The sequence below is a fragment of the Cryptomeria japonica genome, chromosome 10, assembly GCF_030272615.1.
Source record: "Cryptomeria japonica chromosome 10, Sugi_1.0, whole genome shotgun sequence".
Taxonomy (NCBI): domain Eukaryota; kingdom Viridiplantae; phylum Streptophyta; class Pinopsida; order Cupressales; family Cupressaceae; genus Cryptomeria; species Cryptomeria japonica.
Window position 1 is genome coordinate 397,991,935 of NC_081414.1, and position 144,179 is coordinate 398,136,113.

At 36.1% G+C, this 144,179-nt stretch overlaps 1 protein-coding gene across 1 annotated transcript; it reads left to right on the forward strand.

Annotated features, from left to right (window-relative positions):
* Positions 1-31,989: 31,989 nt before the first annotated feature.
* LOC131038547 (uncharacterized) lies at positions 31,990-75,683 on the forward strand. Its single transcript, XM_057971013.2, has 4 exons — positions 31,990-32,778; positions 51,892-52,405; positions 74,601-74,726; positions 74,912-75,683. Exons 1-3 carry the CDS (start codon positions 32,303-32,305, stop codon positions 74,721-74,723), a joined length of 1,113 nt encoding a protein of 370 aa, XP_057826996.1. The 5' UTR covers positions 31,990-32,302; the 3' UTR covers positions 74,724-74,726; positions 74,912-75,683.
* The last annotated feature ends 68,496 nt before the right edge of the window (positions 75,684-144,179 follow it).

The following is a 144,179-nucleotide window of genomic DNA, read 5'->3' on the forward strand; positions in this document are numbered from 1 at the left end:
CCTTTGCTCACTACTCTATATACCTTCCATTATCCTTATTGATCCTTGACCCTATGCATGTTATTAGGAGTATTTTTTAGACTTCCTTTTATTCTCTTGTCTTCTTTCTAATTTTTTGGTTCCCCATTTTCTTTCTAGTGGTCATTTCTTTCTTTCTTTTAGCTCTCTTTCGTGCTTCTTTCCATTTTTATTTCTTTTTTGCTTATTCTTCCTCTGTTCTTGATTTTCCTCTCCTACTTCTTTGTTTCTTTGTTACTTTTTGTAGACACCTAAAAATGTCTCATTGATCATACACTAATTATTCGTCTATTTAATTAAGTAATTCTTTAATTGTTTGATTAAACTAACTATTTCTTCTAATAATCACCCATTCAACACTTCTAATTATTCTATTTCTATTCTCAAATCATTTTAATCAGTTGACTCTATTTCAAATATTAATTATTTAATTAATTACAATTATTCCTTAGTTAAATAATCTTTATTATTTAATTAAGCTCATTTATAATGTTTAAATATTTTTATTTAAATTATTCTTCCAAATCCCCAAATTCTAATTCCAATTAATTCCAATTAATTTCATTTATCTCAAATTCACATTCTCCCAAATTCTAATTCCAAATCATCAAAATAACATTTCATCTAATTTCATTAAATTTGAGTTTCAACAAATTTCAATTAATTTCAAGTGCATCTCAACATTCCAAAATCTAATTTCAAATCCAAATTGAAAATGAAAATAAAATTCGATTTCAAAATCCTACAACACATGTTGAAAATCAAACTGATTGATCAAATCAGTTATCTAATTAGTTAAATCAATTAACTCTTCAATCTCCCTTTTTCACTCCAAATCAACTTTTTTTGACTAATCAATTAATTTAGTCTTCTGGTCCATCAATTCAGTCATCTCCTTCATCATCTCAGTCAACTGGCTAATTTATTTAGTTGACTCCCCAATCAATTTTGTTAACAGATCAATCAAATTGAGTTCACTCTTCAATCAATCTTAGTTATCTATCAGTCATCACCTGAGTTCTATTTCTCATCTCCTTTGTGTTGAAAATCTATAAATTCAACCTCTTTTCTCAATTCAATCTAGAATCACAACCTTCAAAATAGTTGTTAATCTATGTAGGAAATTAGTGCAATACCTAAGAGCCAATTCAACAACAACTAAGGAGAAGAGCAATAGAAGCTTTGTCAAATCGATTGAGGGGGTCTTAATTAGATTTATCTGCTCAATTCAATTGATTTTACATTATTCGATTGTTACTTAGGATTAATTCTAATTAAAATAGACTTTGTGATTCACTCTTATAATCTGATTAATTATGATGATTTTAACCCTAATACAAATGGTGAACCTGATGTGAACAAATAGATCTAACCTTTGTTCTCTAAATTCTTTGATTTTGCAGGTCCATACAAATCCAGAAATTGCAAGTTCGCAATTGACACTGCAGGATCACAATTGATATTGCAAAAATTCACAATTGATGTTATATTAATTTGCAATTGCTTCCATAATGTCTCACAATTGCCATAAGGGGTCAAAATTGAAAAAAAAAAAATTGTTGTTTCTCAGTTAATTGATTTTGCGCACCTAACCCATAAATATTTTATAATTCTAGAAAATTCATTTTTTTGCATGAGATGTGTCTAATCTGATGACAATAAGGGTTATATTCAAGATTTTAGGTGGAAGAAGGAGGAGACAACACAAGAGGTAGCTTAAAACACACCAAAGGCTTCTAAAGGCAGAGAGAAAACTTTGTGAGCTTGAAGAGGAAGAGGCAATCGCTCAATACCACAGAAACATTCATCGATTCCTTGCCAAATTTGATTTCTACGATGACATTGAAGTGATGGCTCACATAATCTGGAGTGATATCATCGAATAATAACTTCTCTCTTTTGTCTTTTCATTCTTTTTAATTTTCTAAAAAATTTCCAATTTAACTAGTGCGCAATTGATATGTCATTAATTTGTAATTGCTATTACAAAAATTCGCAATTGCTCAATAGGTAGCTCGCATTTGCTATTAGAATAGTTCACAATTTCTCAGTAGGTAGTTCGCATTTGCATGATTAGGGTAAAATGTTTCTATTCAATCTTCTTTCTGTTCTCTATCATTAATTACCCATGTTTCTGCAAACAAAGAAGTCAGAAATTGAAACTGAAAAAAACAAACAAACAAAAAAAGGTTGGGTAGCCCACCATGTTTCAACTAACATTTTCTGATTTTCTTGCAGGGGTAGCTTAGAAACACTTCAATTTGGTGCAAATAAAATAAACCACAAACAACATTTTTTGTTTTTTTGCTTCACAATAGCTATTAAGGATAAAATGAACACCATGTTTTCATGGAGCAACATCTCCATTTAGACTAGAAAACTTTGCAATTTGGAGTTAAAAAAAATATTGTTTTCTATGTTTATGAGGTGATAGGTATATGCTCTCCCCTTCAAATGGGTGATCAAAAAGCTAGACCCACCTCTTTATGCTTTATTTCATTTTCTGCATTAGGATCAAACCTTTAGAGGGTTTGCCTCCCAAGTATCCCATAAGGCCAAGTGAGAGGGAACTACCTAAAGTGGTAACGGCTAACGCCAATTATTCCAAACTACTATAAAATAAATGTGTTTTCAATGAAAGTTGTAAGCAATGGGTGCTGGAATGGCATAGCGACGATTAAATTCACCAGATCTATGCCCATCCGAACAAAAGCCTAATTAAACACCTTAGAATTTAGAGACCAAACCGAGTTAGTAACCAAACACTTGAATTATCACAGTGCAAGGGTGGGGAAGAATCTGCCCCCAAGACACTCACCATATATCTCCCAGGATAACGGGCCAATTCAGGAGCAATCTTCTTTGGTTCAATTTTTGGAAAAAGGCAAAAAAACGAGCGCACCATAGGGTGCGACAGGGTTGTTTGAGCTAATGAAGTATCAAGATGTGGGTTGTGGTAATACTTGTGACCTTTTTTCAATAGGAGAGTCTGCTTGATATGCTATCGAATTGCCCAAATACTATCAAAAACAAAATGGGGTCTTGAAAAAGATCACAACATTCATTAGGATTTGAAAAAGTCCTTTAAACAAGTGCTTTCTTTTCTTAGTTTAAATTGTTTTCTTTGCTTGTTGCTATGTCTTTGCAACACCAACTTTAACAAGATCAAAACCCCTCAACAAGTCAAGTTTCAACATCAACATCAAATCAAAACTTTTGCAACATTTGAGAAATGGAGAAAACATCTTACATGTTGTGATCTTAGTTTCAAACCAATCAATCAAACATCATGGACTGGCGTTATGCATTTCATAGGGAAGATGAAGAATTCATCCCTTCCATTCCTATTTCGTCACCATCCATAGAAATCTTAGCTTAACAAATCAATACTTTGCAACAATAACTGAGAGACATGACTAGTCCTAGCAGCCATAGGGGCTGGTTAGAAAATATGATGAGAGAAGTGATAACCATGAGGGAATCATTATCAGGCCAACCTTCTTTTTCTTGTGAGACCATTCAAACATGTCAACCTTCATTCTCCAACAAAATAATTCCTACTTCAGTTCAACCAACATTAGAGTCATGTCAACTTTCTTTCAACCCAACATATCAAACATACCAATCACATCAACCCAACATTCAAACCTCTTTCAACCCAAGTCAAACTCCTTTCAACCAAAACCAAAACCCTTTCAACCAAAATCCAACCTCTTTCAACCAAAATCAAACCTCATTCAACCAAAGTCCGAATCAACCATATCTATCCACCATTTCATCATCCCTTGAAGTCACACAAGAGCAGTCCACACCATCTTTATCCAATAACACAATCTCCCAAAGGCTACCCATAATACAAATCCAATCTAATCCAAGTCATGATGATAGTCTTATCCATGCTTCAGGAATTCAAGATCCAATGCCTCCATCTATTCCATTTCCAAGAAAACCCACTTTAGAGAGTCTCACTCAAACTCCTTCCATGTGTCAAGAGGATGATCCAAAATCAGAAGAAATCAGACATGAAACAAATCAGGATCAAGAAAAACCCTTCCATCGTACCCATTTTTTTATCAAGACTCCACCTATCAAGATTGTTATGATGATCCCCTCATTCCTTTCTATTCCACTCATAATAACACCCTTGTTTCTCAAGAGCAAGAAGTTCTTTCAAGTCCCATCCAGCATCCACCTCTCGAGCAAGATCAGGACATACCTTCCATCCTTCCTAATAATCTCTTTCCAAGTCAAGATCAAAGCATCCCTTCACCTTCATGTCCTAAACAAGATCCCATTATTTCTCCAGATCCTGATCAAGATCCCTCCATCCCTTCATTTCCATGTCATAATCCTCCATGTCTCTCACAAGATCCCATCTCACCAAATGAATCTACCATATCTCCTAGTCTCCCTCATGATCTCAATGTCTCTATACAAGTTGTTCATGAATCCCTTACCAATGGAATCACCAACCCAGATCATACTACACAAGACAACTTGTCAACAATTGTATGTGCACCATTATCACATGCCAATGTGGTGACATAAACAAGCATGGCACCAACAAATGAAATCAACACCCAAATTCTTACATCATCTTCTTCAAGCACAAGCATAACACTGGCTAATGAGATCAACACCTGGTTGGCTTCATCATCTTCTTCAAGTGCATCAATAGAAACGGGCATATCACCCACCCATGTCACAACTTCGAAGCCAAAATCTATTTGCCTCATACACCCACACTTGAAAGACTGAGGACAAGAAGGTCTACCACAGCTGGATTGTTTGAAAATAAGGAGGCTATAGTAGAAACTATACATGAAAGATTCCTAGCTGAATATCCTATTAAAAAAGACATGTTCATCCAACTCTTCAAACAAAGACCAATGAATTATCTACACAAAGTTCATACCAACTCAATAACAACATGCACCTAAAAAGATATTACATCTAAGGGGATTGCATATTTTTTTACTGCATTGCATATCTTCATTTTTTAGTACATCATAGTTGCTTGCATATCACCATTGCACAACATATAGCTGCATATATCATTATTGCTTTTTCATATAGTTGCATCAATAAAAACATGATGATTGTCTGAGTCATTCACCTGTCTTCTCTGAAAGGAACAAAGGTTGTACCATTTCCTAGATACTTGTTCATGAAGTCTTTAGGAGGCCTTTGGTCATTCATCTTCAACGTCACCTTGTGATTAAGCTTTATCCTTGGTTGGGTAGAAGTTTCACTATCAAGTCTCATTACCTAAAATCTATCAATTTCTATATCTCACACATTAATCAATAGCTCTAAGTCATTACAGATACCTAGTTGGTCATGTGGCTAGTGAAAAACCCAAAGTTCTACTTCAAGGTTGTTGTAATCGTCATACCTAAGAAGGTTTCATTACTTACAAGTCAAGGCAAAAAAAAAGAAGAAAAAGTGTTATGCCAAAATCAATATCAAAATATCGTGGCAAAAAGAGCAAAGATATATAATTGAAATATCACGCATACAAGTGCGACAATAAAAGCTTGACTCTGGGAACATGCGAATAACTCCAGAGCTATGGACACCTGTTGGCAATGGAGCAATATTTGAGAGATTATAGTGCATAACCTTGTCGGAGCCCTAAAAGTTTGCTGGCAACGAGGCTCTATCCAGGTTGCTTTTGAAGTCAGAATAACCTACGTAGCTAGTCACATAGGATTCTAAGTGTAGCATCGTAAATTGTACGCACTTGCTAGGGTGGTACAATTTCACACTTGGTTTAGCACCCGCCTTGGCGCATTTTGCATTTTGCATTGCATTTCCCCTTTAGCACTTAATTAGGTCTAAGGTTCTATTTTTATCATCTCCCATATCATAAAGTTGGGCCCCTTTCATTAAAGTGTGCCCCTTTCATTTTATTCCTCCAATACATCATTTAATCAAAAACCCTAATTAGGTCCTATTTTGAACTTGGGGGCTTGATTTCGGGGGTCAAAACATCTTGAAATTAGCTATAACTTCGGGATTTTCTCTAAAATCATCATATCCGACGGCCCTGAAAATTTGGTGAAAAGTTGTCGGGACCATGGCACCCGAAGTGCACACGGTCTCGGACATTTTTCCCAAAATTTTAGGAGTGCAATCCAATCATAAAATAAAGCTTAACCCCAAGAAATTGGCGAGAGATTCAATCTCTAGGTCGGCCAAAAGTTGAAATTAAGACCTAGGGTTTCATATATAAGAGCTCTCTTTCTTCATTTGAAAGGATCCGAATTTTGGTTTCAGGGGCCTTCTACGCAGTGAAAGAGAAGATCTTTGAAGACTTCAACAACATTCAACATCCATCCATCAAGCATTCATCAATTTCATTCATCCATTTAGGGCTTTGAAGACATTGAAGAGCAAATGGGGATCACCGACTGAAGATTGGCTTGTACCCCTCCCTTGGGGTTGGGTATGATTTCATGTTGTTTTCATGTATTTGCATAAGCCTCATTATATCATTTGTATTCATGCTTTAGATCACTTCGCATCTTGATTTGGAGCATTTACATTATCATTTACAAGCAATTAGGGTTTACTTTCTAGGTTGCTCTAGTTTGCTTACTTGCATTTTAGGATCTTGCACACACACAAGGTCTGCACACACACTACTTTTACAATACAACTTGGCTATTCGTGGAGGTGGAAATCACCAAAGCGGGGGTTTGACTAAGGCAAAACCCTATATAGCCGCCCACCATACCTTTTCAGATATAAGTGCAGATTTCGAGATTCGGACGACGCCGCAAATTGCAAATCTGGCAGAAGCAGACAGAAACTGAGCCACACACCAAATTTCAGGGCAAAAGACCAGGACAGGGGCGTGGGGCACCTTGGTCCTACCAGGACAGGGGCGCTGGGTGCCCTGGTCCCTCTGTCAGACAGCAAGTTTCAGCATTTCCGACAGCTTTTCAGGTTGCAAAACAGCAGTTTCAGGAGCAGTATCAGGACAGTGGCGCCTGCGCCCCTGTCCTGAACATTTTCACTCAGATTTTAACTCCAGGTACGCATCTGCATTCTTGCCTTGTCCTTGTGTTTACAGCTTTCCATTGTTTAATCTCAATTCTGCAATCTTGTTATTAGTTCATACTTGCACTTTAGGGTTAGGAATTGAACTTGCATCATTTTATCTTTCAATTACAACAAAGGAATAGAAACCCTAATAGGTAGCCCGTGGCTCTCTCTTCAAAAAGAAGTAGCCAATTGTGTGATACCTCTAGGCTCTTTCGTATTCCACAATGTGTGTCAAAAGGTAGGATTAGGGCATGTTAGCCTAGTCTCACTTTTTCCCCTACACACTAAGGGTCTTTGATGGTTATAAGTGTCAAAATAAATTCAATTGCACACACATGGGCAAAAGAAGATCAAAGTTTCAAGAATTGATGGAGAAGTTTTCCACGCCTCCATTCATAAATCTTGGTTACATAGTGTGCTAGGTTGGATGGTCTAAGGTTTTATGAGAACGGATTGAACTCCTATCTCTGAAACGTTTCCTACCTTTGATTCAATTAGTGCATTTTAGAATGAAGAACACACACAATCATCTTTGTTCTAATAGGAACTTCATTTTAATTATGCATCTTGCATTAGCATAACTCATATTGAAAATTCAATGTCTCCATGTGCATTGCCTAGATCATCATATCATATAGGCTTACATACTTGGGGGCATAATTGAAAAAATCTAAAAATCATAAAAAGTCCTAAAAAAATTAAAAATCATAAAACATCAAAATCAGAACAAAAACATTCAAATATGATCCTGAAAAAAAAGAACAAAAATATTGAGAAAATACCAAAAACCCTAAACATCGCAAAGCTCTTCGAAAATAAACTAAAAATAAAAAAATATCAAAAAATTGCAATAACATGTCTCGCAAGAATCAAATATCCTAGTAGCTATCCAACAAACACTTTGTATGAAGTCCACAAAGGATATAACTATCTTAAACCAAACATCTGCAATCAAATTGATCAAGTCTTATCAATCGACAATCTATACTTATCACGTGATCATTATCTTGTCTTAAACAAAAGAGGATACACTCTAAACCAGACAGGTTAGTCTTAAACGGGGTCCGCAACTTTATGAAACCAGACATTATCAACTATCACATCAAGCAATCACACGAAGACACAGATCAGTATAGCTGCTGGACTTTGTCCTAGTTAGTTTGTATCTTTTATCATTTGGCAATAGATTATGTTACTATGCTACTCAAGGATGTCCACAAGTGACTAGACGAGTCGTGATGGGCATGAATTTTTCTTTGTTTGCTATTTGTGGTGTGAACCAATGAAGTTCTAGGGCAATAGTTATAGTGGGTGTCTGTGATTGGTACATTTATTCGGCAAGTATCACATGAAGGATAACTATGCTTGTGACTACCGCACATACCTTGACCCTTGTTGTTATTCCTAGAATGGAGGGCTCACTCCTTGTCTGCTACATGTTGTTTCTTTGCAATGAGATATCTTTACATCTTGGTTCTTCATACCCTGATGTACAAAGCTTCATTGTTACATAATAAGGCTCAGTGATGAAAATGTTGCACTATGAATAAAGACAAGAAGACTATTCATCATCATCATAACATGTTGATTGTATCAATCAAGATCATTCTCTCATCAAGAATCTTTTCTTGAATCAACCTTTTCAATTCTTCCAATCATTCTAACATATTCTACTCTCAATGAGTTCATTTCAATTTCTACTCACATCTTTCTAATTCGATCTCAAATCATTCTCTCATTTCAACTATTCTATCTATTAATCAATTATCCCTCACCTTCATAATATTTCATTATTAATCCAATTTTGATCTATCATGTGTTTTATATAGGATTAGACCTTCCTGAAACTAGGCACAATCATCTATCTTTGTCTTATACAAGATGTATCTTTCCTGAAACCATACGTTTTGATCATCTTTGTTTTATATAGGATGTGTCCTTCTGGAAACCAAACTTTATCTTTATCAATTCGATCAATCTTATCAATCAAATCAATCCTATCAATCTTATCATTCAATCAATCTATAAATCATTCCAACCATTTCTTCTATCCAATCAAACTCATTTGCATCATCAACTAACTATTCTTCCATCTCTCATATAACATTCTTCTTCTTTCGAGAGATCATTCATGCCTTCAATGCACTAACAATCTCTCAAGGGGGCATTATACCCAAGCGTCGTCGGGGCATACTGGGCCAATTTTCTTTTTCTTTTTCTTTGAAACAATGTCGTTTCGACATTTTCTCAAAGAGGGGCAAATGTAGACACCTGAAAATGTCTTAGTGATCATACACTAATTATTCGTCTATTTAATTAAGTAATTCTTTAATTATTTGATTAAACTAACTATTTCTTCTAATCATCACCCTTCAACACTTCTAATTATTCTATTTCTATTCTCAGATCATTTTAATCAGTTAACCCTATTATAAATATTAATTAAATATTAATAATTTAATTAATTTCGAATTATTCCTTAGTTAAATAATCTTTATTATTTAATTAAGCTCATTTCTAATGTTTAAATTATTTTATTTAAATTATTTAAATTAATTAAATTATTCTTCCAAATCCCCAAATTCTAATTCCAATTAATTCCAATTAATTTCATTTATCTCAAATTCACATTCTCCCAAATTCTAATTCCAAACCATCAAATTAACATTTCATCTAATTTCATTAAATTTGAGTTTCAACAAATTTCAATTAAATTCATGTGCATTTCAGCATTCCAAAATCTAAATTCAAATCCAAATTGAAAATGAAAATCAAATTGAATTTCAAAATCCTATAGCACATGTTGAAAATCAAACTGATTGATCAAATCAGTTATCTAATAGTTAACTCAGTTAACTCTTCAATCTCCCTTTTTCACTCCAAATCAGCTTTTTTTGACTAATCAATCAATTCAGTTTTCTAATCCATCAATTTAGTCATCTCCTTCATCATCTCAGTCAACTGGCTAATCTATTTAGTTGACTCCCCAATCAATCCTATTAACAGATCAATCAAATTGAGTTCACTCTTCAATCAATCAACACTTAAGTTCTATTTTTCACCTGCTTTGTGTTGAAAATCTATAAATTCAACCTATTTTCTCAATTCAATCTAGATTCACAGTCTTCGAAATAGTTGCTAATCTATGCAGGAAATCAGTGCAATACTCGAGAGCCAATTCAATGACAACTAAGGAGAAGAGCAATGGAAGCTTTGTCAAATCAATTGAGGGAGTCTTAATTAGATTTATTTGCTCAATTCAATTGATTTTACATTATTCGATTGTTATTTAGGATTAATTCTAATTAGATTAGAATTTGTGTTTCGCTCTTATAATCTGATTAATTATGATGATTTTAACCCTAATACACTTTTCATTAGATTTTTCTTCTTTATTTTATCTTAATTTATTTTTTATTTAGATTTATTAATTTTTTTCTTATCCATTTGTCTCTTTAGCTTTAGTTTTTATTGTTTTTAATGTAATTTTACTTTTTATTATCTTTGTATTTTATATATGTGTACACATACACATACACATACACATACACATACATACATATATACATACATACATATATATTTCTTTATTCTTTGTTTTGATAGTTCTTAATAGTTGTTTATTTTTTTATTTTTTATTTTTTTATTTTTTTTTGTGTTTCCCATGCATGTATTTTGGTTTAACTTTTTCTTTTTCCCATGCTCTTGTAGCATTTAATTTGTTCCCCACTTTTCTTGTCATTATTGCTTTCATTTATTTTTCACATTTTATTATTGTTTCTTCTTTTTTATTTTCTTTTGATTTCCATTGTTTTGTTTGTCTTTTTAGTTTATTTGTATATATAATTTATTATTTTATTTTATTTACTAATTTTATTTATTATTTTTCTTTGTTTCAATTTTTAATCTCTTAATTTGCCTTCCCTCTCCCTTAACCCATCCTCACCCTTTGACCTTGTTTTCTAGTTCACTTCCCACATACTCTTCCTTTTAAATCTAGGTTTGCAATCCTTCTCTTTAAATTTCCTCTTCTTGATGATGGATTGTTGAGTGCAATCTGAAACCTCAATACTAAAAACATTCACAGGTTTTCCAAAAGCTTTCTTTTAAATAGATCAAGAATTGTTAGAACTTTCTTGAAATTTCTCCAAGAAAGATGAAGGTTTTAATAGGAATTATTTATGTAGGTAATCTAGGAGTCTGCAATTCCTACATCTCATCTCTCCCTTTCCTTCTCTCATATCCTTCTCCTATGTCTCCATCTCCATCTCCTTTTCTCTCTCTACCTTCCTCTCTATTTCCATCCTCTATCTTGATTTCCTTACCCCTCTCTATCTCTCACCCTTCTGCGCCCCCCTCTCTCTATATTTATTCTTAACTCTTCATCTTTCTCCATCTCTCTCTATTACAAAAATATCATAATCCTATTGGTAATGGAGCTTGATTATCTTTTTGATTCAAAAGTTTTGTTTCAACTATGTTCGTGTAATAGTTTAAAACTACTGAAACCAAAATAGCATGTAAACTATCATCATAATTCTTACAGATTGTAAACATTTGAATAATTTTTTTTATTAAAACATTATAAAGAACATGTGACTTTCATCTAACAATATTTAACATGTACTTTCAAGCATGAATTGCAATGCATAAACAAATTAGAAACTTCTCTATCTAATACAACACATCTATAAAAGTACAAGAGAAGTTTAGAATTCACAAAAATCAAAATTCCATTCTGTTTTCTTTTTAATTTCCAGTATCTAACCAGAGGGAAAGTATCATCAGGGAGATTTACCACCCAACCATAGACCTAGTGATCTCTCGCACATCTTTCTATTGAAGAGGTATTGCCCTTCATAAGGGTGTAAGCAGTTTGATAGATTTAATGTCATATGAGCCTGACATTTTGACCCTACACAACTCTAGTCGGTCACACACCATAGGTACCTCCTAACCAATATGACCTCTCACTAGGTAGTGCATTTAGGCCATGTGAATTGCTAGGTGCTTGTTTAGCACAACATCACCTTGGCCAAAGGTTTTTGAAGTTGCGAACATAATTTAATGTGTAGTCAATGTTCACCACCCTACTCGACTAGATTATCAACTAAGGTTCAGTCATGTTGACCGATAAGTTTGTCTCTTATGCTAACTACATATTGGCATTAAACTAGAGACTCATTGGGCTCTAAGTTATAAGAATATTTTTGTCAATCTAAGTGCAGACTGTGTGGTGTTATGATTATGGACATCTACCATTCACAACAAGTTCATATTACTTTAACTAGATTATTTGTTGTTATATTCTACTAACACCATACTCATGAACTTGAGCTTGTATACCTGTGTCCTCATGTTTATGAGTATGTGTCTCCAGTCAAGGAGTTCACTGCAGTTATCTTTACTTCTATATAATATACCATGACTCACAATATGAGAGAACGTAAACTCTATGTAAAACCTCTCATTTTGTATTGCAAAATTGAATTATGACTCTTGTTAATTTAATTTAAACTTCTTTTCTATATGAGTTGGTTTAGGTAAGTATATGCTCAGTTATAACTATTGTTTTTCATTTCTAGGTATATCTTTGTTTCTCTAGGTTGCCAATGAGCCTTTAGTTGTAGATTTTAGCATAAAAGATGATAACATATATTTATTGCAATTAAGCTTCCTTCCCTTAAGGAATTTTGAATATATAAACATGTTCAATGCAACAATTTAGGAAGATAATATAAATTATTCATAATAGTTTAGTACTATTTAGTCTCTCTGCCTTCTCATTGGAGAACTCAACAAGGTACGATATCATCCAACACTAGCCTTTTATATTTTAACCACTAAAGCTACAATTTTCTTAACTACTCTTTTTCATACAAGAACTATAAGTAGTTATTGTGAGCTTAATGTAACTATTTGCCTTTGTTATATGAAAGCACTTCTTCCAAATATAATTCATTTTAGTTAAACTACTTTCAAATTCCAAAAGCAAATAATGGAATTCATAGTATGTAACCTGTGAATGTAATGTGCCTGCTAACTAGGTTGAAGTAGTTGTTCACACTTCTAATTCCCTTGATAAAGTTATTTCTACTTCTATTAATGCTTGCACAACCTCCTCTCTAGCTTGCAAGAAAGAAAATAATGTTTCATATATCCTATGATACCTCTTAGAGAGTCTCTTCTTCCTTCAAAATTCAATGAACTTCAAAACTAAAGCAATTTCCTTAATTAAAAAGTAGTTATGCGATTCATTTCATTCCATGGGGGTTTTGAATTCATTTCAATAAATTTCCCCTTATTTCGCATGGATTCTCTTTCCCACGTAGCTAGGTTAAGCTTGACCATATCCACAATATCATGTGGCCACCACATATTCATGTCAATGTTATTATGGGCTACCTTTACAATTGCTTGGTGCCACCTCTCGAATTAAATTAGCCAATACAAATGTGGTTGTATTAATAAATCAAAATGGCCTATGACCAATGTAAAGACTTATATCTAACATGATTTAAAGTATGAATCATATGATTCACTTGTATTATCTTGATACTTGTTATTACTAAGTATGTATAGTATATATTTATATACATACATATTTATACTCGTTATTCTCTACATGATCATTTATTTATAAGATAGTATTTTAATTAAAGTATAATCTGAAATAATTTACAGATCAATTCTTAATTTGAACCTGACTATACGATGACTTAAATCATCATTATTAGTTCTCATTTAAAAGAAATGCCCTAACCTAACAACCTGATTGATACTTTAGGTTAGCCAAAATAGGTACTTAGTTCACGACTACACAACCTTAGGTTCTAACAAAATATAATATGGCCAAAACTTATATGCTTTTGGAACACAGATGGCAAAATGACCCACAGATGGCAAAACGACCCATAATCTGCTTACCTCCAATACCTGATGATACTTTCCCTCCCTTCTCTAAGGACAATGCATTTCCTACAACCACTAAGTCATAACAATGTAGTTAGCCCAAAATCTCATCATTAGTTCTAACATGTATAAACATGATTGAATAGCTCAATAAAACAATAATTTTTTAAACAAAACCATTCACATATGCATTTTGAACCACTATTCAAAGATATTAATTTAACATCACATATAGGTGTATTAAAAGCATAGCAAATTATCAATGAACAAGAGGAATGAGATAGTTCGGATCCTTCTAAGTGGATTCTTGATTGATTTGAAGCTGACACTTCTCCATGGAGACCTTTGTTGCACAAACAACATTATTTTTTAAATGGCCTATCAATTGAGCTCAAGGAATACTCAAATGTATGTAGCTAAGAGACCAATTTTTCCCTAATTGACCTTCCACAACCTCTTTGGTGTACCTATTGCATGCCAACGTGCAATTGCTAGTTGATATTTCTATCTTGAAATTTTCTCTTTATGTAGTAATGTGCATTTGTAGAATTTTTACTATTTTATATGAAAATCTCTTCTAGTAAACTCTTGAGCAAGGGCCAGTAGTGATGAATTTAACTTTCATCTGCACAATTATCTCTTTGTTAGTTGTGGTGGCAACATGGTAATTTTGGGCCACCCTAAGTGATTTCCTAATGTAGACAATGTTGTTAACAACTTCATTGTATACAAAGAAAGTTTTTCAATTGCTTTTTGCCTTATTTCTCATGGTAATTATTTTGTCTTTGTGGTCTCATCTTCCCCTCCTCTGAATGTCCATCATACTATACCAACTTATTTAGTGTTTTCTATTTCTCACTGTGTCGACTTGAATTTCATCCTCATAATACTACCTGTAACAAGTTAGTTTCACAAAATACCAATGGAAATGCTACAGGAAATCCAAACTCAACCAATGAAACTACATGAAATATATATGAAATAAAAATACTATTATTACCTTCATGATTTATGTCTCATTGTGTCCTAACTCCACTGTTCCTGGTTGCAGATGGTGTGCTCTCAGACAAGCACTAATAGCTTCCAAGATGGCATATGAAGAATGGACTGATAACTGATAGTTCACAAATGCTATGATATGCAATACTACATGATTATGCTAAAATGATTATGCTAAAATGCTAATTTCTATTTGGTTCAAGATTAAAACTCGCTGATGCATAAGTTTTACAAATGATTTGGCTTGCAAATTCACTTGAAGTCTAACTCTTTCTCAACTAAAACTCTTGATTTTATAGACTTTGAGAGGATAATATAATGTGGCCCAGATCAACGGTCATGATCAGATCTATAGATTTGGATGGTTGTGAGCAAAGGTGAAGGTTGAGAGAAAGGGGGAAGGAGAAGATAAGTGTCACTCATCTCACCTTGACTGGGTTGCTAACTGAGGGAATCTAGGGATGGTTGGAGAAAATTTAGGCATGAGAGGACAAGTGGACTCAAGTCCTTCTTAAGATGTAGGGATGTTGGAGAGAATTTAGAAGGAGGTTATGAAATATGTGTACGTACACAATATTTCATTAAGTTTGGAGGTTGGAGATAAATGATGAATTAATATTTAAGAAATATTAATTTCCTTAGCCACATGATGGATGAGTTGGCAAAGGAAAGATGAAGTGGAGATGGAAGATGAGTTGGATAAGAGGGATTAAATAATTTAAGAAATTATTTAATATTTGAGACTATAGGATAGGAGAATAACCATTAAATATTAGATATTTAATTGATTGGAGAAAATAATTAAATATTAGATATTTAATTAATTAGAGGAATAGAATAGATGAATTAATTAATAAAATATTTCAATTAAATTAATTAATAGAAAGACACGAAATGAATTAAATAAATTAATATTTTCAAATTAACTATTTAATAGAAGAATAATTATTAAATAAATATAAAATATGTATTAATTGCTCATAGCCATTTTTATGTGTATACATTTTGCCCCTCTTTGAAATGATGTCAAAACAACATTGTTTCAAAGATTAAATCAAGTCTCGATAGTGCGCCTGGCGAAGATAAAAAAATCCTAATTGTGTGCCCCAGATACTAATTTTTGGATATTGATTCGATGATGATGCCCCCTCGAGAGATCGTTTGTACATTAAAGGCATGGATGATCTCTTGATAGAAGAAGAATGTTATATGAAAGATAGACGGGTGAATAGATTACAAATTGATCAGATGAATTAGATTGATAAGATTGATTGGATTGAGATCAAGTCTAGTTTCAGGAAGTACACATCCCATATAAGACAAAAAATGATCAAAACGTCTAGTTTTAAGAAAGATACATCCTGTATAAGACATGATAGATGATAAAAATGTCTGGTTTCAGGAAAGATACATCCTGTAGAAGACATGATACATTATCAAAATGTCTGGTTTCAGGAAAGATACATCATGTATAAGACATGATAGATAATAGTTGAATGAATGACGAAGATATTAAATTGAAGAATGATTCCATTAGATGATGATGTTGGTGCAGGTGTTGTAGGTGATCCAGGTGTTAGACCCACAAGCTTGAGAGGTAGTCATGATTCTTGACTTGATTTGTATTGATGAGGCACTTGTACATTATTGATCCAATATCATTGTATACTTGGACTTTTTATTGTTTTATGATGATCTATATGCAGATATGGACTCTATATGATAATGATCTTTATTATGCATGTTACTCTATTTTATGATGATCTATATGCATTAATTATATGGATGCAATGATTAGATGGATGATGTGATGATCTTTTTTTCTTCATTATGATGATGTTTTATATGATGATGCAATGATGAAATGTTTGTGATTTTTTATTTTGATGACCTTGGATGCAACTAAAAATGATTTACTAACTCAAATGATATGAATGCAATGATCTATATGGGAATGCAAATGAATGATTGATTTCTTTAATGTTTATGCATATAATGATTATGAATCTAAGTGCAAAGATGCAACTAAATGATCTTTAATGAAATGATAATGCAAATAATAATGATGATACACTACATGATTAATGAAATGCACTTAATTGAATACAAACTAATGCAATGATTAAAACACAACTAAATGAAATGGATGATGATTAAAATGATGAATGCACCTACAATGATCAAATGCAAATTGTTTTTGTTTATCCAAGCATACTCAATCTTTATTTATGACTGTTGATCTCTTAATGAAATGATATGCTCATAATGCAACTGACAATGAATGCTTATAATGTAGATGAATAATGAACTAATCTAAAATGATCTAACTAAAAATTATAATGCCATTCTTCATATGCTTGTCTTGTAACAGTTCTTGATTTCATCATTGAGCTTTAAAACACTGTAAGAAAATACAAGAAACTGGACATAAAGATTCAAGATGACCTGAGTATTTCTTACATGGATTTTGATATAGCAAGTTAATACAAGCAACTTGATATATTGAGTCAAGTTGAATTGAGTATTGCTTGTAGAACAGACAAGGATTATCTCCTTTCATGCATGACTTGGAACATCCTCCTTGATCTTTTGTCGATCATATCCTAAGACAAGTACATACCTTAATAAGCGATAAACCACAGACATCAATCAAAGAAAATAATCATGCCCTATCATATCTTCTCTAGTCATGGACATCCTTGAGTCGCATAGAGTACATGATTAGCAATAAAATCAAGATATAAACACTGAATCTTGTATTTCATTCACATGTTCTTATGGTCATTAACTGATATAATCATCTTGATGAATGATCTTTGATAATCCTTTATTACTTGTTGATTGATTATTCAGTTTCTAAGTTTCATGATTCAGTTGTTGATGAAATGTCATGATCTTCATTGCTTTGTTGCTCGTTATCTGTTTCAAAACCCTAGGTGTTTTTTGTTTTTCTAAGTTTTTCGAATGTTTTGGATTTTCAAAGATTTAAAAGATCACCTTAGCAAGAGGAATTAGGATTTTGCCCCCAGTGGAAATAAAACTTTTTTATGGATATATGAATTGATCAAGATCCAAACCATGGTGGGATACAAATGCAGATTGATTGATTCTGATAAAATCTAAGATAGTGACTATGACAAGAGTGTCAAAAATTGATAATTGTTGGTAAGCTGCTTATTTCCTACGAAATGGTTCAAAGCAATAGATGTGAAAGATGGAATGGATAAGCTAAGATAGATGGAAGTGATAGATGTGATATGATGGAGTGGATAGGTGTGCAAAGCGATCTCATAGATGGAGGAACTCACTTTTTAGATAGTGCCTGTTTACCAAGTTTTTACCATCTAAATTTATTGCATTTTTCTCTCTATTCTCTTTTTTTTTTCTTTTTTCTTTTTTTTTTTGTTTTATGCTTTTTAGGGATTTTTTGCTTTTCTGATTTTTACTGATTTCTTCAGGACTTTATATGCTTTTTATTGATTTTTTCCAGGACTTTATATCTCAAGCATAGAATTTATTGAGATGAATAGAATTGATAGGTTCATCAAACCATTCACCTTCAGGGGTAGATAACTTGTATTCTCTTGATCCATATGCTGCTACTATGACAAAAGGTCCTAACCAATTTGGTTCAAAATTTCCCTTCTTTTCTCGGTCTTGTTGATTTCTTGGATTCTCCCTTATAACTATATCTCCAATTTGAAAAATGTGTGGCTTGACTTTGTGGTTATAACTTCTTGCCATTCTTTGTTGATATACTTTCAAATGATCTGTTGCGTTTTGGCGACGTTCCTGAATTAGTTCAAGTTCTTGGAATCGAGAGACTCATTGTTCTTCTTCTGGTATAAGACCTTGCAAGGATACTTGTAGAGAAGGTATCTCTACTTCTATAGGTAATATGGCTTCTGATCCATAGACCAAACAATATGGAGTTGCCCCTGTTGGAGTGTGGATGCTGGTTTGGTATGCTCACAGAGCAGGATTTAGCTGAATGTGCCAATCTTTTCTAGCTTCATTGATTGTTTTCTTTAAAATTTTCATGAAAGTTGTGTTTGATGCCTCAACTTGACCATTTCCCTGTGGATAATATGGAGTAGAAAACCTATGTTGGATATGAAATTGTTCGCATAGCTCCTTCACATCTTGATTTTTGAATGGTCTTCCATTATTAGTGATAATGGTCATAGGAACTCCATAGCAACAGATTATATAATTCAAAATGAATGATGATATTTGTTTTCCTGTCACTGTTGTTAGAGGCACTGCTTCAATCCATTTAGTGAAATATTCAGCAACACTCAAAATAAAGTTATTTCCATTAGAAGATGAGGGATTTATCTTTCCTACCAAATCAAGGCCCCATTGAGAAAATGGCCATGATCTTGCCATATGATATAATTCTTGTGTTGGTGCATGAATGAGATTCCCATGGATCTGACATTGTTTGCATTTCCTAGCATATGTGAATGAATCGCTCTCCATAGTAGGCCAATAGTAACCCATACGAAGAAGTTTCTTAGCCAGTGTTAAGCCACTTGAGTGTGTGCCACAAATACTTGCATGAACTTCGTTAAGAAATTTCTCAGATTCTTCTTGTTCAAGACATCTCAATAAGGTATTATCTAAACCTTGCCTATATAAGATATCAACAATAATAGTAGAGTGAGAGGATTGACGGATAAAATTCCTTTTTTGATTGCGGGATAGGTCAAGAGGAAGGATATTCTCTTTTAAGTACTGATAAGTTTGACCATATAAGGATTGAGTGGTTCCTGATATATGACAAATTCAGTAGATATGTTGAGATTGAATGGTAGGGTTTAAGATATCTTCCATGAGAAATTCGTAAGGATGTTCATTTTCCTTATTTTGCAAGAGAGATGCTATTGTACCCATTGCATCTTCTACTTTATTCTCATTTCTTGGAATCTGGTTGAATGATATTTCTTTAAAGTGTTCTTTAAAATCCTCTACCAGTTGTTTATATGGCATGAGTTTATCGTCCTTAGTTAGATAATTATCATTTATTTGGTTGATGATAAGTTGTGAATCACCATAGACATGTAATTCTTAGACATTCCATTCAATGGCCATTTTGAGCCCAATAGCCAATGCTTCCTATTATGCAGTATTATTGGTGCAAGGAAATCACAGTCTATATGATTTCAAAATTGCGTGTCCCTAAGGTGTGATGAAAAAGATTCCTGCGCCTAATCCATATTGTGTATAGGAACCATCAAAGTACAATTCCCAGAAGTTTGTACTTACTGTCAGAATGTCTGCATCAGGAAATTCAATGTGCAAAGGCATGTCGTGTTGTAAAGGTACTTCAGCCAACTGATCAACAATGACCTGTCTCTTGATAACTTTTCGATCAACATACTCTATATCAAATTTACTCAGTATCATAACCCATTTGGCTAGTCTTCCTGTCAAGGTTGACTTGCTCAACAAATATTTGAGTGGGTCTATCTTTGCTATTAGTTTTACTGAATGAATCAACATATAATGTCACAGCTTCTGGGTTGCAAACACAACTGCTAGACATGTCTTCTCTATTGAGGAATAATTTAGTTCATAGCCCACAAGTGTTCTACTGATACAATACACTGCTCTTTCTTTTCCCTCTTCATCATGTTGAGCTAGGAGAGCTCCTAATGATACATTTGTCGCTGAGATATTGAGCAACAATGGTTTCCCTTTGGTTGGTGATACCAGTACTGGAGGATTCATGAGATATTCTTTGATTTGCATAAAAGCTTCTTCACATCTTTGATCCCATTTGAATGGAATATTCTTATGTAGAAGATGGGTGAATGGACGACATCTATCTGCTAACTAAGAGACAAATCTCCTAATTGATTGCAATCTTCCTTGTAAAGATTGCAATTGACTTATGTTCCTAGGTGACTCCATCTCCATGATGGCTTTGAACTTTTTAGGATCTACTTCAATTCCACAAGCTGATATAATGTACCCAAGAAGTTTTCCAGAGGTCGCTCCAAATGCACATTTCTTTGGATTTAATCTCAACTAATATCTTTCCAGCCTGTCAAAAATCTTGCTAAAGATATTTAAATGTTCTTGTCTTGTATGAGATTTTGCAAGTATATCATCTACATAATCTTCCATAAATGTATGCATCATGTCATGGAAAATTGTCACCATAGCCCTTTGATAAGTCGCTCCTGCATTCTTAAGCCCAAATGGCATAACATTCCAGCAATATGTTCCTCATGCACAAGTGAAAGTTGTCTTTTCTTGATCTTCAGGTGCAATTCTTATTTGATTATATCCCAAGAAGCCATCCATTAATGAAAACATCTCATGCCGTGCTGATAAGTCCACAATTATATCAATGTTTGGTAACGGGAAATCATCTTTTGGACATGCTTTATTCAGATCTCTGAAATTTGTATAGACTCTTATGCTTTTATCTGGCTTTGACACTGGTACAATACTTGAAACCCACATCTAATAGTTTCTTCAGCTCAGTTTCTACAAGAAGAGCAATGTGTGGATGCATCTTTCTTATCTTTTGCTTAACTGGTTTTTCTTTTAAATCCACATTAAGACGATGCATGATAAGATCTGGATTAAGCCCTGGCATGTCTGCATAGGACCAGGCAAAATTTATTTGTCATTGCTTAAAGAATTCCATGTATTCTTTCCTCTCTTCATCTGATAATGAGGCAGCATAATGAAGTATTTTAGGGGCCTTTGATGTACCAATGTTTATTGCTTCTGTTGGTTCTATCAGGATAGCAGATCTCTCCTAAAAAATATGCAGGAAGAATGTCAAACTTTCCATCTTCTGGCACCTCAAAGAGGTTTTCACCTTCAGATACGTCCTTTATTTTCCCTTTTGATTGATCTAGTGTTGCCATGAAATGGTTTTCAACAGTAGGTCTCTTTCCTTGTTTTATTTCAATTTTGTGACTAGAAAGTTTGGCATTCTCCTGATTACGAGAAACATTACTTGATTCTGGAATGGAAGATATCTTAGGTGTGATGGGTTCGATAGCATTAAGATACACGACTAAGTCATGATCATTGGAAAAGACATTTAGTTCAGGATTTTTTAAATTATCCCAATCAATTAGTTCAAGATGAAGAAGGGGTAAGTCATAATCACTGTCATCATTAGGTGCTTCAAAGTTCATGACATAACGATCATAATTTGGCATAGAGTAGGTAATGTCATAGCTTGAATGATTTTGAGAATTGTCTCTCCCAAGTGTCTTCCAATTAGTTCTAACAAAATCAGTACTAGTATTTTGTGGTTCACACTCAAATGGTTCTTCAACTGATGTTTGTCCCTTAAACGAATGGATTATATCAACACACACGTCTTTAATACTGCAATTTTCTTCTTGATTATTTTTAAAGACTTCATTTGCATTTTGGAGTTGATATACTTGTGTACATGATAAAGAGGATTCGTTTGCTAGATTTTGTCTCCTTTCAAACTCAACTTCTTCTGGACTAATAGTCAATCCTACTTGACTATTTCTTAATTCTTCTATGGTTTTGCTATATCTTGATACATCTTGTTCCTCATTTGATGAAAATCTTATATTTCTAGATGTTTGATCTATCCCTGTTTGTACTTCTTGTGGCATTACTTCTTTGTCTTTGTCATTCCCTTTCCTTTGTTGTTTTGCATACGCCTCTTTTCTCTGAATTATGAGTTCTTCTCGTCTTCTTTCTAACTCCATCTTTTGTTTTGTATTAAATAAGTCTTCCTCTGTAATAGTTGTTTGTTCTTCATTGTTTTCCTTACTTGACGTACTAGATAAGACATCTGGACCCCATTCATACTCATTTGAATCTGTCTCTGAACTGTGGTTTAGAACTACCCCACTATACCATACAAGAATGTTGTATGGTGCAAAAAGTTCCCTGATTTCTACCTTTCACTACTTCTAGAATGTCTTGTTCAGATTTTGCATTTGTACGTATTTATTGAACTTGTTGACAAAATTCTTCTTTACCTTCAATAGTAATCTCCTCTTCTTGCTTTTCATGTTCTTCTCACTTCTTGTGTTTATTGGTTACTATTTCTGCTGCTTGATGTAGCTTTTCTTGCCAATTTTCTTCTTTAGAGACTGATTTCTTTCTCCACTTTGATTGTTGATAATTATGATGCTTTTGATTTGACTTTAGATATCCCAGTCCTGTCATATCTTCTTTAGATTGTGAGTGGGGACAAATTGGTTCTTAAATACCTTGATGTCATTTACCAATTGGTCCTTTTCCTTCATATCCCATTTTTTGCATGATTTCATAACCTTTGCCATATTGTTTTGTGAGAATATTAACTTTTGTTGTTGTTGCTATAGTTTCACTTTCATCCTTGTACAACCAACCAAGAATGTCCGTGTCTTCATTTTCTGCTTCAAGAGTTCTGGTTCTAACAAATGTTCCTTTAAACATATCTTTTGATCTTTCTGATGTCTTTGATTGGATATTTGTAGGCTTTCCATATGACTTGGGGGAAAGTGGAAAATTATGCAAAGAATATTTTCCCATTCCTTCATCATTTAATTTGAGATTTTTCTCAAAGGTTTCCCATAAATTTTCTTGAATTTCTTTGGTAGGATATACTGATTCTCTGTTATGTGGAACTCTTGTATCTCGTGTTGGCTTCAAATTATTGCAATATTGACTAGAATCTGCAATTATAGTGATCTCTTGTCCTTCATGAGGAAATTTTACACATTGATGATATGTAGAAGGAACTACTTGCATATTGTGAATCCATGGTCTTCCTAGAAGAATGTTGTAAGAGAGGTTCAAATCTAAAACCTGACACAATGTATTCCTTTCCACAGGTCCTATTTTGATTGGTAACACAACAGTTCCTTTAGAAGAACGTTCTGCTTCATCATAAGCCTTACTGATTATTTTTTTCTTCGGATCCACTGCATTTTCTAAATATCCCAAAGCTTTTATCAAACTTAATGAACAAATGTTTAAGCCGGCTCCACCATCTATGAGTACGCGTTTGACACGAGTTTTATTAATGGTGACTTCAACATGTAAGGGAGCATTGTGAGGATGTTGTAAGGATCCGTCATCATTTTTTAGAAAATGATAAGCAATGAGGAGCTATAAGGTGTCCTACCATGTTTTGGAACTGATATATATCCAAGTCTTTTGAAACTGTGTTTTTCACTAAAGCTTTCTCCAAAATTTCCTTATTCATAGGCGAAACTTTTAGAAGTTCCAGAATTGATATTTGAGCGGGTATTCTTTGTAATTGCTCTTCTAAATTGTATTGTTGTGAAGTGGATGTTGGGTCTTTTGTTATACTTGGAAAGGTAACCTTTGCTTTGCTTCTCGTAATAACATTAATTGGCTCTGAAGATGGATTATCTTTAACAATGATAACATTTACCACATCATCATATGTATAAGTGTAATTCACTTTGGCTTTTCCTTTGTCATCTTTTAATTGGGATGGTTCACCTTTGTCATAATTCAGAAGTGGAGTTTTGAAAGCTAGGTGTGATTCATTTGTCTTGTGGCTATCCACTGTGATAGTTCCATTATCGATTAGATCTTGGATAAGATGTTTCAATCTTTGACAATCATTTGTTTGGTGTCCTTTATTCCGATGGTAATTGCAAAAATGATTGTCATTCCACCAATTTGGCTTGATTGGTGGTTCATAACTTCTTGCTTTTAGTAAAACAATCAATTTGTTAGCAAGCAAAGTTTTTAAAGCCGATTCCAATGGTTCTCCAATGTTTGTGAATTTCCTCTGAGGATTGAAGAAGAAGGACATGGTTTTATTATTTTCTTGATTGTTATTGCTTGGGATTTGATTTGATAGATTAAAAATTGGTTGTTGTTGTTTTGTAGCACTATTATCGTCATTTCCTCCATTGCTGACATTCCTATTCTTTGACCAGAACTTGGGTTTGTCATTGCTGTAAGAGTTATTGTAAAGTTTTAGTTCTCCTTTCTTCACCATCACGTTCTCTGTTTTCAGACCATTCTCAATCATCTTGGCAAAGGAGGGAGGACATTGCATTCTTAGTCGATAACTCATTTCATTGATAAGATTATCAATGAATATGTCCATTTTTTCTTGATCAGGTACATCCCTTGGATACCTATTAAACATGTGTTTCCATCATTGTACGAAGATCATTAAAGATTCACCATTCTTTTGTTTAACATTGCATAAATCCAGCATTGTTATCTCATTCCTTATATTGTAGGAGTATTGTGAAATAAATCTATTCACAAGTTCTTCAAAAGATTTGATTTCGGATGGTAATCTTGAAAACCACTCCATTGTTTGTCCATTTAAACTCCTAGGAAAAAGACACATAAGGTAAGTTTCATCGTGGGCAAATTCCATGCTCATAGTACAAAACTCCCTAATGTGATCCTGAGGATCGGATTTTCCATTGTATTTGTCATATTTAGGGATCTCACAATGTTGTGGAAATGGTACCATATTCAAATTTTTATCGAAAGGATATGGGCATATATCTTCTAATGAATACTTCTTGGAGCTTGTTCCATTTTGCATATCTTGCATCTGTTGTTGCAGAGTTTGCATTTGTTGAGTAAGGTTTAACAACAGATTATCCATATAATTTCTCTTTATTTCTTCATAAGTTCTTTTATCACTATGCTCTTTTCTTGTGTCATCCCTTTCTTTTCTTGTCTCTTCATGACTTTCTTTATTCACATCTCCGTTAGTTGGATCATCTATGTTTTGGGTGTTACTTTCCTCCACATCTTGTTTCAAGCTTTCTATGTCTCTTGTGGTAATTTAGCTCCAGATTTTGCCAACATCAAGAGATATTTCTCTTTTTGTTTTGCCAACAATTTTTCCATTAGCCTATCAAATTTGAAATCTTGCTCAAGGTCTCTAATGGTGCTATTGACTGCTTCTTCGTCAACAACGGTATACCCAAAAGTTTGGAATACAAGATTATCTTCTTCCTCCATTTATTTTTGTTGTTTTCTAAGTTGTTCGTATTGAGCTCTAGTCCAAACTGGCATGTGATTATTTCAATTTTTTTGAAATTTCCAAAGGACAAAGTCAATAGGTGATTATTGGTTTAGGAAGATATTCTTTGTTGATTTTACCGCTATTGTTTGTTCATTGTGATAAAGTGTCTCTTTGTTGAAAAACACGTCTTTGCAAAATTTCTCCGTCAAACTCTATACCGCAGCCACGTAAGTAGTGATGAAAATGGTGTAGGAATGTCCTACGTTTTAATAAGATCTTGCGATTGATATACAATAATCTTATTCTTTTCTGAGTAGCTTTATAACTGGGTTTTCTTTTCTTGAGGTGATACTTAAAAGTCATATAAGCATCTGACAATTTACAAGTTTGTTTGATTCCAATGTTGGCACAATTCTGATTTTGATATAAGCTACGTTCAAAATAGGAAATATATATCCAAGATTATGAACATAGGTTAAATTGATCAAGCTTCGTGATATATGATTTGATTATCCTGATGAGAGACTTGACAATGATGTTGATTTTTTGCACTAAAAGATGTTTGAATCAATAGCTTGTTGAATGTTTATGTTTATAGAAACCTTTCGGGAATAGCCTGTTGGATTAGTGACCCAGTTGTTGAGCTAGTTTGAAAATACGTGATGGTTTAGAGGCAAATCTACTCAAGAAGTATTTTGATACTGATGTTTTGACACTTTAGTTTGATCTAGTGTTTCAAATGTTGGAAAGCCTTTGTACTACCCTTTTGATCAATTTTTCCAGCAATTTGTTGGATTTTTTCTCACTCGTAGATGATAATTTTCTTCAATTTTTGACCATTTTGAACATGTTACAGACATAGAAGACACAATGTTTAATAAACAAAATGCACAAGCAAGTACAAATCTTATGGTAGGCTGAGGCAATAATTGTTGAATCTCACATGGGGTTTCCCCCGAGGCTACGCTATTCAAAGCGGATATTTAGATGCTTGACCCCACTGGCTCCACCCTCAGCACTCACTTCTCCGGGGCAGCTAAGCACTATTTTCCATGAAAACTCCCCATGGCAAACTTTATATCTCTACTAAGAATCGCATGTGTGTGAGCCGCTTCAGAGGTCTGACCTCCTGCGCCAACAACTAGAAGGATTTTGACAACTAGTACAAGTGGTTTTTAGTAAAGGCTTCCAGTCATGTGGCCATACATGCGACACTTTCATCTCTGTAAATACAGAAGGTTCCCAGCCTATAGAGATTACACTCCATAGGGTTTATGGGGAAACATAGTGTCGGTATGAACTTATCAGCACATGTTGTTTGGGACTTTCGTCACAAACACAATTTATTTAAAGTGGATTGGAAGGATTCGGTATTAGCCCATTTCCACTTTAGGTCGTTCCCCTCTCACTGGCCCCCTCAAGGCAGCTCGGGAAGGTAGGCCCTCTAAAGGATTTAATTGCTTGAAAGTAAAGAAAGCATTAAAGAGTGGGTTTGGCTATTTGATCACCCAATTAAGGGGAGAGCATATACCTACCACTTTCGAGACACGAAATATAAGTGTTCTTTTTAACTTTCCATAGCAATGTGATCTATCCTCTATTTGGAGATGTTGCTCCAACAAGCATGGTGTTTATTTTAGCCTTTTTAAAAGTCTACATGCAACTATTTTAGAGAAGTTACCCAAAATGCAAGTTGCATGCTGTCAATTTATCCCCTTAGTTAAACTAAATGAGCAAGACATGATATATTACTTTCCAAAATAGAGCTTTTAATTAACTAGGTGAGGAAATGCATAAAATTTGCCTTAAACACAATCCTGCACATGCATGTCAGTAGTTTGAAATTTTTTTAGTTCTGGGACATTCAGACCTGCAAGAAAATCATGTTAGTTGCAAACAAAAGCACTATTCTAACAAATGTGCTATCTTTCACCTCAAAAGCGCTAATCTTCAGGGCAAAAGCGTTAACCTGCACTACAAAAGCGCTACTCTGTGGACTCAAAAACACGACTTCTTTAACAAATGCTCTAACTTAGAGGACAAAAGTGCTAACCTGTGATGCAAATGCGCAAATTTTCAAACAAAAATGCTAACCTACATGACATATGCGTTATCATGTGATGCAAATACGCTAACCTGTAATGCAAATGCACTAACTGTGATGCAAATGCGCTAACCTATTGAACAAAAGCACTGCCAGAATTCATACATGCATGAATCTGCATTACAAATGCATTAATTTTACTTTTGCAATATTTTTAAAGGTATATGCGAGGTCCATGAGCCCCATGGTGGGCGCCAAAATGTGTCGACTTGAATTTCATCCTCAGAATACTACCTGCAACAAGTTAGTTTCACAAAATGCCAATGGAAATGCTATAGGAAATCCAAACTCAACCAATGAAACTACATGAAATACAATAAAAATACTATTATTACCTTCATGATTTATGTCTCATTGTGTCCTAACTTCACTGTTCCTGGTTGCAGATGGTGTGCTCTCAGACAAACACTGATAGCTTCCAAGATGACATATGAAGAATGGACTGATAACTGATAGTTCACAAATGCTATGGTATGCAATACTACATGATTATGCTAAAATGCTAATTGCTATTTGCTTCAAGATTAAAACTCACAGATGCATGTTTTACAAATGATTTGGCTTGCAAATTCACTTGAAGTCTAACTCTTTCTCAACTAAAACTCTTGATTTTATAGACTTTGAGAGGATAAGATGATGTGGCCCAGATCAATGGTCATGGTCAGATCTATAGATTTGGATGGTTGTGAGCAAAGGTGAAGGTTGAGAGAAAGGGGGAAGGAGAAGACAAGTGTCACTCATCTCACCTTGACTGGGTTGCTGATTGAGGGAATCTAGGGATGGTTGGAGAAAATTTAGGCATGAGAGGACAAGTGGACTCAAGTCCTTCTTAAGATGTAGGGATGTTGGAGAGAATTTAGAAGGAGGTTATGAAATATGTGTACGAACACAATATTTCATTAAGTTTGGAGGTTGGAGATAAATGATGAATTAATATTTAAGAAATATTAATTTCCTTAGCCACATGATGGATGAGTTGGCAAAGGAAAGATGAAGTGGAGATGGAAGATGAGTTGGATAAGAGAGATTAAATAATTTAAGAAATTATTTAATATTTGAGACTATAGGATAGGAGAATAACCATTAAATATTAGATATTTAATTGATTGGAGGAAATAATTAAATATTAGATATTTAATTAATTAGAGGAATATAATAGATGAATTAATTAATAAAACATTTCAATTAAATTAATTAATAGAAAGACACGAAAGTGAATTAAATAAATTAATCTTTTCAAATTAACTATTTAATAGAAGAATAATTATTAAATAAATATAAAATATTTATTTAATCGCTCATAGCCATTTTTATATGTATACACTCACTTGTTTCCTTCTCTTTTTAAGAACTCATTTCTAATTGGGCTTCTACAAATTCCTTTATGAGAGTTTTAGCTTGCTTGAGCTATCCTCAATCTGAACCATTTGTGCCTTAGTGTATTTCCTCTTTTTCTCTCTTTCTAGTTAATTTTTTATTATTTTATCCTTTGGTGGTTGGTTGCTTCCATTAACAACTCCTAGTTGTTCAAATCAACACTATAGGTGTTCTGCAATATTTTACTTTGTAGTTTATTTTTCTAAGATATCCTTAATTATGAGAAGGGGATCTTGCTGGCTTTTATTTTCTTTTGCCAATTCTTTTTTCTTTTATAAAATTTTTGCTTAGCATATTTCTTTGTCTTTTTATCAATATACTCTCTCTAGTTTCCACATTTATCCATGGTTATATCTTTTAGATATAAGAGAAGTAGTTGAGCTATGCTTAGTAGTAAATCATCTAATACCTTGTATGGAAGTGATGATACTAAGAAAGTTTTCATTTTCATTGATTCCAAGTGGGGTGTAGTCCTTGCCACCCTTAAAACCCAAATCATTTTCCAACTTTGTACAATGCCTAAACTAACTCTATCTCACTTTTACATTTTCTTCTAAAACTTGTAAAACAATGATACATGTTGATAAATGGTATCATTAGGGAAACCATCCACATTCTCCTCTATCTATTCTACTACTTTTGCATTTAATCTCCACAAACATGAGGTAATTCCTAGCAATTTCCCTAGTAAATATAGAAGCAAGCAAACAATTAATGAGTCATGCATGTATTAATGGTGGCCACTCTTTATTTTTTCCAGTTGTCCTTAAAATATAGGTCCAAGGCTTAGATTATTTATGTAAGAAAACTTAACCCTAGTGTGATGAAATAAGAAGGAAATTAGAGTAGTGAGATGAGTAAGATATGGATAGCATAAAGATTTATATGATGTTGCATATTCATTAACACCATAAAATAATTTTCCTCATATATTTATATTATATTATTCACACAATGTATAATTTTTACCTCAAGCATAGATATACACATCACGTGTGCTTGGGCAACATCTTTTATGATAGTACTTTGTACTTTTTCTCTATTATGCTATTGTTCTGCATCTCTCCACACCTCTTATTATAGTGAGGCCAAGTATTCATATAACCTTCACCTTATGTGGGGACTTGTCTTTCTTTGTGTCATTATGTCTTTCTCTCCTTGAAGGTGATTGCTACTATGTCCCATTTCTAGTTCTTGAATTGCCAATAAGAATCTAATGTCATTATGGCATTATAAGATGTAGTGGTTATTTATGATAGATTCTATGATGTGTGTAAGAACATGATTATAATGAGTTGCAAAATGGATTAAGAGTCTTGAACCATTTGTGATGCATGTTATGACATGTCACAACATTTTTTTTTTGATTAGTCAGTCACAACATCTTTTAAGAGACAAAATGAGTCCAAAATAATACGTGGGTCATGAGAATTCTTACCATGGAATTTTGAGACCTTGTTTGGGCGTATAGTAATGCCTTTTGGTCGGTTTTTAGGCCTCCCAAGTCTAAAATTGAGGGTCTAGGGCGAAGACATTGATCATTTTTCATTATAGGGTTAAGTTGTCGGATTCTTATAGAGGAACAATATGTCAATCTCCATTTAAGGCTTTGAGCTTGCAAGTGTATTGCAACTATTTCTATTGTTGAATAATAGATTGGTTTGGTGCTTTATAGGGTGGGGTTATTTTTCCTTGAGATGCTTTTTTCATGTATAACAACGTCTCTTCTCTCTTGTCTATACTTCTTCTATTCTTCTCTTATTTTTTCTTTCTAAGTGTTTAATTTACACATCATTATGCTACTAAATTTTTCATAGATCTAAGATATGTGTTTCTTTCCTCTAAAGGTTAATGTGAGAAACAAATCTTCATGTGGTATTCCCACTTTATGGGCATAGTTTGTTTGCACTTGTATCAACCTATTTGTTTAGTCAATCTCACTATACTAGAGATGCATACATGGTATTTTCGTAACAACCCTCACATAATTTTTAATCTTATAATTGGTACTTGGGCATTCCTATATATGTTGATACCACAATTATTCATCTACAACTTGTTTTGTTCAAACATACCAAATTTGTTGCTTCTATTGAGAAATTGCTTGTTTATGCAAGGATTATTTTTATATAAGACTAATATTTTAATTTTGAAGTTACTTGTGATTAAATATTTTTAGATTCTCTTAACTTATTACAATTTTTAATCCAAAACTTCTCACCCATAAAACATAAACATTACTAATATCCCAAATAAAATTCTAATAATTTTCCAATCAACATCCAATCTAGATTTTTTTCCTAATGCATGTTTCCCAAATCAATTTATGAGTGAAACCAAACCGAAGCATTGACATTCCACAAATGTCTCAAAAAAATATTTTCTTGAAATGAAACTATTATCCAACCTTTAAAATGTACCAATAGATAAATTATAATACATAAAGATAACTTATGTATTGATACATCCTGGATAACCATTTCCCCGTTGAAGAATATGAAATCACTTTGGCATCTTTTTAAAACGAGAAGATCAAAAACTTATTTCGCAGGCATTGACTTAATCTCAAAATCTTTACAAAATAGCTCAAAGCAAGTTTCAAAGGATCTTCAAGCTAGAACAATTTCTAAGAAACAATTTTTTTTAACGCGGTAGAGTGTTGCGGTCAACTGTACGACTTCTGCTTGCGCTGGCAAGAGAGCTTATTTATTTAGTAATGTATTTGACCATGTCAGAGAAGGGGGAAGAAAGAACCAAATGCAAATTGCAGAAGCATAGCCTATATAGATTTGAAAAATCGTGCGATCACGCAGAGAGAGTTCCAGACGCAGTTGCAGTTATGTATAATCTTTTCTATTATATCTGAGATGGGTAGCGAGGGTCATGGACCGCCCTCTGATAAGCCAGACTCGGGATATGACTTTGCAATGCTCTTGTTTGCAATAGCACTGACAATCCCCTTAATTGTAGCAAATGGGGTTATAATTATCCACCGGAAGAGGAATTATTTTCGTGCCTTGGGAGGAGTGGGTTTCATTGTGGCTACCTCCGTTGCCGGGATTGTATGGATTGCTGTGAATTTCGTAACAAATTTGCATTTCACGCGAAGAGGAATACTGAATCAGTGTTCCCTGTGGACATTTTGGCTGCAGCTTCCGCTGGGGTGTTGTCTGTGGATGTCGCTTATCTACTTGAGGCTGTATCGCTTGTATCTTCTTTCTACTAAACCTGACTGCACTAGCATCCGCAAGCCTTGGTGGTTTTATCTTCTACTTCTCTTATTACCTGCTATCATCTTCTCTACCATTGGAACCATTTGCAAGGCCAGCAGCCGAAATTTAGAGTAAGTTGTTAATCAAAATTCGCCTTTTTTCTGTACTTAGAAAAAAAAAAAGAAAACAATTTGTTTTTCCCCTTTCATAATTTTGCTAAATTGTCACTCTTCTAAAAATCTTCGGCTTACTTATTACAACCGCTATTTTTTTTTCTTGGAGATTTCACCTTCAAGTTGGATGTGAGATTTTTTCAATTTCAATCATTTAATTAAAAAAATTTCACGCCACCTGTACTTCGCACCATAGTTGATAACCATGGCACCCTGTAAGTTGGATGTTGTATGTTACCCAATTTTATCACTTTATCGTGTTTATGGGAATTGAACCGAGGTTCTGTTTTTGAAGGTTTCAACGCTTTAATGATTTGACCTCATCCGATTCAACAAATTGTATCCATTTTTATATTTTAGTTTAAAATTTGGAAATAACTGAAACTGAGAAGAGGACAATTCATACGAGAAGGGCTGGATTTGTTTATCTTTGTGGTTTCGTGCGAATTTCATGGGTTGGTCTCTACTTCTACGCTTTCTTGATGGTTGAAAGCCTAGTTGCAAGTGCATTGTCTTATGTCCGAGAGATGTAAAGTAGAGAGAAAATTATGTAAGAAAACCATAATCAGCTATAGATTATGAAGTCCCGAGGCAGGGATGGGCATGCTATTCCAATCAGGGAATGTGAGAAATGAATAAGGGTACAACTATAATGTATATAAATATAGTTACTAGGAGATGTGGGTGCAGGGACGGTGACAAGATCATTGTCTCTATACTGGAGTTGACTATGCAAAAACTTACTTGGCCTTGGAAAATAATGGTTAGATCATTTCAACCCGTGTTTCTCAGTTGCCTGAATTAGCTTCATGATCTTATGAATATGACAGACTTTAATGGAATCCCATGCCAAATGCATTCTGCCATAATGTTTCCCCAATCCCTTAGTTTCTTAGTTTATTATCTTTTTTATCCTTTTCAGACAATACGACGCATTTTGTGGGAGCAGACACATCTCACTCTCCCTTTTGATTTTGGTCGGTTCTGTTCGAGGAGCCAGTCTTGGAAGCAGTTAAACACAGTAGCATGCTGTCCAGGATTATAAACCCAAACTTTCAGTGAAATCAAAGCCCATTTATTAGACAACCTTTTGCGGTGATGCTATTTTGTGGTTTTTTTCTAAGTTGCCGGTTCAGGTTCGAAGAATCAGTACGGCAAAATTTTGAAAAGGGGTTTGGGTTCGTTTGGGTTCGTTAGTAATATATATATATATATGTTTGGGTTCGTTAGTACTATGTGTGTGTGTGTGCAGTCTAGAAGCATGAATTAAGATTAGAATGTCACATAGCATCACATAAACAACAAAACCACCATAAACTTTTAATCATAGCATCATGATCATACCATCATAGCATCATATACATCAAGTTCAATATCAAAATAATAATATCTAGTTCAAGTATCATTGTTTCAACAATTAAATATCTGCTCTAAGCTGCAATTAATAATGTTTATATTAGAGGAAGACCTAGCAAACTGGAGCTCTTAGAGGAAACCACTGGTACCTGCCAACCGTATTCTGGTTGATTAACTTGTGTTGACACCTCCTATGCCTTGTGTTAAGCCTTTTCTATGGTCATTTGGCACTAACATTCTGATTTGAATGTTCTTCACCCCAATGTTGTTCTCTAATCATTAAACCAGTAGATCTAATGCCCATTCACATTGATTAATAATGCTCCAGTTTGGGATCTTGAGGATATTCTGAAGCCCTAGGTGGTACTCTTTTAACATTCTGGAGTCTCCTCTGTCACTTTTTGGTATATAGTTAGGCAAAAACAAACTTTTGGAAGATTGAGGGTATACAAGTTTAATTGTAAACCCTGTGGTAAGGAGCAATAAGGTTGTTTTTATATAAGGGTGCATGTTGGTGGTATTCAACACCTTGATCAAACTGGGTGTGTTTTGTAAATTGAAAATGGGTCCTTTGCACTTGAACATGGCTATGCATGCATCCTTCACAATCCAATTCTCACCACAAATTTAATGCTATCAGTCAAGTCAGAGACATATTTGTAAGATTTTGAGGTACCATCAGATTTCAAGTGGCTGGTTGCAAAAAAAATAAAAAAAATGTTTTTGGGCACCCAAGTGTCTGGGTTCGCCCCAGACGAACCAGCTCGCTTGGGCACGAACCCAGGCCGAACCCACAGGCGAACCGGACCAGGACCGGTACCAGAACCGAACCGGACCAGTACCGGGTCCTCAGACCAGCAAACCCTTCAACTTAGGATATTTTCATACCATACCCCGGGGACTTGCTTGAGCCATACAAAGACTTGAGTTTGCACACAAGAGGGACAGCACTTGATTTCTGAAACCTTAGTGGCTGCTCGCTAAAAATCTCCTTTGAACGATCCCTATGAAGAAAAGCTCTCTTCACATACATCTGATGAGCCTTTCACTCGAGAGAGGCAACAAAAGAGAGAATGAGATGTATAGTTTCCATTTGGCAACTAGAGAAAAATTCTCATTGTAATCAATTCCTTTTGAGAGAAGCCCTTGGCCAGAAGGTGTGCCTTAATGTTTGTTTGCAACTAACAATGGTGGCCTTTTGAGGCTGCAAAACCAATTCCCATACGTCTTCCACATGTGAGGATCATACTCTTGCTATATAGCTTCTTCCTAGTGAGCATGGTCACTATTTTCAATTTTGATTATAAGAAACGAAGTCAAAAGCTGAGCTATGAGAGTTCTATGTGTCACTGATAGGGTTATCCCACCAACCTCTCCAATATCCTCAAGCATGGAGCAACATCCTCCAAGTTAGCAGCTTACCACTCAGGTGTTTTACTTCAAACAATAGTGAGGGATTAAACAATGATGGAGTCTTCTGCTGAATGTGAGGCCATTGCCTCCTCTCTCCTCTGACTAAGCATAAAATAGAAGGACCTTTCAAACAACGTGACGATCACTAAAAGCTTTTGTAGTTGAAACAGGTTGAGATATACTAGTACTCTTAGGAAGAGATTGAATTCAAATCTTGGGAGGGGTGATGGATGAACTCTTTCTGCTAGTATAAACTGCAAGGATAGTCCCCTAGGGATGCTCATTCGAGTCCAGAAAATTTTACAGTTCAGCAGAGAACACTTGACTGACATCACAAAAATACATCCATATCAATAAGAATACCCTTCTTGTCAGGGTCAAATAGTTTGTATGCTTTCAACTCCTCAATTTATGCAACTAGAAGGTCTGATGGATGGGAGGCGTCAAACCATATCATGGCTGCTCATATGTATCATAGATCCAAAATTGGTGTGCCCCAACATGTGATGTTAGAGAGATATAGTATCATCAGTTGTTGCCACCATAGCTACATACTCTGATGTCCTGCAGATCTTCTCATAAATCGTTCCTCTCAATAAGAATAGATGCTAGGGTTGAATAGTCTATTGCTTTTGACTCCTTGATTTATCCAACCTAGGAAGTCTGATGGAGGGGAGGCCTAAAACCATATCATGGTTACTCATATGTCACATAAATTCAGAATTGGTGTGTCCCGATCTATTATGCCAGAGATAACTCATATCATTAGCCTTTGCTACCGTAGACACATACTCTGATTTCTTGCACAATGGACTGTCATCTCCTAGCTTACACATATGATTTGATTTATCACAATTTCCGAAGACCACAACCTTGTAGTTATCATTGATATCCTTTACTACCCATTTGTCTTGCCAAAATTCAACATTTTCACTTGTAGGCATGTTGCAATATATAAATAGCAGATTTGAGTGTATGGTGGGAAAATGGAATACCTCCTCGAAGCTTGCATTGCCAATAGAGAGTTTGCCACGACCATAAACAGTGAGTACCGAGTTATCACCTATCGAAACATGTTCACCCTGATACCAGGCAGAGTTGGAGAGCAATCTATCGTGGCTAATGGTATTCTGAACCACTTCTGAGTCAAGCAGTCAGTCTGCAGAAACTTGGGAATGGGCCACAACAGGAAAGGCTTTGTGATTTTTGACTAGAAACTTCTCTCCATCAGTCTGCTTAGCATACTCCTCTGACTCCCATTTTTGCTGTTGGCAATCTCTCTGCTCATGAAAATGCTTCCCATATTAAATTTTTGATGCTACTTCTTAGAATGACCTTTCCGGGAGCCTTGAGTCCTGAATCTGGATCCAAAGAATTGACTGTATGAGTCTTGGATGAAATGATTGCAAGAGCTTGTGTAAAGAAGCTTGGAGCTGAATAAAACACTTGCTGGTAGAAATGCTCAATAGGGATCTCAATGAAAAGGAGACACATGATAATTGTATACAAAATTTTCATTGTTCAGGAGAAAGATCATTGAGCAGCATGTTTACATAGTCTGAGTCCTTGTCCTAACCTTTGGTAGATCGTATGTCAGCATGTATCTAGTTCAAATGAGAGGTGTGCTTAAGGGTACACAATTGAGTCTCTAGATGGTTGATTTGGAAATGTTGCTAGTTCCAACAATTCTTTAACCTCTTCCATTATTTGGCAGTTTTACTTTCTTATAGGTAATGGTACTATAGGCGATCTTCCACTGCAAGAATGAGAATACTGTGGATTTTTTTCTCTATTCTTTCTCCCTTCGATCTTTAAATTGACAAAGGCGTCTTGGGATAGATTATCATTAGTGATCTACATCCATAGCCCCTGACTTTTGATAAATGCTTCGATCTGGATATTTTATGAGGTGCAGTTAGATCTGTGAAGCATCCCCAAACTGAAGTTTGATTACATCTTTGTCTGTGACTGTTGCTGCAGTATTAGCAGAAAAGACTCACATTAAGGCATAGATCTCAGGAAAAAATGTGCAATGAAATTATGGGGCAAAAATGTTTCCATACATGGAAGTTAAGGTGTCTGAAAGTTTGGTTACACAAAAACAAAAAATACTTCAAATTAGCCCGTGATGGTCAAATGGATGTCAAATTCTAGCTGAATATTAACTGTGCTAAATGGATGAATTTTTCTGTACATCAAAGCTATCTCCTTCCAAAGTTTTCTCACACTAAATTAAAAAATGCTTTAAATTAGCCTGTGATGGCCAAATGGACGGAAATTTTTTAGATGATTATAAACTGCCCTTAATGGATGAATATTCTGGTGTCAAATTATGAACCCCAACAATTTTTTTAGCTAAATTTTCAGATCTGTATGCAGTCTTGTGAGATTCAACCGATATGTTTTTTGAAACTGTCTTGAGGCCTTAGATTCTTAACTTTTTCTTTTGTTTTTCTAAACAATTAGTTGATTTTTCTCTAATAGTCTAATACCATGTGTAATATAATTGTAAAAAGAATGAATGCAACATAATTTTAGAATGAAAAGAAACAATTCCCAACAAGTAGAGCACTCAAGAATAAGATACACAAGATCCTTTATTAGTGCCCGCAGTTTAAAAGAATTAATTTGAATATAATGAAAATGGAATGATATATAAACGATGATTTTAGCATGTGTGTATATATGCACATACAAATGGGTTCTTAGAAGGAGAGACCAAAGCCAAAATTATATATGCCAACAATCTTCTCATCCTTGAGCAAGACCAAGGAAGGTTGTGCTATGGAAGCATCCAAGTTGGGATGCCAGAGTGTTCCATCCCAATGCTTCACCACCCCTTCCTTGTACTTGACTTTCTTGTGTGAGATGAGGTGTAAGTTGGAATGCACATATGCTATTTCCGTTGTGTTTTATGCTGCTAACTTGTTTTATTTAATTGATTGGATGAAAGAGTATTTACAAGTGAATACAAAATTAAAATCATAGGTGATAGGCCTTTGATAGAAAGAGGTTGTAAGTAAATATATCATTGGTCATAGAGTTACCATGTATAAGACTTTTTGAAGTTATAAACTTCCCAAACATGCCTACAATTATGTCCTCTACATTTGGAGTAGGGAAGAGCCTAGTGCATTGTGCCTTGTATTCATCACCATCTCCAATGTCTTTGAATGTTGGCACCCTTTTGTGCAAAGAAAGTATTTTTGTACTATAATACTTAGAGGTCAAAGTAAATGCTAGGAGATGCAGTGGGGTGGTCTTGTTGTTTCATTGTTCAATTATAATTATAAGATTCTTTTCACCTGCTTGAAAAATGTTTCAAAGGGGTCTTCCTCTTAGTTTCTATTAATTATGCTTCTTATTTTTCTATCATAGAGTCAATGCTGTCATATATCTTGCTCAGACATGACCAATTTTTATAGCGAATCTGATTATACTAATGATTGGCTCAGTTAAACTCAATACATGCTTCACATGAGCCCATCAATTATCGTCCAAGACTAGTGTTTGACCTTTCTATATTAGATTGCTTCCACATACCCCAAAGGTTGTTGATTATTGTGGCATTCAATGCCTCCCACATCTTCACAAGTCATCCTAAAAGAATTGTATGCGAGGCGAATCGAGTCTTAAGGACCTAAAATGGTGTAATATAATCCAAGTTAAAACATCATCTATTAGGCTTTTTAATATTAAAATTTAGAAAATGATGTATAACTACATCATTTTTGAAATTTAAATATTAAAAAGCCTAATAGATGATATACTTCTTATTTTTCTGTCATAAAGGCAACGCTGTCATATATCATGCTCAGACATGACCAACTTTTATGAGTGAATCTGATTATACTAATGATGGTCTGAGTTACACTCAATACATGCTTCACATGAGCCCATCAATTATCATCCGAGACTAGTGTTTGACCCTACTATTTTAGATTGCTTCCCACATACACCAAAGTTTGTTGATTATTGTGGCATTCAATGCCTCCCACATCTTCACAAGTTATCCCAAAACAATTGTATGTGAGGTGAATTGAGCCTTAAGGACCTAACATGTTGTAATAAAAATATTGAAATTTTAGAAAGTTATCATCTATGACATTTTGATGAATCACAAACATATGAATCTCATCATCCTTTATGTAGGGTTTTTTCATCCACTCAATTTGTTTGCAAAGCTTTTGCATAACTAGGTTGAGTGAGCAAACAACCCATGTTGTCTAAAATATGTTCTTTAGCTCACTTTAGTCAACACCTTGTGGGCTTTACAACTTTTTGGTGTTGTTTGTTATGTCTTGGACAACATTTTGAGGCCCAAACACCTCAATAGACACTAAGGATGTTGGCAATGAAGTTTACATTTTTCACCTACCTCTTACATTCAATTGCTCATTGGCTACATTGCAGTAACATTAATAAAAAGAGCATGTTTTTACAATCTTTTCATCCATTAGAAATGTTGGGCACCTTTGTTTTGGCCTATGAATCCCTAATGGGATGCAATGAAGTATCCACAAAATTTAATTTCTTGGCAAATAAGGTGGTGAGTATCTTTTCTTTGGTAGGGCTTGTATGCCTTTTAGGGGCCTCGATTATCCCCAAATGATTTCACATTATTATCTGTAATGCCCCCATGTTATATTTATTTGTATTTTTTTATTTTTTATTTAGTATGTTCAAAATTATGAACAATATGCAAAACCTAAGTTACCGGGTCCCTCCCTTAGACCCCCGGGTCTTGGTCTGGTTTGTAGCGGGTTTAGGTTCGGGGCCAATTAGTCGATAAATTCGTCTAGGGTTCTTTAAAATCATTGTGGGTTTGCCTATGACGAATCCAGACGAACTAGTCAGGAATTTCTGCCATTATCCTCTAAAAATTGTTCTTAACAATAGGTTTTCACAACATTACAGTCGCCACGGCCACGATGGAGAGGGTTCGCGCCAAAATGCAAAGAGAGGATGATGAACTAGGACTTGACGACCTACAGGATATGGCATTTTAGTGCTTTGAGCGTGGTTCCAAATTTCTTGCATTTTAGTGCTTTGAACGCAGTTCTAGTTAGGAATTTCTTCCATTTTAGCGCTGCTCCTCTTCTCGAATCACTAGTCTCGAACCATCATGCTTGCGTTGGATCTTTAGTGGAAGAAATTCTACTCTGATTTGAAGTCGAGCCTGAATTTTACTTCGTCCAGGTCAGGTGACACGAAAATATGATCCACACCATTGCGATATTGTAAGGTTTGTGGTTTTTTAAATTTTTGTCTTTTGAGTTTTTATAAAATTTAACACATTATAAATGTATCGTTATTTTTTTAATTTTTAGTATATTAAAATTTAGTACTTTTAAATACTTAATTTTGATTATTAATTATTATTTATTTTATATTCGATATGTTTATTTGAACATATTTAATATTTACAATATTTAAATTAAAATAATAATAAATTATGTAAATGAATTAAATAATTTAACTGTATTACTATTAGTATCAATAATAAAAAAATATAGTATGAATATAAATTAAATTTTAAAATTAATAGTATATATTAATATTTATTTTATTTATAATTTAGTTATTATATTATAATACTATATATGAATCTTATTAAAATCCTGTAAGATTTATAAATATTTTTTTTTTGGAAAAAGGGGTAAAGATTTATTCAGAAATCACAAAAATACAAAGATCAGGCCTTAGGCCCACCAAGACAGCAACAAAAACTAAAAGGATCCTAAAAAAACCACCAGCACCACCACCACAAAGTCCAGTGACCATAGCATTAGATCCAATCATCGGATTTCCAATGATAATACCTTTTCGGAAAGCTTTTAAAAAGATGACGTGGCTCAAAGTAGGGCCAAAGGCTAGTTACTTTGAAGCTACTTTGAAATTACACCAAAAACCAGGCTCATCCAGAGCCTTGAAGGGCCTAAAAAATGACAATGAAAAGGAAACAAACATAAAAGGGAAACTGATCCTACACCACTAGGTGCTCTTGCATCATCTTGTCTTCTAGCATTAACCTGTCTAAAGTTTCAAGATAACTAGGAGGTAGATCATCCCTTCCACTAAAATTCCAACCATCCCTGGGAATATGACAAAAGGAGACAAATTCCAATGTATTACACAGTTGTAAAATCTGTCTGACCACAAAAGCTAATTGCCAACTCACATCATTCAAATTTTGTTTTTTCAACATGTGCACAACAATATGAGAATCCAACTCAAAAATAATCTTCTTCCATCCTAAAGAACAACCTCACTCAACAACAATCTTAATAGCTGGGGCCTCCATAAGATTGTTAGAGTGCTGCCCAATATAAATAGAGAAGAAAAAATCTGCACAACCATCATCACCTCTACCTATACCTTCAATACCAGCATGTCCAGGATTCCCACGGGAAGAGCCATCTGTATTAATTTTTAAGATTCCCATAGGAGGGGGAATCTACCTTCCATCTCTACTTATCCACTGCTTCGCATATCGAGATCTATTTCCAGCAGCACAATCCATTTTAATGTTTTCCAATTGCAGATTCCTTACAATAGCATAATCACTCGGATCAGCAGCACAATCCATTTTAATGTTTTCCAATTGCAGATTCCTTACAATAGCATAATCACCCGGATCAACATTTTCAAACAAATTGCACTTTGTCGAAATTGTCTCCTGAAGCCTATTAACTATCTTCCGCCACAACTGAGGACTCCCTACATGTGAATCACAAAAGACCCTTCGATTCCTTTCCAACCACAAATTCCAGATAAGAAGGGCTGGCCCAATAGCCCAGGCCACTTGAAGAAAAGAGGTCTTCATTGGGGGTTTGCCCAAGCTCTCCCAAAAGTCAATTAAGGAGGTAGCATGAAAACAAGCATGTTGCCAAGCCTCCCACCACTTGTGCCAAATGTCCCTAGAGAAAGGGCATAGAAAAACCAAGTGGGAGTAGTCTTCCTCATTATGCATACAAAGATAACAGATAGATGGTCCCCGGAAGCCTCTCTTACGAAAATTCTCCCACGTGAGGTATTTCCTCTGAGCAACCAGCCATAAGAAAAAAATATATTTCGGCCAAGAGAAGCTATTCCAAACCTTCTTCCACCAAGGAACATCCGTCAGGCCATGCAATTGCCTATCAAGCTGAGCATAACCTTCAGCAACAGAAAACTTGCCTTTTGGGTTAGGACCCCAAGCCAAAATATCTCTCTCCTTGAGGGAACTACATAACCTACCCTCCAAGATATTAACCAACACCACACGATCTTCATTCGAGCCGCCCAAGGGCCATGCAAGAGGATCCTTCCAGCAAGTCACCTCAACCTGTCCAATGCGCCTAACCGTTTTAAATTTCTCCACCTTAACCCATCCAACATTAGTGAAAATGTTGCAAAGAGGCTGAAGCTGTGGATAACTGGACAGAATAGGAGGGTGACCATCCCAAGAGTCCTGCCAAAAAAGAGCTTCAGAGCCTCTATTACAAATCCAGAAAAAGCCATCTTTAATAAGTTGGGCACCTTTTTTAAGAGTATCCCAGATACAAGAGCCCCTGCCCACTAAACTAAGACAAGGCACCTCATGATCATTAGCACCAGGGAGATACTTGTGGGTTAAAATCTTGGCCTAGTCCTGATCTTGACTGTTACACCACCTCCAATATAGCTTAGCCGCCAAGGCCTTGCTAACCAAAGCAATAGATTTGAGGCCAAGACCCCCAGCATGTCTCGGTCTACAAACAGAATCCCATCTAACTAAACTCCACTGAGAAGAAAGAAAACTACCAGACCAAAGAAATTGACGGGAAAGAGCATTGAACTCTCTCACAAAGCTGGAGGGGGGAGCCTGCACAAAACACCTATAAATGGGAAGTGCTTGCACCACAGTCTTCAGAAGAATCACTCTTCCAGTATAGGATAACCACCTGTAAGTCCAATGATTAACCTTGCAACGAAATTTATCCAAAATTCCTTGCCAAAAATCTCCGCGCTGAACCCCCAAATCTAAAGGAGTCCCAAGGTACAACAAAGGAAGGGACCCCGTCTGAAATCTGAGGATCTTGGAAATCCTATTCTGAATAAGTCGAGGAGTATTAAAGAAATATATGGATGATTTATCTTCATTAATTTTCTGACCTGAGGCTTTGCAATAGATATCCAAAGCTCTCCTGAAATTCACTACCTCATTGATTCTGGCCCTGCCCATCAAACCCGTGTCATCCACAAACTGAAGATGAGAGTAGGGAGGTAGAGCATTGCTCCAACACCAGCCCTGAATAAGACCATGTCTCACCCAGGAAGTGAGAAATCTACCAAGAGCTTCAGCCATGAGAATAAATAAATAGGGAGATAAAGGGTCCCCTTGCCAAAGCCCCCGTGAAGCGCTAAACAATTCTAAGGGTTCCCCATTACTAAGAACCCAATTCACCCACTCTTCTCCAAAACCAAAAGCCAAAAGGATCTTCTTTAAGAAATCCCAACTCACCCTATCATAAGCTTTGGCCATGTCAAGTTTAATAAACATAGCCTTCTCCTTAGAGGAAGCCATCGAATGAAAAGCCTCCATTGCTATCACAACTCCATCAAGGATCTGTCTTCCATCAATGAAACCACCTTGCTCCTTACAAACCAAAGTGCAGAGGAGAGGTTTGAGTAGTTCAGCAATCACTTTAGTGATTATCTTGTAGACGACATTACATAAAGCAATAGGCCTGTACTTATCCAAACTATTAGCCCCCTCCTTCTTAGGAATGAGAGCCAAGAAGGTAGAATTCATAGATTTGAGCATTTGTTTATTCGTATGAGATTCCTGAACCACATCTAGAAGATCATACTTTATAATCTCCCGAGATTCCTGAAAAAACTCAATAGGAAACCTGTCAGAGCCAGGAGCCTTGCCTTTTTTCATTTGAAACACCACCCCCTCAAGTTCAGACAACAAAATGGGGTGCAAGAGAGCATCATTCATTTCAACAGAGACAAGAGGGGGAATACAATTCAAGATGGCCCTCTCTTCCACCATAGCTTTAGGATCCTCTTTGGTAAACAAATTAGAAAAATAATTGACAGCTTCCCTATCAATTTCTTCTTTAGATGAAAGATGAACCCCTTCTGAAGATATGAGAGAGGTAATAGAGTTACCATACCTCCGAGCCTTAACAAAATTATGAAAAAAAGCTGTGTTTCCATCACCTTCTTGGAGCCAATCCACACGAGACTTTTGTTTCCAGAAAATCTCCTCATGCAACTCCCACTCTTCCAAGTCCTTAAGAGCAAGGGACTCGGCCATATTGAGCTCCACAGTCATCCCTTGATCCCTAATTTGACGCGTAACCTTATCCAACTTGGATTGAGCTGCCATCTTGTGTCTATGTAGATTCCCAAAACATTGTTTATTCCACCTCTTTAGCCTGTATTTCACATGTTGTAATCTCTTCCCAAAGGTGTACATAGCCCGCCCGTGGGAGGCACCCCTTCATACCACCAATCAACCATAAGATCCTTCAACGACTGATCACGAAGCCACATCAATTGGAATTTGAAAGAGGGATTTTTGGAGGTTCTAAAAGATGTATTAGAAAGCTTAATAGGCCAATGATCAGAACCCCTCCAATCAAGAATTTCTGAACGGGTGGACCACTTATCATGCATCCAATAGCAGGAAACCAAAAATCTATCAAGCCTTTCAGAGATAGCCTCACCACCACTCCTCCTATTATTCCATGTAAAGACACCATTAATTGGCTTCACATCAATGAGATTCAAGAGATCAATATTGTCGCTGAGTAAATTTGAGGAAGGATCAAGCCTGAATAACCCACCTCGCTTTTCCTCCAAACCAGTAACGACATTAAATTCTCCAGCCAAAATCCAGGGGAGAAAGGATCTTGAGCCCGAACAAGATTGATGTGAGCCCAAAGATGTGACTTACCCACAAGATCAGTAGGAGCATAAATATTAGAGAAGAGGCATCTTTCTCCAGTCTCAAAGCTAGAAGCAACCATAGAAATGGAAGACCTGCTAGAAAAACACCACAAAAGGGAAACTTTCCTCAGGTTCCAGAAACAAGTAACCCCCTTGAACTGCCATGAGAGCTCACTCCCTGCCAAAGGCCCTAGGGCCAGACACGCAAAGCACAATTGGCCAAACCATCCATCGAAAGCTTGGTTTCCTGAATAAAAACAACATCAGGAGACTCAGAGTCAATTAATCTGTGAACAACCTTCTGTCTAGAGATGCTGTTCAACCCCCTTACATTCCATGAGAGCACAATCTTTTATGTGGTTGAGAGAAGTGGGAATCAATGGGCTTCACAAACCCCGACTCGACCAAAGTATCACCAATAAGCGTAACCCTTTCTTGATCCGTTTTTCGTCCACTCCTTAAAGGTTTGTCTAAAGAACCCGTTTTGAGGGTCTTCTGCTGCAAGCCTAAAACAGGCGGGGCTTTGTTACTCTTCACAGAATTTGAGGCCACTATAGTGGAAGGAGGAGTAGACGCCATGACCACTGCACCTCCAGGGACCTATGACCCACTAAGATCTCCATTGTCCTAAACATGGGAAGGCAAATCCATAACCATTTGAACATCTTGTTGATTCTTCAAAGATAGGACCTGACCCTCTTTCTTGGAATCCCCATCCAACACCTCATGTTGAAATTGGGTACCCAAGGACATTTCAACTGGATCTCCTTCCTCTTGGACCAAATCTTCTAGAACATCAAACCTATTTAGGGTGACATCATTTTGCCTATCCAACCAGGTTCTCTTCTTTCCTTTGTCTTTATTCCGAGGTTTGACAGGAATGAAGCCATCTTTATTAGCAGGACCATCAGGCATGGGGGCTTTCCCCTTATCTTCCCCCAAAACAGAGTGAGGATGATTGGAAACGGCCAATTTAGAAGATTTATTTCTGGGACATCTCCACTATAAATGACCATATTCATGACAAATTCTGCATCAAAATGACAGGGTCTCATAGTCCAGCTGTTGTATCCAAGAAGATGTCCCCAAACAGATTTCCATAGAGTCTGGCAAAGGATAATTTAAATCAACTTCTACACATATATGAGCATAGGAAATTACCTTTCGATCTTGAGTTTGTGAAGCCGAACCCACAGGTTTGCTAAGAAGCAGTGAGATTGAGTGAAGAATATCTTCTCTCCAGAATTCCAACGGAAGCCTCGGCAATCGGATCCACACGAGCACACGAGAGGGAAGCTCCTCAACAGAATTAAAGCCAATATGCCAAGGTTTGATAAAGAGTCCCACCTGGTTGAAAAAATAAGGGCCACCCTCAAAAGCTTTGTTTCTGTCTGCCAGGTTGGAAAAAATAACTAGAAAATAGTTATTGGCTGCCATAAGTAGCTCCATATCTTCTTTAGGATTCCAGACACGGCGTGCCCAAGACTCTAAAACAGGTATAGAGAGGCGAAGACCGATAAATTTGCATATGAGAGCATGATTACACCAATATTCAATATCCTCTGAAATTTGCTCAGGTTGAATAACCAAAACTGGATGATCTAGGATCTCTCCAAACAACCATTCACCTTTTTCATTCGAAAAGGCTCTTTCGAAGAAGAGATGTCTGCCCCCGATTGGGAATTACTAATGTGTTCCTTTCCACATGTATGCATCAAATGAGACGGTTCCGCCATATCCAGATCTCCAGAGATCATCTGAGAAGAGGATAATCCTCTATTCTCCATGGACCCAGAGAAAATACCCAAAAAAAAGAAAAAGAAGAGGGGCGGAAAACCTAACCCCAAAACCTCGCACACCCCCAACGGCAACCTAGAGCAGAAGAAACAGAAAAGGGTTGCAAAAAAACCCTACGGTAGTGCAGAAAACCCGACCACGGGCAAGCAAAAACCGACCCCCAGTAAGCAAGAAACCCCCCCCTTGGAACGAAGTAAGCAAAGGGCAGGACACAGGCTAGGGCACGTCGGCCCTAGCACGACACCCACGCAAACGCAAAGTCATCTTCATAAGATTTATAAATATTATTATATATTAAAAATGTATATATTTTTAATTTTTATATGTTTTTGTACAAATGAACCCAAAACGAACCCAAACCCCTTTTCAAAATTTTGCTGAACTGGCGAACTGGGTTCCCGAACCCGAATTTGTGCCCAAACCTGAACTGGCAACTTAGTGCAAAACTGAAGCAGCGCATTAAATTCAAACAACTGATTGAAAAACTTGTGAAATCAATCCTCAACTTTCATAACAGTAATTAACCAATCAATCATATCTTTAAATCCTTCAACTGTACTGTGGATTGGTTGATTTGTAACAGTAAAAACCCCAGGGTAAAATTGCTTCAGATCTGAAAGTTGAATAGTTTGCAACAACAATTACAAACTCAACTGGAACTTTCAAAAGCCTTTCCAAACTGAAAGTTAAATACGACCCCTTGCTGCTGGGTGAAATACAAATGGATAAAAATTAACAATTTTACTACGATTTCCAGATCAGATATTATCATGAATTTTAATTACAAGCTCCATGACAATGGTATGGTTGGCTGATCCAGCTAGTTCAGAACTGTAGGGCTGCAATGAATATGCAGCAGCTGGAAACTTGGACTCTTTAGGATTCAATTAACCTTCTAAACTGCGGCACTTGGATATGGAATTGATGTAGATGGTTGGCACTCCAAATGTTGATTTGCTGATGAGAAACATGGATCAGCACTAATGTTGCTAGAACCGCCCTCTAAATGATGTCGCCCTAATTTATATGGCTGTAGATGTGGATTGCAGCAAACAATAGGCCTGGAAACACATGCAAGATGCCCAAATTTGATTGTTTATGAGGAATAATTTTGGCTGCAGCAGAATTTGCCTGATAAACTTATTTTCGACTGTGGGAAAGATCCTTGTGTGTCCAAAGTTCAAACCACCTCAGGTCTTGTTGTCAACCCATCTTATTCATTCCCCTACACAATCTATGCACATGTTTGCCTGCCTTTATCGTTTAGTGTCAGTGAGAAGATGTCTTTGATAAACTTATAAGGCACTGAGAGGGGAGGGTGAATCAGTGCAAGCAAAAACTTAATAAATCTGATAACAACTTTCACCAACTTGAAAATCAATACGCTTGCAAGACATATAACCACATAAGCAAACATCCAACAAAGCATGCAAACCATAACCCAATAATTTTTCACGTGGAAACCCAACTGGGAAAAACCACGGTGGGAATTAGCACCCACAATATATTTTCACTCTTTTGGAATGCGCTCGGTTAAAGGCCTAGCTCAGTTAAGAGAATTACAATATGCCCGGTTAAGTGCAGACCTTGTTAGGAGTCACTTGGTCAAGGGATTTTGCCTTAGCCCTGTTAGGATCTCTACCTTGTTAGAGGATTTCAAACTCAAGTTAATGAGCCACCCGGTGAAGGGATTTACAATATCAGACCTGTTAGGATCTACCCGGTTAAGGGATTTCAAATTGCTGTAACTGTTAGGGAACAATGGGGCAAATGATTTGATTACAACACTTCCTTGCTTGCTAGTACAAATCCTTTTCAGCACAACTCTGCTACACACATGCAGACACTTCAAACTGGTTCAAAAATACCTTCTTCTCAAACTACCGACACAAAATCTCTTCTCCAACTAGCCTTAAATACACTTTTCAATTAGGGCGGCTACAAACCCTAATTACATCAACAAGATACAATGAATTTACATTTAGCGTGGCAAAACACTCCGCCAAAATACATTACAGATCATTACAACAAATTTGTAGATGATTTCCGCCGTTGAATGATCACCACACATCGATTTGATAAGCAATCAAACTCTTGTTTCATTCTCCTAAGCACTTTGCTGTTTCCCAAGAAATCCGATCCTTGTGTTAATTTTAGCAATCAGATTAAACGATAAACAACAGAAATCAGAATGCAATGAAGAACAAACACAAAACACACAGATACCCTGGGAAAACCTCCCTCTTGGAGGTGAAAAACCCAGCTATAAATCTCAGATCTTATTATGCAATAATCAGTAGATGTCCTTAGAAATTGCTTCACACATGAAGCACTCAGAATGCACATTGAACTAGGGCACAATGCAACTTACTTGTTTCGCTGAGCAAATAAGGAAATCTGCTAGACGAGATATGAATGAGCAGACCAATGAGTAAGTGCACTGTCACAGAAGATGAAGAACTGAATTCACTGTCATGAAAGGAGATTCTCTGCTTCAGAATGATTCGCTGCCCTAGCAGATGAAGTTGCAGGCTTCAAAAATGACTTCGCTGTCCTTGAGAGTGCCTTCGCTGTCCTTAAAGGTATCTTCGCTGTCCTTAAGGGTGATTTGTTATCTTGAAAGAAGTTCGCTGCTCTTGAGTTATGGTTCGCTGATCACTTCAAGTGATAGTTTGCTAAGTGAAGGAAGATGGTTTATCGCTGAATGTATATTGATACAATGATTCACACTTTGTATATATATGAGACTTAGCCTCCCAATTCATCATAGGTCGGCTTACAACAAGGAGCAATATAATGCTTTAGATTAGGCGCTCAATATAGGGTCAGCCCTGCACGCTACAAGTTACCTCAATACAAGTTACATTCAATGTAGGACTTGACCTATCCACAAGTTACATTATATAGGTCTTGCCCTATCCACAAGTTATATTATGGGTCACGCCCAATTTTCATATTTGCAAGTTACATACACCGCCCAAATAGGGCTAGACCTAAACAAGAATCTATGTAACAAAATGTGATAGTAAACATGGCTAAGGCTGACAGGGCCATACACATGCTAAGTGTGCTAGGCCGGCCCTAGAAGGGATCCGACCTAGCTACAAATATCAACATCCTCCTAGCTACAAATATCAACATCCTTAATGGTTACAAGTTACATAATGCGTTTGGGTCCAACCCAATACAAGTAATACTTATACTTGATCCGAACTAGCTATTATTTCAACACCTTGTACGTGCTCAAATACCATCTTATCATTACACACGGATTATGACACGTCATCACTAAGTTATGATCATGATAAGATCCACCGCCAAACCTTAAATCATCACCGGTTAAAGATCTGATACCGGTATTCATTCTTCTTCACAGAGTTCATAATAGTCAATTATAAATGTGCTTTCCGGTTCACCAAACTTGATGCGATTTCAATCACAGACTCATGCCAATGTTCTGAACATATATTCTGAACCGCAACACCTAATCTTCTCCAGTCGTCCGTACTAGTCACTTGATCATTGCTCTGTTCCTGTTTACCGGTTGACAACAACTTAGCAGTTATGCTGTCTAACCGATTCCACTACCGGTTAGGCTATACCGGTTGGTCTAGATGACTTAGATGACTAAATAAACATGGTCGCCATCAATGACAACACAAATACAGTCATCAAACATCCTATTACAATTATATCATCATCATCAAGCCAACAATCTCCCCTTGACATCATATACCTGATCATATCAACTTTACCGGTAATTTTCTCATCTCATCATCATCTCCATCAGTTATGCCAACAGTCTTGAGTATGTCATTGGTCATACAAACCATGAAAGAATGTGGTACAACTAAACAAACTGAAATACTTCAACTACGAATGATCAAATTCATATCACCTATGTGTTAGGAAAGAAATGATATGTTCATTTTATGTAAATGTTTATAGATAGGGTGTAATCGCTCCTCACTCCTGTAATCTTATTAAATACAAAGTCAATCCTAGTTAACTAAAAATCAGATATTTATTTAGTTATTTGGTTTTACAGTGGAGAAAGGAAAAATTAATATTTATGTTCATGGATGAACAAGGTAGATAAATGGAAATCAACATTCGATAAGTTAAATCGATAGTACTACTACTCAAAGGAACTCAAATTATAGTAATAATAAAAAGAAAAAAGAAACCCCTGACAATTCAGTATTTACAAAAGCAATAATAAAAGAAGCAATAATCTTTAGTAAAAAGGAACTTTCGACAGAGTGGATGAAGGGCCAAGGGAAGAGTAGAGCCATTTAATATATTTGTGCATAAATATTTATCTGAGACCATGTAAATCGAAGGCTATGTGCTTCGCTCAGATTTCACCTTGTGTAAAGAATGCTGCCCACAAACATTTGTAGCCCCAAATCACTTCTTTCTTTAAAGTATATAGTCTGTATATTCACAAATTTTATAAGAATTTGCACAGAGCTAAATGTACAAGCTATCTATTTACGAATTGTTTGGATTACTTTCTTTCTATAGATTGTTATACAAAACCTAAGTTTGAACACTCAGTTTACTTATTATTGAATGCAGGCCCAATCAGAATTGTCAACTTACTGGAACATGGAAGTATGTTACATATATCACGTTACCACCTTTGTACATATCTCTAATAGTCCAGTTACTTTTTCGGCTCCGGAAACAGACTGATTTCCTATTGATGAGTGAACGCCGGCACACTAGTGAATCTTCAATGATGGCTTTCATGTTTTACCTTCTAGATGCCATTGTTTTTGTATCTGATAAACAGAGCAATATTGCAGGCCGTTGCTTCTTGACATTCTGTGTATGCTGGCTTGTATTCATGGATTTCTGGGTCCGTCTGTGGAAGCCAGTATACCTGTGTCTTTTCAAGGCCGAGTCTGAAATGAAAAAGTTTGAAGATGAACTTCGATGGTGTGGTGCAGGTTTCTTTGACAAAGTAAATGTTGCTACTGTTCTTCGCTATACAACTAGGAGCATTTCCATTCCCTCTAATCAGTTGCATGATGGTGATTGGGTCCTAAGAACAATGGATCTATTATTTTCAGAAACTGCAGAGCGTGAGGTGAAAATCATTTGATCTGACTATTTGATTTAATTTTGATCTATTATTGACATTGAAATTTTGAATAGTTTTTAGTCACACTGTTGAAAATCATTTTGTCTGATTGTTTGAAAACTTAACAATATTCTCCTGCTATGTGAATGTACTTGGAGTGCTCTACAACTTTATTTTAGTTAACTTGCATGACTGTACTAAACGAAAAACTCATTTTACTTGGTATTTCTGTCTTTCTTCTTTTCATGCATTATATGTATGTATCATGAATTATGCCCATGCATTTGAATTTAAGGATAGTTATTGGAGGTTATGCCCAATCCTAAAAGGCCTTCTGAATCCTGATTCTCTTGCAAAGCATTCTTTGCTTTCAGTCGGCTGCAGAGAACATCCCATTCTGCCGCAGACCCTTCATGCACAGACCCCTCCTAACTTGACTCTTTCTATCTCAACCCATTCCACAACAAATAGAAAGGAACCAGCCAAATCAGATATGGGAAGAAGGACCAATCCCATTTAATCAACAGAAAAAAGAAAAAGAAGTCATGGGAAGGTATCCCAGACATAAAGGAAATATTCAGCTGCTGAGTACAAACGAGACCAAGAGTAGCTCCTATAGAATTAATGATAACAACACTATAAGCTAACTATGGAAGTCCAAGAGGCATGCCTTAGATTCCCATATAAGATGTCATTTTAGGGATTTGAAATTGGTCTCCACAATGAAAACATAATGATTTAATCAATTAAGTTCAACCCCTTTGACAGCAAAGGTATATTGGAAAAGGGAAGAGCTGTCCACGCTCAGAGCTAATGAGCCTGGCCAACCCTTTTAAATTTTTAATGCACTGGCAGATCTGCAAACCAATAATATGGAAGGGATCCGAGCAAATAAACGAGGCCAACCCTTTAAATACACTGGCAGATCAGCAAACTGATAATATGGAAGGGATCAATAGCACAAAGGCAGCACAAAACCCCATGCCCCAGAATCAGACCAATGTCAAGGAGGTAAATCTGAGAGCCGTTTCCGCTGTGATGACTTTAATCCTAGATCAGCCATCCCTGGTAATTCATTTGAGAACCAAAACAGTATACAATAAAAATGCTCTCCCTCTGATCCAATTTTTAGATTTGTACATCTCCAAGAAGCCACAATAATGATGTCCAGACCAAAAAGGAGGGCACATTCCCTATGGATAGTGAGACATTAGAGGACTTCTAGGATCCCTACAGGTCTTAAAATACCTGACCAAGAGGAGAGCACTCTTATAACCCTAAAGGTGAATTACGAAGATTCTCTCTTGGAATGTACAAGGGCTTGATGGGGCTCCCAATAAATACCAGTTCTTACAGACAAAGTCAAAGACAAAGTGGGAGATCGTCCTTATCCAAGATTTAGGCAGATCTAGAACCACAGAATGGTGTATTGATTGCAGCCAGGAGGGTCACATAAAGAATAGTTGTCACAAAAAATTGCTTTGTGATATTTGTTAGGTTATGGATCATTCATAAAAAAGTGCTCATACAATCTGAAGAGTAGAAGCACACAAGGAGAGTTGTCCACTTCGCCAAGGACTCCACTAAAGCCATAGAATAACATGAATGCATTTTCAGACAGCTATCAAAATCAAAGAAGGGGAGTTTGGAGTCAGAGACAATATGACTCCAAAGGTTGTCTCATTCTACAATGCTGGTAATGTGATAAATTGAGACATTTTGTAAGAGATTGCCATAGAGACCAAAACAAAATACGACTGCTGTGCAAATGATGCGGACATGGATACCATGAAGACATTGGATGCCCGAAGTAAAAGGCCAGCATCAACATAATTGATGTAGAAAGGCATAATGATGTATTGGCTGTTACTTGAGCTCAAACAAAGAGGGCTGTATAATTGGACCCATGTACAGAAAAAGAAAGACTTCATGAAGTAATAGCCAAGGTGGCGTATGCTATGGATAACGAACACTGCCACTCATGCAAATGCAAGTTTCGTAACAAATCAATTGCAATCTGAAAAAAATATTGTAAGTACAGTACTCCAAATTATTGTACCAATGAAAGTAGTGGGTTGTTACAAAGTATTCTTGAACTCTGAAATGCTATGACTCATTTTGCATCCATTTAGAATTTCAAGATAAGAAAGACGGTAAGACCCTATAACCAAACTGCCATTGTTAGGATACCAAGTGATTGATTGTTAACATGTCAAAACAATCAGCAGTGGTGCACATGGAGATCCTTGAAAAGAAATCTCAGTAATATAATTATTGATGGTGGGTCTAGTGTGAAAGTACTTCTGGAAAACACTTGGAAAATGTTTGGGCAAGTTGACCAATTGGCCCCCAAGTTTTCAAATGGTGAGTGTAGACCATGAAAGAATCAAGGTGCTGGGAGTTTTAATGGCCCAAAAAGTACTCATTGGAGCTCAAACATTTTTATCAGATTTTCTGGTCATTTCATACGAAAGACAATGTATGATGCACTGTTGTGTTGAGGTTGGTTGTGTGATGTCCCCAACTCAAATCTTGAGGATTAATAGTGCATTGGCTGTCCTTTACTTAGATTACCCAAGAGAAAGAGAATGTAGAGCATTGTTGGGTAAGTATGGAATTTTTGGCTTGTATTCTATTCTTTTCTTAAGCTGTGGGCACGTCTTTTTATGCAACTTAAGTGACTCCTAGCCTAAAGACTTAAGTTGTCCCCCTTACATTTACTTTAAGTGATTTTAATTAGCATTTGACAAAAAGGCCAAGGGGGCGTGGGTTTTCAAGGAGCCTATTGGCTCCTTTTTAGGGTTTTAATGTGGAGCATTGGATTGAGTTGATAGTGGATTAAAGGCTTAGGTTAAATCATCTCTTTGGGATTTATTATATAACATTCTAGGGTTGTTTTAGGGCTCATTATGTTATCAGTTTTTTATCTTTTCTTGTTGCAATCTTTGGCCTAAGGTTTGAAACACTTGAGTATCCTTGGTTTTGGAGACACATATAGGCTCCCCCTAATTAGAAGGGTGTGTTTTGGTGGAAGGGCTTTGGTTTGTGATGCTTTATCACATCATTATGAAAGCTACAATTCATTACCTGGTGTGGAGGTCATTTTTTGAAGTTGAAATTCAAGCATCAGATTCAGGTTTGGGTTAACTAACAACAAGGTGTCTTCATATTACTGAGCTTCATTGAAGATAGCAACAAGAAGGACAAGTAGAAACAAGTAAAATACACCTAGTTTTGATTTTTTGGATGCTTTGGCAAGGACAGCTAGGGTTTGAAGACATTTATGAGGTATTTGTGTCTATATCTGCATATTGTTAATTAACTTCATCTCAAAAAATTTAAAGTAAGTCAATGTGAATCATTTCTGAAGTTCCTGGGAAGATTTAGAGTGATTTTCTGTACTTTTTCTATACTAAACAATACTTAGAAATTTATTTATACTAGCAAAAAAATCAGTTCCATAATCTGAATGCAAATCTGAGTTTGTTGAAGAATTAATTATATTCAAATAAAATTTCAGAGTTTTTTGTGCCCTATTTTTGGAGATGATGTTTTTTCTACTATCCCTATTTGGGGATATTACAGTGGTATTAGAGCTGTGCATCCTGCCAGCCTGAGGGTTAGGGAAAAAATCATTTTCAGATTGCTTCCGATAAGTGATCAGCACTTATTCATATTAGTTTTCAGTAAATTGTTGGTCTATATTCAAAGATGAAGACAAATCAGGAACTCATGGTAGAATTTTTGCAAGTTTTTCAAGAATATCAGAAGAATCTAACAACATTGTTAGAGCATCCCGAGTTGTTGAAAACTTTATTATCAGTTGAAAAGAAAGTTGAAGAGTTATCATTTAATAAAAAGGAGAAGTCATAATAGATCATTGACTAGAAACCAATATTAGTTGACTCTCATGTTGCATTTGTGGTAGTTAATGAACCATCTTCATATACACAAGCAACAAATGGGAACCCTGAGGTAGGAAAGAAATTAATCACATTACAAACAAGCACAAAAGATGTAGTGAGGAACCATAACATTTGTGATAAATGGCTAAGGAGGACCAAGGAAACTAAGTTGATAGCCACTCACGCAAGACAACACCTACAAAAAATTAAGGAAAAGGTTGCTAACAGGGACCATAAAAAGTAAGCTTGTAGGCAACAACAAGGTTTAGAACTTGAAGGGAAAGCAATTGTGATGAGAGTATGAAGAAAAATCAGAATTGCATGAAGTTGATGAAGAGCCAAAGGTACAAGAAAATGCCTTATTTCAAAAGGTATGCATAACCAACTTCCAAAATGATTTTATTGAAGGATTTGCAGGTACAAATGATGAGAATTTCATAGCAGCAACCTTGGCTACAAATTTAGATCAATCCAATGAAGTCTATGAAACTAATGGCTCCTATGATGACAACATTGGAAGGTATGGAAAAATTTCTGATTTTGGTTTGTCTACTAATAGAAATTCATTATCTTTGCAAGAGTCTAACATTCATGAGGAAGATTGGAAAAATCAATTAATGGTGACAGCTACCTTGGTTGGCTTATGGTATGAAACCAAGGTGGATTGGCAAGATAGGTGTGATTTTAAGGGTGAAGGAGTTAGACTCTACAAGCATCATAGGATGACTCTTGACCTTTAATCTATTGTCTCGCATAGTTCTAGCTCCTTCCGCATTTTCTTTGCAGCCATATAAGGATTTTCAGACTCATGGTGGAAGAGTTTCCAGCCTATCACTATTGCTGAAGTTAGTGTAGGGTGGTTTTCAACTTTTACAAGGCAAAATTTTGAGCTTTGGAATTCAATTAGGTCTCCATGGTATGATGCCTCTATTGATCATATTGATAATTTTATATGTGAACCAATAATTCTTTCCATGAGCAGCTATAGACCTACAAGTGTTTGGGAGTTTTTTTTTTTTTTTCAGCTTATGTGCAGTATGGGAAGAAATTTCAAGCAAATTTTGACTGTGACAGCCACCTTTTAGTCCACAAACAATCTGATCTGAACTATATTTCAAGTGGTAAAGATTGCAGCCTCATGGTAAGAGTCCTTGGAGTCCAAGGTAAACGTTATAACATTAGTTTAGAAGAGGTGAGTATAATTGAGGGCTCGCAATGGTCACATTTCTTTGGAAAGTACATTGAGTTGAAATTCAAAGTGAATATAATGTGTCAAGATAACTATCTTGGTAGAACAATCATGGACCATCTTAAGGTAATGAGTACTTGTCCTATTTTGGCTTTACTGGATTTCTCTAAACCCTTTGTGCTTGAGTGTGGTGCATCTGGTATTGGTATTAGGGCCGTTTTGGTACAAGACAAGCAACCAATTGCTTATGAGAGCCGGAGATTGAATGAGGTTGAAAGGAGGTTCTCTACATATGACAAGGAAATGTTGGCAATCATGCATGCACTTGAAACGTTTTGTCAATATTTTGTGGGCAGCAAGTTTATAGTGAGGACTGATCATAATAGCCTCATGTATTTCATGGACCGAAAGGGATTAAGTGAGAGACAACAATGTTGGGTGAGTAAGCTTCAAGGATATGACTTTGACATTGAATTTGTCAAAGGAAAAAATATCGTTGTTGCTGTTGCATTATCTATAAACCCTTCATTTTGCTCACTCTCAGAAATTTCAGTCTCTTGGAAGGATCACCTATTGGTGGAGTATTAAAAAAATCAGCATGCTTGTTATATTCTAGACTAAGTTGCAAGGTTTGGCTATGTAGGAGCCTAGTACCGGTCTGGTTTAGTTCGGGTTTGGATCTTGGTTTGTAACACCTGCGGTCCAGCTAGGGTTTAGGCCTGGGCAAACCCAGATGCCTTGGCGCCAAAAATGCAATTCTTTTTGCAAAAAATTATAAAATTTGACATCCATGAGCTGCAAAAAGAGAGTTAAAACCCTAAAAGTCAATTATAAAACACAATCTCACTTCATTTTTACTCATTTGTTTTGCAAAGAGCTGTTTTTTCCTTGCAAGTTGAGCAAAGGTTGAGCAAAGTTTGGCTTCCATGATCAAATAGGAGTTGAAGATCAATTTTTGAAGCTTGATAGCTTCATTCCTACTCATTTGCAAGCTTCCATTGGTTGAAAGAGTAAGTTTTTGTAAAAAAATTTCAACCATTTTTTGTTTCACAAACATGAAACATTATTTATTTAGTTTACCTATTTTTTCTCATTCTTTTGTTTTTGTTTTTGAATGTGTTCATTAAATTTCTTGCCACAGGAACTAGAATAGCATCTACCTCTTCCTCCATAGGCACAAATGAACAACAAAAACATAAATCAGATCCAAATTCTCCTCTATGGAAGTATATTGATATTATATGACCGCTTCCAGGAGATGGGGGATTCCGTTGGAAATGCCAGGGATGTGATAAAGAACATAATAGTTCATATTTTTGGGTGGTAGGCCATTTTTGTGGAATACCAGGATGAGGCATCAAAAAACGCCTTAGAAAAATGGTGTGCCTATACCACAAGAGATGGTGTTAAAATATATTAGGGAGCATGAAGAAGCAAACAAAAGAGAAGCCCGTAGATTAAATCAAACCGCTCCAAAAAAATCAAAGGGAATGCAACCCCCATCTAATCCCAATATTATAGTAGAAAACCACCCATTTCTTTCCACAACTGAGCTTGAAAGTGAGCACCCATTGCACACAAAAGATCAAAGGGGCCTTTAGAAAGTGTATTTCAAAATGAGAGTCAAGACATTGCCAACCAAGATGTAACAAGATGCATATATGCAAATGGGTTGGCTTTCAATGTTGTTCACTCCCTATATTGGAAAAAGATGTTGAAAAGTGTTAATGAACCTCCAAGAGGGTATAAAGGCCCAGGTTATGATATGGTACATGGAACCTTGTTGGAAAGAGAGGTCAAGGGGGTTGAAGATGCATTGAAGCCTATATGGGATTTATGGACTACGACAAATGTATCCATTGTTTCAGATGGGTGGAAAGATTCTAGAAATCGTCCCTTCATCAATGTAATTGCGGTGTCCCCTAAAGGTGCAATGTTTTTGAAAGTTGTGGATTATGAGGACCAGTTAAAAGATGGGCAATTTATCACAAATATTCTCATCTTTGCCATTGAGACAGTGAGACCCCGTAATGTTGTTCAAGTCATAATGGACAACACAAAAAAATGTTGAGCTGTTGATTTGTTGGTTGAGGAATGCTATCACCATATCTTTTGGACACCTTGTGCGGTCCACTCACTCAATCTTATGCTACAAAAGATTGGGAGTAAAATTGATTGGATCAAATAGGTATGCAAAGGTTGAGGACATCTAGATGTTCATCACAAACCACCACACATCTCAAGGGATTTTTAGATCTTTTTCAAGTTTGGAGCTATTGAAGGTAATAAGTGAAATAGTAATTTAATTTTACATTTTCTGATTTTTTGATTTTCAATGTTCATAATTTGATTGTGTTATGTGTATTCTTCTTTAAAGTTTGTCTTATTTTTTAATCATTTTGGCTTTAATTTTTGTTATAGGTTGCAGAGACCCGTTTTGCATCTAACAATCATCTTGAAATAACTTGTGAAATTTCAAGAGGCACTTTGTAATATGGTGATCAGCCAAAATTGGGCTATATGGAAGCAAAGTAGCACAGAGAAGGCAACAAAAATTAGGCAAAGGATATTAGATGACTCATGGTGGGATCTTGTGAAGTATCTCCTTAGTTTCACCGAGCCCATTATGAGCATGATTCGCTAAACTGACATGGATATGTCTTGCATTCGAGTGGTTTATGATGGCATTGACCAATGCTTGAGCAGATGAAGTGCATCCTAAATGCAAAAGAGCAAGACCCCAAGACTTTCTTCAAACAATTGCAAGCAATTGTTGTAGAAAGATGGAATAAGATGACCACTCCTTTACATCTTCTTGCCTATGCCTGGACACCATAGTACTATAGCAATTAGTTTCTTGATCAACCAAGAAGGCTTGCACCATGGAGAGATTTAGAAGTTTCCGAAGGGTACAAGGAAGCATTCCTTAGACTCTTCCTTGAAAGATGAAGTGCGAGATGTGATTACAAATGAGTTCACATATTTTGTAAACGCAAATGGTCTAAGTGTTGACGCTCTTCATCATAGGTTTAAGAAGGATGCTCATAGTTGGTGGTACTTCCATGGCACATGCTTCCAAAACTTGCAACCCCTTGTAGTCAAAATTTTATCACAAGTAAATTTTATTTATAGTTGACTTTGTCTTCGTGACTTTGTCTTCATAGGTTGCTAGTAATTTTATAACTTAAATTGTTTACTTTGTCTTCATAGGTTGCTAGTTCATCTGCATCAAAAAGAAATTGGACCACATATTCTTTCATCCACTCAGTAAAGCGCAATAACTTGCAATAAAAAAGAGTGGAGAACTTATTATATGTGTATTCCAACTTGCGTCTCCTTTCACACAAGCAACATGACTACAAGCAAAGGGAGTCGAACATGTGTGATATGGAGCTAGAGCATACTGACTTGCATTTGACGACTTGGAAAGTGAGCACACTAATAGTGCAAGTGGAAGTGGCATTGGCATTGGCATTGGTTCATCTAATGTCAATGTCGGTGATGAGGAGGATGAGAATGATGATGTTGATGATTAAACTTTAAACCTATAATTCCAATTGTTGAAACAATGATACTTGAACTTGATATTATTATTTAATATTTTGATGTTGAACTTGATGTATATGATGCTATGATTACAAGTTTATGGTGGTTTTGTTACACACACACACACACACACACACACACACTAACAAACCCAAACCCCTTTTCAAAATTTTGCCAAACCAGCAAACCGGGTTCTTGAATCTGAACCGACAACTTAGATTATAGATGATAAAATTGATGATGAAAGGTACAAAGTGTTGAATGACATCATCTATTATAGGGATGGAATCTATTTAGTACCAGGAGTAAGCTAAAACATAAGATTCTTATTGCTGTCCATAACATTCAGTTTGCTGGTCATCTGGGTTATTTGAAGACATACAGGTACATCCGCGAGAGATTTTCATGGAAAGGTATGAAAGATGATGTTCAAAAATGTGAGGAATGCATAGAGTGCCAGAGGAACAAAGCTGAAGTTTGTTTTCTAGCAGGTTGTTAAATCCACTTCTTATTCCCAATCATAAGTGGGGACAAATATCAATGGATTTCATTATTGGGCTGCCCAAGGTCAATGATAAGGATTGCATTTTTGTTGTGGTGGATAGGCTCACTAAATATGCTCATTTTATGCCAATGCCTTTCGAGTTTAAAGCACTACAAGTTGCTGGTCCGTTTTTTGAACAAGTGTTCAAACTTCATAGTGTGCCAAAGAGAATTGTAAATGATAGAGATCACATATTCTTTAGCACTTTTTGGCAAGGGTTGATGAGGTTGGCTGGAATAGAACTCAATCATGGTACTAGTTATTATCCTTAAATAGATGGTCAAACAGAGATTGCAAATATTTAGCTTGAAGGCTACTTGAGAAATTACGTTTTGGGGCAGCAAAAGGCATGGGCCAAGTGGTTACATTTGGCAGAATTCTATTACAACATTACATATCATATGAGCATAGGTATGACCCCTTTGAAGCTTTGTATGGTTATGAAGCTTCTACATTTTTGGGTTTGGTTTTTTCTAATACTAGAACTCCAAAAGCTCTTGAGTGGGCCAAAGAGAATCAAGATATATCCTTAAGGCACTTAAGGATAATATTCAGATTGAACAAAAACAATAAAAGAAATATGCTGGTCGCCATCGAGATGAGATATCTTTTGAGGTGGGAGACGTGGTATTTTTGCATATTCAACTTTATAGACAATCCTCATTGAAAATAAGTGGAGCAGAAAAGCTTAAACCAAAGTTTTATGGGCCTTTCAAGGTGATTAAAAGAATTGGTGAAGTATCATATGAGTTGGAGCTGCCATCTACAATCAAAACTCACAATGTATTCCATGTGTCATGCCTCAAAAAGGCTCCTGGACAGCAAGTGATTCCTTCTATGGAATTGCTCCCTATGGATGAAGAGGATAGGTTGATACTCATACCTAAAATAATTTTGCAAGTAAGAGAGAAAAGATTGAGGGATAAAATAATTTCTGAATATCTCATCAAGTGGAAAAACTTTCCTTCTAGAGGATGCAACATGGGAAGGAGAAGAGATTCTTAAGAATCCTAGTCTATAAATCCTTGAGGACAAATGTTCTTTGGGTGGGGAGGACTGTGATGTCCTCAACTCAAACCTTGAGGATTAACAGTGCATTGATTGTCCTTTCCTTGGATTACTCAAGAGGAAGAGGACGTAGAGCATTGTTGGGTAAGTGTGGAGTCCTTGGCCTGTATTCTATATTATTCTTAAGTTGTGGCATGTCTTTTTATGCAACTTGAGTGACTCCTAGCCTAAAGACTTAAGTTGTCCCCCTTTACATGTACTTTGAGTGATTTTAATTAGCATGTGACAAAAAGGCCAAGGGGGCGTGGGTTTTCAAGGAGTCTATTGGCTCATTTTTAGGGTTTTAATGTGGAGCATTGGATTGAGTTGGTATTGGATCAAGGGCTAAGGTTAAATCATCTCTTTGGGAGTTATTATATAACATTCTAGGGTTATTTTAGGGCTCATTATGCTCTCAGTCTTTTATCTTTGTTGCAATCTTTGGCTTAAGGTGTGAAATCCTTGAGTATCCCTGGTTTCATAGAGACATATGGGCTCCCCCTAGTTAGAAGGATGTGTTTCGATGGAAGGGCTTTGGTCTGTGATGCCCTAGCACATCATTATCAGAGTTGCAATTCATTATCAGGTTTGGAGGCTATTTTCTAAAGGTGAATTCAAGCATCAGGTTTAGATTTAGGTTAACTACAACAAGGTGTCTTTGTTTTACCGAGCTTCATTGAAGATAGCAACAAGGACAAGTGGAAACAAATAGAACTTACCTAGTTCTAATTTCTTGGGTGTTTTGGCAAGGACAGCTAGCGTTTGAAGTCATTTATGAGGTATTTGTGTCTAAATCTGCATATTGTTAATTAAATTCATCTTAGAAAATTAGAAGTCAGTCAATGTAAATCATTTCTGAAGTTTTTGGGCAGATTTAGAGTGTTTTTCTGTACTTTTTCTATACTCGGAAATAATCAGAAATTTATTTATATTAGCAGAAAAATCAGTTCTATGATCTGAATGTAAATCTGAGTTTGTTGAAGAATTTCTTATACGCAAATAAAATTTCAGAATTTTCTGTGTCCTATTTTTGGAGATATGGTTGTTTTTGTATTATCCCTATTTGGGGATATTACAAGTTGGTAGTAGCCAAAACTAAACCACAATCGGAAAAGGAACACTCTCTCCATTGAAACAAGGGCAAAAAGTATATATTTGAGTTGAAGAACCAAGTAGTGTGGATGCAACTTCCTCAAAGTTTTTAGATTTCTTAGATTCATACTCTAAAGAAGTTAGGATAGAGAAGTATGATAATGTCCCATGGAGCCGAAAACAAAATGAATTTTGGAATGATATTTCTTAGGCAACTTAATAATATTACTATAATAAAATAAAAGGTGTTTTTAAACACTAGTATTAAAATAAGAGTATTTTTAAATACTTAAAATTTATATTTTTTTAAATTGATAATATATTACCAAGAATATTAGAGTACAATGAGGAGAGTCTGATCAAACTGCCACCAGCATACAGTGGACCAGCACAAAAGGATAGTATAGAGTCCATTACATCATAATATATGCCCAAAAATTACCCAAAAATTTCCCAAAAAACTGCATATACCAAAGATTCTTGATTGGAGCAGTTTCTGCGAAAATTACACCTTCTGGTAGCCACAGAATTAGCACACATAGATTTATCAAAAGGGAGAGAGACATATGACAGTCCCTGTAGTAACCTTCACCACGGACTCAAAAATAAGGAGCATTGTATACCATCAAGCAAAGCTTTCACTGTATGAGTCCATGTCAGTCCACCCTATAGGTGGCTCTATAGCATAAATCTCCTCATTAGATCTCACAATTTCAGGAACAAAGTCCCTCAGCTCCTCAAACCTCTCTTTGGATATCTCAAGAGTGATAATTGTTGATTGTAACTAGGTAGGATGCGGATTCCAATTGCCTTAAGGCAACATTGGAATCCGCCAAGGGCTGGGCCCTTCTCTCCCCTCTCGCACGCCACTCTAAGGGAAACGTGTTCCCGGCCCTATAACACAAAGGATATATCTCACAAAAGGGATAAAAATAAATAAAGAATTGGTGCCAATTTAGTCCAAGCCGACCTCAAATAGGTCCCTTGCCATATACAAATAAAGAACAACTTGACCTCATTAATTATCTCATATCTTCCTTCACAAAATGCGAATTAGCTCTGAAGTTGAATGCAAATTTCCAGTAAAAGGAAAAGGGCGAATTTAGTCAGTTATCTGCTGTGCATGAATGCGAACTACATCTGCTGCCAAGGTGTAAACATTAGGTGTGGATATCTCCATTGAAAAGTGCGAACTGCTGTCAAGAATAAGGTGTCAAAAGTGCAGACCAGGTTGCTGTTTGATGAAAACAAAAGTGCAGATCTGAGGTGCAGACCTGATACTGATTAGCCATCTACATCAGCCCTAAGTGTGGTCACATCAGACCTCTTAAAGAGATAAGTGTTGTAATCAGAATATTGTGTATAATTCATAATCAGATCTGAGGATCTTTTCTTGCTAGGTTTTTCCTCCTAGGAGGTTTTCCCAGGGTAATGTTGTCTTGTCTCATTTTTATCTATTTTGTTTGCTTTCTGTCATTCACTAAGTTGAAAACTCTAACAGAAAATAATCTAATTCTAGTTACTAAATCTGTTTTCTGATTTTACTGTTAATCTGAAAGTAAAACTAACAAATGACCTGTGTAGAGACATAACTGAAAATGAGTCTTTTGAAAGACTCAATATGCTTCCTCGTCCGGCCTTGATACCATTCCTCATTTCTAAGTTTCCACAAAAACCACATAATTTCAACTGAAAGAACAAGCCAAAAGAGATTATAGACTTTACCAAGACCTCTAATGTAGCCTAGCAAAATCTCAAGCATACATTTATTTTTGTTGGATGTCCAAGAAGTCAAATCAGAAAGAAAAATAGACCAGACCTCTTTAGCAAAGAAACAAGACGAAAATATGCTCAACATTCTCACGCACTCTACATAGTGGACAAAGATTGATGACATGACTATGCAATGGAATCTTTTTTAACAACAAGAGCCATTTAAAGGATGACTTCTCTGGTTCCAACACACTAGAGTCCTAGACTACAGGTGATTGAGGGATTTAAATTTTAGACCATTGCGCAGGACTAGAAGTCAAATTCCAATACTCATTGAGGTGATTGGTCACAACAGGTTTCTTCACTATAGAGCTGTATATCACTTTGGAGGTAACTTTTTGTAACAATGTGCCATCACACAATTGAGCCTTGTTAACCATATCAGTTTCAGAAATCATTTTGATAGGAAAATTCAGAATTTTGCAAGCTTTCCTAACCACTGAGTAACTCCTCCAATGGGATTGAGGAAGATAGTACTCAATACTCAGGTCAGACCAAGATATCAATTCATATTATTCAGAATATGAGAAAAATTCTCAATGCCTTTGTTGTGCCACAATTTGGAGGAACATCCCTGCAACAGAGCAAGGGGCTTATCTTCGTGGTGAAGATTTCACCAAATAGATCTAGCATCATAAACTTCGTTGTCATTACTGCTGTAGAAGTCACAACCAGTGACCTTAATAGTTAATCCCTTACCAATTCACAAGCCTTACATATGCTCTTGAACACATTAGAACGACAGGGGACCACAAAGAATTTACCAAATAGGGAGTCATAGATATTCAACCCTTTCCAGCCTTTAGCATTTCTAGGGGAGGCCAACAGAATATTGTTTCTCACAAGCACTTTCCAAGGTTTATTGCCCTCAATGGCTTTTATATCCACATACTTTTAAGACAAGGGTTGACAGCAAAGGGGATGCCTAATACCTGACGTGTTTATTTGGGCAACCCACTGAAGGTTGAATTTCCCAACCAGTCAGGAGTTCTGTCTTTCCACCCCAGAACCAAATATTTAACCATAGAAATCTTAGCACCTGAAGCCTTATAGAACACCTGTAGTCTGTTTATAAGGTTATCAATTTTTTTTCAGCCAAAGCAGCAAACATGGTAGTATCATTTGCAAATTGCACACGAAGTAGGTTATCCTGATTTGTGAGGGCAATACCTTGAACACTTGGTCCAAGCCTTGGACTCCTAAGAAAGTAGTAAATGGAATCAGAGGCAATAACAAAGAGGGCTGGGGCCAAGGGGCACCCCTCCCTAATGGACCTTTGGAGAGTAAATGAATCAGAAAGGATACCATTGACATCAACTTGGGCCACTGCATTATGGAAGAGAGTTTTGATCATCTGACAAAAGAGAGGAGGGAAACCAAAAACATTAAGGGTCATAAGCACAAAGGACCACTCCACCCTCTCATAGTCCTTCTCAAATCGAACAAAAGCACGCCCACTTCTTGCTCAGAGTTTTTTGTCCGCTCAGTAGCTTCCTAGCTAGCAATCAAGTTCTCAAGAATGTATCTACCTTAAACCCTGTTTGAGTGGTACTAATGAAGGTAGGGAGAATGTCAATTAGTCTTTAGTGTCGGGATCTTTGCTAGAGTCTTGTAGGAAACACTAAGAAGTGTAATGTGACACCAGTTCTTGTAATGTGACACCAGTTGTTGATTGAGGATTTATCCCCATCTTTTGGCCAAAGCCTTATGATACCCCTATTAATGTTATGGCTGAAGAACCCATTCCAGTGGCCTCAGTGTACAACTATAGAAGGTCCTCACATATCCAATGACAGTTCTTTTTGTAAAACTCTGCAAGCAATCCATCTGCTCTAGGCCAAAATTGATTGGGCAATTTCTTCTTTGGAAATGTTTCTATGTAACCTCTCTGCATTCTCTCTGTTGATCTTTCTAGGGATAACCTCTCTTGAACATTTCTAGCTTCAATACACTCATGGCAATTTCCTTCAGAAGAGAATATATCTTTATAGAAGAGGAAGAATTGCTTCACAATCCCCTTTCAGTAGCTATGCATCAGTCCATATTGCATCAACTTTTTCCTTAATATTCCTTTGTTTGATATAGTTAAAGGAGAATCTTGAACCCTTATCACCACAAGAGATCCAGTTCATTCTAGATCTGATCCTAAGGCCTCGAGCCTTTTTGGTTTGTAGAGCTCTAAGGCTGTGTTTAGAAGAAGCCAAATCATCATTCAGTACCTCTTTGGAGGGTTCATCTTGCAACAATTTTTCAAGAAAGCAAAGTCTATTCTGTAGTTCCAATTCTTCTCTCCTACCATCTAGGGCTTTTTTTTCCCAATGATTTGGAACAAAGTGGCTTAACTATTGACATTCCCGTTCCACCTTTCAGTAACAGAACAATCCTTCAATACGATTTTATTAAGCTCCATTATAGTGAAAATGACATCATTGCAGTGCTCCATATTCAACAGGGAGGTATTCAGCGTGAACAAATTATCTTAAGTTCCCAAGGCTTCTCATTATTGTTAGAGATCTTGACCTCAATAGGATGATGATCAGAGGAAGCTTGTGTGAACTTTAACTCTACATGCATCATCCACAGGTCAAAGGGAAAACATCTCTATTGGCATAAAATCTGTCAAGTCTGCAATAAATTCTCTTGGAGCCCTTCTGAAAGTTGCACCAAATAATCCATATTCCTTTGCTATGTTTTTTAAGGCCCTCCAAAGAGTCAAAAAGGTTCAGTTTGTTTTTCATCTTTTACCTGAAGAATCTTTCATTCCTTTCTAACCCATATCCAATACACCCACTTTATCTTCATTGCATTCAATCATATCGAAGTCTCTTCCAATAATCCAAGGGACATTATGTAAATTACTCATCCATTTCTAGAGCTCAACCCTATCTCCATAGTGGTTAGGAACTTAGGAACATAGATTGAACATGTCCCCACTTTCTTTTCCCCTATCTCCAAAATAATCCATATAGCTCTATTACACAAGGATATGCCAAATTCCTCAATAGAGTGAGACCATTTACTGTTCAACAGCAGGGAATTACCCCTCTGCCTTTTTCATGATTGATATATAAGTGTATTGAATCTTTCTAAATAAGATTCAGTGTGGTGTCAAGTGTGAAGCCCACATATTTTACCTCATCTAGCAGGAGAACATTAATTTTGACAAATTGTTTGGCCATTCTTTTGATGATAAATTTCCTATTAGGGGACTCACTCCTGATATTCCAGCTAATGCAGTCCAAGTTCATCTTCATTTAGGTTAGGAACCCCTTCTTTAGTACACCTGAACTTGTCAAAACACTTGGGTATTTTATGTCTTTCCCTTTCTTTTTGTTTTTAGGTTCATTGTCACTTCTACTGATGTGTTTCCTCTTTTTCTTTTCCCCTCTCTTTTCAACAAAGGAAAGGCTTATATCAATTTCTTCCATTATTTCGTCATCACTTGAGATTGGAGAATCGTCAAGGATGGGGTTCATACCCCCATTGTCTATTGCACCCTTATCCACTAAAGACGTAAAAGCCCCCTCTGGTTTAACCTGGTCCATCAAATCTTGCAAGTTTTTCATTCTTGCTTCATTAATCTTGAGTTTTATCTTGTCCAAAACCAGCTCCTAAGCATTTTTTTCAGCCCAGTAGTAGTATTGGGCAAGGCATTAGGGTTGATTTGGGTATCATTTAAGATACTTGTATCCTCTTTATTTTTTCGAATAGAAGAAGTTGAGTTCTTTATTGTATTATCTTTCTAAGTTACACAAACTGGGGGAAAATATTTTGACTGGGAACCCATAGGTATTTCAGCAGGTGTCTCCATATTGCTTTAGGGTTGAAGGTAGGGTTTCTTGAGGGCCTCAATTTGAAACTAGGGCAGTTCTTTTTTTGATCCCTATCTTTTTAGCAAAGAAAAAAAGAATTAGGACCACCAAGTAAATCAATTTTACAGGTGAGGAGATTCCCACCTAAATCAATGCCAATCTGCTCCGTGATGTCTACTCTAGGAGATAGGACAACCAAAAGCTTGGTATCCATATGGTGAAGAGTGCTCATCATTTCTTCCACCTAGAGCACTTCTCCCACAAGATCAATGAGTTGAGGCAAAAAGCCCATCACTGAGCAGGAACATCCTTTATCACTAACCACCTAGGCACGAAAATAGCCAGAATTTCTTTGTTCAACACATCAGGTGACCACTAATAGCTCTAAACATCAAATTACCCACATTCCAAAACTGTTTATCTAGGGCCCTATCTTGCATAGAATGATTTTTAAAGAAAACCATGAAAAGCCCCTTCTAAATCAACCATGAAAAGCCCCTTCTAAATCATATGGAAGAAAGAAATATGCAAACCAAGTTTTTTCCCCCAAACCCCAAAAAACTATTCATCAAGAAACCGTCTCATAGGAAGCTTGTTATTGTCCAAAGCAACAGAAAAATCACAATGTTTCTAAGGTTGAGCTCTTCTTTATTCAATGCATCAAGCATATCATTATTAGTGACAACAATCAAGGTATTAGGGCCGGAAGAGTGGTTACCTTCTCTTCTGATTTCTGCACTACTACTGATCCCTCCATCACTGCAGATATCAAATGTTGTAGACATTTGTGTTGTTTCTTTGTCCTTGGCTGAACGAACTTCTTTGAATGATTTGTTAATGCCATTAACCCCTCCCTGTTATCTTTGTACCTCAGGATGTACCCTTGAGGCACCGCCACCTTTGGGCATAAGTGCCCTGGCTTGTCACCTCAGCGAACGGGGTAAATATCAATTCAAAAAGGTTTAAAAATAAAAGCACAAAACAAATGCATGAAGAAAATTCAAAAAGCAAAATGACACTACAATATTGCCTAAGCCACCTAAAAGAATAACAAATACTATTAAGGCTGGCCAGTAGAACCAATAGCGATCAGAAGGCCAGTGTAAGCTCATAGCAGGTCCAATGGATGGCGACTCTTCACCTCCCCAAGACCAGAAAGCTTGCTTCAACCTCTCAAAAAAAATTAAAATAAAATTAAAAGTATATATAAATACTTAGAGGGAAATTTAGAATCCAAGGGCCCAATTTGAAAAGATATATCAAGGAGGTGCATATCTTCATTTGGGATCATCGAAGTTAATCTTTTACATCCAATTTTCAGATTTGGACAGCTTGTTCAGTCTTGGGCATCCTGGGATGGAAGCCCTTGGTTTGTTTGGGGTTTGAGAGGACGAAAACCCTCTTGGATTCCACATTTGGGACCAAGGAGAGATATTTTCAGTTTCTAGAATTCTGAGATATACTCAGTTTGCTACGTGGTGCTACTGTGGTTTTATTGCAAGTAAATGCTATCTTTGGTTGTCAAAGCATGATTGAGGGTTAGTGGGTGGATTTCTAGAATTTTGGTGAATTTTCCAACATCAACTAGGACAGATTTTAGTTATTTCCATCATCATAGCTGGATGCTATCATTGGAAGGATGAAATCAGTCATCTAGGGCAGAAATTCGGTTATCCAGTTGCTGCTTTGTATTCATTCAGCCATCATTGATCAGAAAGTCAGTTAAGTGTGAAGTGCCACCTTGCAAGAGGGAGAATCTAGAATCAATTGCATGTTATAGGTGTCTCCAAGGCAGATCAGGCCTTAGTAAGTGAATGCTTATGAGTTACCATTTTGCTGTACCATCCAACTATGCTGCCATACCATTCTAGGGTTTGTTTTGGGTGATTGGTGATAAGGATTGGTAGTAACACTAGCATTTTTAGTCATTACTAGCATCTCCAACAGTAGGGTGAATGCAGATTTGAGGGTTTTTTGAAGGAGATTTCTGCCATTTAGTGTGGCTATACCTTTTTCTAATTGCTATCATTAATTTCTGAGCAAGGGCAAATCTCATTGGAGGGTTTCTATGCTGATTTCCAACCCTTTGTCAAGCCAAACAGCTACAAATCTAGGGTTGTGAGTGCATTTACTAATTTATATTATTGCGATACATTTCCAACAACTGAAATCGAATTTCATAATTTATTTGAGGATTCCAATTGGCTGTTATACCAGTTATATTTTCAGATCGGAGTGTACTGTGGTCATACAATGAGGATATACAGTTTTGGACCGTTTGGTATTGTTTGTCATTAATAATTTTGAAGAATTTGGTGTCAATTCTGCCCAGCTAGTGTTTACTATAACAAATTCTGGTTTTTGCAGCAGTGAGGGTTCGAAAAGAATTTACATGGCTGTTACATTCCAGTTTCATTAATAAATCAGAAATAGAACTAGGGTTTTTCTATTACTCTAATTGGGGACATCTCACAATGCTAAAATTTCAAGGTAACAAGTTTATTAGCGGAGGTTGGTGTAATATTCCTGACTAGATTTGGACAAAAAATTTCAATCCTTCTTCCTGGTATTGTATCCCATAGTTTGCTCCTTGGAAAAGATTGATATCTTAATACACTTGCAGTTTATATGTCAACTTTCAGAAATCATATACAAATGTAAAGATTGAAATTGTATTAACTTCAGGAACTAAATCAGGAAACTGAATTTTATTTCAGAACTCAGAATAACAATAATATTTTCTTTCCACAACTTAATACACCCTCAATAGCAGCAAGGTTTTAACATTTAACAAAGATAACAGGACTGACCACTCCTCAGATAATAATTTTGCAGAGCATACACGCCCAACCAAGAAGGATTATGCCCACGTCTAGTTTGGTTGAACTTTTCTTCAGATTTCAGACTTGTAGCAGTCAGGAAATGAGTGCACCCAGCCAGCAATGGTACCCACAAACTGATAATTATCTTCATGACTTCAAGAAAGAACCCACACTCTGCTCAGAATATTCACACCAAGGAATGAGATCCCTATTTGCATCAAGGAGGGCCTTTTAACATGCAACCAAACCCACGACTTAAGGGAAACCCTTGTGACCCACGTCTTTGCTGCCTAGTTATCCATGCTCTTAGAAAAACATCCAAAACACCCTGCAGTTTCACTATTATGATATTAGCAGAATTGCCCAGTGAATTTGTGCAAAAAGGGCAGTAATCAAACCTCAAAAGCTTCATGTCTGGTCCAAGACTGATTTATCAGAGTGATAATATTATTTGACCTTTGAATCTTCACTTTATGGCAGCAAGAAGCTACAGAAATAACTTTATCCAACGATGATCTTCTATCCACAAATTTCCTCCAAATTCAAATCTTGGGAAAATCTTCAACCTGCAATTTTGTCTCCAATGGAGACTTCACAAAATTGCTCAACTTAGGCTAGGGTGGATAAGTCTCACCACCAAAACCCTCAAACCTTCAGCTCTCAGGGCTCTTAGCCACAATCACAGAGAAATCAAATCAGAATGAATAATTATTAATTTTGGCTCCACAATTGTCCTTTTATAATCTTCTTGATAAGATCCCTCCAAAATTTGAAATTCCCTCTCTTTTGAATTTTGAATCTTCAGAGGGAAATTTACTAAAAGTGACTTTAATTTATTATTTTAGAAATTTTCTTTAACTCGCTTATTTAAATATTAATTAAATAATATTATTCATCATGCAAGCTTAATAGAAGAATATTAAATAATTAATATTATTCATCAACAATCTTTGGAGTGTATGGAGACAATCAAATATAGATAGAGTCCAAAAAGTCAGAGTGTTGATCTTGGCTGATGATTGGTTGGTTTGTGTGGATTATATTTTGAGTTTCATGGGGTCTATCATGAATATGATTAGGTTATTTGATATGGATTGACTGTGTTTAGGTGAAATTTATGATGGCATGGACTTTATGAAAGAATAAAGTCAACAAGAAGTCGAGGAGAATGAGCCCATAAAAGCATTTTTTAAAAGACTGCAAACAATCATTGTTGAGTTTTGGCACAACTAATTGGCTCCAAAAAAATTACAGGAGTTAGTGTCTGCATTTGAACTTGCCTCCTGTCACATAAGAAACTCAATTACAAGTAGGTGGCGATGAGGAACTGGAATGTAACCCGAGTGTGCTGACTTAGATGTTTCTTTTGCACAGTTTGTCTTAGTTTAGATGAGGCTGATTCTAACACAATATGGCTAGTGGCAGTGACATTGTGGCTGCTTGTGGTTTAGATGAACCAAATGTTGATCTTGATGCTCTTGATGAAGAGCAGTATGAAGATTATTGATTGTAGTTTTGAACTGCTTTGACATTTCCCAAATCTAGGGAAAAAAAAAATCTGCAAAACCTGAACCAGCAATGTAGCTTTGATTACACACACACACATGACCATACCCAGCTGTACTGAACATGTAAGGAAAAAAAATTACTGTATTGACGAACCCAAAGAGGCAACTTAGCTTTGGTCTTAAGCTACATGGAGCTGCTTTAGGCTTCTGCTTTTCGTTACTAAATTTGTGGCTTTCTGTTTGTTTGACAACATTTATTTGCTTGCGGACACAAAAGTATTTTTGTTACCTGAGACCATAATACGATTTTCCACCCTAATTTCCTTCTGGAACTTAGTTGAGTTATGCTATTGTTAAGGCTACACGTTTCTCCCACCAGTTTCTCACTTCTTGTCAAACATTGTGAACAGAAACTTTGATGTTTGTGGACTTTAAAATTTACACATTTATCATTGGTTTTCTAACTTTAAGTGCATCTGATTGCATTTGGAAAGGATTTAAGCTATTCCTACAGTGTCTGTAATTACTTCCACAAATAAAGCCCTGTATCAGAAGTGATGCTTTCCTAATACGAGTTTTCTACTCTTAATTTGAATTTAGATATTGACACGACATCATCTCTTATGTAAGCAGCATATTATGATTTGGGTGAGCTTAACAATTAGATTGTCTCCTATTTTTAACTTAAATGGATGAATCATAAAATAATTGTTTTCTGAAATCAAATATTCTATGCCTCTTATGCCATATACCCTTATTACATTTTTCAGATTACAGTATGAAAGATGAATTACTGATACAATCGATTGATAAAAAATCCATCTCTAAGGAAGTATGTGTGTTAAGGATGTTTTCCTGAGAGAGAGGATATGATAGTGTTATGACATTTTTGATCAAACATTGGCACAACAAATATACCAAAGTCAAGGTAGGATGTTCACTATAATTTGCCAATCATTGCAGGAACAAATTCAGGTGCTTGAACAGCAGAAATCACGACTTTCTCTCAAGATGAAGGAACTTGAGGAATCTTTGTGCATTTTGGGTCGATCCTCTACAGAAACTGGATCACAAAAATTCATGTAGTAGGTGAGTACAATTGCACTCTCTTTCTGGATGACTTTTAGGACACAACTTAACTAGCGCATGTCAAATCTAAATATAGAGTAGTGAACCTACGTATGGAAAATATAATGGTATTTCACTAAATTAAATTTAGTTGGGACTTGTAATCATTCACGTCTGAATATCTAATACAGACCTCTGTTTTCCAGCATCATGTAGAGGTTGTTGAAGATCCCTGAAATTCAGGAATTGATGTTGCAGTTTGCCTTTCTGTATCCACTGCTCTTCATCTCACATGATTTAAAATTGTTATTTATTTGATCATTGGAATTGTCACAAGTTGACACTAACAAGGGAGATGGCGGAATGTATATAATTTAACTTATGCAAGCTATACCAATTGATATCATGTTAACCTACAGCATTATATTTGATGGCCTATTACATTTACCATCTCAGCCTTGATTTTGTAGGAATTACATTTCTGTAACTTACATCAACACTGAACATTGTGGCCAAATTAAAGATTGATCGTACATTGTGTCTTCTAGGATGGGGAAGGAAAGGTATAACTTCTCATTTCTCAAGAATGAAGAGAAGTTATTTACAATGTCCTAATAAAGCTTCCCTTGTTTAGCTTGTAATTATTTTTAGAGTATCTGTAAAATTATCATATCAATGATTGTATGCATGAAGCATTGCTAGAATGGCATTGTCAAATTATACAAAAGATTAATTACAAAGCATGAAAGTGACAATTACGGAAACTAAAGCTGAGAACTGCTGCAGAGTTGCACCTTCTGGAATTATGTCACAAAAATGATTAAGTGGGAATGTTCTCAGTTAAAAAATGTAAGTGCTGTCCCCGTGGCAAAAGAAGATTATTTTTCACTTAATGGAGTTCCATATCAGTAACTGACTATTATACATTTTTTCTACATTAAATATCGGCATTTTATAATAAGAAAAATATTCAAGTCATGTTGAAAGTGAATTATTGATTGAATGGAAAAATATGTTTTATATGCAAAGAATGCAATTTATGAATGGAACTCCTTCGATTTGTTCCTCAGAAGTATCCAAACCAGCTGTTTTGAATGCAACTGGAAATAATTCATGCTAGAGTGATCTACTGAAATGGATGTCACTGAAAGGCGTTGTCATTGTATATGGTCTCAAAATGCTATGCATTACTCAAACTCATTGTCGGTAGACAGCATTTCTGGGATAACAAAATAAATAGATACCCTTTTCCTTTTCAACATTATTTTCTCATTCTACCTTGTATTGGATGGGTATTTTAGGTGCAATCCATGGTAATAATAGTGGTCATTTTACAGTATTAGACTTTTTGTAATCTAAGTTCTGAACTTCTCACGGTTATGAATTACCTACATAGAAGGTTAAAGACCTTGTTTAGTAAGTACTGTTTATTCTTACATTGATTTTAAACTATATAACATGTATTTGAATTTTCCGAGAGGGTGTAACATCCCCTTCTTAAATAGAATTTAATAATAAAATTAAAATATATATATGAATGAATGATCAAAGGGCACGAAGTAAAGATTTCTGAATTTCAAGTTCAATATTAAAGGACATTTAGATATATTTATCTATAAGTACGTGTGGAATTGCTTCTTCAAATAATATATTCTCCAATAAATAATATATGCATTTTTTTATTAAGGAACAAACAGGTTTTGACGAGACCCAGAACCCTTCAACAAAGATCTATTACAATACGCTGGTTAAAGATATAACCATTTAAAAAAGAAGCCAAAAGATAACAAAAGACCAGCAACCACAAAGACGAGAGCAAAAAGGAAAACCTAGTTCAAGTTTTTAAGGGCCTCCGTGGCTTCAGCTTTCAGTTGTCATGTTGAGGGTTATTTTCTTCGATTCCCGTTTTTCTTGATTAGGAGATTTCTTCTTCAAATTGGCTTTAGTCCTCTTGGAGGGCCCAGAAGTATCCTCCTATTTCTTCGTTGGATCGGAGATAGTTGTATAGTAGGGACCATTCTGATTGAGTATTATGTTCGGGATTCGAACCATTGCGATCCCCTTATCTCTGCAGCTTCGTAACTCCCGGTCATCTCCCAACTTCCGAATGATGAATCCTCCTGCTCGAGTATTCATATCTTCTAGACATATTTGCTCCAGGGTTGATTTCAGCGGATATTTGAATAATCCTGCTTAAGGACATTCCGATTCCTCCTGCCAACTGGGATAAGTGTTTAGTCCTTGCATTCATATGGTGAACATGCTATGGTGCTTGCATTCATCCCCTTGTGAATAGTAGGGCTATGGATTCCACATCAAGTATAGTCCCTTCTTGATGGAGGTTTTCCAATTTTCCAACCATTGTGTTTATGCTTTTAGCTGAATTCTTCACAACTTTGTGACTATAAGCTACCAATGAGATAAGGTTATCATTAACTTTCTGGAACTTGTTTTCCAGTTGTTTCAATCTACCAACATATTCTTTCTTTAATTTCTCTTCCAAATTTGAAATTCTACTATCACAATCTTTCTTAAGGTCATTCGTTGTGCTCACCGTCTTTTGCATAGATTCAACAATTGATTTGCTCTGCTCAATAGTCTACTGTTCAGCACCTTGGTTGTCTTATTTGCTAGTCACAACTTCAAGTTTAACATTAGTTTCCTTTACTTCATGGAAAACCTACTTAAACATTTTGAAATTATCCACAACAGAATCACGGGCAATGGCCAAGATATCATCAGGGTTTTCTCTATCCATGCTAAGATAAGGGGAATTAACATTGAGATCATTAGGAAATGGGGAACTATCATTCCTGTTTAAGGCAAGCTCTGACTTATCCAGAATAGTGTTATGGGAAGGCAAAGACTTAGAATTGGATATGGAAACAGGGGATGCTTTGCTCCTCTTAGCCCTTTGGCCTTACTTCAGGATAGTTTCCGACTCAAAGTTGGTATCCTCCATCTCAATATTCCACTCATCCTCATCAGAAGAGAAGCTAACACTCTTCATCCTCAGACTCATATGAAGGGTCGCAAACTCTAGAATATGGAGAGGGAAGAGTTTTGATATGCTCATGAATAAAAAACATTAGGCCCTTGTGAAGAACAAAGTTTTTCTTGTTCTTCCTATGATTTTTGATGCTAACATTGATAGAGGCAAGCAAAAAGAAAGGAAATGAGATCTGTACCTTATGCCTAAAGTGATTCAACAAAACGAAATGGTGCCCAAAATCCCTAGTATAACTGCCATCTAGGGTTATATACTTCATAAGAACAAAAATCATAGAACACCAAATAGTTTTAATTTTACCCGTATCATAGCTACTTTTGTCCACTTTTGCCAACCTCTTCCTTGTCTTTTTTGGGAAATATTTTGACTGTTCCATCGACATTTTCCTATCTTTGTAAAACTTTGCTCCGTCCATGGATAGACCGATGACCTCTACGATCAATTTTTTATCAATCTCAATATTCCTACCACCCATTTGAATGTTCCCATCTTTTAGACCCTTAGCAAATTTTTTAGTAATACTAGCATTTGCTCCATGCAACCTCTCAATGAAAGGGGTAAGACTGCCTTGATCTAGAATTCACCATACGGTTTTGTTCTTTTTGACCTCTTCACAGTTCAAAGGTTCAACCCTTCTCTCGTCTCCCATGGTTGTAGCTATGGCGGAAATATGCAGAGATAAAAAACCCTAGAGGAAACTAAGAACCACCCAAAAATCATGCGAGGCTTTGAAAAAAAAGCAATAAATCAACACTCTGTTTAATATTGGCCCAAACCATCATATCAAAAAATGACATCATCAATCTTAAAAAAGGGTTGGTTTGTCTAGCTTGGGACAAGTCATGTGACAACAAGGCCTTGACATCAGCCGAAATGTGATCACCAAGGCTCCAAACCTTTTCATCATTATTCCTAACACCCATGTTGGCAAAATGATCAACAAGACCATTTGCTTCACGATAGGCATGGAAAATTTTAACTTTTTGAAATGACCTTATTATTTCCATAGATTTCTCAATGCAAATTTTAATAGTCCATGAGGGTTTTTGTTGGCCTTTTAAGCATTGAATAATATTACTAAAATCACTTTCAAGCCACACCAAATTGGCATTAATGATCTTAGCTAGCTTCAGCCCATGGTAGGACTCAACAACTTCAACAAGGTGGTTAGTCTGACATCCCAAGGGGAGTGCCAATACTGAAATAAGCCTACCATTTTCATCTCTAATCACTCCCCCACACCAACCGGCCTTGAATTTCCTTTAGCCACCCCATCAAAGTTAACTTTCACCCACCTAGCCAGAGGAAGGATCCAATGAGCATTATCCCTAGGAGATTTAGCTGGTTTGAGATCAATAGACATATCCACATTAATATTTCATATAGAGGCAACCCAAGAATCTTAGGAGGAGACACCAGAATTGTCCTTAACCTTATAATTGGTTCTGGCATAGTGAAAGTTTTCTGTAATGGCCCTACGGATTTTGTTAAAAACAACTTCCGGAGGAGATGCTGTATTCCTAAAGACTTTGTTGTTACATTCTTTCTATAAAACCCATACCAAATGGGGAAAGGTCAAGGACCGCAACAATTGCAAAGCTTGATTAGAAGTCGAAGCTCTCCATTGAGCAAGAAGATCCACTAAAGATGAGGGAGTGGTCCATATCAAATTTCAGGTCTAAAGTAAGGATCCTCAAACCTCATAAGCATAAGCACAATGCAAAAACAAATGAAAAATTAGACTCAGCCTCCATCATGCACAAAAAACATCTATTAGTTAAGCAAAAACCCCTTTTGCACAACTTGTCAATGGTCAATTTTTTTTTTTGCAACATGATCCAGAAAAAGATATTGGTCTTCGGGATGAGATACTTATACCATACACCAACCCAAGGGAGAGGGCGGGGGGGGGGGAAGGGGGGGGGTCGGGGCGGAGGGAAGGGTCTCAAACTAGAGAGCCAAGGCCGAAGCAACCGAGAATTCCCTCAAAGAAGAATATTTCTATACCAGCTGATCCTCCTTGAACAAGTTCGACAGATATGAATTCAAAGAAATTTGAAGAGGTTGCAACTTAGAGCTAATTTCTAAAAGACTAACCCATTTGTCTTCAACAAAGCAGTCAACAACCCAAATTCCAAATCTAGCTTTGCAAGCCACCATGTACTTACTAAATGTTGAATAATTGCAGAGCAGTCTGTGGCCAATCTAACTATCCTCCCAAAATTTGATTCCTCTTCTAGACCCCAATTTCCAGCCAACTCCAGAGCCAACAATGTTCTTAGCTCAGACAACATAATTCCATAGAGTTGATCCTAAAGGAATTCCATGAGATTCAAGTAATCCCTATATTGAGTCAATATGATGGAGATACTTGCTTTTCCAAACGACATTCCATTCACCTTTCGAGTTGAAGATTCTCCAAATTTGTTTAGCAAGGAGGGCGTTATTAAAATCCAAATATTCCTCAGATCAAGACCACCCCATTTTTTTGGTTTGCAAATAGATTCCCAAGCGACAAGAGACAGTCTCTTTTTTTCTTCCACTCCAGACCAAAGAAACTTCTTCTGGATTCTTTCAATAGTATCAACAAATTTAGTCAGAATTTTGAATAGGCTTAGAGCATAAACCGGGAAATTTTGTAGTGTAGCCTTTAAAAGTTGAACTTTGCCAAACTGGCTAAAAAAGAGCCCCCTTCCATCCTACCAAGTTTTTATGAAAATTATCAATCAAAGACATCCAAAAGGAATCAAGCACTTTGGAGTAAAGCGCAGTCCCAAGTAAACAATAGGTAAATTGCCAATGGAACACCCTAGGATATTAGAAATCTTCTTTTGCCTTGACTCAGTGGTATTAATAAAGTATAGTGAACTTTTAGACTAATTTATACATTGGCTAGAAACACTTACATAATCCACCAATATTCTTTTTAGAGAATGAGCTTCCCCAAATGAAGCGTCCCCCATAACAAGTATCGTCCACAAATTGTTGATGAGAACAAATAAGGACATATGAAGGTCTTAGGCCTTTCAACCCTCCAGATTGAATCATTTTGAGCATGTATCTCCCAAAAGTTTCTGCCAAAATGGTGAAAAGGTTGGAGATAAGGGATCTCCTTGACGAAGGCCTCTGGAAAACTCAAAACAATTTGAGGGGGAACCATTAATAATCACATCCGATCTGGAAGTAGAAATGAGTTGCCAAACCAAATCAAGAAATTTACTGTTGAAACCAAAAGCAACCAGGACCTTAACAAGAAAGTTCCAATCCACTCGATCATAGGTTTTGGATAAATCAAGTTTAAGCATGAATCCTTGATGGTTGGAGCTCTCAAGAGAATGAATATTCTCATGAACTGTAATGATGGATTCTAGAATTTGACGTCCTGGAACGAAACCATTTTGCTGATCAGCAATGAAACAAGGAAACACATTTAACAATCTAGTAGTTAACACCTTCGAGAAAATTTTATAAATGGAGTTGCACAAGCTTATAGGGTGGAAGCCTCAAAAGCATTCGCTCCTAGGAATTTAGGAATCAACACAATGAAGGTCGAATTCAACTCCTCGAGAATCTTTCTAGAGCCAAAAAATTCCTTAACTGCATTACCCACGTCCTTCGCCACAATCTTCCAAAATGTCTGAAAGAAAAACATTGGAAAACCATTAGGTCCCAAAGCTTTATTTCCTTCAAATGAGAATACAACCTTCTTGATTTCTTGAAGAGATGGGATAGACACAAGACATTTGTTGCATTCTTCATCTGCCTATCTTGAAATAGCCTCAATAAATTCCTTCTACTTGTCTTCGTCCAAAGAACCATATGCCGATAAAAGATTAGAGAAAAAACGAACTCTTTCCTCTTCCTTGTCAAAAAATTTCCCATTTCTCTAAATCTGTGAAATGTGGTTAGTAGCTCCGTGTTTGAGAGTTGACATATGGAAGAATCAAGTATTCTTATCCCCATAAGCCAACCATATAGATCTAGATCTCTGTTTCTAGAAATCCTCTTCCTTGGATATAATATCATGGTATTGAGTAAGAATCTCATTTTCCTTGGCGAAGTAATCCCCAACATATCCTTCCCTTTGGATTTTATCTTGAATGTCTTTTCGTTCTAATTGAATACTGGCCTTGGATTGAAAAATATTACCAAAAATTTATTTGTTCCATTCTTTGATATTAGTTTTGCCCATTCCAAGTTTTTTAGCTAGATGGAACATGGTTGTGCTATTAACTTTAATACTCCACCATTCCAAAATTTTGGCAAAAATATGTGGATGCTGAGTCCACATTTTTTTAAATGAAAAGAAGGATTCTTCTTACCTGAAATAGTCTCTGCTTGAAAGCAAAGAGGGTAATGATCAAATCCAACTCTAGATGGAGCATTCAAGGAACAAACACAGGGAAAAAAACATCCATTGGAAATAAGGGCTCAATCAAGTTTCACCTAAATAAGGTCATTACCAACACGTCTATCGGTCCAGGTGAAAGAGGCCCCTCTTAGATCTTGGTCATGGAGACATTGGCTATAATAAAGTCCAAAAGATGCCGCTTGCTATCAACTTGAATCTAAGACCTACCAAATTTCTCCATATCCTGAAGAGGAGTATTAAAATCCCCTATAACAATCCAATTATCATCTTGAAACTGAGACATGAAGTTAGCTAGATTCATCCAAAATTTCCTCCTAGCAGTTTTATTATTGGGCGCATAGATATTGGACATGATCCAAGTAAAGTCATCCCTAATATGTTTGAATCTTATGGCAATGTGATTGGCATCTTCCCATATGCTAATACCAGAGACAAAGTTATCATTCTGAAAAAATAGCGTAGCCCCCCGAGGCTCCATCCGAATTGTTACAATGAATTCTACAATTCTTAAAGAATTTTATTTTCAGAACTCGATCCCTTTGCATCTTAGTTTCTTGAATAACCATAATATCAAGTCTATGATCCCTTATGAAATTAGACAAAATATTTTACTTATGTGCGCTATTTAGCCCCCTTATATTCCAAGACATAATATTCATTAATTAGGAGGGGTGTTACTTAAGCAGATCTCAATGATAGTTCTTTGAATCCCATCAGCTATACTATGAAGACTGTCCTGCTCCCTATGCCATTTTGAAGATTTGTGCCCAGAGCTTTTTCTATTCCCACAATCTGCCCTTGATCTATTTCTAGTGGAGACTCTAGAGGTTGCTGCCTTTTTGTTCCTCTTTTTCCTTTCCACCTGGGTAAATGGTGGATCATTCTCTGCCTCTAACTCCTATTGGCATTTATTCTCTTTGCCAAGATCCTTCAACCTTCCTGTTCCCATTTTCTTAGATGAACTCATTCTCTCTCTTTGAGTTGGGGATTGCTCGTTTCAATCAACTAAAATTGTTGATTCAACATTCAACATGTTCATCCTTTGGTCACCAAAAGTAGATGTCACAAAAGTGCACTCGCTTGATGAGCAATCCCGATCATCAACCTTGTGCAACATTGAATCAACCTCCAAGTGTGGGACTTACAAAATTGAGGTTGAGTCTCTGGAGAAGGCCGACTTCCCTTCCAATCTGAGTGCAAGTGTTGGACTGACCCAACACTAAAATGTGTATTCTACTGGTTTGACAGGGAAAAGGGAGAAAAAGGGGATGCTTGAAAGAAGGGAAATGAGGTTCACACCTAGATTAAATATGATCTTCCTGCCTGTAACTGCACAAGACATCAATGAAAATCAACCAAGAATATGCACAACTTCCTATCCTAGTTAGCTTCCCAAAGCATGAATGGAGGTTGGAAATCTTATGAAAATCAAAAGGAGTTGCACTTAGCTCACATATGAAGTTCTAAGAGGGATGATGTTAGAACATAATGTTATTAGGGATCACATCCTTATAATATTTATATAATGTTCTAATATAAGGTTATAAAATCTTATATATTATATGCTTTATAAGCATATCCCATTTCAAATAATTATAATCTAATAACTATTAGATTCTTAATTATTTATGAGAGGAATATATTGAAAAGGCATGACTAGTGAAGCCACCCTTCCTCCTATATTTAAGGAGGTTCTCTCTCATTTGGGAGTAATGAGAATTTGGAGCTTTATGGTGAGTTGTATCACTATGCATATGAGGTATTATTGGCCATGTGGAAGTATTAAAGGAGTGTCCCCAGGTTCAAGTCTATTTTATGATAGACTATATTTGTAAGTGTTTTAATAAAAAATTGCTCTATGGGTTTTTTTTTACCCGAAAGGGTTTTCCCCAAGTATATCTTGTGTAATGTGTACATTTATGCATGTATGATTCTCATTTCATTTATTTTATGATCTTGTTTATAATGATTAGTATCCTAAGATCCTAATTTCTAACATGGTATCAGAGGAGGTTAGGCTAGTACTAATCATTTTTACAGGTTATACTAGAAGACAAAAAAAATTGATGGAAAAATCATTTATGCTAAATCAACACACGTGCAAGGCCATTTGTGCTATATATTTAGTGTGCCTTCTCTATTGATTTAAAATCAATTTATCAAGGTCAAGTAAGGAAATTCTAACTATTCCTTTTTATAAGTGCGATATTTTCAACAATATTTCAATTTTTTAGCATTGGATTGTGAAGGTCAAATATTTGATTATTAAGTGAAGTGTAACATATATATTTTTAATAACATCAAATGTCATAATCTTATTAACTCAAAATTAGTCCATTATAAGAGAAGTACATAGTCACAAAACCCTTTTTTAGTGCCAATCGTATAGAAAGTTGTGCTTTAGTTACTAGATCAAGTCCTTTAGAAAGTTGGATGTTGTTTATCTTTAGAGAGATATGTGAGATTACCAATTATAAAAAAAAAAATAGCTTGATATAAGGCTTAGGAACTTGAGGTGTTTAGCCTTAAAATTGAATTCATGAAGTCTTATTAAATTTAATGTCTTTATAAAAGTCAAAAACTTATTTTTCAACTTATCAAAGGAAAATAAAATTCATAGCTCTTGAACATGACATTTCAATCAAAACACCATTTTACTTGTAATTTGATCATAATTGATAAAAGATAATGACATTTTCTTTTATGAAATAATATGAAAAATGCATTGCAACATTCAATCATCATTTTAACTTATTCATATATTTAAGTTTGTTAAGTATAAACTTAATCAAACCATTATTTTAAATAGGAGTTGTTAAATGAAATCTTCAAAGAAATTGAATAACTTATTGAAGCTTTCATCTATGTCGAATTTCTTATCTTCATGTAATTCTTCATAGAAGTTTGTGTCCTTATATTACTCAAGGAAATAGCAGTTATCCTTATAAAAGTAAAAAAGGGCATTCTTTGCAACCGATTGAAGGTAAATGAGTCACAACCTTTACTAATTCATTTATGAATCCTTGCTTATGCTATGAACCTTGTCAGTATCTAAACAAATTCATCTACTATTCCATTCATCATTCATGATGCGCGTGAATTTTTTTTGAAAATTTTCTCCTTTAAACGAAAAATTAAATTTGTGTATACCATTTACTTTATTTGATTTGAAACTTTCAATAGGACCCTTCAAAGAAAGGGCCACAAACTTAAAATGACATTGAACGTTATGGTGATACTGTAAAGAGCAGAAACTCTGATAAAGCATGACTGGCACAACGTACATGAGTGACAGGCAAGGATTTACAAAAATCCTTTCTTAGGCTATGAAGCCTGTCAGTGTCTAAACAAATTCATCTACTATTGCATTCATCATTCATGACGTGAGTGAATCATTTGATATATTCTCAATGCATCTCGTGACTGAAATGAATTTTGCATTCTATGTACGCATTTGATTTCAGAATAAGTTAAAGCACATTAATGCCCGAGTACCCTTGTAAATTTAGACATTCTCAGCCTTCTCTCCTTGCCCATTCCCGGCTGCTTCGTCATTCATGAGTGACTTTTATTTCCACAATCCTTGGATTATGTAGTGGGGGGTGGTGACAGGGCTCCATCTCTTACAACTAGTAGGGTTACTGCTTTTTATGGGATGTTTTTCCAGGGGGGATACTGTCGGACTTACAATACTGTTACCTGCGCTCCTATAGCTTGTATGCCTACAGTTTGAATGTGTCACTTACATCTCCCCTCCTTTCTCTATTTGAAACATCTATTTCTATATAGTAAATATGAAATTCTTGCAATATGTGGGTAAAAAGGCACTTTAATCACATTGATTTTGCCCCATGAATCTAGAGAAAATTGCACTATTGATGACATTAAATAAAAATTTGTAACCACATTAAATAAAAAGATATCATTAAAGAAAACTTTCTCAAAATTTGTAACCACATTAAATAAAAAGATAATATGATATCTCATTAATTGTTAATTGACTATAAAATTAAACATGATAAGGGGTAAAATATTTACCTATATTTCACATTTTTTTTATAATATCATGTATTGAAAAAACCCTCTAATACTTCTTGAGTTTAATGGATCTTATTATAATGGGTGGCTATCGCCCTTATAAACTGTCTGGGGAGCAAACCTAGAAAGGATAGCTTACCCGTTGCCTAATTTTTTATGGATCATTACTATATGTAGTAGTATTTCTATTTTTTAATCAAGAAAACTAATTATTCATGCTTATTCTCATAAAAATATATGTTGATCTCCTTGCTACGAATTATTGGACTATATTTTACATTTATGAGGAATATTATATGATCTTTGGCAAATGACAAAAAAATAATATTATGTTCTTTCTTTGCACCAAAAATAAAGTTGATTACTATGTTACTAGCTATATTGTTTCTTCTATGGCGAGGTTATGCCTTCAAAACATATGGTGCAAGTGCTATTACATGGATGGTGCAATACTTTAATAAGAAGACTATCTTCTATGTGTCTTTGAATCAATGGGAAAAATATGAATGTAGCTCTTGAAGAATCAATATGGCCTTGAAGATTTATGGAAGAGTTCCATTTGGATACATATGAAAGTACCATATTACCTGAAGTTACTTTACTCCTTCTAGAGAATATCATTTCTAAAGATCAAAATGAACATTGAAGATCATGGGCACCTCACTCAAGTGAAAACATTTTATAATAAAGGCACCTTGAAGATCATGGGAACCTCACTCAAGTGAAATCATTCTATAATAAAGACACTTTGAAGATCATGGGCACATGCTATATATTGAAATTTTAGCCATTACTTTGAAATCCTCTATGCAGTGACTGGTTTTAGGTGATGCCATTAAGGGGGAGTGTACATGACACCACCCAGTGGCTAAATCCTAGATGTAAGACCTAATAGGCATAAGACCTTTAGGAATTATATACTCCAAATTCAAATAATGCTTGGCCTTAGGTGATGCCATTGAGGGGGAGTGTGCATTTCAATGACACCACCTAGTGGCTAAATCCTAGTTTTAAATCCTATGGGTAGGCATATATCCTAATAGGTATGAAATAAGACCTATATAGGCATTAGTAAGTCCTTTAAGCCTACAGATAGGCATATATAAGTCCTTCTTTGTTTTAAATATTGCAGGTAGGCATTAGTAAGTCCTATAGGCACATTTGTGCCTAAGTCCTACATGCATACTGTAAATTATTCTCCTTGTAAATCTTCCACTTGTGAAAGCATTGTATTAAGTCCTACGGGCACTATGTAATGAACCTGAGGAGAGGCTAATTTGAGGATACCGCGACTCCAATATAATTTTTTAAGACCTCATAGCATCATTTTTAAAACACCGAGATTATAAATTATGACAAGATGACTTTCATGTAGTTCGGAATGCATGATCTTCATGTTGGCATATATTTGTGTCCCTATTTATCACTATCAAAGAAGACCTACATTACTGGGGTACTTCGTTTTTTCTTTTATAAAAATTGACATGTGATCCCCTATTAACATTTAGGGGGAGTGTTAGAACATAATGTTATTAGGGATCACATCCTTATAATATTTATATAATGTTCCAATATAAGGTTATAAAATCTTATATATTATATGCTTTATAAGAGTATCCCATTTGAAATAATTATAATCTAATAACTATTAGATTATTAATTATTTATGAGGGGTATATATTGAAAAGGTGTGACTAGTGAAGCCACCCTTCCTCCTATATTTAAGGAGGTTCTCTCTCATTTAGGAGTAGTGAGAATTTGGAGCTTTATGGTGAGTTGTATCACTATGCATATGAGGTATTATTGGCCATGTGGAAGTATTGGAGGAGTGTCCCTAGGTTCGAGTCTATTTTATGATAGACTATATTTGTAAGTGTTTTAATAAAATGATGCTTTATGGGGTTTTTTTTACCTGAAAGAGTTTTCCCCATGTATATCTTGTGTAATGTGTACATTTATGCTGCATGATTCTCATTTCATTTACTTTATGATCTTGTTTATAATGATTAGTATCCTAAGATCCTAATTTCTAACAGATGAACCCAGTCACACATACTCAGATAAGAAGACAAGAATGCATCTCAATAAAGGTAAAAAATATTACACAGATTATCAAGACTGAAAGTAGGCAAGATAGTTAACTTTATTAATGCAAAAGAAAGACAACATTTAATGTTGTAGAGAAAATAAGAATTCTGCAAGAGAAAAGAAAGAAGATCCTCCAAAAGGGTTACAAAATTGTATTTAAAACTCAGGCATAACTAAGACTGGTCTTTAGTTAAGAAACCCTAACCCACCTAGGGTTAGGTTACAAAAAATTAGAGGGAGAGAGATCAAATCAAGAGGACCAATCTGATTGTGCACTGGGAACACCTCTGAGAACATCCTCTGTAGCAAGAAGAGCCAGAAAATACTTGCAAGGAAGCTATCTTTGCGATAGATGCATCATGGCGACACGACAGAGACAAAAAACTCTCCAAACTGCATTAAAGAGGTACGGAGCGATGTTTGAGATCTGCCTCAAGGTCACTTCTAGAGTAAATGGTGAAAAATCTGGTAGCTGGAAGCAAAAAGGATTCGATATCGAGCGTCGATTGAGCACAAAAAATGTCTTGACTATTGGGTTGACAACCACCCCTACACAGAGCTTTAAAATTCTAATGGCCACCATGAGTTTGAATACCATTCGTTGATCAAGAGATCTCGAGCGTAGATGGGCGTACGAGATCTCACCATGTGAGCACTCAAAAAACCCAACTGGAGATTAAAACATCACCGTCGATTCCCCACCTCATGAAAATCCAATAGTTGAGGATGCACCACGCATCGGGCTAGACCCACTAGGTTAGAGTTCGACAAGACATGGCCTTTCAGCAAGACAAAATAACCCCTCCAACGATAGGAAAAGCTTGGCCATAAAGGCCCCTTCGTCTGAGAGTTGGGCCCACTAGCCCCATAAAATTGACAGGATCCGATGTCGCATCTGAGTTGTCATTTGACGTGTCGGGCCGAGTCCACATTCATCACCATTGTTTCCTCACAAGCTCCCTGGGGACCCTAAAAATTCACCGCAGGATGGTGGGAAGCACATTTATCTTTTTTTTTTGTATACACTACAAGGCCCTTTGAACTGTCACTTTTGCCTCATGGGGTGGCATGAACACTACCCATGCCCTTGTTTTATTACCCCGCAGGGCATCATTGCATCCACAAAAATTCTCGCGGGATAGCGAGGGACAACCTCCTCTTCGTTTCTCTTATCCAACGAGGTCCCCTTTGACACCTTGAAGTTGCCTGCGGGATGGCAGGGAAACCGTTCATTTACTTCGTTTTACCCCACAAGGTTGCCATGACTGCTTGGAAAGGCATGTGGGATGACAGGATGACTATCCGCCCTTAGCTTGTTTACCCTACAAGGTCCTTCGTGTGCCCTATCCTTCCTCGTGGGGTAGCGGGGAAGAGACCTCGTCTTCGTTGCTCTTATCCTGTGCACAACTTCACCTTTCTGTTTTGCCTATCCCGGGAGAATGATATCATAGGATAGGATCACCATCCTGCTATCTCGTGGCACCATTTGCTGGTCTTAGAAAAAACTTGCAGGGTAGCGGGGCCCAAAGCTTGAGAGGAAACCGCCCACAACCGATAATAGGAAATAAAGGGAAATCGGTCCACCAACGACAGGGAACCCTCTAGCCGATGGAAATTAAGTGAGTTGACTGGTTGGCCCGGTCAACTCAAAAATAGAATTGGGGCCTGAAAAGAAAAGGCTCCTTTGGATGTTGCCAACAAGGAATGCGCATAACACGAAGGTTATGCAGGTGCGCATAACACAAAGGTTATGCAGAAAATCTTTAGATTTCTTAGATTAGGTCTGCAACTTAGTTGACAGAAAAAGGTCAACATTTTGGTGACTCAGAGGGGGCCCTAAGCCTGCTTAGGGCAAGACCAGATGTCCTTGTGTATCCATTGGGCACAAAGTCACAAAAATAAAACAAAAAAGGGAACCCTCCCCGCATCTGCAAAAGATCAAAACTTGGCCAATCTAAAGGGACTGACCTATGTATGAGCACTTATGGAAAGCACAAGAACATAAATTATAGATATTCACAATATTTACAAAAGGATCTACAAAGTCATCCTAGGCACATGCTTTGAGGTGTATGCCATTGACTTGAATAGGGAGGTCTTCACCATTTAGCCTGGCTAGATTGAAAGAATTTGTCTCCTTGTAGCCTGTAATCACATAGAGACCACTCCATATTGCATCAAGTTTTGAGTCTCCCTGCTTTTGCTTTGTCAAAATCCTATTTTAGGACAAAATCTCCAACTTGGAAGGTCCTCAAAATGGATTTCTTGTCAAAGTACCTTTTAATTTGTGCTTGATGGACATTTAGGGTCTGCATAGCCCTATCTCTAACCTCTTCAAGCTTTGTAAGCTCTGCATACCTTATTGATAAGGCATCATTTTCCAAGAGCTCCAACTGATGTGCTAGGTATAGAGGTGGCAACTCAAGAGATAAGGAAAGCCTTGCTTCCCTTCCATATGCTATCATCAAAGGTGAGTTGCCTAAAGCTCTTTTGGGAGTGATTCTATTAGCCCATAGGGGTGTTCCCAACTTGAGGTGCCATGACCTTTGATTGTCTTCAAGAGTCCTCTTGATAATTCTAATGAGATTTTTGTTGGAGGACTCAGCTAAGCCATTTTCTTGGGGATAATAATTTGATGATGTTTTCATATACACATCATGTTGGACTACCCATAGACTGATCTGAGATCCCACAAAGGCCTTTGCATTATCTGATATAATTGTGGAAGGGGCTCCAAATCTGGTTGCAATCCCCTCAAGGAATTGAACCACTGAATTCTCAGTTGCATCCTTCAAAGTAACTACCCCTGTCCACCTTGTAAAATAGTCTATGGCGGCCAAAATCCACTTGTGACCTGCACTTGACATTGGATTGACAGGGCCAATGAAATCAAGCCCCCATTGTGAAAAAGGCTGATCAGGGTAGAGCTGCTAACCTTTGTTTGCCTACAAAGAGTGCATACTCCTTGCACCTCTTGACCCACTTGTGAGCATCACCAAATAGGGAAGGCCAATAATAGCTTTCTCTTATGATTTTCATGGTTGTGGTCCTTGCTGAGAAGTGACCACCTGAGGGTCCATTATGAAACTCTTCTAGCAGCTTATTGGTCTGATCTCCTTGAATGCACCTTAGAAGAACACCATTTAGGTCCCTCTTGAATAGAACCACATCCACCAAATAATAGGGGATGGACTGCAACCTGAGATGTCTCCTCTTGGTTCTATCAAAGTGAGGAGGATAGCTTCCATTCCTTAGGAAGGCAATCATATTATGAAACCAATCATCTTGCACATTTTCTTGGTTTTCAACCTATTCTTCTTCTTGCAACAAGAGGGAGACCTCTGAATCTTTTCCAAAAGATGAATTGAACTACTCATAGATTCCTCTTCCCCTTACTAACTTGGTAATCTTTATGTCAAGGTCATACTCCATGACTTTAATGATCCATCCATCTCTCTTCTCACTTATGTCCTTGTTGAGAAGGAAATCTTTAACGCTGGCATGTGGGGCTAGGAGTTGAATCCTATTGTTTGAGAGCATGTGTCTGAACTTTTTAAATTCTCTTACCATCATGACAACTTTCTTTCTTGCATATAATCTTTTAAGCCTTCATTGAAAAAAGCTATGGGTTGCTCCAATCCTTCCTGATTTAACTGTGTTAGGACAACATATATACTTGCATCTCCTCCTAATGTATAAAGGATGAAATCCTTCTCATAGTTTGGATTTACTAGGGTAGGAGCTTGAGAAATTGACTATTTGATCTAATCAAAGCCCTCCTTCCCTTGGTCCATTTGAAGGACAAATCCTTCTTTAGCATGGTTGTGAGAAGCTTCACCACAACTGCAAGGTTTGGGATAAACCTTCTAACAAAGATGATTCTTCCAAGGAAGCTCTAAAGTCTTTTCTTGTGATGTGGAAGTGGTAGAGACAAAATGGCTTCCACTCTCTCTGGGTCTATGGCCATACCATCTTTGGATACAATGTGTCCTAGTACTTTTCCTTGATCAGTGGAAAATACACACTTGTTGGGGTTCAAAGACACCATATTCTTTGCACTTTTTGAATGCTTGCTCAAGGTGAGAAAAATGGTCTACTGCATACTTGGAGTACACAGTAATATCTTCAAGATATACAAGTACAAATTTTGCTAATGCTCCCTTAAAGGCCATATCCATGGCTCTTTGAAAAGTGGCACCTGCATTTGTTAGTCCAAATGGCATTTTACAATAGGCATAAGTGCCCCACTTAGTAGTAAATGCAGTGGACTAGGATCTTATTATACCCCGAGTATCCATTTAAGAATGAAAATCTTTCTGAGCCACTAACTTTGGCTAAAATTTGTTCCATGGAAGGAAGGGGATAATGGTCTTTGAGGGAGGCTTTATTGAGGTCCCTAAAGTCTACACACAATCTGATTTCCCCATTTTTGTTCCTAATTGGAATGAGATTAGCTACCCAAGAAGAATACTTGATTGAAAAAATAATGCTAGATTCTATAAGGTTCGATATCTCCTTTCTCATCAAAGGCTCAGTTTTGGGGTTTATAGTTCTTTTCTTTTATCTAACTGGCTTAGCATTAGGATTAGGCTCTATGGTATGCTGAGCTAAACTAGGGTCAAACCCTTTTAGATCCTCATATGTAAAAGAAAAAATATCATTACACTCTTGACAAATATTGACAAAAGTATCTTGATCACGTTGGAAACATACCTTTCCCAAGTTGAGAGCTCGTCCATCAGATATGGGGACTGATTTGTAGTCTCCCTTCTTTGCGTCCAGGTTCATTGCTCTCCCTTTCATCTGATCATTAGTCTTGAAGATCCCCTCCAAGGTAATCAGTCCCTTATGCAACTTGTTTGAGCTTAGGTGCATAATTTGATCTCTATATTGGTCATGCAACATGCCTTGCTTTTGATATGAGAACTCTACCTCATATTGTAGGAAGCTCACAATTTGTTGATCAAAGTCAAAGACTTGCCAGTTCACTTGGTTATTAGGCACTACTGGTCTCAGTACAAGTATGATCTGCTGCTCTTTCTTTGTTGCAACATGGGATGAAATATCATGTTGGGCACCAATTGCTGCTAATCTATCGACATGTTTATTTTGATTTCTAGGGACACTAGAAATATTGAAGGCCTCAAAACCTTCAATTAGATCCCATGCTCTATGTTTGTAGGATTTGAGAAGGTTGTTCTTGGTGGTGCTCTGAGCTCTAACCTGATTTACAACCAACTCACTGTCTCCATGCACCTTTAAGGATTCGATCCCTCTCTTTTGTTCCATTTGGAGACCCAAAATCAGAGCTTCATACTCAATGACATTATTAGTGCAACCAAAATGAAGTCTAAAAGAAAAGTAGTATTTCTCCCCTCTTGGAGAAAAAAGAAGCACACCAACCCCTGCACCATTCTTGTTCTTTGAGCCATCAAAGAACATATCCCACAGTCCATTTATGTCATTGTCTTCTTATGAGAGATTGTGGATAGGGGCATCCTCCTCATGGATGCAATAGGTACCTAGGCCTGTGTCTTTGATCTCATCAATGGGATCAGACTGAAATGCATTTGCCCACTCATCCAGTAGGCAATCAGGAACTTCCTCCAATTGAGTTGCAGGATCTCTTACTAAAATTTCTTCTTTCTCTTCATGGAGGGTACAATTCATGTTGATAGGACTGGGAGTATAGGGCTCTATATGATCATTGGCAATAGGTTCAACCTTAATTGTTACTTTGATACCATATCTTGTCCTAAACATGTATGACCAATCAAAAGATAAGTAGCCACCTATCTTAGCAGTGAATTCCCTAGATAAACAAATGGAAAAATAAGCAGGGAGGTCAATCACTGAGGTTTCTTGCAACACACTACAACCCAGGCAGACATGCAAGGTCAAATTTAAATCTTTAATGACCCCAATAGTCTAAACTGATGTGCCATCAAGTTGTACCACCCCTCTTGTGATAGGCTCATATTTGATACCTAGGCAATCCGCTATTCCCTTAAGCATAACTGAACTACTAGCCCCGCTATCTATCAAACAATTATGAACAAGTTTATCTCCTATGATTAATGATAAATAAAAAGGGGGAGGCTTACTGAATTTATTTTGTTTTTTTGCTTCCAATAGATGCACCAAGCTTTTAGGAATGGAATAGCTGTTGCCTTGACTGGTATCCTTTGCAACATCCATCCCCTTTAGGGCTTCCAGAAGTTGGTCTCTTTGAGATGGGATAGCAAGAGCATCCCACATAGATACATTGAGGTTGGCCCTCTTCATCTATGCAACAATATTAAAGGGGATGGCAACCTTAGTAGAGGTCTTGGTGGCAACAAGGTCCAGTTTTGATATGATAGGAGCCTTAGGTGGATCTCCTTGCATGAAATTTTGAGTCACATCCTAATCTTTATTCAGAGCAACCACCTTATTAGGGGTCTTTGACATTGGAGCCTTTATGGCAACATGTGGAGCTTGAGCTTCTGTGGTAGAAGAAGCACTAGGGTCTATGACCCTCTTTTTTGATCTTGTATTGTTGGCCACATTGTCCCCACTTGTCTGATTTATTCCATAGAAATCAGCCTCTTGCTAATTCACAAAATTTGTATCTCCCTGTGGATGACTAGAGCCATCGGCAAATTATTGCTGCCTTGATGTTGTTGGCTCATTTTGTGCCACTAAGGCCCGAGAGAACTCACCATTTTGACAAGCAACCTGATTGTGTGGCTGATTGCATGGAGTACACCAATCTTTTTCCTGAGTAAGATTGTTCTGAACTAGCACTAGTGCCTTTGAGGTACTTGCAGTTGAGGAATTCACTCTATTCAAGGGCCTAGCATTACGCCATTGGTTCTTCCCTTGAAAATTGGATCTCTATTGCTGATAATTTTGATTTTGCTGCTGGTAGGACTTATTGCTTTGAAATTGTTGCCTCTTCATGGTTACCAGCTCATTGCTAAGTCCCTACATTAGATTCTTAATCTCTTGCAAATCTGATGGTGGTGGAACAGGTGTCGGTGTAAATAGATGGCTTGTGGAAGCTATTGGAATAGGAGCCAAAACATGCTATTGGGTAGGAGCCTTTGGAAATAAGGGCATTAGAGGCCTAGGAGACAACTTTCTTGGCTGGATCAAGCAATTTTCTACCCTAATGGCAGTATCATATGCCCCTATAAGATTATTTCCTCCCATAGATTGAATCATAGCAATGATATCATTTTTAAAGGCTTAAGAAAATACAAAAACACATGGTTTGCTGAAGGCTTTACTAATGATGGGATTCTATTCCATGTCTTTTGAAACTTATAGTTATAATCACCCATGAATTCATGGGGTACTCTTTTGATTGTAGTTAGCTGCTCCATAAGTGACAAATGCTCACTTTTGTCCTCAAAATGTTTGCATAACTTTTCCCCTAGTTCGTCCCAATTATGGATCATACCAGGATTCAACCCTCTATACCATTGAATGGATTTCCCTTTTAAAGAAGAGGCAAGAAGCCTCACTGCCACATTGTCTTCTGTAACATAAAAAATGGTACAAATGATAGACACATCTTGAATGTGTTCCTCAGGGGTGACATAGGTTTCTCCTATGAAATATGGAATAGCCTACAAGGCTTCTACTAGAATATCATTCTTTTGGGCAAGAACTAAAGGGCCGCCACCATTAAAGGTGACAAATGTGTGTGCTCTTAGCATTGCCACAACGAATAAGGGTCTATTGATATGGATGGCAAGGCCTCTAGGATGTGCTAATCTTAGGAATGATGGAGTTGAAATAGACCTTAGGGGTGTAGATACTTCTATCTAGGTTCCCCTTGTAGGTGACAAGGAATGCCTACCTCTAGTTCTTCTAGAATTTGAATATGAAAGTTCAAAGTATTGGAAATTACCTCTAAAAGATGCTCTAGTTTGTATTCTTGGCATGTAAGTGGCAGCTAGTCCTCACCAAGAGTCTGAATTTTGTCCTCACAATCGCCAAGTGCTTGATTAACTGCCTCCAAAGCCTGGATTGCTAAGAGCAGCACTGAATCCTTAGAAAATATGTTGAAAGTGTGTCCCACCGGGCATGCCAAAAACTATTGTCACAAAATTTCACCTGCTTGATGAGCAATCCTGGTCATCAACCTTGTGCAACATTGAATCAACCTCCAAATGTGGGACTTGTAGAAGTGAGGTTGAGTCTCTGGAGATGGACGACTTCCTTTCCAATTCGAGTGCAAGTGTTGGACTAACCCAACACTGAAATGTCTATTCTACTGGTTTGACGGGGAAAAGGGAGAAAAAGGGGATGCTTGAAAGTAGGGAAATGAAGTTCGCACCTAGATTGAATACGATCTTCCTGCATGTAACTGCACAAGACATCAATGAAAATCAACCAAGAATATGCACAACTTCCTATCCTAGTTTGCTTCCCAAAGCATGAATGAAGGTTGGAAATCTTATGAAAATCAAAAGGAGTTGCACTTAGCTAACAAAAGAAGTTCTAAGAGGGATCAACACAGTCACACATATTTAGAAAAGAAGACAAGAATGCATCTCAATAAAGAGGTAAAAAATATTACACAGATTATCAAGACTAAAACTAGGCAAGATAGTTAACTTTATTAATGCAAAATCAAGACAACATTTATAGTTATAGAGAAAATAAGAATTCTGCAAGAGAAAAGAAAGGGTTACAAAATTGCCTTTAAAGCTCATGCATAACTCAGACTAGTTTTCAGTTAAGAAACCCTAACCCACCGAGGGTTAGGTTACAAAAAATCAGAGGGAGAGAGATCAAATCAGGAGGACCAATCTGATTGCACACTTGGAGCACCTATGAGAACATACTTTGTAACAAGAAGAGCCAAAAAATCCTTGCAAGGAAGCTATCTCTGCGACAGATGCATCATGGCGGCATGATAGAGACAAAAAAGTTTCCAAACTGCATTAAAGAGGCATGGGGTGGCATTTGAGATCTGCCTCAAGGTCACTTCTAGAGTAAATGGTGAAAAATCTAGCAGCTGTAAGCAAAAAGGATTCAATATCGAGAGCCGACTGAGCACAAAAAATGTTTCGACTACCGGGTCGACAACCATCCTTGCGTAGAGCTTTAAAATTCTAATGGCCACTGTGAGTTTTAATACTTGCCGTTGATCAAGAGATCTCGCGCACAGATGGACGCGTGAGATCTCAGCATGTGGGCGCTCAAAAAACCCAACTAGAGATTAAAACATCGCTGTTGATTGCCCACCTCATGAGAATCCAACGGTCGAGGATGTGCCACGCATCGGGATGGACCCACTAGGTCAGAGTTCGAGAAGACATGGCCTTTCGGCAAGACAAAATAACCCCTCCAACAATAGGAAAAGCTTGGTAAAAAAGGCCCCTACGTCTAAGAGTTGGACCCACTAGCCCCACAAAATTGACAAGATCCAACGTGGCATCCGAGTTGTCATCTGACATGGTGATCCAGGTCCACATCTGTTGCCATTGTTTCCCTGCAAGCTCCCCAGGGACCCTCAAAATTCAGCGCGGGATGGCGGGCAGCACCTTTGTCTTTATTTTTGTTTACGTCGCAAGGCCCTTTGAACTGTCACTTTTACCTTGCAAGGTGGCGGGAACACTGCCTGCATCCTTGTTTTCTTACCCTACAGGGCATCACTGCATCCACAAAAATCCTCGTGGGATAGCGGGGGACAAGCTCCTCTTCGTTGCTCTTATCCTGCAAGGCCTTCTTTGGCACTTTGAAGTTGCCTACAGGATGGCAGGGAAACCATCTGTTTACCTCATTTTACTCCTCAAGGTCGCCGTGACTGCTTGGAAAGGCATGTAGGATGGCGGAATGACTATCCACCCTTAGTTTGTTTACCTCGTAGGGTCCTTCGTGTTCCCTATCCTTCCTCGTGGGGTAGCGGGGAAGAGACCTCCTCTTCTTTGCTCTTATCCCACACACAACTTTACCTTTCTGTTTTACCTGTGCGAAGAGAATGATATCATAGGCTAGGATTGCCATCCCGCTATTTCGTGGCACCATTTGTTGGCCTTGGAAAAAACTTGTTGGGTAGCGGGGCCTGAAGCTTGAGAGGAAACAGCCCACGACCGGTAAGAGGAAATAAAGGGAAAGGGTGAACTCACAATACTGGTTCCCACTTTTTGACCAACTTTGACACTTAGATGAACATTTTGCAAAAAACCTTCACTTTCCGACACCTATAACTTTTAAATCGTTAAGAATTTGAAGATGATGTAAACTAGTGATTTGTAACATCCTTTTTGTAGATTCTAAATATATTTTTTTCAATTTTTTTTGAATAAAATTCTATTGATTTTTCCATCTCCCTCAAAAGTAGTTTTTTACAAGAAACAACATTTTTAAAGAGTGATGTGCATCCCGAAACGTATAAATTTTTTTCTATAAATGATAAAAACTTATCTCTTTTAAATTTTGGTTTGTAACATCAATACCCAGGGCATGCAGTTGGTTTGATAGTGATATGTTGAATATTTTTTATTTTATTAAGTTTTGAAGTCCGACTAATTATAATTTAGATATAGGTGTACGTTTGAACACATAACTTGCTCTATATATATCAAAATTAAGTTTTATTTTTTTTGTTAGAAATAAGACATCAATATCTAGGGCATAGATATTTTTTCAGAATTTTTTTGAATTAATTTGCTATTTTTCCCAATGCATTGAACAAAGAAGTTCATGTTCGGTGAAAAACCTACATTCATAAAAAATAAAATAAAAATATATTAATAAACTTAAATATATTAAAAATTATACTATTTGGAAAGCTTATAATAAGGACTAAATCCTCAAGAAAACAAAACTTCTAAATGAATTCGTTTGACCCCTCAAAAGCTAATGTAAAATTGGTTTTTTATCAGCATTTGATAGATGCAAAGGAGACTCCATTGCAAGTATGATTTAGAAGTAGAGAGGTTCTATACAAGAAATTTTGATCTAAGAGCCTTTGATCTAACTCTCTTCAATTAATTACTTCAAATGGGACCTCTTAAAGCTTAAATAATTATATTTTCCAAAAAATGTATGATTTCAGCAAAAATCAGGATGTACCAAAAAGTGGGAACCAGCTTTGTGAGTTCACCCGAAATCGTCCCACCAACAACAGGGAACCCTCCAATCAGTGGAAATTAAGTGAGTTGACTGGTTGGCCAGGTCAACTCAAAAATAGAATTGGGGCTCGAAAAGAAAAAGCTCCTCTTCATGCTGCCAACAAGGAATGCACATAACATGAAGGTTATGGAGGTGTACATAACACAAAGGTTATGCCAAAAAGCTTTTGATTTGTCATATTAGATTTGCAGCTTAGTTGACAAAAAAAGATCAACAATAGACATCACCAGTTAAGGGGAGAAAGATTCAGAATCAACATTTGGACCTACCTCTAAATCTTTGGAATTCGTGAGACCCTCTTTTTCCCTTGCATACAAACCATTCTCACCATCCTCACGTTTGTCATCCTCAAGCCGAGAATCTATTTCTCTATTTTCCCCTGATAAAGATTTCCCATTCAAGTTTCCCTTAGGGAGAGGAAAATCATCTGTATTATACCCTTCTGGAGCCCGGTCCCCCTCTTTGCAACCATGAGAGATATTCCCCACATGGTTATTTCCCCCATTAGAAGCTAGAGGGATTTCTCCCACAACAACAGTATTGTCTGATATACTTCTTGAAGCTGAACTAGGTGGCTTGGATATCATCTCCACCTCCTTAGGTTAAGCTTTCCAAAATTTCTTATTACCTTCACCATTCCTCTCAACTTTGTGTTGGATTCTAAAAGGACATTTTTTTAGCCCAATGGCCAAATTTTTTACAATGGAAACAAGCAAACGGTAAAGTCTCAAAGTCAACTATCTGCTCCCACATACCAAGTTTTGATACAATATCAATGGAAGTAGGCAGATGCTTAGATAGAAGGATTCCAACACAAATTCTAGCATAAACTAGCATTTTCCTTGCTGAAGTCATAGGATTGATGGACAGGAGCTCTCCAAAGGATCCAACAATACCCTTAAAGACATCCTCATTCCACTACTCCATTGGTAAACTAGGTAAGCGAACCCACACTGGTACAACTTCAAATGCAGAGTTAGAGAAATCCAACTTCAGAGACCATTTCTTTAAAGCCAAGGAGGCTTTGCCAATAACCCATGGTCCCCCACACAAAATGGATGACAAATCCTCCTCACAAGAGAACCCAAAGGATAAAAAGCCTTTGGGTAAAGCAGAGACCTCCACCTAACTTTTAAGAAGGCATTTTCTTCTAACAAAAGCTCTAACATTCTCAATGTTGGGTATAGGTCCCATAAATTTGCCAACCAACCCATCAAAGAAATACTATGATCAATCACTGAATTTGGAACTGAGATAGAAAACTTAGCAGACTTAGGATTTGAAATGTTCATTGGAGTAAGAGATGATTTTCTTGTAGGCTTTACCCAAAAAGCGAAGCTCACAATTGATGATTCAACCCAAGTCCCACCTCAAAACTAAGCTTACCAATTCAAATCCACTTGACTCATCACGTGCACATGGACCCCTAGGAATTTGAGCTGGATTATTCGCTTCCCCTTGACAGGAAACACCAGAACTTGAAATTCCACTGGGATCCACATGATTCCCTCTATCCCATCAGACTTACCTCTCACCTCAGATTTTGAATATTTTTGTCCTTCCTTCGATCCCAATCCATTCTCTGCAGCCTCTAGATTTGATCCAAAAATTCCCTCCCTATTGACAGTAGATTTTAAATCTCCCTTCTCACCGCTCTTCCTGCTCATCCTGCTGGCAGTATAAATAATATATATCATTCCATTATGTTTTCTCATGATTCATTTGAAGACATTATATCCTAGAATATTCACTGCAGTTTAATATTAATATAGTGGTATCAGTTGGTGCATTATCTCTCTATGTTGCCAGCCGTACACTTCTATAAAGGAACCCCATGTTTAGAGGGGACAAGTTCTGACAATCTAGATTTTCCTCTAAACTGACGTACATGTTCTAAAGACAACATATCACTATATCATGCCTTGCCTAGTTATTCACAACCATATTTGGGATCGTTAAGATAACTAAGGCATTTAAATTAAGAAAACATTGGCAGCAATTATTAGTACTTGCCGTTAGGCAATATTATTGTAATGAGTTTTTTGTTTTTCCACCTAACTAGTTATTAAAAAAGTTAATCTGAACCAATCATGAACAAGTTTTAACTTATAATTTTTTCAACTTTTTATTTACAAGAGCCTAGTTGTACAAATTTTAACATTATAAATTTCGAAAATTATTTTTCTATACACTTATTGGCTAAATACAATTTAGCTGTTATAGAGCAGATTTCTAGGAAATCCAAAATAAATGGATTTAATGACAACTTTCCAGAGGCAGATAGATTATGATAGAAAATGTGTCACTCTCCCTAAAAAGTCTCACGTGTTCGGGCCAAATTTAATGGACATTCTTTATTCACTTTAACAAACGACATTTCATTTAGCCCCTTTACTAAAATTTAATCGATATTATTACTTGATTCTTTTTCCTTAATTTTTTAATTTAATTTAACTTTATTTAGTCCTTGGCAATAAATGTCTTATGCCTGAAAGTTTAGCACAGGAAAATTCAGTGGTGATTTCCAAAAGTTTTTTAATTATATATTTTGGTGTCTGTTTTTTTTTTTAATTAAAGTTTGTGTTAACATGATGAGAGGTGTCACTAAATAGAACCAACGAACAATTAAAATGTGTATATATTTTATCATTAATTTTATTTAGTTATTTGTCACTTATAAAAAAATATATTATAAACAAAAATTTATAAAAAAGTATTTGGAATATAGATTGATTTTAATATTTAATAAGATTTTGTCAAAATTATTAATTGTTTATTGTTTATATATTAATAAAACTATTAATTGTTTGATTGAGTGATTTTTTTTAGATTGCTATTAATAACAATGCATTTTTAATTATTACAATATAATTTTTTTATTATATTATCTTTTATGATATACTATCTTATATTATTTTTATTGTAGATTCATGTTCTTGTTTTTCTTATTATAATAATTAAAAATGTTTAATTAAAATTTTTATGGTTAGAGTTAATAATAGGGTTCAATTAAGATTGGAGTTGGTGTTCCTCAGATTTAAAATAGGATTATAGGGTTAGGGTTTAATTAGTATTAAGGTTATGGTTAATATTATGATTAGAATTAATGTGGCTAAGATGTAATTACATATTTTCTTGATCAACAAAACCTTCACATATCGTAATAAAACTACAGTTATTAATGTGTTATTTACAAAATATTTTATAATTATACATTTATGACAACACAATTGTAGAAAGATAAATAATATAAAATAAATTAAATTAAATTAAACAATATATTAATTACAATTAATAAATTACTATTTCAACTACAAATTAACAAATTAACAAGACAAGTACTCGCCACTATATGACACTTGTTAAATATTTGTTAGGGATCATTGATTAAAGCCAACTACTCATATGAAATTGATCAAAGGTTGTGTCCATTATAAAGGATATCTCTTCCAAGAGATACTACCTCTCACGGAGGGGTATGTTAAGGTATTTAATTCATAAGGCAAGAATCAGAAGTTAAAAATAGAGAACAACGTGAATCAAAGGTTGAGAATAGTATCTCAGAAAATTGAATTACATCTTGGGAATAATATATATAATTGCAAATCGGTATGCTATCTTTCTACATCTGCGTATTGTTTGATTAATAATAAATGAATTTTACAATATAAATTAATATGTATATTTAAGTTAATAATCAAAATATATGAATACACAAATACATATAACATATACACATTAATGGTTGGTTAGGTTCCTGTGTTTGTTCCTTTTCATCTTTGGGTTGTGGTTCTCTTCCAACATCATCTTTCTTGATGTTGCTTTTTGTTAAGGGTCAGCGCCCTAGTTAACACTCTTCTTTTAATAAAAAACATACACACATTAATAATTTGATATAAAGTAAATCTAAGGAATTATGTATTTAATTTATATATTCTATCATAATAGAAATATCAAATGAATTAATATATTTGTGTATTTGTAACACTTGACATACAATTATGTTAGTGACCAAATCTTAATTCAACCACTATGTCCTATGAGTGGATAGGTTGGTGTGTGTAAGGAAAGGTGAGTAAACCCAATAACTAGTGATGGTAAACCAAAATGGGTAGGGATGTAGTCCTGGACCTTGAGGGAGCCTCCTTGTAGATGGTTTCAGCGCCCTATAACAGTAAATCCCCATCCTTCATTAGGATTAGGGAAGAAGCTAAGATAGGCCTAAATGAAATGAATGCCAATGTGATATGAATACTAATTTATCTAATATTATTTAGAATTATAAAATTGAATATGATAATGTATAGTAATGTATGTTATTCATTTGGAAAACGGCAGCCTCCTAGTAGGGAAGAAGCTAAGATAGGCCTTAATGAAATGAATGTCAATGTGATATGAATACTAGTTTATCTAATATTATTTAGAATTATAAAATTGAACATAATGATGTATAGTAATGCATGTTATTCATTTGGAAAATGGCAGCCTCCTAGTAGGGGACATTACTATCAGTTTCACCATTCAGATAGCGTGCTAAATCCTGTTCCATTTAGATGCATGCTATCCTTCCGAGTGTAATTCTTTGGTCAAGTTGGATTGAGCTGCCAACTTTGAGTTGATTTACTTTGTGGTAATCATCTCATAATCTAATTCTCACAGTGAAGTTTAAATCATATAGGGTTTCCATGGAGTTCTATTTTATATAGCTATTTAATATAGTCCACTCTATTAGGTAATTGGAAACCCTTTTTCAGTGTTGATAGTTTGATGATCATGGTAGAAACACAAAGAGAACTTCTGAAGCTGGTTTACATTGCATTTGGGATATTCGCAATGTGACACCCATAGACTACAGAGCAAAACAGTATTACTATTAGTTGAGTTTCATTCATGTAGTTTCCTTATGAAGTATGATGGCTTGCACGCATAGCAGATCTGTTACTGTTCACATAACGTGTGACTCAGATAGCCTCTTGGTTGCTTCACCAAATCTCACTATATAGTATTCAAGCACCCACACTACATGCATCAACTGATATCTTGGGAGTAAAATTGTCCTATACAAGGTGCTAGACCATACAAATACTTATTCCCTAAGATAAGAGGCCAACCATTTGATTGGTCAATTCCTGTTTGTAGCTATAACTTCAACCCAAATTAAGAATGACATTACAGTTCATTACCTTGATAGTTCTCCACATTACATCCAAACTTAGGCTTCTTCATCGACAGATTAATGACTGCCAGTCATTAGATTCAACTGAAACAGTCACCTTATGGATTTTTGTGTCTTTTTTATATACTAACTTATTAGTTAATGCAATTCTTAGTCATCTTATAGAGCTGATGTAGAGAATATACCATGATGCATTTTAGCTTAGCCACATCTGAATCTTTTGTTTGACATTTGATATGCTACTCCATTGGCCAGTGTAATTCACGACCATACGTTATAGTCTACCTTTTCTGTACCTAGGTACACACAGTGACACAAGGAAGTCACAGATTCTTGTCTATTATGCATTCGAGTTTGGCTGAAGCACTGGTGGGTAAGGTACACTAGTAATCTTTGTATCTTCAAGGTGAGAATATTCAAACCTATCGATAATTTATAATGGGCTCCACTGTACACTTATCATCCCAATGGGATTAGCCTCATTTATGGTTCCAACCAGCTACTACTAAGATGGTTACTACTTATCTAACATCTCATTGCTGTAATATAATTTGCAAGTGGTGATTATTTGCACCTCACATTGTAACAGCCTAGAGAGTGTAAGTTGGTCCACCAGCATAACTTCAGTTATTTAGTGACCAACCATATAATTTACTAGTCAGGGCTCATTGATACCCATTGCTACAACCTAGGGAGAGTTAGTTGGGCCACTAGCATTAACTTTAGTTACTTGGTGGTCCGTCGAGTTCTCACCTGCTGCTTGCTAACATCATATCCTGTTCAATCGGGGGAGCATTACTAGGAAAATATTCATGCCATATTCTAAGTCAGCGCATTCTAATGGTCATGCATGTGATATTCTTGGACTACATTTGATTTATCACTAATCATGGTTTTAGTTGAATTTTGGTAGAGAATGTGTTAGAAGATGTAGAAATGAGGGGAAAAAATTACTGGAGTCTGCTTGCTAAACTCATCTATTCTACACATCTAGAACTCTATGCTATCCATATCTAGGGTTAGTCTTGGAGGTCGGGCTAGTTTCCATGTTCTCATGCCAATAGTTTTGTATGAATTATTTATGTGGGCTTGGTTACTTTGTCAGTCCAACTGATGTCGTGATCCTATATCCCAATTGACATTGTGTTCCTCTTGATGATATGAATATGATGATGATAATTTAATTTCTTCTGTTTAGAATTCAAAATCCACCCTTCATCATGAATCGGGGATTTTTATGTAGTGGCTACCTTTGTAAGTTGCACTCTTTAGTGACATTTTCAATTAACTTTCTTCTTATTATGGAGTTTTTATTTCGTGTCTTAATTTTCTGATTTTTATAATTTGTTAAAATTCTTACGGTATCACCCCATTTTGGTTCTACCAGGATGGTAGGAAAGTGTCATTTGGTATTAGGATGTTATGGTTAGTGGGGCTTTGACATTGGTGTTTATCTGTGGCTTGACCCAATCTTGTCAATTGATTCTTGTCTCATTGAAATGTTAATGAGGTTTCAACCCTGGTTTACACATCATCAATGCTTTCATCTTAGCCTCCACTTCATTTGGCACCTTTTATTGTAATCATATGATTAAAGGAGAATGTGATTTACTGCCACATCAGTGATAATTTTAAAGATGAGATTACATGAATGGACATTCTTGGTGAACATAAGGACATTTATTAAAACATGAAATATGGCGCGATGAAATACAATAACAAAAAGTAAGGCAACTCCAATGATATACTGCATGTCACTGATTCACTTTGACAATCCCTATAGACCACTTTGGTTTAAATATGTTAAAATGCCCTTATCATCACTAGTATTGTACTTGTACAAAACATGTTTCTTTTGGAGTCCCCATGCCTCATAAAAACTTCAGAGGAAATATTCATCTTGGTGATGATTATACTAGGAAGGTAACAGGGAATGATAGGCAGTGTTTTCAAGTTATGGCAGTTCTAGATATTTTACTCTCTCTCTACCTCTTGTCATTCCTCCAATTAACCTTAGAACTCTTAGGGCCATTTTGGTCCATGTTGAAAACATATTTGGCCCACATAGTATTTGTCCCGTTGGCCTAGAAAACTTAGGGCCATCTATTTAGTTGACTCCTTTTAGGTCTTGTTGGATAATACCATTATTTTTGGTTGACCCTAAAATCATCCCCCTTAAGAGTTATGATTTTTAAATTTTGACAGTGTATCTATTTATGAGAAACCATACTAATTCCAAATGAGTTGAAAAATAGCTATACTATAAACTTGTGAATTTAATATTGTGGTTGCATTACTCATTTTCACTTATAATTAAAGAGGAAGCTCTATCATAAGGACAAGTAGTAGTTGGCCTAATCTTAAGGTAGGATACCCTAGTGACACAACAAGGATAAACCACCTAGTTACTTTATTGACTGGGAATCTGCCTCTTCTTTGCATCACCTTTCATCATTTTGTGTAGGATGTGGTTTGTTTCTTACCGTTAAAAGGAGGTCATTCCATCAAATGCCTCGTAGAAATGATTACTATTTTCAAATGTTATGTACATTTATGCACTAAACTTTGAAACATTGCATCTTAATACGACATGAAAATCTTCTCTACACATTTTATACTTCTCAAGGGATCTTTTCATTATGTTAGTATCTTAGATCCCTAGATTGACCCATTTGTTTTGTAGGGGTGCATGTCTTATTAAAGAAAGTCCTATTGTATACATTTTTTGGAACTTGAAATTACACTTCCCAATGAGTGGCTCAAAGAATTGTTTTAAATCATTCATTTTTTATCTCTTTATTTTAGATACATAAATCCTATTGATGTATTCATAATGCCATGGGAAAGATAAGTCATTAAACAATATTGTTAACATGTTTTTGATTAATTTAAGCAACAAACAAGGGTGTTGACCCTTTACAACCAAAAGCCCCAAAGGCAAAGAAATGAAGGGCAAAAATTGGCCACTTACAAAATTACGTAGGTCATTAACAAACCACTTAGACTATTACATACCACTTATAGAATAAAAACAATCCACATCAAGAGTGGGTGAGACTTTTTCCCACAACTTGGGGATTTTTTTGGGAAGAGGAGGAAGAAAGACCTTTCCTTCGTTGGCTAACAAGAGTCCAAGTAATGCTATTATCTAAACACCATTACAAGGGGGAGTATGAAGGGAAACCCCCACAATGATCCTATTAGCACATGAAGCAAAACATGGAAGAGGAGGATTCTACACCAAAGGTTAGAGTTAAACAATAGCAATTGGCAAGGTAGGAAGCATGCACTGGGCGAGAGGTTCTCTAACAAGGACCAAAGGGCACATAGAAGTCACATCTGAAGTAAGAGGCTCATCAACATCCTAGGAAGAGCCATCATCATCATGGGAGGAGTCATCAGAAGAAGAATTGAAAGCCTGGATAGTCAAATGATCACCATTAGCGCTCTTCCACCAAATAGCAACACCTTTAAAATGCGCGAGAGAACAATCTGTGGCCAAGTGACCAATTGAGAAGCATTGATGACATCGAAAGGGAGGCCCTCATAATCTAGCAACTAAGTCGATGGCCTATCCCCAACCATGAGAACCACATACCCATGAAGAGGCATGGAGATGTATATATTGATCAAAATGCATATGAATGTAGAATGACCCATGAAGGCAGTGGTATCATCAACCTTCAAAAAGTAGCCAATAGAGTTGACAATGGCCTCATAACTAGAATTCTCCCAAAATTGTAGGGAAAGATTAGGAAGGTGAACCTACACCAGATTCACATTGAGTAGTTCAGTAAGAGGGCTAAAGGAAGTTGTCTAGGGCTTGATCAAGAGAGTTTACTCCCAAAGCCCATAACTTGCTCAACACCAAATCACAATCACCAAAAAAGAAAAAAGAAGCAATGTAAGAACTTTTAGCACAAGGGAAGGGCTTAATATTACTAGAAACTAATAGCTTCCAAGAATCCAACACCCAATGATGAAGATTCAGGAGAGAAGGCCAAAGACCAACGAATCTGCACACCAATCCACAATGTTGGTAGAAATCCTCATTTTCCACCACATCTTAGCCACACACCATAATAGGGGAGATATTGGCACAAAGAAGAGGATGAGATTTCCCCCTGGGAGGAGGAGTAACAACAAATTTGGCAACATGAGCAAAGCTCTGGCCACTAATAGAAGAAATAGGTCTGAGAGGGGGGGCACCAACACCCACAACACCAACCCTAACAAAAGTCCTAGGAGCTGGTCGACCATTAGGAGTAGTAGGAAATAAATTATAGAAAGATTCCCACGTGGGTATGTGCACTAGGATGTACCAAAAGGGGGTCTTAAGATGTCACTTTTTTTTGAAATAAAAAAAGTCTGCATTTCGACGACAAATTGAACATAGTTACACTCGAAATTTTAAGATGCAACAAGAACAAGAGTCAAAGTGCTCTGAGTCTACTTTCTAAACTACTAATTATTTTTAAAAATGGAGGAGATTAAGAGTTTCAAAAAAGGGGGGCCATAGAAAGCAGTCCTATTTTTATGCAAAAAACATAACATAGTGTTTGTTGTGGCCCCCTAAAATGTTCTTTTCTAGTTTTTTTTTTAAATCGTTTCAATGAGAAATTAGCTAACATCTTGTAGTTTATGCTAGATGTTTTGGCTAAATTTTTAATGAGTATATGATTTTTTTTTCTAATTTTCAAAGTGGACACATCTTGAGAAATAGAAATTTGAGCATGCTCCCCCCTAAAATCATTGAAAGAAAACTTTTTCCTTTTGAAGTGTGTTAGATGAAGTCTAGTTTCTAGAAATGTAAGTTGTTACAAATTATGTTGAAAAAAATTTACCCAAAATAGGACATGTTGGTTTTTGACAAAACATAAACACTAACAAAAGAAATTAAAGATGAAAACCTTAACAAAATCAAAATGTGAAACAAATTGCATGGTTGGATAGCTAAGAGAGAGCTTAATGATAATATGATGTTTTTTTTAGTTGCACTGGAACACATGCAAACTTGATGGATAGTATGGCCAAAAATATGTAAAAAATTTCAATCTTCTAATAAAAATGTTAGCAATTTGGAGGAATTGATTATGTGTTGCATTGATGTTTTTTCATTGATGTCAACAGTAGCTGTTATGGTTGTTTATCGACTTCTCGTAGAAGGATTGGATTGGGAAGATTATTAGTTGATTGTCACCGGTAGGATCTGAATGATGGAATAAGTCTGTATGAATGGTTCATATTCTTCTGAAGTATGTTTCAGTCAGTTAGTATTGACTTGATGATTAGATGCTATCTTATGTTCTAGTAAGCCTGCTTTGTATGTTCGGTAAGGGTTTCATTGACAAAGATTTATTGAATATCTTTGATGTAATGCTAAGTGGTGTTGGTGCAAACTCTAGAAGGGATCCAGGATGGTGATGGTGATTGTGTTCATTCCCCGACTGATTGGTTTCATTGATTTGGCGTGTGTGGATCTAATTTAGGTCTGGTGCTATCTAGGTTATGGACCGGTTTCACGAAACGTGTTGGTGGATCCTTCTATTGCGCTTCTGGGATGTTTTATTGATTGGATGATATTTGTTTGGCCTTAGGCCGACATGTTTTATGATTTAATTTCAGGATTATGTAATGGATCTATTGAATTATCATTTGGGTGGCCGACCTAATTGTTTAGGTCTAGGGCTTCTATAAATATTTGTAAGATCTCATTATGGATCATATAGACAATGAGAAAATAATTTAATAATCATTTGTGCAGAGGATTTGGTCCATCATAGGTGATCGAGTTGGGTTTATGTAAGAGGTTTCAGACCTCCGGTATTGAGCTTAACCGGAACTGTAATCTGACATGTTTGATGCTATCATAGGCAGTTCTTCTTTCTGAATTGTTGTCCAAATAATTTGAGGTGGTTGACCTCTTTTGTAGTCAATGAGACTCCATTGTGATGAGTAGTGCGCTCTAGGCAGTGTGCCTTCCTGCATGTACAAGCCCCTATTTTAATCATATACTTTCTACATAAGTATCATCTAACAGTGGGTATGGCTTCCCACCGTGGTTTTTCCCTTTACCGAGTTTTCCACGTACAAATCATGGTGTTATGTGTTATGGTTGCATGGTATTGATTCTCTGGTTTTCAATTATGCTTTAATGCTTTATCAATTATTCTGGTAAAAGGTTTTAAGTGCTTTAATTCACATAATTTGTTAACAACTGATTAACCCCCCCTCTCAGTTGCTCACCGGTTATCCTAACAAAAAACACATCTCTAACCTGAAATGATTGTCAAAACCTTTGGTTTGGATGCCCAAGGCAAATACAACCCATAGATTTGGTGTTTCCCTATGCATATTGTAGACTGCCCAAAATTAATTAAACTAATATTTACTTAATCATCCCTTCTTGCATAATTAATTCTATTAATTATGCTAGCCCTTTATTCTTTTTGAAATTAATTAAATAATATTTAATTAATTTTTCCTTCCCAACCATATAATTAATTTATCGATTAATTATATAGTCCCTCATTCTTCAAAAAATTGATTTAATTTCTAACCTTAGCCAAATTCACTAATATTTTTTCTAATCTCAATTAGTTAATTAATTTACTATTAATTAACTAACATCTTGATTCCTACAAATCACCCTATTAATCCCCTTCATTAAACTAATTAAGCAAGGCCTAATCTTCATTAACAATTTTCCACAATTTAAAATTCCTCCACATTTCCCAAGTTCACATATGATTCCACATGTGACTCCCTCTCTTAAATGCACTTGCATGCACAAATAATTTCCATCTCCACCTCATCTTTAACCTTTGGGTGCTCATGCATGTGTGAGAATGCTCTTCCCCATAAGAGCCACCCTACACTTTCCCTTTTCATCCACATGTCATCCTCTTCTATCCTATGCCTCTTACACTTTGTCAAAAGTGTTTCCACTTGTCATCTTCATGTTCTTCCCATGATGTACATGTTCACACATGTCTAAGCACACCTTGCCTTCTTCCCCATGACAAGTGTTCTTCCCAAGACTCTTCACCTAGTAACACATGTCACAAGGCTATGAACCCAAGACACCTCATCTTCTCTCACTCAATCTTAGCCCTTCATCAACTTTCAATCTCAATCGTGCATTTCAAATTCAAAAATCTATAAATTGGAGTCTCCTCCCTTCACAAATAACCACTTCATTTTAAATCTTTATGTTGTTCATTTGATCCCTTCATCCACTTCATTTTGTATTCTTATACTTCTTGTTTTATCACCATATCCAGTCCATTTTGCATCATTATCATGCTCATATGATCACCAAATCCATCACTCATAACACCTTTATGTCAAATTTCATCCACAAATCCATTTGAACCTATCATCCTCTACATCAAATCAAGCCTTTTGTTGTGTTATTGGAGAGAATCCATATACAATCCAACATGAGCAAATCAAATGGACAAGGGTGCATCTATTTCAAGCTCAATCCATGTGATGCAGGAGCATCCCTGGTTCACAACAATCTTGCATCAACCAAAAACATTTTCCTTTCTGTTTTGTTTTTAGTTTCAGTTTTCTTTGTGTGTCCCAGTTTTGGCTCACCAAATCCTAAGGAGTTGGAATCTACTTGAAGACTTGATCATATTTCTTGCTTTCAAACCGCATCTCATTTGGATCACTTTCCAACAAGATATCACCACCGGTTTCCATGACAATTTCTTGTTATCGGTTGCCTGAGACCTATTCTGGTGATCTACCGGAACCCATTCCGAAGCTTGCGAATCCTTGAGCATTGATCTTGATGTTTCTTGGTGTGTGGCTGACCTTCTACGTTTCTTCCTTTGGATTTTCTAGAGGAATCTCTTGGTAGAGGCTGACCTTGTTCATTTTGCACGTTAGGTCTTGTTCTTCGAGTTTTGATCCCTTTTGGGCTGACTGGATCCTTTGGATCGATATATATATTTGTAATCATACTTTAGAATGCAACCAATTAGAATCAATCGGAGTATCAAATAGATAGATTGTGCCTAGAAGATAGATCTTTTGATTCAAGGTCCTGGTTGTGACCTATTCTACCAGGCCTGTGTGCCGATATGTTGTAACTCGATTGTTACCGGTTGGATGTAATCAAGTTTCATGCAATAAAACTATCTATTCTGAATTGCCTCCATTATATATGTATGTTTCCGTTGTGTTTACTCTTGTTGACCGATCCAGATTGATCTCCTTGAAGTCCCTCCTCACCGGTGCTGCTTCAGGTGGTATCAAAGCGAAGTTTCATTCCGGAGGTTGCGTGTCTTGAATTTTGTTGTAGGGTGGCAGATTGTGGATCTGACCTGCAATTGCAGAGGACTAGCATGAATCTATGGCTTGAAGAGGAACTGGGAATGGTGGAGCACGTGGGAATGCAGATCCTACTATGATTGATATGTTGTGAGGAATAGCATCCCAGTTAGAAGCCATAGAGACAACCTAGAGAAGAGGCCGACATATCAAAGATGTGAGTGAACATGAAGGAGAAGAAGCCTCGATAGAACAAGTAAACCTAGTGGCGGTTGATCCAGATGAAGAAAGGTTTTTAAGGGTTTTGAGTAGGGCGAACACTAAATCTCATTTTACCCCATCGGAATATGATGGGAAGTTAGATTTGAATGAATTGACGGAATGGATCTCGGAGATGGAGAAGTATTTTAATTTTGAAAACACTACAGAAGAGAGGAAGGTGAAATATGCCTGTACCCAGTTGAAAGGTCATGCATCTCTTTGGTGGGAGCATTTTCAAGTTGATAGACAAAGAAGAGGTAAAGAAAAGATTAAGACATGGGATCGGATGATTGCTAAGTTAAAATCAAAGTTTGTCCCGATGAATTATCAGGTGGATTTTTTTCGGAAATCGCAGAACCTGAGATAGAAGGAATCTAGTGTGAAGGAATACACCAAATCATTTTACAAGTTGAACATCAGATCCAGACATGTTGATGATGAAGCTAAAAAAATTGCAAGATATTTGAACGGATTTTGGATGTCTATACAAGATGAACTCAGTATGATCAAATTGGAGAGTGTTGAAGAGGCTTACAAGTATGCACTAAAGGCTAAAGAGAAATTGAACAAAAGACACGAGCAAAGACAAAGAGGTAGAGGTGGAAGGTTTACCAGAGGAAGATTTCAAGGAGGAAGAGGATATACCAGAGGAAGAGGAACCAGTATAGATCAGAACAAGGATAGGGAAGTGAGAAAAGAAGGTAATTCATACAAGAAGGATGATAGAAATTTTTACCGAAGGATAGAACCAGATGGTTACGAGAATCAGAACTTTGGAGGACAAGACAAGAGGACATTTAGAGGAACTTGCTTTAAGTGTGGAGGAGAAGGACACCGTGCATTTGAATGTAAGAAGACAGAGGCTACTGAAAGAGAAACAATGGTGGAAGAAAACTCCACCGGATCAAACAATAAACTAGAAGATGGAGAACTGTTGATGATGAGGAGATATCTGTGTCATGCCAGAGGAGATGAAGAACCCTTGTAGAGGAAGAACCAGTTCAAGACCAGATGTAAGGTATCCGATAAGTGTTGTAAAGTTGTTATTGATAGTGGTAGTTCAGATAATCTTGTTTCAGAAGAGGTGGTGAATAAGTTAAAATTGGAGAGATTGAAACACCCTAAGCCTTATCAGATAGCATGGATTCAGGATGAACATAAGTTGTTAGTAAGTGAACAATGTTTGATAAAATTGAAAATTGGGAATTATCATGATGAAGTTTTGTGTGATATTATGCCTATGGATATTTGTCATCTTTTATTGGGAAGACCTTGGCAGTTTGATGGACAGGCAATACATGATGGGAGTAAGAATACATACACTATTGTGGCTAATGGGATGAAGCAAACCTTGTTACCTTGGGAGGAAACTTTGAAGGGTGAAGTTTGTAAAAATGCTAGAATCTATTTAGTAGATGGAAGGAAATTCATGGATGGACTGAGACATGAGAATGTGTGTTTTTCCTTAATTCCCAAGAATACTGAGAGACCGGAACTGGAAGGAGAACACCCGACAAAGATAAGAGGTTTGTTGACAGAATATGAGGACATCATTTCAGATAATGTACCTGATGGATTTGCACCTATTAGAAGTATTAGTCATTGCATGGACTTGGTTCCCAGAGCTAGTTTGCCTAACAAAGCTGCACACTGGTTGACACCAACAGAGAATGAATAACTAAATAGATAAGTACAGGAGCTGTTGAAGAAAGGTTTGATCAGAGAGAGTCTAAGCCCTTGTGCAATACCAACACTATGAGCACCTAAGAAGAATGGAGAATGGAGAATGTGTACCAATTCAAGAGCAATAAACAAGATCATAGTGAAATACTAGTTTCCTTTGCCTAGGATGGATGACATAATGGACTGTTTGAGTGGATAAAAATAGTTTACAAAGATAGATTTGAAGAGTGGAAACCATCAGATCAGGATCAGAGAAGGTGATGAGTGGAAGACAACATTTAAGACAAATGAAGGACTATATGAATGGTTGGTGATGCCTTTTGGATTGACTAATGCAACGAGAACTTTCATGAGGCTGATGAATGAGGTATTAAAGAAATTCTTGGGTAAGTTTTTTATTGTGTATTTGGATGATTTTATGATTTTTAGTAGAACAAAAGAGGAGCATTTGTTGTATTTAAGACAAGTTTTGCAGAGGTTGAGAGAAGAAAAGTTGCTAATCAATATCAAGAAGTTAACTTTCATGAAGTATGAGTTAGTCTATTTAGGATTTGTGGTATTTGAGGATGGTTTGAAGTTAGACCCTGAGAAAGTGAAAGCCATTGTTGAGTGGCCTATACTAGAAAGTATTGGAGAGGTAAGATCATTTTATGGATTGGCTAGTTTTTACCAAAAGTTTATCAAAAATTTCAGTTCAATTTGTAACCTTATGAATAAGACCATGAGAGGAGATCATAAGGAATTAAAGTGGACCACCAGAGCAAACAAAAGTTTTGAATTGTTAAAGAAGAAAGTTACTGAGCAACCTGTGTTAGCTTTACCAGATTTCAATAAGGTATTTCAAGTGGATTGTGATGCAAGTGGAACAACAATTGGAGCAGTTTTGAGTCAAGAAGGGAGAGCAATAGCATATTTCACTAAGAAATTGAATGATGCCTGAAAGAGATATTCAATGTATGATCAATATTTTTATGCCATAATTCAAGCCTTGAAGAAATGGAGACACTACTTGTTGCCTAAGGAGTTTGTGTTGTATACAGATCATCAAGCTTTGCGGTATTTGAACAGTCAGAGTAAGTTGAATCGGAGAAATATGAGATGGGTAGAATTGTTACAAAGTTACACCTTTGTGTTGAAGCATAGAAGTGGAAAATCTAAGAAAGTTGTTGATGCATTGAGTAGGAGAAGGAATTTGCTGACAGAGATGAGAGTGACAGTATTAGGTTTTGAAGATTTGAAGACCTTGTATGATGAAGACCCAAATTTTGGAGAACCTTGGAAAGCATGTAAAGAACCGGTTATGGTTGATAGGAGCAAATGGTTGGATTGTTTCATTCAGGATGGGATGTTATTCAAGGGATTTCAGCTGTGCATACCTAAGAGTTCCATGAGAGAGAACCTAATCAAAGAGAAACATAGTGGAGGTTTAGTTGTACATTTTGGCATTGACAAAACAGTTGCATTGGTGAGTAAGCAATACTTTTGGCCCCAGATTCATAAGGATGTTGAGATATGTGCAGAGTTGTAAAGTTTGTCAAGTTGCAAAAGGTAGTAGTCAGAATGTGGGATTGTATAAACCTTTGACAGTACCGGTAAGACCTTGGGAGGATATAAGCATGGATTTTGTACTTGGATTGCCTAAGACACTGAGAGGGAATGATTCTATATTTGTGGTAGTGGATAGATTTTTGAAGATGGCTCATTTCATACCTTGTAAGAAGACATCAGATGCATTGCATGTAGCAGACCTATTTTTCAAGGAAGTGGTGAGATTGCATGGATTACCTAAGAGCGTAGTTTCTGACAGAGACACTAAGTTTGTTGGCTATTTTTGGAGAACACTTTGGAAGAAGATGAAGACAGATTTCAAGTTCAATTCTACTTTTCATCCACAAACCGATGGACAAACATAAGTAGTTAACCAAAGTTTGGAAAACTTGTTGAGATATTTAGTGGGAGATAAAATCAGAAGTTGGTATTTTATCCTTGCACAAGAAGAGTTTGCCTATAACAATTCAATGAATATAAGTACTGGAAAAACACCTTTTGAGATTGTTACCGGACTGCATCCTAGAGGAATAGAAAAATTGAGAGACATTAGCAGTGAAGACCGAAAGAGTTCTGAAGCAGAAGATTTTGCCAATCACATGGCATCATTGCATATTTAGGTTAAACAACATTTGGAAGTCATGAACAAAAAATATAAGAAGAAGGAAGATGAGAAGAGGAGACATAAGGAATTTGAAGTTGGTGATGAAGTGATGGTATACTTGAGAAAAGAGAGATTCCCTATTGGAACTTATAATAAGTTAAAGATGAAGAAGTTTGGACCTTGTAAGATTTTGAGAAAGTTCAGTTCTGGAAATGCATATGAAGTGGAGCTACCAGATAGTCTAAGTATTTTACTTATATTCAATATTGTAGATATTCATGAGTACCATGAACCGGAATTTAGTGAGGACACTATTGCAAACTTGGAGAAACAATTTCCCTGGAAGGAACCAGATCAGATTGAAGAGATTTTGGACAATAAGATTGGGCGTAGTACCCATAATAGTCAATACAAAGAATATCTTGTGAAGTGGAAGACCAGACTAGTTGAAGATTCATCTTGGATTTATCAAGCAGAGGTAGATAGCCTTGGTTTTCCTCCGATCCCAGCAAAGTGAGAGGCTCACTTTTTCATTAACCCTAGATGTATGATGTAGGAGCATCTCCGGTTCACAACACTCTTGCATTGACCAAAAATATTTTCCTTTCTATTTTGTTTGCAGTTTTTGTTTTCTTTCAGTGTGTCCCAATTTTAGCTCACCGGATCCTGTAGAGTTGGATTCTACTTGAAGACTCTATTGTCTTTCTTGCTTTCAAACCGCATCTCATTTGGATCACTTTCCAACAAGATATCGCTACTGGTTTTCATGACAGTTTCTTGTTATCGGTTACCTGAGACCTATTCTGGTGATCTACCAGAACCCATTTCGAAGCTTGCAGAGCCTTGAGCGTTGATCTCGATGTTTCTTGGTGTGTGGCCAACCTTCTACATTTCTTCCTTTGAATTTTCCAGAGGAATCTCTTGGCAGAGGTCGACCTTGTTCATTTTGCACGTTAGGTCTTGTTCTTCGGGTTTTGATCCATTTTGGGCCAATTGGATCCTTTGGATTGATATATATATATATATATATATATATATATATATATATATATATATATATATATATATATATATATATATATATATATATATATATATATATATATATATATATATATATATATATATATATATATATATATAATCATGCTTTAGAATGCAATCAATTATAATCAATCAGAGTATCAAATAGATAGACTGTGCCTAGAAGATAGATCTTTCGATTTAAGGTCCTGGTTGTGACCTATTCTACCAGGCCTGTGTGTCGGTATGTTGTAACTTGGTTGTTACCGGTTGGATGTAATCAAGTTTCATGCAATAAAACTATATGTTCTGCATTGCCTCCATCATATCTCCATGTTTTCGTTGTTTTTACTCTTCCTGACCAGTCCGGATTGATCTCCTTGAGGTCCCTCCTCACTGGTGACTGCTTCACCATGAAGCATGAAGGTACATGTTTTTATTGTTTTGCATTGAGTTTAAGTATTTACATGTTTAATTTGCATATCACTTTTCATAGCTTTCATTTTGGGACACCTACTGGGACCCATGTCATTGAAATTCTAACAAAATTGAAGTATTTTTGGTGAGTTGACACGCACAGGTTAGCAGAACGATGCCCGCGACTATAAAATGGCGTCTTTGCCTTTGAATCGATGTCTCTAATGTTGTAGAATGTTGTCTCTGCACTTACAATTTCACTGTGATTGCAGGATTTTTAGTTGTTCTATTCTTAAGTTGACCATTTTTTGCAAGTCCATGAAATGACGTCTTTGCATCTGAATCTATGTCTCTAATTCTACAAAATGCCATCTCCGCACTAATAATCTCACTATTTTTGTTGGGTTTTAAGTTTTTATGTTCTATTTTAATCTAATTGTCCTCTACAGGTCGCTGAAATGACATCTCCACCTCTGTTTTGGCGTCTTTGTAGGTATAATTGTTAGATAGTTTAAATAACCGGAAGAAAACTGAGGGGGGGGGGGGGGGTGAATTAGTTGTCACCAGATTACTGAAACCTTAAGCAATTAAAAATTTAATACTGGAACCCAAAAGATCAATACCAGAATGCATAAACCAATTACCGAAATAGCAGGTAAACCAATTAATCATAAGCAACAATTAGAGAATAAATACCATCCACATGACACCAAGATTTGTACGTGGAAAACCCGGTAAAGGGAAAAACCATGGTGGGAAGCCTACCCATAGTTAGATAATACTTCTATAGTAAGTATGTGATTACAATTGAGGGGCTTGCACTTGCAGGAAGGCCAACATCCTAGAGCACACTGCATATCACAAAAGGAGTCTCATTGACTACATAGAAATCTAGACTACAATCCAGAAGAAGGAATGAACTGCAATGATAGCATCTCCTATGCCTGAATACAGTTCTGGTTAAGCTTAATACTGGAGGACTAAATCCTCTTACATAAACCCAACTCGATCACCAATGATTGACCAAATCCTCTGCCTGAATGATTATTACATTATTTGCTCCCATACCACATTCCTATATGATCTACAATGAGATCTTACATCACATATATACAAAGCCTCGACCACAAACAATAAGGTCGGCCACCAAACAATAAATCAATTACATAATTACAAAATTTTTTGACCTGAGACCAAACAAATAATATCCAACCTATAAGACATCCCAGAAACACATCGAGAAGTCCAATCCACACCTTACATTAAGCCGATCCATAACCTAGATAAACTGGGACCCGATATAGGTCCACACACGCTAAAACAATGATCCTAATCAACCAAGTCTTGAACATGATCACCATGAGCATCCTTATTCTCTACTAGAAGCTGCACCAACACCATTTAGGCATAACATCAAATATCTTCAACAAAACTCTACCGGTGAAACCCTCGCCAGAACAACAAACCAAGCTTACTAGCATACATGATAGCATTCGATCACCAAATCAAAACCAACTGATTGAACATGAATCTGAGTAGCATGAATAAGCCAATTCCATAACCCAAACATACCAGAGCATATTGGATCATCATGATCTAATCCAACCAGAAAGATACCGGTAAAGCATTCAAAGCAACTAGTGTTGACATCAATGACAAAAAATGAATGCAACACATAATCAATTCCTCCAAATGACCAACAATCTCTCCCTTTGGAATTGATGGCAACACTAGATGTGAAAAACATCCAAGTGCCAAGAAATGCCAAACAAATCTCCCATCCAAGAATATAGCAATGAAGTTCTAAAATCTCTCCCCCCTAATGTATATATCCCTTAAGTTTTTCACATAAATATCTCTCCCCCTTTGACATCAATGCCAAAAATATGACATAAATATCAAAGCAAAAGCATAAGCCACCGAATCACAAGGATAACTACTCCCCCTGAGTAGTAGCATCTCCACATCAATTCAGAATAAATAATATCTCTGATAATGCATTCCAGACTGATGCCAAATAAAATTAATCAATTCTCTACCGGAGGGGCAGAAACCCCTAATCTGTCTCTGAGGTACTCAAATGATTCTTTATGCAAAGGTTTAGTGAAAATATCTGCAATCTTCTCTTTGGTGTTCACATAAACCAGTCTAACCTCATTTTCTTTCACCTTCTCTTTCAAAAAGTTATACTTGATAGATATGTGCTTTGTCTTAGAGTGAAATACCAGATTCTTTGATATGTCAATAGCAGCAGAGTTATCACAGTGAATAACTACCGGTCCATTGCAATACACTTTGATTTCCTTCAACATTTACTTCATCCATAGTGTTGGACCTTTAATTTTTAAAGGTTCAAGATTCATACTAGGAAGCAAATCTCTCTCTGTGATTATTGAGATCAAGTATGTATTCCACTTCGAGTTCCCTGCAACCTACTTTGATGCATGAACAAGGTGGTCGATTTCCAGGTATGTATATGGTTGCAAAGGAAAAATCATTCCAGGTACGTCTTTTCGAATCATGATTTCTTCTCACCTAAGCATTATTATGTCAATTTAAGTGTTCATATGCATTTTGTATACCATAAGTATGTTCTTTGCCAGATTATAGATCCTCTTGATTATAGTTTCTATTTCTCTTGAGGCTAATTTATGTACACTTTCTTAGAACATATAAGTTATGAATTAAAATTTTATCAGAAAGGTCATATTTAGGCATTGATAGCTCTTTTCCGTTAAGTCCTCAAGTCAAACTAATTATTTGTTTATATTATTTACATCTTAATGAAGCCCAATGCTGAATTTCAAAGTGTTGTGAATCTATTTGCTATTTTTCATTGGCTAAAACCAAATGGAGTTTTTTTTTTCAGAATTGTTGTTTGCAGGATTACAATGTTGACCAAGTGCTCTCTTTGGATTTTAACATCTATTGGCCAGATAGATATCTTATCAGATGAAGTGCTCCACATGATTCCCTGTATGGAAATAAAACTATTTTACAAGTTTCAGATCTTCGTTAGCCCATTTCTCATATTTTTGAAGGCAGAAGTAAAGACAGTTTTCAGATGTTTGTCAGTGAAATTTTTAGGATTAAAAAGTTGTCAACTTTGGTGATTAAAATCTCCGCACTCAGAAAATATCTTGGAAAACTGTTTGGTGAAAGTTTCTTTGGTATATGGGACTATGTGCTTGTAAGATTTCATGAGAATCAGAGAAGTTTTGACCTACCTTTTAATTGTTTTCTGACTGATCCCGACATAAAAATGCGTCAGAAAAAGTTTTGAATTTGAACAATTAGAGGACAACCCACTTAATATTTTGATGTCAAATGCTTCAATTTTAATTTTCACAAAGATCAGAGCTTGTTTGATGTGCTATTTTAAAATTTTTATTGCCCGCGATAGCTATGGCAGGCCAGTTTACAAAGCAAGGATCAAAATTTGGTGACCTACTTGAAATTTGAAATAAAACCCATGTTTTATTTCAATTATCATAACTTTTGGCCAATTTTCGTGGCATTTGGATACCTAGTTAGTCGGCAATGAAATTACTCCAAAATAGAAGCAGTTTTAAAAGGAGAAGTCTTCATTGCCATTGGGTATCTATGTAGGATATAATGTGCTAATCCCGAGAAGGTATGCTACCCCAATGAGGTTAAAAAGGTAATATTATTTTAATTTTTGACAAGGGTAAGTATATTAATTCAATAGTTTACTTTTATTTTAAATTAGAGGTAGAATGATTATCAAATATCATTTTTACTTTTTAATCTTAAAAGTAATTATTTCTCAAATGTTTTTTATTAAATATATTTACATTTTGAGAATTTATTTTAAGTGTTTTTATTTCTTAGTTCATTTCTAAGAAAAATCACTTAATGATTTGGGAAATTACAATACAATCTTTTGCCCTAAAGTAATGAACAAAAAGATAAATATATCTCTATTAGGGTAAAATTATTTCTTGCATAAGGGATCATATCATTAAAGATTTTATTTTTCTAACTATCCCTAATATAAATTTTTCATTAATATTCCAATATTATTTATTATTGTTATCTTTTGAAAATTGAAGAGGAAATATTTTGCTAATAGGATGAAAGATATTTATTTCGAAAGTGCTTTAAGTAAAATCATGGATAACATTGGATTCTAGTATTATAATTTTCCTTTTATCCTTTTGTAAATATTTTTACCTTTAATCAATAAATTTAATATTTTAGGGTAAATTATATTTATTGAAATGAATAAATATCTAATTATGTTTTTATTGTGCATAAAGTTTTCATTATTTCTTCCATGGGATAGGAAGTATTCCTTACCCTAAGAACTTCATATAATCAATATCATACAAAGAGGCATAATGATTTTTATTTTTTGCAATAGCACTTTGATAAGGATTAAAATATTATTTTATTTCTTGCCTTTGAAAAGTTATAATTGTAATATTTTTATCAAAAGGGAAAAGTGTATGTGGTATATTATGACCTAAATAGGTTTTGATATATTTTTATGTCATCGTATATTCCCTTAATGTTCTTTTCACCCTAGGTAAATAAATTGAATATATTCATTAGGGTAAATTATTTACATCATATAGTTAATGATTTGATTGATTTTTGCAAGTATATATTCTATTGGAATTGTCCTAAAAGGGTGAAAATGCGTTCTTATCACATGGTCGGAATATTGATTCACAGATGTCATTTCCAAAAGGGAAGTATATTCTTATCGTATCACACTACCTTATGTTATTATTTGAACGCACATCAAGATGAAACTTATATATGTTATGTCACAAGCTATGGTTGCCGTTGCACCAAAAGATCGACTTGTCAATGCCCAATACAACCACTAGACTTATAGAATCCACATGAGGCTGTTAAACCATGTCACAAATCCCCGCGAGGGATGCTGGCCAACTACCAACAATCCCCCTCCCAGCGTCACTCACCGTGGCCTGCGTGATTCGAAGTTGTGACCAAGCTCTGATAATCTCCTTCATACCTTTCTTGAATCTTCAAATGACGTTTGCGTGAGTAGCTCTGCTTATATTTGCATACATTGAATATCACAATCTTACCATACCATATTACATTCCTTTCTTCACATAATCTCACAAATGAGATCTTACATATATACCAAAACCTAAGACCAAATGTGTAGGTCGGCTCACTAAGAATATTACAATTGAATCAATTACAAATGAATCAATATGTGATGCATCATGTCGGCTCAATGCATTTTCAATAATAACCAATCAATAAATCATCTCCATAATGTGTCGTGCTGATCTGGAATAGATAACGCTTGCTGGTCCATAACTTAGACCAATTTGCTGGTAACAACAAATATCCCAACTCGATTAGACCAATGACCAAATCATCAAAACAAGTGTCCAAACCATGTCTTCAACATAACCAAGTAATCTCCAGATGATAATAGATCATCCTCAGTGCTGGTGAACAATATAACCTGCCGGTAAACTAGATACCGGTGACTGTGCATAAGTCACTGAACATGTCGGTGAACATAATGCGTCAGTTCAACATAACAAAAGTTCTCTAGAAAGATAAGTGCTGATAAGTGTTGAAATCAATGACAAAACCAATGCAACACATCCATAATACCAACAATCTCCCCCTTTGGCATTGATGGCAACACAAGATGGAAAAACATCTAAGTGTCAAAGTCAAAATGGCAAAAACCAAAAACCAACAATCACCCGAAGAGATCAATTACATAATATCTCTCCCCCTAGGATAACAATTCCTAAATACAAAGTTTTTCCATAGATATCTCTCCCCCTTTGACATCAAATGCCAAAGCAATACAAACACCAGATACAACTAGTTCATAGAACCAATTACAAATACCAACTTATCCCACTACTCCCCCTGAGAAGTAGCTCTCCTCCATCAAAGCCAAAAAAAAAGGTTTCTCTGTTAACTTCTGCCAGTCTGATGCCAATCTCCAATTATCTAAGTCTCTACCGGTGAGGGTATTACCCCAAGCTACTCTCTGAGATATTCAAAGTCTTATTTAGGTAAAGGCTTTGTAAAGATATCTGCAATCTTCTCTTTAGTATTCACATAAACCAATTTCACTTCCTTTGCTTCGACATTCTCTTTCAGAAAATTGTATTTGATAGAAACATGTTTAGTTTTAGAGTGAAATACCAGATTCTTTGATATACCAATTGCTGTTGAATTATCACAATAGATGATTATAGGTTCTTTGCATTTAACCTTTATGTCCTTCAACATTTGCTTAATCCATAATACCTGAGTATAATTAGTTGCTGCTGCAACATATTCTGATTCTGTTGTTGATAATGATGTACAACTCCGTTTCTTGCTCAACCATGAAATCAATCTGCTACCAAGAAAGAATGCTCCGCCAGTGGTGCTCTTTTTGTCATCTACATCTCTTGCCCAATTTGCATCGGTGTATGCACATAAATCAAAATTTTCATCTTTAGGATACCATAAATCAAGATTTGTTGTGCCTTGTAGATATTGAAAAATCCTTTTTACTACCGATTTATGATTTCCTTAGGATTACTCTAAAATATTGAAACAATACATACTGCATTCATAATATCAGGTCTTGTTTGTGTCAAATACAGTAAACCTCCAATCATAGATTTATATCTTGTCAGATTACATGTTAGGGTTTCAAGCATATCCGAAGCAAATATGAACTAACAATTATATGCAGATATAAATACAAAAGATAAAAAAATAAAATAGGACACAGATAACACAGAGATTTAACGTGGTTCACCAAGAATGGGTTACGTCCACCATACACAACCATCCAATCAGTCACCACATTTCAACAATCTCCCACTTGGAGACTGATCAGCCTCCACACCGAACAATCTCCCACTTGGAGACTCATACTACACGACACCACTGTACATGCAACATCCGTTGGATAAAACACTAGGACTTGACTGGTATAAATTCCACAATTATCAATCAAGAAGACCAACAAAAACTGATGAAGAAATCAACTTCTCCTATGGAACTGCCTTCGTGAACATATCGACAGGATTCTCACTTGTGTGAATCTTCTCAAGCCATAACTGACCCTCCTCCAAAACAGTCCGGATGAAGTGGTACCTGAGTTGAATGTGCTTTGTCCTTAAATGAAAAGCAGAGTTCTTCGCAAGATGAATGACACTCTAGCTATCAGTATACAATGGGCGATCCTCATGTGTCTGACCCAATTCCTCAAGAAAACATTGTAACCAAATCATCTCCTTGCTAGCTTCTATAGCAGCAACATACTCAGCTTCAGTGGTTGAAAGTGCAACAACCTTTTGCAGCCTAGAAATCCAAATGACTGTAGTTCCCCCTATAGTAAAAACATACCCTGTAGTGCTCCTCCATGAATCAATATCACCTGCCAGATCAAAGTCAACAAATCCACTCAGAGTAGCATTATATCCTTTGAAACATAATATCTTTGTAGTGGTTCCTTTCAAATATCGAAGGATCCATTTCACAGCATTCTAATGTTCCATACCCGGATTACTCATAAACCTGCTCACAACTCCCACTACATGTGCAATATCTGGCCTTGTGCATACCATTGCATACATCAGACTGCCAACAACTGATGAATATGAGATGTTAGACATTTTATTTACCTCTTTCTGTGCCTTTGGGCACATCTCCTTAGTCAATTTGAAATGACTAGCCAAAGGTGTACTAACTGCTTTTGCATCCTGCATGTTAAATCTTTTCAACACCTTCTTTATATACTCACTTTGGGACAAATTCAAGGTTTTATTTTTTCTGTCCCGTGTAATCCTCATATCCATAATTTGCTTAGCTGCACCCAAATCCTTCATAGCAAATGACCTAGCTAATTTATGTTTAAGATCATTTATGTGTTCCATGTTAGACCCAGCAACAAGCATGTCATCAACATAAAGCAACAGGATAATATAACTGTCATTATCCAATCTCTTAAAATATACACAATGATCAGAATGACATCTATGATAACTGTGTTCAACCATGAAACTATCAAATTTTAAACACCATTGTCGGGGTGCTTGCTTTAGGCCATACAAACTTTTCTTCAACCTGCACACCAAGTTCTGCTTACCTTTGACCTCATATCCCTGTGGTTGCAACATGTAAATTTCCTCCTCCAGATCTCCATGGAGAAAAGCTGTTTTCACATCTAATTGTTCAAGATGTAAATCATCTACAGCCACAAGACTAAGTATAGTTCTAATTGAAGTCATTTTTACAACTGCAGAAAATATTTCATCATATTCTATACCCTTTTTCTATGCAAAACCTTTTACCACAAGTTTGGCCTTATATCTTTTCTAACCTCCTTCCTCCTCCTTTAGCCGATAAACCGATTTGTTAGGCAAGGCTCTTTTTTCTACAGGTAAAGGTACTAAGTCCCAAGTCTTATTTTTCATCAAGGAGTCCATCTCCTCTTTCATGCCTAGCTCCCACTGTTGTTTGGCATCCACCTGCATTGCTTCTTCATATTCTTCTGGTTCACCAGAATCAGTTAATAATATAGAATACAAAGAAGGATAAAATCTTTCAGGGGGTCTACTTGACCTCATAGAATGTCTAAAACTTGCAGGAGTTTGTGGGACATTCTATTGTTGCTGAGCATCAGGTACCTGTGGCATTTCGTTTTCAGGAATCTCATCCAACACCACATATTATTTCTTGTCTTGTTCATGCTTCTTTTCCTGCATCTGTTCTTTATACATAACCTTCTCATTGAATATAACATCTCTACTTCTAGTTATTTTCTTATTTTCAAAATCCCATAACCGATAGCCATATTCATCTATCCCATATCCAATGAAGGTACATTTCTGAGATTTAGCATCAAGCTTGGTTCTATTTTCTTTATCAACATGGACAAAAGCTTCACAACCAAAAGTTTTCAGAAAAGAATAATTTACCTTTTTATCAGTCCATGCCTCCTCTGGAATACCACCATCCAAAGGGGTTGATGGTCCTCTATTTATCAAATAGACAATAGTATGTACAACATCTGCCCAAAAATGTAAGGGCAATCCAACATGCAATCTCATGCTCCTCACGCGTTCCATGATAGTCCTATTCATTCTCTCTGACACACCATTTTCCTGTGGAGTTTTTGGAACTATCTTCTACTTTCAAATCCCATTTAAGGAGCAGTAATCTTCAAATGCTTTGCTACAATACTCACCTCCATTATCCGATCTGAGACACTTCAACTTTTTTCCTGTCTCATTCTCAACCAAAGCTTTCCATTTCTAAAAGTTTCAAAAACATCTGATTTTTGTTTTAGGAAATATATCCATGTTTTTCTGGTTGAGTCATCAATAAAAATAACATAATAACAAGAGCCACCAAGGGATGATACCTGAGCCGGTCCCCATACATCTAAATGCACAAGCTCTAACTTCTCACTCTTCTTCTCTTTCCCAACCTTGAGAAATCTGACTCTTTTCTATTACCATAAACACAGTTTTAATAGAACTCTAAATCAATCTTCTTTAGTCCTGGCAATAGATTTTTGGAGTGAAGTATTTTCATCCCTTTCTCACTCATGTTCCCAAGCCTATGGTGCCACAGTATCGAATCTGTTCTTGCAACATCTATTGTTGTTGTCCCTGCAGTAACTTTATCTGTAGCAGCTAAGGTAGAGTAAGTGTTACCAGTACACAGATATAATGTGCCTACCTTCACACCTTTAGCTACTACTAATGATCCTTTAGTGACCTTCCAGATACTGTCTGAGAAGGTAACTATGCAACCTTCACTACCTAGTTGCCCTACAAAAATTAAATTTATTCTTAAGTTAGAAACATGTCTTACCTCCTACAGAAACCAGTCATTTCCATTCTGCAACTTGATCTTTATCTTTCCTTTTCCAACAATTTGACAGGGCTCATCATCACCCAAATATACCTATCCAAAATCACCTTGAACATAATCTAGAAAATATTTTCTATGGAGTTTAGCATGAAATGAAGCCCCAGATTCTATTACCTAGGAATCATTAACATTATCCAAACATAAGATTAAAGCATCTTGTAAAGTATTACTTGCAATATTAGCTTCCTTACTATCATTTTCATTTTTGTCTCCTTCTTTGTTTTTTCGAGACCAACAGTCTTTCTCTAGATGACCAGGCTTTCCGCAGTACTAGCAATCTTTCTTTCCTCTAGATTGAGAGCGTCCTTTCTTTGACTTCCCTCACGACTTCTCATTCCAAGGGCATTTTCTTCTTTCCTTTTATCTTCCTCTATTCTCCACATTCAAAGCACTGCTTGATGATGTTGGAGTCTCACCTGTGCTTTTCCTTCACATTTCCTCACTTAGGATAACACCAACAATATCATCAAATACCAAAGTATTTTTTCCAGAGACAGAGTTACTTACAACCATAACCAAGCTATTCCAGCTTTCTGGCAAAGAACATAAAATCAAGAGAGCCCTAACCTCTTCTGCAAAAGTAATTTTTACCGAAGACAATTGACTGGTAATTGTATTAAATTCATTTAAGTGCTCCGCTACAGATCCTCCCTCACTCATTTTTAAATTAAACAAACGCTTCATAAGAAATACCTTATTCGAAGCCGAGGGTTTCTCATACAGCTTAGCCAATGTCGCCATCAAATCTATAGCTGTTTTTGCTTCTGTTATATTGAAAGCTACAGATGGTGCAAGGTACAATCGAATGGATACCAGTGCCTTTCTATCTAAAATGTCCCATTCTTCATCTGACATTGTGGTTGCTTTATTTGCCTTTCCTTCTAATGGCCGCCACAAATCCTTTTGATACAAGTAATCCTCCATCTGCATTTTCCATAACTGATAATTCTGGCCGTTAAACTTTTTGACTTTGAATTTGGAATCCTCCATTGCTCCCACTCAAATCTGAAAGTCCTGCCAATTTACATAAAACCTCACTCTGATACCAATTGTTAGGGTTTCAAGCAGATCCGAAGCAAATATGAACTAACAATTATATGCAGATATAAATACAAAAGATAAAGAAATAAAATAGGACACAGATAACACAAAGATTTAATGTGGTTCACCCAGAATGGGTTACGTCCACCATACACAACCATCCAATCTTTCTTATTCTCCAGCAAAAAATAGTACATCAACATTCCCATGCCTGAAGCATCCCAGCCGCTTATAACATGCGTTTTAGGGCAACAAACAAAGTCGGCCTTTTTAGGGTTTTATTATGTGCTGAGTGTACAGTACTTTGCTGATCAATCACCACATTTCAACATAACAGGGGCTGAATCATCCTTGAATGATAGTTTATCAATTGTAGTCATAGAAGTATTTACCGGTTTAGAGTTTTCCATACCAAATTTATTTAGTAGTTCCTTCAAGTACTTTTATTGACATATGGATATACCTTTATCAGTCTATGAAATATGCAATCCTAAAAAGAATTTTATCTCCTCAATCATAGACATTTCAAATTCTTCCTGCATCTTATTAGTAAAGTCTTTACACAATCCATCTTCTCCTCCAAAAATGATATCACCAACAAAAACTTCAATAACCAAGATGTCATCATTAGTCACTATGAAATATAAGTTGCTGTCAGCATTACCTTTAGTGTAACCAAGCTTCAAAAGATATTTGTCCAATCTAGCATACCAAGCTCTAGGAGCTTGCTTCAATCCATATAAAGCTTTCCTTAACCTGCAAACCATATCTTTGTCATTTGTCAAAGAAAATCCATCAGGTTGTTCAATGTAAAATTCCTCTTCAAGATCACCATTCAGAAATGCACATGTAACATCCATTTGATATACTTTATAGTTCTTGTGTGGTGTAAATGCAAGAAATAGTCTGACTGCCTCAATTCTAGCTACCAATGCAAAGGTTTCATTGTAATCAATTCCCTCTTTCTGTGAATATCCCTTACACACTAATCTTGCTTTATTTCTGATTACCTTACCATCTTCATTAAGTTTATTTATGAATACCCATTTAGTTCCAATTACATTTTTATTTTTAGGCCGAGGAAGCAGTGTCCATGTATTGTTTTTTTCAATTTGTTCCAATTCATCTTCCATAGCTTTAATCCAATGTTTATCCTCACATGCCTCAATGACAGATGCTGGTTCAATTTGATAAATTAAACATACCCCTTCATTTGCCAGTCTTCCTCTTGTCATAACTCCTTGATACTTATTCCCAATTATCTGACTTTCAAAGTGATTCAATCTTACATACCTGGGTTTGTTCACTTGCTGTTGTTCTTCAGTCACTGTGGAATTCTCTGATGATGCCGGTCTGACTGGATCTACATTATGTACCAGTGCACTCAGTGTAGGTTCATTTATGATCATCTCCATTGCCAGTTCAGATTCTATAGATCTTGAATTACCTCTGAACTGTTCATCTATCTTCACATTTGCACTCTCAATGATTTTCTGCAATATTTTATTAAAACATCTATATGCCTTGCTCTTAGATGAATAACCAAGAAATATTACTTCATCACTTCTAGGATCAAATTTACCAACATACTCATCTCTCCTAATATAACATTTGCTTCCAAATATTCTGAAATATTTAAGAGTAAGAGTATTACCAAACCATAGTTCATGAGGGGTCTTACTGGTTTCACCTTTGATGTGAACTCTGTTGAATGTGTAAACCACTGTATTCACTGCTTCTCTCCAATACACACGAGGTAGGTTGTATTCTGATATCATGCTTCTAGCTGCATCTAGAATAGTTTTGTTCATCCTTTCCACAACTCCATTCTGCTGGGGTGCCCGAGGTGCTGATAGTTGTCTTCTGATTCCATTCTCTTCACAAAATGTATTAAATTCCTTAGATGTGAATTGGCTTCCTTGATCTGATCTTAAACATTTGATTTTCTTACCGGTTTCATTCTCTACCATTGCCTTGAATAATTTGAATTTCCCAAAAGCCTCTGATTTCTCCCTGAGAAAGGTAACCCAACACATTATAGAATAATCATCAATGATTAGCATAAAATATCTATCTCCTTGTAGACTTCTAGTTCTTGCCGGACCACATAAATCAATATGAATTAAGTCAAGAACATTATTGGATTTCTCTGGAATACTCTTAAAAGTTGTTCTAACTTGCTTTCCAAATTGACATTCCTTACATACCAGATTGTGAGGTTTTACAATCTTAGGTAAATCCCTTACTGCCTTAGTTGTACTAATCTTTACAATGCAATCAAAATTTACATGACAAATTCTCTTATGCCATAACCAACTTTCATCAATGTGTGCAATCAAGCATGTCTTCTCATTGTTATTCAAATGAAAGATATTACCTCTAGTCTGATTACCGATTGCAATTTCCAAACCAGTTCTATTCATAATTTTGCATTTACCATTCTTGAATTGTAACTGAAATCCCTTTTCAACTAATTGACTAACACTTAAAAGATTGTGCTTCAAAACTTCAACATAATAAACGTTGTCAGTATTGTGCTTACCATCAAAAGATATAGTGCATTTTCCTTTGATCAAACAAGATTTATCATCCCCAAATCTTACTAGACCTCCATTGTATTCTTGAAAAGTTAAGAATTTACTTTCATCACCGGTCATATGATGTGAAAATTCAGAATCAATGATCCATTCATCATTTTCTTCAATTTTAGTTGCTAGGGCCTGCTCTACTGGTTGTACAGTAGGTTCCAGTTGATCTTCTGTTATTGAAACAAAAGCCCATCCATTGTCTGCCGGTTCCTCATCAGAATCATCAGTAACTCCTTCATCAACATAGTAACATGATTTGTCTCTATTCTTCTTAAATCTGTATCTCTGATATTCAGGGTTAGGCTTATATGTTCTTTTAGCTTCTTCTCTCAATCTTGAATGTCTATTAGGACACCTAGATGCCATATGACCAATTTTATTGCAGTTAAAAAATTTAAAATGTGCTTTACCTTCATACTTACTTCCAATAGGACCTTTAGGCATTTTCCTTGGAAATAGTGCTTTAAGCTCTTCAAGTTCTTCATTTTCCTTTCTGTTGTCTTCAAATTCTTTTGCATAAAGTGCTTTCCAATTAGATCTCTCAGATGATGATGATGATTCTACAGATGATGTTGCTTTGAAGGCTAAATCTGTCTTAATTGTAGCAATAGGACCAAATTCCTCAAGCTCAAAAGCTGAAAGTTTTTCAGCCAAAGTATCTCTAGATACTGATGTATTAGGCATTGTTCTCAATTCATTAATAGCAGTTACTTTCATTTTGTATGCCAGTGGCAATGCTCTTAAAACTTTAGAAACAATCTCATCTTCACTTAAGGATCCTCCACAACATTGTATACCCAAAACAATTTCATTAACTCTTTCCATAAAAGCATAAATTCTTTCATGTTCTTCCATTTTCAGATGTTCATACCTGCCCCAGAAGCATTCCAGTTTTGCAATTTTGACAGTGGTATCACCTTCATTTAATGTCTCCAATTTATCCCACATAGCTTTAGCAGTAGATCGGTTTGATAATCCCATGATTTGCTGATCTGACAAGGCGCTCAAAAGTGCTTCTCTTGCTTTGCAATCATTCTCCTGATCTTTAGCCAAGTTTGGTGGATTAGGTTGACTTTGTGTAGGACCAACATAGCCATTCTTTGTAACATCCCATATGTCTCTTCCAATGCAATTCAGATGTGTCTCCATTCTGATCTTCCATACACCATAGTTGGTTCCATCAAGTTTCAAACTATCCTTCCTGAAATAGTTAATTGCCATAGAATCTCCTCAAGTTGTTAAACTTCTGCAAAAAGAGGACTTAGCTCTAATACCAATTGTTAGAAGCTATGGTTGTCATTGCACCAAAAGATTGACCTGTCAATGCCCGATACAACCACTAGACTTATAGAATCCACATGAGGCTGTTAAACCATGTCACGAATCTCCGCAAGGGATGCTGGCCCACTACGAACATGTTATTTACCCTATGAATATATATTAGGGTAAAGTGTTATTTTATATAAATGGATGTTATGTTTTCAAAATTATTTTCTTAAAATGTAAATACTTTGGTTTTATTGAATTATTTTAAAAAAGTATTTATATAAAGATTATTGACTTTTCAATCTAAAATCTAAGGTGGAATATGTTTAATTTTCAAATCAAGGAATTTGATTGGCTTATCTTGTGTGCAGGAGATATTGAGAAGATGATGAATATTTGCTGCAAAATTTTATCAAGGCGGAGAATAAAAGACACATTATTAAAGCATCATTTAGTATTTTTTAGGGTTCTCATTTGTAAATATTTATTAAGCCAGAGGGTATGTCCTTTGGAATGCAACTATTTGTAACTCCCTTCTGTGTATGAAAGGGTGTGTCCTTTCATATATGTCTTTTGATCCACATACTTATAGGGAGTCATTTTTGTATATAATGGGGGGGGGGGGAATACTGTTGGGAAGGACTGCAAGTTATATGTATTAGGGAAGTCTATAGGAAGAAGGGTATCTTTTTGTGAGAACAAACGGTAATGGAGTATCTTCAAGTGCAACTTATGTATGCAATGATTTCCTAAAGATTAATATACAAGGTTCACTGTTTCTATTCTAAATATTATGCATACTTTTGTGTTGATGAGTTATGTTTGTCCTCTTGATACATCTATCATTTGATTTGCTATGATGTGCCATCACATGCTGTTACATTAAATGTGAGATTGGGTTTTCATTGTTTGTGTAACACATACTGAAACCTTCATAGTTGATGATTAATATTGTCTCTGGAGTTGATAAGATCTCTTGTGCACAAAGTGTCATAAATATCTCTGGATAGAGGCACTAGTCTGTTATTTATCTTTTAAGGTCCTGGTTTGTTATGCATTTAAGGTCCTTGATAGAGAAACATTCTTCCCAAACCCTATATGAATTTATCTTTGCATATTTCTTTTAAGTCCTGAAAGCATTCTTATTCTTAATATACAATCATAATCATTTTCATTTCTTTTCAAAAGCATTCACTTAAAACACATAATAAAGCATAATTACAGAACAATCATTTGCCAATTTTGCATTTTCTAACCATAAAGCTTAAAGTCCACTTTAAATAACTCTTTTTGTGCTTGAGAGGGAGAGGTATACCCACCTAGGTTCAGTGGAGCCATAAGTGCAGAGGGATTTGGTCTTTGACCATCCCTGTTCATTGGCCAAGGCTAGTTTGATCAGTTAAGGGCTTGGCAAATCCTTAAGTTTTCCAATCTATGGTTTTGGGCACCAACACATAGAGCTTGTGTATAGTTAGTAGCAACAACAATATACTCAGCTGCATCACTAGATAAAGAAGTACATGATTGTTTCTTGCGGATCCATGAAACCAACTTCCTTCCTAGAAAGAAAGCTCCACCGGAAGTACTTTTCCATTCATCAACATCACCTGCCCAATCTGCATCTGTATATGCACATAAATTTAAGTCATCATCCTTAGGGTACCACAAACCATATTCAGATGTACCTTGCAAGTATCTAAACATAATTTTCACCGCACTCTCATGATTTTCTCTAGGATCATTTTGATATCTTGATGCAATGCAAACAACATTCATTATATCAGGCCTAGTCTGAGTAAAATATAGAAGACCTCCAATCATAGACTTGTATCTTTTAGGATTTACTGGTGCAAATTCATCTTTCCTTGTCAATTTATCACTTGTAACCATAGGAGTACTTACCGATTTAGAGTCTACCATACCAAATTTCTTCAACAATTCCCTTGCATACTTATTTTGATAGATGAAAATACCTTCATCAATCTGAGTAATCTGCAAACCTAAGAAAAATTTCATTTCCCCAATCATAGACATTTCAAATTCTTTCTCCATATTTTTAGAAAATTCCATGCACAACTTATCTTCACCTCCAAAAATGATGTCATGAACAAATGCCTCAATAATAAGTATATCATCATCAGTGACTTTATAATATAGATTACTGTTAGCATTACTTTTAGTGAAACCAAGCTTCAAAAGATATTTATCTAACCTTGCATACCAAGCTCTAGGTGCCTGTTTCAATCCATATAAAGCTTTCTTTAACCTGCAAACCATGTTTTTGTCATCTGAAAGTTAAAAACCATCATGTTTCTCAATACAAACTTCCTCATCAAAGGCACACTTAACATCCATCCGATAAACCTTTAGTTTTTATGTGCAACATAGGCAAGAAATAATCTTACAACTTCAATCCTAGCTACAGGTGCAAAAGTTTCACCATAATCAATTCCTTCCTTCTGAGAATATCCTTTACAAACCAATCTAGCTTTATTCCTTACAACTTGTCCATCTTCATTTAGTTTATTCCTAAAAACCCATTTATTTCCAATAACATTCTTATTTTTAGGCCAGGGCACTAAAGTCTATGTGTTATTCTTTTCTATCTGATCTAATTCTTTTTCCATAGCTTTCATCCAGCATTCATCTTTACATGCTTCAATTACTGATACCAGTTCAACTTGAGAAATTAAACATACTCATTAGTTGCCAATATCCTTCTTGTCATCACTCCATTGTTCTTATCCCCAATGATCTAATCTTCTGAATGATTCATCCTTACATACCTAGGAGTCTTCTGATTCTCTGTTCCTCTTTCCAATTCTTTAGTTACTGTTGAATTTTTTGATACTGCTGGAGTAATTGGTTCAACATTATGTTCCAGTAAAGGTGTTACCAATTTATTTATGATCATTTCCACTATTGGTTCTTGCTCATAAACTCTAATTTGACTTCTATTAAGATCATCCACCTTGACATTAGTGCTCTCCACAATTCTCTACAATCTCTTGTTATAACATCTATATGCTTTTCTTTCATTAGAATAACCAAGAAATATTCCTTCATCACATCCAGGATCAAACTTTCCAATGAAATTATCTCTCCTGATATAACATTTACTACCAAAGATTTTGAAATACTTAACTGTAGGTGTATTGCCAAACCATAATTCATAAGGTGTCTTACCGGTTTCTCTTTTGATATGTACTCTGTTGAATGTATAAACTAATGTGCTCACTGCTTCTCTCCATTAGATATGAGGTAGATTAGCTTCCATCATCATGGTTCTAGCATCATCCAAGATATTTTTGCTCTTCCTTTCCACAACTCCATTCTGCTGAGGTGTCCGGGCAGCAGAGAATTGTCTCCTTATGCCATGCTTCTCACAAAAGTTATTAAACTCATCAGATGTGAATTCTCCACAATGATCTGACGTAAAACATTTAATCTTCAATTCTATCTCAGTTTCAACTTTAACTTTAAAGATTTTAAACTTTTCAAAAGCTTCAGATTTCTCCCTTAGAAAATTAACCCACATCATTCGAGAATAATCATCAATGATTAGCATAAAATATCTATCACCTTGAAATTTTTTAATTCTAGCAGGGCCACACAAATTAGTATGAATAAGATCAAGAACATAATTAGATTTGTCTTGTATATTCTTAAAAGAGGTTTTGACCTATTTTCCCATTTGACATTCTTTACATACTGGATTATAGGGCTTCACAATCTTAGGTATATCTCTAACTGCCTTAGTTGAATTGATATTTACCATGCAATCAAACTTCACATGACATAACATTTTATGCCATAGACAACTCTCATCAATTTAAGCAATCAAACATGTCTTCTCACTGGAATTCAAATGAAATAATTACCTTTTGCCTGAGTACTGGTTGCAATCTCCAAACCAAATCTATTAATGATTTTGCATTTTCCATCCTTGAATTATAATTGAAATCCCTTATCCACCAATTGTCCTACACTCAAAAGATTATGCCTTAAACCTTCAACATAATAAACATTATTAGTATTGTGCTTACCATCCAATGATATAGTTCATTTTCCTTTGATCATGCATTCTTTGTCATCTCCAAATCTAACCAGACCGCCATCAAATTCTTGCAAAGATAGAAACTTCCTTTTATCTCCAAACATATGATGTGAACATTGACTGGTTACCCATTCATCCTTATCTTCAATTTTAACAACCAATGCCTTATCTTTAGGTACATTCTCTTCTAGTGCCGGAACATCTTCCTTGATAGCCAAGAACACCCATTCCTTGCCATTGCCATAACCACTAGAAGAGTCTTGTACCGGTTCATCATCAAAATTAGTCACACCTTCCTCATCCGCAATGTAGCATGATTTATCTCTATTTTTCCTGTACTTATACTTGTTTCGATAACCAGGGTTAGGCATAAAATATCTTCTATCTCTTTCATCAAATCTTGAATTCCTTTCAGGACATCTAGATTCAAAATGACCTATCTTATTGCATGCAAAACATTTAAAAGGTGCTTTCCCTTTATACTTACTTCCTACCAGTCCTTTAGGTACTCTTCTAGCAAATAGGGCTTCCAGTTGCTCAGATTCATCATCTTCTCTTTTCATATCATCCAATTCCTTTGCATACAAATCTTTCCAATCTTATTTGTTGGTTGATGATGTAAATGCATGAAAAGCAGGTTCAGACTTCACAACTCTAGAGGGTCCAAATTCTTCAAGCTCAAAAGCAAATAATTTCCCAACCAAGGTATCTCTATTGACAAAATAATAAGACATTGTTATCAATTCATTAATTGCAGTAGTCCTCATCTTATAAGCCGATGGAAAAGCTCTTAGAACTTTAGAAACTATTTCATCTTCACTCAGTGTTCCACCACAACATTGAATTCCCATAACAATTTCATTTACCCTTTCCATGAATGTAGTAATCCTTTCATCTTCTTTCATCTTCAATTTTCATATCTCACCTAGTAACCATCAAGTTTAACAATCTTAACAGTAGGGTCACCTTAATTAAGAGTCCTTAACTTGTCCCATATAGCCTTTGATGATGATTTGTCAGTTAATCCCATTGTTTGCTGATCATAAAGTACACACAAGAGGGCTTCTCTTTCTGTACAATCATTCTCAAGCTCCTTATCCAAGTTTTTCAGAGGAGGATTTTCAGATGCTGGATTAAAAGGGGTTATTCCATTCTCTATGATTTCCCACATTTCCTTACCGAGACCTCTCAGACGAGTCTCCATCTGAATCTTCTATACTCTGTAATTTGTTCCATCAAGCCTAGGAATATCTCTCCAAAAGATAGTAGCAGATGAACTAGATGAACTTGAACTGTTAGTTTCCATAGGATCTTCCTCAAGTGGTTAAGCTTCCTCAAAGAGGACCAGAGCTATGATACCAAATGTTATAAAATTCAAATAACCAGAATACAACTGAGAGGGGGGGGGTGTTGAATCAGTTGTCACCGGATTACTAGAACCTTAAGCAATTAAAACTTTAATACTGAAACCCAAAAGATCAATATCGGAATACATAAACCAATTATTGAGATAGCAAATAAACCAATTAAGCATAAGTAACAATTAGAGAATAAATACCATCCACATGACACCAAGATTTGTACGTGGAAAACTTGGTAAAGGGAAAAACCATAGTGGGAAGCCTACCCATAGTCAGATAATACTTCTGTAGTAAGTATGTGATTATAATTGAGGGGCCTTCACTTGTAGGAAGGCCAACAACTTAGATCATGCTAATCATCACTAAAGGAGTCTCACTGACTACATAGAAATCCAGACTACAATCTGGAAGAAGGAATGAACTGCAATGATAGCATCTCCTATGCCTGAATATAGTTCCGGTTCAGCTCAATACCGAAGGACTAAATCCACTTACATAAACCCAACTCGATTACCAATGATCGACCAAACCCTCTGCCTGAATGATTATTACATTATTTGCTCCTATACCACATTTTTATATATGATCTACAATGAGATCTTACATCATATATATACAAACCCTCAATCACAAACAATAAGGTCGGCCACCAGACAATAAATCAATTAAATAATTATAAAACATGTTGGCCTGAGAGAAAACAAATAATATCCAACCCATAAGACATCCCGAAAACACATCAAAAGTCCAATTCACATGTTACATTAAGCTGGTCCATAACCTAGATAAACCGAGACCCAATATAGGTCCACACATGCTAAAGCAATGATCCCAATCAACCAAGTCTTGAACATGATCACCATCAACATCTTGAATCTCTACTAGAAGTCTCACCAACACCACTTATGCATAACATCAAAGATCTTCAACAAAGCTCTGCTGGTCAAACCCTCACCGGAACAACAAACCAAGCTTACTAGCATACAGGATAGCATTCGATCACCAAATCAAAACCAATTGACTGAACATGAATCTGAGTAGCATGAATAGGCTGATTCCATAACCCAAACATACTGAAGCATACCAGATCATCATGCTAATCCAACTAGAAACCAAGAAACTTATCGGGACCAGAAGGATACTGGTAAAGTATCCAAAACAACTAGTGTTGACATCAATGAAAAAAAATAAATGCAACACATAATCAATTCCTCCAAATGGCCAACAATAATAGCATTGCTGCTTGCAAAATGACATATCCACATGTACTTTTTGACTTTTAGATTTTGTACTAACACGAACACTTGTGTAGCTTGTTCTAGACTGTAGAAGACAAATTTGATAAACTACTAACCCGTGGTCTTGCAAGTTTGTTTGTAAAAGATATTTTTTTATCACTAAGTGGATGCTTAGGTGAAATTTTTATTTCAGTAGTGGATAATCTTGTTTGTTGTGTTTTCATGGTAGTAGGTATATGCTTTACCTTTGTGCAAACTTGGGTGATAAAAAAGCCAAACCTACCTTTTTGTTGTTAGATTAAATCCCCAAATATCGCAGAGGTATCCTCTCCCCTTTGATGGGTGCAAGTGAAACCATGGTATTTCCTTAGCAAGCCTACCTTCTAGTACATTACACGTGTGAGAGGGAATGACTCAAAGAAGTTTCTTGAGTTTCTATATAAAAGGGTAGCAAGTGAAAGCTTGTCCAAACAATCCATATGGATAGGGTGCAATCTGAATTCATGTCTTCCAATAAGGGTTATCAAAGATTTTAGTAGCTTACCTTGTGAATCTTTATGTGATTGTGTTCCTCGAGCTTGAATAGAAACCATTATTTTAGAAGGCCCAAAATACACTCACTAATTCAGGGAATGTGGATCGTATCTTGAAGTTAACCCTTCATGTACCCTTCCTCGTGAGGTATGAATTTCTTCTATTAAAAAAGGTTTTTGAATCTTCAAGGAATGAGATCTGGTGTGCCTGTGTCGTGGTGGGGGAGTCAGTGTCACCAAATCTCTGCATATCCACTTTGTCTGAGGTATTTCTATTTATAGTGAAGGGCCTTAGTGAGTAGTATCCACTTTCCAACCTAGGTTTTGCATGATTTCAAGTGTTTCCAATTGTTGAAACTAGTTATGTTAAATTTGGGCTAATCTAGGCCCTCTCTTACCTCACGCTTGATTACGCGTTAAATTGGCCAATGTGTATTCTTGTTTGACATCTCTTGCCAAGAAGAAAAAATCCAAGTTTGACCAAACCCATAAAGTCCTGCTCAAAATTGTCTTTTGATGTCCATGTTTTTATTTCGACGTCTCTGCCTATAGAACTCGTCTCCGTTTGTCATACCGTTGACTGCAAAACATCATCTTCAACTGTAAAATGGTGTCTCTGCCTCTATTTCACCATCTTTGCCTAAAGAAATTTGTGAGCCTACCTCTTTGATTTTCAATGCGCCATATCCAAAAGTCTTTCAAACATGTGAAAAAGTCCATCTATCATCGGTTTAAAAAGAAGCCCAGTCAAAAGGAAATCCAAAAAAGGAGAAGCTTTGTATATAAACATTATAAGGTCTTATTGAAAGACCAAGTGTTCTTACACCGTATCTAAGACTTCCTCAATGGATTTACAATAGAGTTTGAGCTAGAACCCTTGATATCATGAGCCTTCACACAAAGAATAGCCTTGTCACAAAGACTTAATGGGAATTACCGCATCTCTCCATCTAGTACTCTACAACTAGAAATATACTACTAAAGCCTTTGCCATCTCAGTAACCTCCATATTTTTCCATCAATCCTTATTCTAACCATTCTTCCATATTAGTCAAACTTTCATGATCCTTGTGGACTTAGTGCATCATCCAAAAATCAACCTTTTAATCTAAACCCATGAAATCACATCTAGTAATCATTGATCCCTAAAATGAGATCAAAACTTTATAAAAGTTTAATCTAGATCTTTTATCCTTTGAGAAATCCTAATTAGTATAGTGCTTGAGAAATTATCTAGCTCAAGTATTGTACCTAATTGGCCTTGATCATTTGGTTTCTCCAAACCCTTATCCACAACTATTCTTGCTTATGAACTTAGCATATCCTAAGGTGGTAAAGAATTGATTCTAATCCAATCATAATCAAAGGATATAGATTTAACCTAGCTTAGTTTTTACGTTGCTCCCAAACCAAATCATCGATCCCTACACCTCATCTAATATTTCTTGGGAAATTTTCCTATCCCAAGTAAGAGAAGATTTTAATCCAATCCAATCCAACCTAATACTAATAAAATGAGTAAGGTTCTTTCCAATTCAATCCAATTTCACACAATCCTACTCTAATGATCAAATCTTTCAATTGTCAAATTAAGACACTAAGTACAAAATCATGATTTCATATTCCTTCATCCTTCTTTTGCATTTACACATTCATATCATTTCAACATTCTTCCATTCTTTCCACCTCGAGGTTAACCTTGTATGGTCTACACGTGTGAAAAAGAAAAAGATGGCTGCCCAAAGAGATGAACTTCCTAATCCCAATTCCTATTTGACCATGAAAATCGAGAAGGGGAAGTCCTTGTAGTCCAAATCGAACATTCACATCGCTAGCAAACTTTCCTAAGGGATCCATATAACCTAGAGATGATAGAAAAGATGATAAAAAGCCATCCTAGTGGTTTCCTAATGGATCTTGTTAAACATGGAGAAAGGATGCCACTTGACTTTGATAAGTCTATCCTTGAGACCCTCATGGAAAGTGACTTTAGTGATAGGACCATCCTTGACACCATCCTCAATCCTCATCCAAGGAATTCCATACTTGCAAGCACTACCAATCCCACCATTCAACCACCCACGACCTTTGTACCTTTGAATAATTTAGCTAACTACATCAATACTAGCCTTCTGCCTGTTAGTGTTCCACCCAATTAGCACCCCACAACCACTTCACAAGTGGCTGCATCTTCTTACCAATACATTGGTGGTGGAATTTAATCTATGTCTATTCATATCCTATCCACATCCAATTTGAACTATGGGTTCCACAATTTCCAACACCAAGCACCCGACCTAGCCAAGGAGATCCAAGGCATGCATTACATGATAAAAAACCTAAAGGAAGAGACTCACAAGAAGACTTATACGTTTGAAGAAAATGTCCATGTCCTTTTGACCCATCACTCTTAGTGGCTCTTTATCACTTGGTTTTGTGATTCCTAAGTTTTACAAGTATAGAGGTAAAGGAGATCCTAGAGAATATGTTAGGGAATTCTACATAGCTTGTCAAGAGGTCTCTCATAGTGACGTTTACCTAAGAAGACTTTTTCCAAAAAGTCTACGTGGGCTTGCTCTTGCTTGGTTCACTGGATTGCCTCATGGCTCTATCCCCTCATTCCTGATCTTGTTAAAAAGTTTGTGGCTCATTATGAATATAATATTGAGAATGATGTGTCCATGGTTGAACTATGTAATACCAATAAAGAGAAATGGAGATACCTTTGCCAACATTTTACAAAGGTGGCATCACCTCATTAGAAAATTCCCTTGGGATATCCCTGAGTCATACCAAGTTGAGTTGTTCCTTCACAACCTTATACCTGAGATGTACTTTCATTTGAGTTTCCAATGCCTTGAGAGCTTTGAATAAGTCACCAATGAAGGTCTATCTCTAGAAAGAGTTCTCCTTGAACAAGGGGTCCTTAAGACATATAAAAAAGATTCCCAAGGGTCATCATCCAATGATAAGTCTAAGTATTGGTCCAAGAACAAACATGTTGTCAATAAAGGTGATCGATGTTAAACATTTCCAAACAATTACCATACCATCAAATCCAACCACCAAAAACAACCCATTTCATACCTAATCCAATCCTCAAAACCAAACCAAACCCCACAACACCATCTCCATCCCTAGCCGACCATCATGTCCTAATAACCAACCTCAACAAGAGTACAACCCACTTGTCAAACCCATAGAGGTTTTTTCCCAAAATCTTGTCCAAGCCAATGCAATGATCTTTTTTCTATGACCCATCATTATGAACCAAATCAACCCAAACCATATTAGTCAATGAAAATGAATATTGTGATCACCATAGTATACAAGGTCACGGTACTAGATAGTGCACGAAGCTTAACATTCAAAACCTTATTGAAAAATGTGACTTTGAAGTTTCAATTGCTAAAACTAACAACTCCAATGATTAACTTAAATGTATCAAGACCCTTTTCCTAAACATGGTAAAGATAAAGGCTCATCATCTCATGTCGTTTCTCATGACTACATCAATACTATCATAGGATTTGACTCTCTATAGGATGAATTTAGCCCACCAAAAATTATGTCAATATCATTCAAGGCGCCCCTCCTTTTTCATTCAATATCCCAACCCAAGAAAAGGTAGTCACCAAGGTGCCTCACCTTCAAATCCACACCCTTCAAGCAATTGCAATGTAACCACAAGAAGAGGAGTAACTATCAAAAGAGCTCCTCATCCTCCATCTTCTTCCACACCATCCACCACTCATTAAAATATCCTTCATCACGTTGGTAAGATGCCTGCACAAATATCCATTCTTGAGATCCTCAAGGCTTCACCCGTCCACAAGGAAATT

What these genes read in the sequence shown, in the direction of transcription:
- LOC131038547 (XM_057971013.2), top strand. Translation starts at nt 32,303, where the DNA reads ATGGGTAGCGAGGGTCATGGACCGCCCTCTGATAAGCCAGACTCGGGA. An exon ending in GCCAGCAGCCGAAATTTAGA is followed by an intron (nt 32,779 to 51,891) that starts GTAAGTTGTTAA and finishes TATTGAATGCAG; the next exon opens with GCCCAATCAGAATTGTCAAC. An exon ending in CAGAAACTGCAGAGCGTGAG is followed by an intron (nt 52,406 to 74,600) that starts GTGAAAATCATT and finishes CAATCATTGCAG; the next exon opens with GAACAAATTCAGGTGCTTGA.